This window comes from Hyaena hyaena, unplaced genomic scaffold, assembly GCF_003009895.1.
Source record: "Hyaena hyaena isolate Hyena2069 unplaced genomic scaffold, ASM300989v1 scaffold_1108, whole genome shotgun sequence".
Taxonomy (NCBI): Eukaryota; Metazoa; Chordata; class Mammalia; order Carnivora; family Hyaenidae; genus Hyaena; species Hyaena hyaena.
The window spans coordinates 14,349-158,527 of NW_024081742.1; the positions used below are offsets into that span (position 1 = coordinate 14,349).

The 144,179-nt window shown below is 38.5% G+C and overlaps 1 protein-coding gene and 1 pseudogene across 1 annotated transcript; one reads left to right on the plus strand and one right to left on the minus strand.

Annotated features, from left to right (window-relative positions):
- Window positions 1-8,559: 8,559 nt before the first annotated feature.
- Window positions 8,560-86,142, minus strand: LOC120224118 (R-spondin-2; the record flags this gene model as incomplete). The annotated part of the gene is made up of 3 exons (XM_039222347.1): window positions 85,729-86,142; window positions 85,106-85,279; window positions 8,560-8,748 (listed from the first exon to the last, which is right to left on the minus strand). Coding segments are annotated over exons 2-3 (283 nt in total), but the record flags the coding sequence as incomplete, so codon positions are not given.
- On the plus strand, window positions 24,324-24,663 carry LOC120224123 (annotated as a pseudogene).
- Window positions 86,143-144,179: the final 58,037 nt, after the last annotated feature.

Genomic DNA, 144,179 nt, shown 5'->3' on the forward strand with positions numbered 1-144,179 from the left:
CCAAAATAGAATAAATTAGATTCTAAGATATCAGACATAATTATTAATTAGACACTAAATGTGCCAGAAATATCAAATAATGGAAACCTCAGAAGGAAGAGCAAGTCATGAAAAACTGGGCGAGGCAAAGACAAGAGCCAGAGGAGGGAGGATTCAGGAGCATTAGAAGCCTGGCAGAAAGCCAGTGTATTCTATTTCATTGTGATCATCTTAGTAGAGTCCACAAACAGATACATTATTACTGATTAGGATATTGATGATTAATGGCTGATGTGGGGAAGGGCACACGTGTCCTCAAAATATCCTCGTATGCATAGGAGGTACTAAAACTGGTCTTTTACAGCCTTTTAAATACAAAGTGTCCTATTCCATCATCAGTGATGGATGGAGACAACAGCATTATTACATCGTAACAATTGTCAAAGGCTAGTTTCTGACCTGGCCAAGTTGGCACCACCTGGGTACTTGTTGACAATATAAATTCTTAGACACCATTTCAGATCCCAGGGTATGGGGGCTAGCGATCAGTGTTTTAACAGGTGTTAAACACAAAATGCCCCCTAGCTCTTCATTACCTAGCCACCTAGGCTAGATGATGAAGGCAGGAGAAAATAAAGCCAAGTTCCACAGTTTCAATAGTCTTTCAGTGACTGTTCTCACTGCTAACGTGTCCCTTCTCTGATCTCTTTTATGATTCTGTAATTTACCCTATTTGTCTATTGTGCTTTTTGCAACACTTTGGGTAATAGTAATTACAGAATCCCACTGTCTAATTCTATATGAATTTCACAAGCAACCCAATTGGGTCCTTAGTCCATCCATAGGCATCTCCTAAATAAAGATATTCTTAAATTTTAATTGTATTTTACTTCTCATATAATCCCATATTTTTCAGAGATCTGCATATTTACATATCTTTAAACACATATCATACAGACTTTATGGTTTTCAGAGTCAGTATATGCATCCCTCTCATTTATAGTTCAGAGTTATTCAGATTTCATTAAAGCCATTTTAAACACTTGTGTCCTTTTTAAATACCTAGACATTTTTTCTTTTAAAAAAATGTTAATGTTTACTCATTTTTGAGAGACAGAGCATAAGCAGGGGTGGGACAGAGAGAAGGAGGCACAGAATTCAAAGCAGGCTGCAAGCTGTGAGCTGTCAGCACAGAGCCTGACTCAGGGCTCGAACTCATGAATCAAGAGATCATGACCTGCTCTGAAGTTGGACACTTAATTGAGCCACCCAGATGCCCTGCCCTTTTCCCAAATGCATCATTAAATTTCATGATTCAAGTATGGCAGAAGTTTTTGAAAGCACTCAAATTTGGCATGCAGTAATTCTTTAAAAATCCCTCAACACTGGTCTTGGATTTCACAAATTAAGGGATAGTTACATTTCATTACAAATTTTCTTACATACTCAAAATTACTCATTTTTAAGCCTATGTCATTTCAAAAATATAACACTAACATTCTCTTAGCCTAAAACATTTTACAAAGTGTCAAAAACAAGGCCCAGAACCATCAAATATAGAAGACAGAGCTAAAAGCAAAAGTAGCAAATTCTCTGGATACAGATCTCATTTCTGCAATTTTTTTACTACAATGTTGAAAATACACTGCCTCCAGCAACAAATGTATACTTTTTTTCTTATACATAAAAAGTCCTTTTCCTGCCACTTCGGCATATTTCTGATCCCCTTCCTAGTAAATGAATACAACAAATGCTTGACTGATAGGACATAGATACTTTATAGATTTCTGATTAAACAAGCATCTCGTCCAAGGCTAGTTTTCCCACTGAGGTCTTGGACCTTATGTTCTTTTGTCTCCTTAGTAATCTTGTTTCCTCAATTATTCCCCTTTCTCCATCTCATCTAACTCTTTCCCATTCAAGTCTCCTTCCATACCCCCCTCCCCCCCCCCCCACACACACAATCTCCTAATTCAAGAGCCTTCTTGCTATCATTAGATACTTTTCAACCAGTGTAGCAGTGAAGGGAAAGAAGAGGACGATCTACAATCACCATGTCTGCTTGTCTAAGACTCCATGTGCTCCCTCAAACCAGAGCAAGGAGAACAGTGCCCCAACAGTAACAATGAAACCACTCCCATAAAGGTCAACAGTTCTACTGTATAATAGAACAACTTTGACACTGACCACTTACTATATCTCAAACCTTCCTACTTCTTTCTTCTGGGACATTAGCCTCTGATTTTCTATTTTCTTGGTGATTCCTCCACAGGCTGTCCTTTGCCTGCTGTTAAAGGTCAACATTCTTCAGGCTTTGAATCCTCAGTACTCTCCTCCTCCCTCTCAGTTGATATCTTCTTCTTTCTGCCAAAGACGGAGTTTTGAGCTCCCTTGAGAGCTTTGAATGCTTACATCTAACTGTCCTTTGGGTGCCTTTCCCAGAACATCTCCTATCACCTGGAGCTCCACATGCCCCAAACACCCATTCTCCACCTAATGGCCTTTCTTGCCAGCACATCAGCTCCTTCTCCTATATTCCACAACTTGATAAATTCTCTGCCCAACTTTCAAGCCAAAATCATAAGAGTAATCTCAGTTTCTCCCTTCACCGTTAGTCAACATCCAATTCATTTTCAAGTCCTGTTGATTATTCCTCAATATCTCTCTCCATTCCCATTTCCACTATGTCTACCTTCATTTATCCATTCAACAAGTATTTGTTTAGCCCCACTACGTGTCGACATGGTTCTGCACATCATAAGCCTATATTCAAGCCAAATAGGCCTAAATCCTTTCCCTCTTGGGAGCTTACATTCTAGAGGGAGAAGTGAATAAAACAGATAAGCATAACAAGTATGTTAGCTACCCATAGTGCTGAGGAAAGAAGGGAGGGATGGGGAGAGAGAAAGGATGAGGAGAGGAGGGTGGGATAAAGCAGGGAGAAAGGAAACACTGGGAAGGAAACAACATTTTAGACAGATTTTAAAATTTTTTAAATGTTTAAGGTTATTGCTCTTGCCACCTTCATTGCTGACTTCCCTTTAACTCATATTTCATGCTGTCAAAAGAAAAATATTTCCTGACCTTATCATTTCCTTACTTGAATTTCTTCATTGACTACTTATGGCTTCTGGAAGCTATTTCAACCTAACTTTAGCATAGAGTCTGTAAAACTCAGTCCCCACCACCTCGACTAGCATCATATCTGGTTATGCAATGGAACTGGACTCAACCACCTACATTTTACTTAACAATGGATGACTTCCTATGTGTCTCCACACCTTCACATGTACTTTTTTCTTTTTTTTCTTACCTAGAATGTTTAATCCTAACAATTCTGAAAATGCTCATGGTCTTTATAAGAGTCATCTGCCCCATTGCTAAAATCCACCCAACCTTTAGAAAGTGTATCACACTCAGTTTAGGACACTTCATCCATAAAATAAAAATACCATGACCTACTCTGCATGTTTTTCTGAAAAATAAAATAAGAAAATATATATTTAACATAATAATTGGGAGCAAACAGAAGCACATTGGCACACTTCATCACACGGCACACTGAACTAATAGATTACTTGTCTGTCTGCCCCACCAGAAAAGGCTTTCTCAGCCTCAAAGCTACTGACATTTTGGGCCACACAGTTCTTTGTTGCAAGGGGCTGTGCATTGTATAATGTTGTGCAATATCTATATCTATCCACTAGCACCCCTTCAACTGTAATAACCAAAAATATCTGCAATCACCATCACATATTCCCTAAGGGGAGAAATTACCCATAGTAGAGACCCACTACACTATACCATAAGCAACTCAAGGGCAGAAACTAATGATGACTCATCACTGTATCTATAGGGAACTGGTACAAAATCCAGCATGTAGGAAGTGTTCTATAAATGCATAAAAGAACCACAATCCTGACTTCTAGTAGCACAAGTTAGTTTTAACTATTTCCACAATGTATGTAAATGTTTTTATTACTGTTTTATGACTCCTTTCATTGAACATTACATTGTGAGATTTATCTATGTTGCTGCATGTTGAGGTAGTTCATTCATTTCTACTTTTATTTATTTCCTTTTTTAATATGCTATACGTTTTCCCAATGTTCTGTTGTTTGGACATTTGGGTTGTTTCCAATTTATAGGTCTTTATAAAAGATCATGAATAATCTTTTATATGTATTTTGGTTACAACCCAAGATGGTAGTTTTGTTGTGCGAGAAGAGAGGGGAGTGATTGGTAAGAGATGTCACAAGCATTCTTGGGGTGCTAACATTCCTCTTGACTTGTATCACAGTTGCATATGCTGCCCATTTTGTGATTATTCACTGAACTCTCCATTTATAATCTTGAATATAAAATTCTCGTGATAGTTCATTTAAAGTTGTTTATTTTTTTTTTAATCACTAAGAACAAGACAGTTGTGCAAATAGAAGAGAAAAAGCCAGAGACTCTGGTAAATGCCATATAATGCCAATATTCAAGTGAAAAACAAATGAAATTTACCTTATCAAGGAAAGGCATATTAAACCAAAAGAATATATGTTTTGTACTTTTTGTCAATGGCACTCATTGTTAGATGCAAGGAAAAATGTCTGCTATTAGTTAAGATGTGAACTGGTGCAACTTTTCTAGAAGGCCATTGGACAACATATATCAAAAGTCTTTATGTAATATTGTTACATGTTAATCTTATCTCAATAAAGCTGGAAACATATTTTTATGTTTAAAAGTCTGTCTTATAAAAATCAGACAAGTGTATAAAACTAAAGTCTGTATATGAGCGACTATATGAGAATGCTCTTCATATGACTGCTTATATTAGTGAAAAACTAAAAGCAAATTCTTAGTGGGTAATTAAATATATTAGGATATATCCACTCAGGATATATGCAGCCATATTTAATGACATTATCAAAATGTTCATAATCCATGAAAACAAGTTACAAAACAGAAAACGGATACATTTGTAAAGGGACAAAGACAAATATGCATAGAATCAAAAAGTTGAGGGTAGAAGCCAAAATGTTAACTTTTGTTATCTTTGGGTGTTTTTTTTTTTTTTTTAATTTTTACTTTTGCCAGGTTGTTTTTTAGGCCTATGTGCTTTCTGAGCTTTCTACAAAGAATATTTATAACCATCTAAGGAAGAAAGCTTTTTCCTGTAAATAAGTTTTTCAATAAATGAGAAAAAAATAAGAGAAATATCACCTAACACCATCAGAGCCAATAGGAGCTTTTAGTGTCCTTGAGTGTATATATTTTTCATTGTATGCTTCAAATGGTTACTGAATTGGTTTTTAAAAGCATGTCTGACTTTATAATCTCCATAATGCAGATACCAAGAGGCCAACCCTAGCCAACATTTCAAAGAGCAAGTCTTCCTTCTGAAGAAAGATACTGCTTTGAAATTAAAATCTAGTGATTAGATTTTAGGGATTAGAAAACAGACAAACAAGTTTAATTGCTAGGAATTTTTATAAAGCTACTGTTGCTTGGGGAACTTGGGTGGCTCAGTCAGTTGAGTGTCCGACTCTTGATTTTGGCTCAGGTCATGATCTTGTCAGGGCCATGAAATTGAGCCCCATATCTGGCTCAGTGCTAAGCATGGAGCCTGCTTGGAATTCTCTCTCTCTCTTCTCCTCTGCCCTTCTCCCCTGCTCATTCTCTTGCTCTCTAAAGAAAAAAAAAATTTTTTTTTAAAGCTACTGTTGGGGTGTCTGGGTGGCTCAGTCAAAATCCAACTTTGGCTCAGAGCATGACCTTGTGGTTTGTGGGTTTGAGCCCCACATGGGCTCTGTGCTGACAGCTCAGAGCCTGGATCCTGCTTCAGATCCTGTGTCTCCCTCTCTCTCTGCCTCCTCCTCTGCTTGCGCTCACTCTCGCTCGCTCTCTTCCCCTCTCTTCACCCCCTTCTCTGTCTCTAAAGCAAATAAACATTAAAATTGTTTTTAAAGCTATTGTTGCTTGAAGTATAATTCTTCTCTACTGCAGAGCAATAATCTCTTAAGAAAATAAAAATTGGGTGTGGTTTCAAATTCTAAGTCTGTAACAGCTTTTCCAATTTAACTGTGTCTCATCCTCTGAATACGATACAAACAACAATGGGATGTATACAGAGTATGGGGGGAAAATCAAATAGTTAGTATGAAAGAACCATAGCAACCCAAAGTCATATGCTAAAAAAAAAAAATTCCACTTTCACTTTGATTCACAGGAATCTTGTTCATAAGCCCTTCCCACTTGTACCAGAGAAGTAATGATTTGCTCTGGGTCAGTTAACTGCAACATGAATTCCATTCACTTAGAATAAGTAAAACCACAGCAGACCGATTCTCACATGTTAATTCTCTTTCTAAGGCTGATTTACAATCACTGCTCTCCTGAGAAAAGGGATAAACTTAGCCAAAGTGTGCTTGTTAACCCTTGCCTGGAAGGCAAAGAAGGAAGGAAGATATATCTGTCAATACGTTATAAAGTATTGCTGAGGTGGCTATCCATACCCGTGTCCCTGCATAGTTGTTAACAGCAGCCCCTCTGACTCACCAATGTCCTAGGGTTGAGGAACACATTACACGGTCAGTGTACTGTACACACACAGACTGCACAGTGCTAGGCCTAGAACTCGGAATAATTGCCTGGAGCCATCTACACTCTTACCTCATCTTCCTTGTGCACTGATAGTACGGAATAAAAAATGCACCAGCTATTCAGGGATGCAAATCCTGCCCCCTCCTACCAGGTGGTCTAATGCAATCTGAACAGGACTCCATTTCATGGTAGACTCATCCTTTCATGAAAGTTAAAAATAACTACGGCAGACAAATCACTAGATGGTCCCCAAATCAAAAAAATTAAGGACAAGGTACGTATTTGCAAAAACTAGCCAGTCTGTTAATACAGATTGTGAATTCTGTCTCTATAATTACTAATCCAAACAATTCCATGAAATAGAAGCAGATACAAATTTTCACTGGGCCTATGTATTTCTCTCTCTGCTAATGGAAAACTATTCACATAGAAACCCTAGGACCAAATCTGATTCTCTCTTTTCACTCTGAAATTAGTTACTATGTCTCCTTGATTCTATTTTTTAAAAGCTCTGGAATTCATTTCCCACACACCTTTTGTCAGAACACGATTTTTCATCTGCAATTGTTAGAGTAGCCTTCCTCTACTTTCTGTCCTTCTCCAATTCGTTGCCCCCACTGCTGCTAAAATTATCCTGAACAAAGCAACCTCTTCAATCCTCTCCTGCTTGAAACCTTCAGGTAGTATCCAGACTCCTCGGCATGGCATTCAAGCCCTTGATCAGTTGCACTCCAACCTCCCTCCCTTTCCATTCTCAGTTCCAATTGCACCTCCTACTAAGCTCATACGACTCAATGGTTCTCATCCAGTGATAGTGCTGATCCTCTAGGAGGTGTTCAAAAGGTCTTAGGTACATTTTTACTTGTCACAGTGACTTGCAGGCACAAAGAACATTTCATGGGCAGGGACTGAGGATACTAAACATTCAGCAATGTCAATTACATGGCTTTGCCAAAATACCAGCTACATCCCAGATGGCACTTACTATTCTCCAAGCACATTATTTTTACACGTGTGGTTCCTTCTTTCTAGACTCTATTTTGCCTCCCACCATTACTTCTACCTTCTTCCGAAATAATATTGTCCTTGGATGATTCAAATTCAAACTCTCCTTTTATCTAAAGACCTTGGCTGATTTAATAGCCGTGTATACATTAATGGGAGATAATTAAATTATTCCCGTAACACACTGCTTGCCTGATATAGCTTAGTGTACTGAATTAAGATTAAATTTTCACCCATTTGTCATTGTGTCATTTCGTTCCATGTTTTTTTCCTTATCCTCTCTATGACCTAACATTTAAGCTCCTTAATGACAGAGATGTTCCTTTATCAGGTCATTCATTTTTTTTTTAATTCCAATTTCTACTCTTCACTTAGAAGTTGAGAATCATTTTATAAGTGATTTTTGGATTAACCGATAAAAATCATTCTTGCATAACTATGTACAGAATGCCATTCCTTAATACTTTTTCTTGCTGTTAAACTTGGAACTCAGAATATCCTAAGATTAACTAAATATTTTAGTTACATCTTTTATCAGAAATGGTGCTTTACAGAACCCTAAAGGAATTAAATTATAGATTAGACTAAACAAGGGATTACAAACTCAGATTTTTTTTAAAAGGCAAAAGAAGCCATAGACACTGTAGTAAAGTGGAGACAATGTTCCCAGTACAAGGACATTTAAATTCCTTGGGGATTTTGTTGTTGTGCTAAGCATGCCTCATACAGATCTGCTTAACAAGCTTGTATTGGAGATGCTTGTTATGCAAAAAATACTTAAATAATCTAAAAATAAAAAGTGTGTATGCAATGTACTTCTAGACAAAAGATAAAAATGTTCTTATCCTACCCCACTCAACTTTAAGCTCAGACTATTTCTGTAGCATATTAAAAATACACTTGTTTTTAGTCAAATTTTTCAACTTAGGTCCCTCCGAAGTTGCATCAACAGTAAATAGTAGACAAAAGGCAACTGCTCACTTGCACATCTGTTCATATCTGGGGCTCGGTGTCCATAGTAGCCGGATGGACAGGAATGCAGGCACTCTCCATACTGGCGCATGCCTTCTCTTCGCAGAAAGAAGAACAACTTCTGTTGACATCGGCTGCACCCATTGTCCTTTGAACAAGACAAACAACCCTTGCATATGGGATTTGACACATAACTAGCTGTAAAAGAAAACACAAAACACATGTTCAAATATGAGTATGATCAGATCTCAGGTCCATGCAACATGCTGAGGAGACAGGGTCTCTGGTCCTACACTCATCACATAGAAATGTGAAACAAAATAGCCACCCTCAACCTGTAAAAGGAAGGTTGATATGCAACCAAACTTAGAAACAAAGAGGAAACTCAGAGGCAGAGCTGAAGGTCTATCATGGCCCATGAAGATGTTAGACCGACAGAGGCAGACCTCATGTCAGGGTCTTGAATCCAGGCCAAGAAATAGAAGACTTGGGTCTCCTTATGTAGACTGGAGTTGAAATGGTTGTTTGCACATGAAACAAGTGAGTGAGCACAGTAGAGAGAAAATATAACCCATGAGAAACAAGAACCCTCAAATCTGCAATATATCCAAGTATGGGATACAGGTTCATCAGTCTAGTATCAAATTACTAAATCAAGAGGCTAACATAAAACCATCAATCCAGGAAAACCTACCAAGAAACAAATATCAAACTACCTTATAGAAGTTTTCTACAATCCTGAGACCAGGAACTTGCACGGAGAACAACCTTCACATCAAAATGAACCAGTCATACGTACAAGCAAACCTCTATGGGGAAGAGTCAGCAGTCTCAGAAAGACAGATTTCACACCTAACTACAGAGGTCCTAAAGGTATAAAATAGGAGTAGGAGGTAACAATCCACATGTCTGTGACTAGGAGAATGGATAAATTGTGGTGTATTTTAATGGTAAAAAGAAACTACTGACACATGAACAGGAATGAAACTTCATAAATTATGTTGAACAAAGGAAGCCAGATTAAAAAAAAAAAAAGTATACTCTACATAACTCTATTTGTATTGACGTCAAGAACACATGAAGCTAATCTACAGTGACAGAAATTAGAACATTAAATGCCTTCGAGAGTTTGAGACTGACTGGAAAGGGGTACACTGGAATTTTTGGCAGGTATATTTGTTTCCTAAGCCTGCCTTAACAAATTCCACAATGTGGTGGCTTCAGCACCAGGAATTCATTCCCTCAGTTTTGTAGGCTAAAAGTCTAAAATCAAGGTATCCATAGAGCCATGCTTCCTCTGAAGGCCTTAGGGAAGAATCCTGGTCTCCTTTTCTGGGGGCCCCAGATTTTCCTAGGCTGGTGGCAGATCTCCAATCTGACTCCATCTGCACATGGCCTTCTTCTCTACGTATCTCTGTGTGTCCTTTCTGTCTCTAACAAAGACACGGTCATTGGATTTAGGGCCCACTTTAATCTAGTATGATCTCATATCCACACTTAAATGTATTTGCAAAGCCCCGATTTTCAAATAGGATCACATTATGAGGCTCCAGGTGGGCATGTATGAGGTAGGGACTAAGGGTACGGACACTATTTAACCCACTAAAGGAAGTGATGGAAACGTTCTAAACTTGACTGGAAATTGGTTACTCAACATGTATGTTCATAAAACCTATCCAGCTGTGCATTCTTATAACTAATGTGCTTAATTTGTAAGTAAATTGTATCTGAAGGTTTTAAAGAAGAAAAAAATAGGCACAAAGGTCATACACTAACTTCAGGATAATGTAATTTTTACTTATAATTACCCCTCTCTTGAAGATTCTATAAATTATATTGGATTCTCACCTATATAATAATACTTACATTTATGCTTATTTTTAAACAGAAATATCCTTTTGGATGGACGAGGTGGGATAATACTAAGTAAATGTTGAAATAGCATCTGGAAAATTGATGTATGAACCTTACGAACTTTATGACATCTAATGATAAAAAGAGTAATTTTAAAGAAACAAAATACTGTTTCTAGCCCTAGTATAAAACTTAGATATGATAAAATCTGATATCCCAATATAATTTCTAAAATATGAAAAACTCATGGAACTTTTACTTATCACTATGCCAAGCAAAGTCCTAATATAACAAGATATATGAGGTCACACTGACTTCATTTTATCCAGTTAACCCACAGTAGAAAGAAAGAAGGATTAGAAAACTCAGCAATTATTGAGACTTTTAGCTTTGAGGTCACATCCTCTTTGCCCTAAATAATTTTTATTGCATATAAAATTAGTATCAACCCCTAAGTATTCAGACTAGCAGCTATACAACAAAGTGAGCTGTATACCACACCTTTCCTTTACTTATAATGATTCAACATCTGATATATTTACAGCTACTTGTAGCAGATCTATATAGGTTTTAGTTCCATAAGATGCTCTCCCTGCTTCTCCTGGGCTCCCGCAGCCCTCATTTGATCTTACAGCTTCTCTTCCAGGAAGATCGCAAAACAGGAGCTTTGTTCTTCTTCTGAAAGGCCAAACAAAGAAGAACCAAGGCAATCAGAACCAGGAATTAAGGCCAAAATTGCTCTTTGAATTGACCATTAATATCTCCTTCTTTCTATCTATCTCAAGACTTTGTTCTATCAACTGTTCAACTGCTTTTATCTGCAATATGGAGTCTATTTTATGGACATTCTCTTGCTTACAAACATATTGATGCTTTCCAAATAGTTTCTTACTTAATACCATATTTTCCAAAATCTGTAACTGTGGAGGAAAAAAGAATTGATAGGGATAAAAAATTACTTCCTCAGATACAAGTCCTCATTATATTTTAGAAGAATGCTTTCTAGACATATGTACATTTTTGTATATGTTACATAATATTTATTTTTCATAACTGACCATGATTTACATGTATCATAACTTGCTCAGTTTCAGTCAAGTTGTGAGGATCTTCTCATAGCACTGAATAAAACTAACATGACCTTTGTATTTTTCTGGAAGCACAAGTTCTCTCTGCTCCCTCTATTCCCCCACAACCACCCATTAAGTTATCCCCAACACTAGTTTTTTGAAGACCACAACCAGTTTTCTAAACCTTATTCCAAGACTTCATTCTCCATTTCTGATCCTCACAACTCCTGTAGCCTGAGTCATTTCAGAAAGTTTTATTCCTCCCTGGCTTCTATGATAATGTCTCTTCCTATATATTTCATGCCAATTTTCACCATTCTTATTTCCACTAATTCTCTCATAACTCAGGCTCTTATTATTTCTAAGACAGTTATGGTGTCCCAACCCTATATCCACCTGTATTTTACCCTACAGACTGTTGTTGGGTTGATTCTCCTGCTTTTACACTCATCATAGGATTTCAGTTACACTTTACTCTGATAATACTGATTTATAAAGCATTTTCACATAGCTGAATGAAAATAAGCCTATACTATTTATAATTTCTACAGCTGCCTTCTGAAGAGATTCTACTGATATGGTTATTGGTGTCCTGAGCAGGGTTTAAGGAGTTTCAAACACTGAGGTATGACTTAGTCTCTCTGTGTAAGAAACGGATAAAAATTAGAGAGTGGATAGGGTGCAGAAATCTTGGTGAGAGGAACAGAACTGGAGTATTCAGCAGCTGCTTGGTGGATAACATGGCTTTGATGGGGGAGCTGACTAGGGAGAACCCAACTCATTTTTATTTTCAGGGTTGTCTAAGAACATACTCCACCTTAAGCACAAAGACCCTATGGCATGATATTTGGAGAAGCAATTGATGACTCTTGTGAGAGGGAAAGCTTAAATAGGAGCAACCAGGAGACTAAGGCAAGGCCAGAGCTTGCTGGCTGGAGATGCATTAAAGGGAACCCCACACTGCAGAGCCCCCTCTGACATGTTTGGGAGTAGTTCGGTGGCTGCCTTCTGCTCTTCAATTTAACAATAGATTTAAAGAAGAACTATATCAAGGTTATCCAAATCCCCAACTAGCTTAAGACAAAATTTCAAAGATTGACATACATAGAATGGTTTAAAAAGGCTCTGTCATCACAAACAAGTGCTGAAGCTATACTTACTTTTTTAGTTCAAAAGCTAAACCAAGAGTTCTTTATCACCATAAATCACACTTTATACTAACAAATATGGAGAAAAGAGAATTGCAGAACCAAGAGAACCAATATAAATTAAAGGCTTTTTGTTTGGCTTTATGTATCTGAACTCAACTTTCATCTTGACCATGAAGATTTTAGAGTCAACAAATTGTGCTCCACATTTTTTAAAGGTATTCTTAAAATCATTAAAAGCAAGGCTTTATTTACTTGAACCTTGACTGACTTAATGAAAATGAATCAGGGAATACTTATCTCAGTCCATATCTGCTATCTTTATAGCCCTACAAATGAGGACTTCTCTTAAAGCAAAAGTGAGGTCAGCTATATCCAACCTAAGTGCTCTTCCCATCCATCCAATTTTCTCTAGCCATTAATAGTGCTCCTCAACGCTGAAGGCCAAAAGCACATGTTTTGGTGGGGTTTTTTTTTGTTTTGTTTTGTTTTGTTTTTGTTTGAAGCTTCATGTCCCAAACCTCAAATAGACTTTTCAGTTGAATGAACTACCATCCAGTGTAAACTATCCTAGTGGTCTCTATCTTGTAAGTTAGTAACTTAATTCAACAAGAACTTCTTCGTCCATTATATAGTGACTACAACAACCTCCATATCTAGAGCCAGGCAAAAATAGACTTTTAAACAAGACTAATTTATTTGGTCAGGTTCTTAATAAGTTAAGTGGTTCTGCCTAATGCTAGGAGATTTAATTCAAGTGTGCAGGTGAATAAACAGATCTTAATTCCCAGCTTTGATGACCATGTTTATTTGCTCTCTCTGTAAGCTTCAACTTTTCCAACACTAAAGCCTGCTGAGATCCAGAGCTTCATCATTCCAACCAAAACACTTTTTCTAAGTCTAGACCCACCCAAAATTCTAAAGATGAAATATATCACATAAAACATTAGCAAATTTTAAAAAGGTGTTAGGCAGTACTATTAACACAAATCTACACATATCTCCCTGACAGGGAAAGGAATATGTGAATATATAAAACAAGAAAAATTATCGGCCAGAACCCAGGTCAAGAATATCTAGATTACTAACAAGTACATAAAGAGAGAAAGGCAGTATAAACATAACCTCTTTTTCTTAATTCTAGTTATTTGATTTGTATTCCTCTTAAATTGAAAAGTAAGTTTGGTCTTTTATGACTGTTGGTATTTTAAGTTTGATCCTTTGTTAAATTAAATCCAGTTATTCACATTTTATCCCATAGAGTGTTTTATGTAGGTGTTGAATGCCCATCTGTTTCTAATATAGTCCTAACACTTTTAAAAGTGTTCCCCTGCTTCAGGTTTTAGCCCTTGCCAAGGAAAAAGAAATCTAAATTCCTTCCTGGTGAAGGCATCCATTCCTGACAAAAGGTACAAATTTCTAATTCTAAAATAATGGGACTTAACAATGGACTATTAGCCTCTTAGCCTCACTCTATCTTTGCAGGTTCAACAATACAAGTTCAACAAATTTTTAAAAGTAAACTACTATTAACATCATCAATCAAATTTATGAAATTGCTAATATTTGTCTCTGCCCAATCCCAAATTCAAGATATAGGTTTAAAAATAAAAGCCCTACTGGGGCACCTCGGTGACTCCATGGGTTAAGCAGTCGATTTCTGTCCAAGTCATGATCTCACGGTTGGTGAGTTGGAGCCTGGCGTTGGGCTCTTGGCCTGACAGCTCAGAGCCTGGAGCCTGCTTCAGATTCTATGCCTCCCTCTTCCTCTCCCCTCCCCTGCTCATACTCCGTCTCTCTGGTTCTCAAAAATAAATAAATGTTAAAATTTTTAAAACTTAAAAAAGTAAAAACCCTATCTCTGGGGCCAATAACAAGAAACCCACCTGTTGGATCCTATACAAATCAAGTTGGGAACAGTTCCTCCCACTAGAGCTTGGCAACGTTAGGATAAAAATCCTTTAATCATGTGTATCCAAGTTCAAACTCAACCAAGCAATCAAGGTCATGAATTAAGGAGCTACAAAAGATTTGACCAAAACGAAAAATTGCTATCTTAGGATACTTTACTAAGTTTTACACTAAGTTATAAATATTTATAAGGAAACAGCATCATGGAACATGTAATCTGATTTTTGATATAAAGACAACAAATGTTAATGCTCTAGATTATTATACTCATCATGTCCCAGAAAGAAAATAGATGTTAAAATTAACAATGTTAACAAAGCTTAAGACAGAGATAAATTTCTAAAATGTCCAATAACATTTTAGAGGAGCTAAATTAACATGAATTTATTCTAGAAAAAATTTGAGAATAAAAGGCAAACTTGCACTAAAAGTTCCAAAATTTTACAATCTCTAGAATTAAACCATATTTCCCATAATCTCTTCTCAGCTTTTATCAGGAGTTCTGTAAGAGATAATATTGTTAAGTAAAAGGCTTATAAAAATTTAACTTCTCGAAGTACTAGCTTTGAGAAATCCATATTAATTAGCTACCTGAAAATTTGATGATTATTTAATAATTAGTAAATCCATTTTATTTCACCCAAAAGTAGGTCAATTAGGAATGAAAGACTTATGAGTCCTTACTTCTAGAAGTCATCTTTGGGGAAATAATATTTCTAAAAAATTATAAGCCCCCCCATATGGAAATCATCTTTAAATATCAATATTCTTAATGGCATCGGGATTAAAGGTCTTAAATTAGGTGATCTTGCTTTACTTACAGAAGTATGTATCTCACTGTACAAAAACTTGAGGCTACCTAGAGATTTTTAAATATGGGGGAGAAAGCTAAATGGAATTATGGATTTATTTTAACATGTGAAGTGCTAATGACTTGAAAAACAAAAAAGGAAAAAAAATGAACAGGGTTATACACTCATTATTTGCCCATGCCAGTGCCATTTGAACCATAATCCCCATAGATGGGCACCTGGGAAGTACATTTACCCCCGCAGTCAACTGTGGCCATAGTGTGATTCACTGGGCAGGATATTTTGTTTACAGGGAACAGGGAAGCAGAAAGCCTCTATGAGGCATGACTCATGCATGTTTCAAATGGGACAGCTAAGATGTCATAGGGAAGCCCAGAACAGTCAATAACTGCAGGTCAAAGCAAGACAATGAACCAAGACAAAGTTGCAAAATAAATGCAAAGTCATACATGGGGTCTGTTTGAGGGTGCAACAAAACATATCCTGAACATAAGAACTACATTCTCCTAACTTAACAAGTCAGACATCATTAACAATTAAGACAGTCTGCCCAAACTGGAGGAGTGAGCAGCTCAGGTTGAACATAAAAATTCACAAGAATTAAATGGGATTTTGAAATTCTCCAAAAACATGTTTTCAAAATGGTCATTAATACTCTAACTAAAATGACAAGTCACATATACAGAAAAAAGTAGTTATGTGTATATAGCCTCTGATAAAAAATAAAACCCTAACCCCTCAATTTAGTATACAAAATACCCCAAATGATGAAGTATTGCCCATAATTAACTCTTATTTTGAAAGCCAAGCCATATAAGAAAATATTCCTTTTCCTCCCCTAAAACTCTTTGACACAAAAGTATTAATGCTGATCACTATACCAGATGTTAATTCTGACAGATAATGGGGGGCGGGGGGGAGTGTACAATTAAGGATCAAAACACACTCATCACAAAACCAAGCCACTCAAGTGGGCAAATACCACCACCAGAATCATATCTTGTTCAGCTTCTACAACTGCTAACACTAATAACATTAATTAGTTGACAAAATCAGAGAAAAACAGAAGATGGCTTGAGATTGCTCATTTTTTCAAAGATACAGGAGGTTTTTGAAACAAGGGAAGAATCAGATCTTCTGTTGTATAAAACAAGCCACTCGCCTCAATCTGTGAGAGAAAAAAATTTACTCCACAAAACTGTTCTTATGCTAAAAGCAAGCTTAAAGTTAGAATGTGTGCAGTCCTATAAGCCATACCTAGAAAGTGCTGTGTAGCGCAGATTTCTCATGCCAAGGCTGGCTTGGGCTTTCACAACATACTTAAGCAACCCTATGGAAATGTTGACAGACTGCTGATGCTAATGGCAACTCCAACATGAGATCTAAATATATACATTTAGGGAGATTGTGAAACTACCACTCTCACATGGTTCCATGTTTACATAAGAAGATAATCCAATTATTTAAATAGAGAAAAACAAATTGTTCACAAGCAGAGCCAGAATTTTATTCCAAAAAGTGCTTAAGTACATCTTACACTAACACTCCTTCAAAACAGCTTTGCATACTTTTAAGTACCAGAACATAAGTGCCATAGGGCCTGACCTGTTTAACTGTCTGTAGAAAAAAAATCTCCCCCATTTGGACTACACAACAATTAAATGGTTTTTAAAAAGGGAAGGATGGAAGGGATGGAGTCTATTCAAGACATATTCCCGTCATGCACGAGCTACTCAACTGTTCTGCATATACACCTGCTTCCTAGAATAGAAACTAGTTTCGTAACTCCTGCTTATTCCACTTTTAATTTTAAAACAATAAATGGAAAGCAAACTGGATGGCTTATTTGGTGTCATAAACACAGCCCCCAAGAAGAATCTGTGTTATAACTAACCAGATTAAAGACGCCATGTGTTTTAGATGTGGAAACTTCCATGGATTATACCACTGTGTCTGAAAATTGAGAATAAACACTGTTAGCTACATTGTCCCAGAGAAAGGTTTCTTCAAACAAAGATAATAAAAAAAAATTTTTAAGTTGCGTTAATGAAAAACATACTAACAAACCCTTAGGGTTGACAAACATTATTACGCAACCATTATTCAGGACTACACTATGAAGCAAGGGGAAAAAAGTGGAACCTTTATTACATTCAATGTAGGTCACTCTTGTTAAAATCTCTCTCGCACTTGCTCTCTCTCTCTCTCTCTCTCTCTCTCTCTCTCATACACACACACACACACACACACCTGAACAAAAATGAGAATGGTTTGCTACTAAACCTCCAGACCTACACAAGATAGGGTTCTCAATTTTTAAATCAGTTGTCTGCATTTAACTTTTAAAAACAGTTTATTTTAAATGTTTTGTTGATATGCCTCACAGCATTCCTTACCTCAGACCCAGTTTGAAACCTAGATGCTTAACCATTTTCATTCTGAGAAAACTCTGCCTATTCAGAACAAGAAGAAATGAAAAAGAAGAAAGTCAAAAAGGGTGAGTGGAGGAAGGAAAATGAACTTTGGAGAACATAATACGTGACAAATTGCAGGCTACATGCTTTCATACTTTTTGAAAGTAATGCTTATTACTCATAATTTCTGTTTATCAAAGTGAATAAACAGATCAGAGAGTACAGGAAACCTTTGCAAGGTCATACAGTTTGTTTGTGGCAAATTTGAATCCAGCTCTCGCAGCCATGTTTTTCTCCCCATTAAGAGGATATGTGTACAGCACCTAGGGGGGAGAATGCATTCTAGCATGATCAAAACTGTGAGTTTTTCAAATTAGGCTGTACCCTTTAATTTGCTCCCTGCGCTTTGCTCTGTTTTTAGCTGCAGCAAAATAACCAAAGTTCCTTTTGATGATTAGTCACTAGGAGCACTATACTAATTCTTTCCTAACGTAAGTAGGAATATATTAAGTCTCCTAAACCAACAAAATTAAGATGTCATTGGCAAAAACATTTCAGAGTAACACTGCTGATACAACAGAAAGGAGAACAGGGAGAAACTGAGTTACAGGGTTCTCTTGGCAGAGGCTAAAGAGAATCTTCAGAATTATAAATGCAAAGTATTTCACTGTTTGGGCGTACAGCAAAAGGCCAGCACTTCTTCAATAGGAATCTCTGCTTAACAAGTTCAAAGAAAAATCAAAAAAACCTACCCAAGCCATACAATTTCCTGCAAATGGGCCACTCTCTTCACTGTCTTTGAAGACGGATGCTGTCCTGGCTAAAGGGCCTTTGAAGTAACACAGCAAGCATACCTGTGTAATTAGAAAGACTGGGACGCCATCAAATGATCAAAACAAGACGTTTAAGATGTGCTAAAGAGGGGAGATAAGGACTAACATTCTGATGCAGAGAAAACCTCTATTCTAGACAGATTTGGAGAACAATTTGCCAGTGCTTTCTGGCCACAGTTCTTCTCCTCCATTTCCTCCAGGCCTTGAAAGACAAAAGCAAATTGCCTATTTAAAAAAAATTTAAATACTTATTTATTTATGAGAGACAGAATGTGAGCAGAGTAGGGGCAGAGAGAGAGAGGGAGACAAGGAATTCGAAGCAGGCTTCAGGCTCTGAGATGTCAGTGCAGAGCCCGACGTGGGACTCAAACTCAACAAGTTGAGAAATCATAACCTGAGCCAAAGTCTGATGCTTCACAGACTGAGCCACTCAGGCATCCCGCAAATTACCTATTAAAACTATAAATAGTGTTTGGTCAGTCTCAAAGAGTGGCAAAACTATATGCATATGTGTTTATAGACATAGATGTATATATAGCCATAGACATGGATATATGCCTACATTTATGTATGTGTATACAAATATATGCATATACTATTGTTTCTGAACCATTTCAGGAGAAGTAGCAGATGTTATGCTCTTTTATCTCTCCATTTTTTCAGTGTTCAGTACATATTTCCAGAAACGAGGACATTGTCTTATATCAGCCATATTGATCTAATACTATTTTCTAATCCAGTCTATATTCAAGTATTCCAATAATTTTGAATTAAATAGTATTAAAAAATAAAAAATAATATTAAATGGTATTTAAAAAAAATATTTTTCTCCTAGACTAGAATCCCATCCAAGTTTATGCACTGCATTAGATTGTCATCTCTTTTAGTCTCCTTAATCTGGAACACCTCCTCTTTCATGAATGTGCATTTTTGGAAGAGAATAGGTCAGTTATTTATAGAATGTTTATTTGGGTTTGTCTGATACTCCCTTGTGATTGGCCATTCTTTGGATAATGTATAAAATGGTGTTATGTCCTTTCTTATGCATGCCAAGCAGCACCAAATAAATTTGGTTGCATTATTCATGATATTAACCTTGATCCCTTTGTTAAGATGGTGTCTTCCAGGTTTCTATACTATGAAGTTACTATTTTCCCCTCTATATATTTTTGAAAAAATACAATAAGATTGAATAAATATCCTGTTCCTCATCGTAATTACACACAATAGTTATGGTATCCTTTTTTATTCTTGCCTAAATCAACTATTATTCTGATGGCTCTCAAAGGTGATTTTCTAACTCCATCATTCCTTCTCTATCGATAAGGGGGAATTCAGATGTTAGGAGGAGCTTTCCCTTCTCCCTCATTTGTCAGTTTATGTCAGTAGGGAATCATGGATTTTATTTAATAGACTGCCATCTGGTACTATATTTAATGCTTAACTTATCCTAGATTTGTTTAATGAGAGCCCTTCTAGGTACCTTGGCTTTTAAATTCTATTTTATGTGCACACCACTGAGTGTTTTGGGTAAATATGAAGATTTAATTTATCCTGGAAGAGCTAAGAAATAGGTGGTAATAAGAGCTGGGTATTAAAAAGAAAGCAGAGGTTTGAGTAGGATATCCCAAAGATGGAAAGAACAGTATGTGTGAGATGTATGCACAGGGTTGAGGAATACAAGGAAAAAATGTTTAGAAGGTCTGACAAATCTTGGCTTATTTTATTGACCATTTATCTTTCAGCCAAAAGCAAAATCAACAAAAAGAACTACTCAGTACTTAACTTAGAGTCAAGGAAAAATGTGTTGAGAACACAGAAATTATTATGTTACTGGGGAGTTTATAATAGAATACAGAAACTGTAACCCTAGAAATATAATTGAAGACTTCAGGAATGTGTATTTTTTTAAGTTTGAAAGGAAACAGTTTTGGATTTGCAGTCAAGGTTTCTAAATTAGAATAGGTGTTAAGAGGATATTTTTCAAAATAAGAATCTACTTGTATATTCCCAAAGGGGAAGAAAATGAGTGACATGCTATAGAATTCAAATTGGTTTGATAGCAAGTTCTCCAATAAATTCAAATATTTCAAGCAACGTATACAAAAGCATATACTCAAGAGAAAAATAATCACAAATGAAAGGTGAAGCAGGCTAAAGTTTCCTAAGGCTTATGGAAGTTTTTAGAGCAAAATTAATGAAAGGAAAAGTGAAACCCAAGTATTAAGATATAGGTAATATTACATGAAAGGGACAAATTTTTATTTTCTGCTTTCCTTTTTGTAATTGTTAAAGACCTTCAAAGTGAAGGATAATCAAGTATAGGTTAAGAAAAATATTGCAAAATAAGATATGCAACAAGATGCTAATGAATTATATCTTTATTTTTTAATTTTGAGGTTAGTTTCTGAAAATATGAAGTAGGAATTTAGAAGAAAGATGGATAAATGTTTGATTTTCCTTAAGTTGTAAAACTGAACTTCAAAATCTCCAAATTCTAGACAAGGTTTTAGGACATCAGAGTTGTAAACACTTTTGGTTTAAAACTATTATAAACAGCTATCCTGGTATTTTTAAGTTACTAAGAATAAGTCCTGTCAAAACTATCAAATGGATCAAGAAGATGTGGTTTATCTATACAATGGAATACTACATGGCAATGAGAAAGAATGAAATCTGGCCATGTGTAGCAACATGGATGGAACTAGAGGGTGTTATGCTGAGCGAAATAAGTCAGGAAGAGAAGGACAAATACCATATGTTTGCACGTATAGGAGGATTAGGAGGAACTTAATGGAGGACCATGGGGGAGAAGAAGGGGAAAGATAGTTGAGGAGAGGGTGGGAGGCAATCCATGAGAGACTCTTGAATGCCGAGAACAAACTGAGGGCTGATAGGGGTAAGGAAGAGGGGAAAGGGGGTGATGGGCATGGAGGAGAGCACTTGTGGGGATGAGCACTGGGTGTTATATGGAAACCAACTTGACAATAAACTATTAAAAAAATAAAAAATAAATTTAAAAAAATAGCTTCATTATTTTAAAAAATTTACCATTCCCCTGCTTTCTCTCCCTATTATATATCAATATCTCTATGCACACATAGATCTATGGATAGAAGTAAAGGTATGGAAATGCACAAACTTTAAAAAAAATTTTTAAGGTTTTATTTATTCTTGGAGAGACAGACAGACAGAACATGAGTGGGTGAGGGGTAGAGTGAGAGAGGGACACAGAATCTGAAGCAGGCTCCAGGCTCTGAGCTGTTAGCACATAGGCTGACGCAGTGCTCGAACTCACAAACCATGAAATTATGACCTATAACGTAAGCCAAAGTCAGATGCTTAATTAACCGACTGAGCCACCCAGGCACCCAAGCAATGCACACATATATTTTTGATAAACTATTTGAAAGTAAGTTGCAGACATCACAATACTTCAGGTGAAATTTAACATACACCTTCTGAGATTAAGAACATTGTCTTATGTAATCACTGTACCATTGCAGGACCTCAGCACTTTAACACACAGGTAACATAATATTACTAATATGACGTCTATATTCACATTTCCTCAACTATTCCAAAATTGTTCTGTTTTTCCCATCTATCCAGAAACCAATCAACTGTGCACAGCATTTGGTTTGTTTCCCTAGTCCTTTTAATTAGGAGTACTTCATCCACTATTCCTAACTCAGGCCAGTTATCTCATGGTGATCTTACCATCTTGCTTTTGAATGACTGTGACCACATAATTAGATTCACCATTTTGCCATCATTAATACAATAATTTAATTAAGGCAGGGATCATCACCATCCTAACACCATTAGGTGAAAGTTTATTGGGAAAAAATATTGCCCAGGCAATTATTTATTAATTCCAAAGGGGGAAGTATGCCTTTATTTCACAAGCAGACCAGAGTACACCTCATTAAAACTTGCCACATTCAGGCCAGGGACCAAACACTGCCCACAACAGGCAAGGATAGCCAGTACAGACAACTAGCTTGAAGGGCAGAGTGGCCAGGACAAAACAACAGAGTGCACACAACACACACTGTAGATACTCCCTCAAATGCTAGGCACTGGGGAACCAGGGACACTATACTGCACGGCCCTACAGAACATCTTCAGAGGATCATTACCCTCAAGACCAGGAGACATATCTGACTTTCCTAACACAGAGAAGGCAGGCACAGACACTTAGACAAAATAAGATAGAGGAATTCGTCCCAAATGAAAGAATAAGACAAGGTCACAGCCAGAGACCTAAGTGAAACAGAAATATGTAACATGCCTGAGAGAGAATTTAAAGTAATGATCATAAAGATACTCAATGGGCTTAAGATTGGAAGACATGAGTGAGACCCTTAACACAGAGATAAGGAATAACACAGAGATAAAGGGATCAATAAGTAAAATGAGAAACAGGCTTGATAGAATGAATACCAGGCTGGAAATAGCAGAGAAACAAATTAATGACCTAGAAGACAGAGTAATGAAGCTGAACAAGGAGGAGAAAAAAAGGCAAATCAAGAAGAGACTTAGGGAATTCAGTAACTCCATCAAATGTAGTAACATTTTCATTATTGGAGCTGGGGAAGAAGGGAGAGAAAAGGGGGCAAAAATTTTATTTGAAGAAATAGCTGAAAACTTCCCTAATCTATGGAAGGAAACAGATATCCAGATCCAGAAGACACAGAGAAACAACAACAACAAATAAAAAACAGATCCACATCAAGATATATTATAATTAAAATTGCAAAATATAGTAATAAAGACAATATATTAAAAGCAGCAGGACAAAAGAGGACAGTTACATACATGAGAAACCCCATAAGGCTATCAGAGGATTTTTCAGCAGAATCTTTTCAACCCAGAAGGGAATGGCATGATATATACAAAGTGCTGAATAGGAAATAGGAGCAGCAAATAATACTCTGTCCAGTAAAGCTATCATTCAGAATAGAAGGAAAGACCAAGAGTTTAACAAACAAAAGCTAAGAGTTCATGACAACTAATCCAACCCTACATGAAATGTTAAAGGGGACTCTTTGAATGGAAAAGGAAAGACAATAAGAGGAAGAAAAGTGGGAAGCACAAAAGCAGTAAAAGAATTCTCTAAAAATTCTCAGTAAAAGTATTCTCTAAAAATCAGTCAAGGGACTCACAAAATAAAAGGATGTAAGGGTATGATACCAGACACCTAAAACGTGAAGTGGAGTAAAGAATGGGTTCAAACTTGAGTGACAATCAACTTAATCTAGACTGCAATATGCAGATGTTATATATAAGCTTAATGGTAACTACAAATAAAAAAAAAACAATGATATACAAAAAAATGAAGAGAAAGGAATCCAAGTACATCACTATAGAAAACCCACAAACAGAGAAGAGAACAAGGGTCAGAAAAGAACTACAAAAACAACCACAAAATAAATAACAAAATGGCAAAAAATGCTTACCTATAATTACTCTGAATGTAAATGGACTAAACACTCCTATCAAAAGACAAAGGATGATAGAATGGATAAAAATACAAGACCCAGCTATATGCTTCCTATAAAATGCTTATTTTAGACCTAAAGACACCTGCAGATTGAAAGTGAGGTAATGGAGAAACTTTTATCATGCAGATAGGAGCGAAAAGAAAGCCAGGGTAGTAATACTTACATCAGACAAAGACTTTAAAACAAAGACAGTAGGGGTACAGACCTCAGGGGCAGAGGGCTCCATGGAGGGTGGGGAGGTTGCTGCTGAGGAGCTGGTTATGGGGGTGTGGCAGGCAGCCAACTCAGCAGTTCTGCTCCCACTGGAAGAGTGAGAAGCAATAGAATGTTCACATGGAATTCATCCTACACCATTTGCCCGACTATTGCAACCCACTCAATGGCGGTGGCTGCTTGGCCCAACTGCTGTCTCTCTCTATGGTGTAGGCCAACTACTTCTTTCTGGGTTGCAGTTACAACAAAGATCTTTTAGACAAAGTGATGGAAATGGCTGACGGAATTGAAGTGGAGGGACCGCCACCGTTTACTACCAGAAGTGAATTAATGAAAAAGCCTCAAAGCTAAGGCAAAAGATTCATCATACGTCAGCTACAGGCTTAGAAAGGAGGCTGGGATGAATGTGACATTGACCACAGCAGCTCTCTTAAGATTCCTGATATTTCCAACATGTAGGAAAGAGGCAGTTGGAATGACAGTCTTGTCTAGATTGGAGAGTTAAAAGGTCTTGTTCTTACAATAGCTATCATTCTAAAAGTATGCATGGATGTTTATGTATTTATAAATCATGCACTTTATTTTCACTTTTTGAATGCTAAACTTTGTTAAAATTCTTATTTTTAAGGTAATGTAATAATTGCAGGTCATGAATTTTACAATGTGGAATTTCCCAAAAAACAAAAAAAAAACTATTTTAAATATTTTATTATTTATTTTTGAGACCAGAGAGCAGAAACCAGGGAGAGGCAGAGAGAGAGAGGAAGACACAATCTGAAGCTGGATCCAGGCTCTGAGCTGTCAGCACAGAGCCCAACGCAGGGCTCAAACTCAAGAATCATGAGATCATGACCTGAGCCAAAGTTGGACACTTAACCAACTGGGCCACCTGGGCACCCCAACACTTGCCATTACATGGAGGGAGCTGGAGAATATAGTTCTAAGTGAAATAAGTCAAATAAAGACAAATACCACAGGATTTCACTCATATGTAAAACATAAGCAAAAGGGGGGGAAATGAGCAAAGGGGGGGGGAGAAACAAGCCAAGAAGCAGACTCTTAACTATAGAGAACAAACTGATGGCTCTTGGGGGGGAGGGGGAGAGACGTGGTGGGGATGGGTAAAATAGGCAAAATAAGGAGTGTACTCATTTTGATGAGCACTGGGTGATACATGGAATTGTTGAATCACTATGCTGTACACCTGTAACTAATATAACACTGTATGTTAACTACAGTTTTAATTTTTAGAAAAAGAAACTTTCTACTTTCTATATACACACAGAAAAATCTTAGAAAAATAGACACAAAAATGTTAACATGGTTAATGTAAGAAGATAAAAATGAATCAATCTTCTTTATACTGTTCAGTACTTCATAAATGTCTTGCAATGAACATACTACTTTTTTAATAGGAACAATGCCATTTTGGAAATAGAAGGTAATAACAATTGTTCTGTCTTAAATGCTTTAAAAATTATTTAAAGAATAATTTGGATTTTTAAATAATTTTGGAACCAAATTACAATGGGCCCCTTCTCTCCATTTCTTAGTTTTTACTTTAAGTTATCCAGTTTCACATATGGAATTGAGAAAAAACAAATCCTTCACTTACACCAATGATTTACATGAAAGAGCAAAGTACATATGCCCTTTCAACCACATGCACTGAATGCGCATGCTCACCCAAGAAGAGGACGTAACTGGACAGGGAAGAGTTACTGTCTCCTTAAAAGACACACAAAAAATCCAAATTTGCTTAAAATACACACAGGAACCCAAAGGTATTAATAGCCTTAATTACAATTTCCTCCAAGTAGAACATTTGTCAGCCTCAGATCCCTTTACCAAGTTTATTGCCAATAATTAGGCAAAATACACAGAACTGAAAGTGTGTGCATGTGTGTGTGCTTAAATTTAATAGGATCAAGAAACATTTGTGTCATTTGGTCACAATTTTCAATACAGAATGGAAATATTTAAAATGGAAAAGGAAGAAAGATGGAATTCAGAATAGGTAAAAAAAAAAAAAAAGTATTTCTAGATTAGCTCAACATCTAACTAGAACCTTTGGATCTTGTCCATTCAAATTATTTGTTTTGATTATTCCTTAAACTTTCCAAAAACATTTTAAGAGAAAGCTGAGACCAAGATTGGTTTGGAAAACTACAGAGCTCCATTAGCAAGTAAAACTTGAAAGTCTTGTTTGCAAAATGTGGTTCTCAGCCTTGTAGCAGCAGCATTACCTGGAGGCAGAATCTCAGGCCTCACTCCACACCTAGTGAACTGACATCTTTTTAAAACAAGGTCCCTGGTAGATTCCTGCACATTGCTTTAAGGCATGCAGATCAAGGTTCTGAATGTAATACCCCCCCCTCCCCAAACAAGTTCTAAGGAAAATAGATCTCTGAATCTGAAAACACTAAAATTATCTTTGTGTATCCCTATACATAGATTAAAACTGATTCATAAGGGGAATCATCTATTTGTCTATCAGAATAACTAAAAGTGAAAAATGAAGTAGAATCTATTTTATTCTTTCAATCTTAAACTGCAAATTGAAAATGGGTTGATGTGCAAGAGAAATCCCAAGGGTGGAAGATTTAGTTCCCAGGGTTATTAGTTGATCCTATTCAATCTACAGTATGGGAAACTACAAGGTCATAAAATACAATCATAAACACAGGCTACATAACAAAAGATCTTCCAAAGAGCTGAAAAATAAGCATCAGGAGTACACTAAATAAGCGAGAATTAACAAAAAATTAGGCAATTTAAAGTTAAGGTTTTCAAGTTTTCATTCATTGAAATTTACTACCCTCATATTGGAATTTACCCTAAATTTACAACCCACACAGATCTGGCACCGATCAGAGCCTAATGGGTCTTGCCACACTGGATCAGACTCATGATCCTTCCTGTCCAGGATTCTGATGATGGCACCAGGGGACATGCTGTGGGGAGAATGGCTGCTCTTTGATGTCAACCTCAAAGGTTAGGAGTGTACCCAAAACATCCTAGTTCCCTGTAATAACCCATTATAAATCTGTAATCCACAAATTTAGTTAAATCATTTTTGAGGTTATTTATATTTTCCACCCCTACTTCCTCTTAGACTAATCAGTTCCATAAGTTTAAAACTAGTTGAGTAAGGTGATATTTTCTAGTACCACTGCTTACCCCATCTTAGAATAAGGCTGTGTTCTTACTATCAATACTATTCATATCCATGCCACAAAAAAAAAATAGATTCCTATTGTTTTTCTTTCCTCCCCAAGGACAAGCAATACCTGTATATTGACCCTTTAAGAGCAGGTATGTTATATATTTGTTGATAAATAAGAGCGCTCTCTACCTGATTTCAAAATTCATTTCCTGAGGATTTAAAAACTCAAAATTCTCAGGAATCCTGTAAACCCTATACTAATAACTTCAGATTAAACTAGAAACTTCACTTCCCACATTTATTATTCACCTTTTTTGTTTGTTGGGGTTTTTTGCCTTCATCCTTATATTTTTCCACCACTGTGAACATAAATTCATCTGCCTGTTCCTATGTTTGTATGCTCAGGTAAGTTCAAGAGCCTGCCCTAAATTTCTTCCCACTGGCTTGGCTTTCTACTTCCTGGTAGAGATGCATATTGACAGCCAAAAGTAGAATCTGTATATGCCTCTAAAATAATAAACTAATTTAAAACTAATCAGTCTTAAGGATGCCCAGTTTGCTACATATTTCCTTTGTAGAAAAATGCCCTACATTACACCTGGGATTCCTAGATCTAAATTAGTTTGTGAACCCTAATAGAAGCAGCCCAAGTACACTCTGTAATTATATGGTGACAGAGTTTTTAGACATAAAGTTTCATCACTCTTCTGATATACATATTTAAATTCTTCATTGTGACTAATAACTGAGCATGATTAGCCTTGGGGAAAAAAAAACATTATTCTCCCCAGCAGGTTATTTAGATGTCTGTGGTACTATCCTTTATTTCACATTCTAATTTTAGGTCACAAAAAAACACAAATACCCCATGAGTGTCTTACAAGGACTACCTTGAGAAATTTTTTACTCTCTACAATCTGAACCAATGTGGTAAAGTCACAAGAACTTCAATCACAAAGATTTCCTCCTTGACCACACTTGTCAGGCTCCTGACCCTCTTTTTGAGTAGGACTTGACCTTGGACCTGTCCTTCCTGGGCCTGCATAGACCAGTTAGTAGCAAGAATCCTGCTGAGTTTGGAGAGATTCCTCTTTAATCCTTGATGTCTAATCACATTTCTCATCTTCCACCTTTAATATCTGATCACATTCCTCTTCCTCCACCCTTAATATCTGATTACTTGGACCAACCTTTAGCAGGAATCCTTTAAGTTAGCAAGAATATCACCCTACCCTTTTACTAGTTTTGTCTCCACGATCCCCTCCCCCACCCTAATCCTTGACTGTAAATCTCCATTTTTTTTCCTGGTTGTATTCAGAATTGCACCCAATTCTATACCAAAGTCTCTTTTCTTCACCTGAAGTGATTTCTGAATACAATCCGCTTTTACAACTATAATGAATGATCAGCTCTAGTTCTCTTTGACAACCACAAACCAACTATAACTTTTGAGGGTGAGGCTACAGAAAAAGGAAAGGTGCTCTTCTAGAGAAGCACATTCTCCCAACTTCCACCATGCACTTGGGTGCAAGAAAAGAATTGGAAAGGAAATTAAGAGAATTAGAAGGGAAGGTCCATCCTGAGGTTGAAGTCTGAGAGTTAGGAGATGACTAAAGAAGATCTCCAGGAAGTGTCCAAAAACATCAGAAGAGTCATCTATAGAGCAGAATAAAGACATTTCCTGACAGGCAAGTCTCAAACGTATGTATCCTTTGTAATATGTCTCAGTAAGTTACTGAAAGATATGTTCAACAGAAACAGGGAATTAAAATTTTTTTTCAAGTAAAAGATGGATGGAATCCAGGAAATAGGGCATCAAACACAAGTTAGAGACAAAAGGAATCCCCAAGATGATGAAGAAAAAATGGCAGGATGAGATCTATGAAGGAGGCTGTAGAGCAATCTATGAAGGAGGCTCTAGATTACAGGAGATCAAACTCTGCAAGAAGTTTCTTCCTAAGGATACAATTAATAAAATAGTTATTATCTTCTTACACACTAGGAAGAGATTTAGGAAAACCAAAGAAAAGTTTATAGTTGAATTAGGGATGTCTATATAGAAGAGAAACCATCTCCAGAGAAAACAAGTAATGCAGAATAGGAAATGCAATAAATATATATGTGCTATGTAGCTCAGCTGTGTTTGCATGGTTATGGAATAGAAACACGAGGTCTTCATCCTTCCAAACTATAACTCTACTGGGAGGCTAGGGAGGGGAACTGTACTTGTGTGTAGCAAGGAAGAATATAGTGAAGGTGTGCTAATCCTTATCTCCCATAGTGGATACATAATTCTTCAAACTAAAGAATACATAATTCTTCAAACTAAAATGTAGAGGAGGAATAATAAAAGCATATTATAAAGAGTTATGAACATAAGTATCCCAAGATTCTAGAAGAGTTCAAAGTATGGAATGACTAAGTCACCGGGATAAAGGTATGGCATAGGAATATAGCCAATGGTATTGGAATAGGGTTGCGGAGTGACAGACTGTAACTATCCTTATGGCGAGCATAGTGTAACATGTCATACTGTCGAATTGAATCATGATCTTCTACACCTGAAACTAATGTAACATTATACATCAACTATACTTTAATAAAAAACTTAAAAGAGCTGCAAGTACTTGGAGAAAGGGAGGCGGGAGGGTATCTGGACAAGGACAGTTATTCAAAAGATGCCTGGTAGAATTATTGGACTCCAAACCATATCTTGTGTATAACTTTATTTAGAAACAAAGTTTTAAAGACAAAAAATCTGCTTATTCTTAGATTTGTAATGAATTTATCCTTACTTAGGAAATTTTCTACTTTAGGGGTGAAATTAGAAGAAATTTCAAACTAAAGATTCCAATGTACAGCACTTACAAAGTTAAAGGGAGAGAAATATATAGCCAAATGTTAAAATACTAAAATATTCAAATTCCAGATATTTTCTAGTTGTTACCAGTTAGAAAAGTAACAAAAAGCCTTTAGAATCTGAGGGCTAATTCTACAGTATATTGCTTCATTCAGCAATTGAAAAAAACTTAATTATTTTGATGTAGAGGAATATAAAACACAATTTGCTATAATGTTTTTATTAATTGTGGACAAAGTTGTACCATGAATTCATACTTAAATTTTCTTACTAAAAGCGGACTTCACTACGACTTCACTTAAATCTTAGCAGAAAACAAGAGTCTCAAGATTGGCACGCAGGTCGACCTTATTTTATGATGAGACCCTTTTGGGGTGGTAAAGGAGCAAGCAGTTTTACTTTCCTTGAGGAGGGAAATGAGGGAATCAATCATCTAAGTTATTGTGAAGCATCACAATAAGTTTATTGGAGAGGGAGAAAGGGCAGAGAGAGAGGGAAAAAGAGAATCCCTCACTGTCAGCACAAAGCTCCACACAGGGCTCGACCTCACCAACCATGAGATCATGACCTGAGCTGAAATCAAGAGTTGGACCCAACCAACTAAACCACCTAAGCACCCCTATCACAATACATTCTTATATCAAATATGTAGTTTACAAGGAAAGAATGCCTATAATAATGATACATGGCATTTGTTATAAATCCTTCTCACACTGTGGCATATTAACCAATATTTCCCAAACTTCCCTGAGGTCAACACAAGAGACCTCAAGCAGCCAACCAAATTAACTAGGACCACATCAAGCAAAACCAGGCCACACAGAAGTACTTTCCTACACAAGAGACAAAACAATACATGTATGATTTCAACAGTTTCTCAAGCTGTTCCAGTGTTGGCTGAAACTTATAACTTTCCAGACTTAGCAAAAATACGGACATTATCCAGGCCTGAGGACTTTCATATTCAGTACAAATTAAATCTCTTTGTTCCTCTTTGCCAAGATGTCTCAAAGCCTTAAACAAGAATGGGAAAGGGGGTAGGGAAATGATACAAAATCCACATAAAGCATTAAAAATAAATTCATGTATCACCAAATGTGAAGATTTTTTTTTTCTGTAAAACATGAAAATCTAAAAGTGCCAGTATCCTGAATTTCATGCCTTCATGATCATCTAGGGGATTTGGCTATTATATTCAACAATTCATACTTTAAGAAAACAGACTTCAGGCCAGTCCAAGAACTGCACGTTATTGCATATATATTTAAAATAGTTCTGAAAACTGATGTATGGTGGTATATTTAAGTGTAGCCAATGCAATATAGGTTATTTTCAATATAAATACAAGAGAAGTATCAACTTCCATTAACTTAATACAAGATTTATTATTTCTGGTCAGTGAACCTCATAGTCACTAATGTTTTCAAGCCTAACAAAATGAATTCAACTCACAATGTTATAGTGAGCTACCTGACACAGTTTCTTGTTACTAATAAAATAGAACCCTTTCCAACTTTTATCTTTATTGGATCTTCTGCAAAACTGACTCACACTTCATGGTAGCCTTTCCTTTTTGTGGGTTTCCCTCAGTCTTTCGGCCTGAGTCACATTGGAGTCACATGCTGCTTTTAAACTTCCCTTTGGGAGTTTCTATTTTTCACACTTTTCATTCAGATCAGGCTGGGTGGGAAAGACCAGAATCATCATTTTTTTTGTTGTTGTTGTTATTCTCTGTGATTAGGACAATATCAGTCTTAGGAAGTGCTAAAGTACTTGCCAATTGAGTGGATGGTGTTAAAGATATGACAGCCACATGTTTTTCTTCTTGAAAATATACTAATCTCCTATTGGTATGTAATGTTCTTCTCAAGATGTTCTTTAAAAGATTTTAGTACCCTTTAATACTAGTGATAGGAAGACTAATAGTTACCTTACCTTGTGTCAGACATTACTAGTTGCATAGCATTCTTTTAGGATCCCACTTTTCTTCAAGAGGCAATAGAAGGCATCAATTGCATGGCAGTCCAGGTAGGGAGAGGGGTATATACTTGCTGGGTCTCTCTCAATTTTTTTTTTTTTTTTTTTACAAGAAACCAATAGCTTTTCTGGAAGCTCTATCCAGGAGACTTCTGCTTATATTTCAGTGAGCAACACCTTACATCCATCCTGAACTTCCATCCCTCACCACAGTTGGTTGCCAACACCTAAAATCTCCACTCTCCAATGTCTCCTTGTGTCTCTCTCATGCATTTCTATGACCATATTTCTCACTGTAGAACTTGGGCTTTCCACAAGTCTACACACTTTCTTTTTTTTTTTTTTTTTAATTTTTTATACAGTTGGTTTTATTTTTTTTTTACAAATAGTTTATTGTCAAATTAGTTTCCACATAACACTCAGTGCTCATCCCCATAAGTGTCCTGCTCTATGCCCATCCCCCCCTACCCCCACATCCATCAGTCCTCAGTTTTTGTCAGCATTCAAAAGTCTCTCATGGTTTGCCTCTCTCCCTTTCCCCCACCATTTCCGCCCTTCTTCTCCCCCTTGTTCCTCCATCAAGTTCCTCCTAATCCTCCTATACGTGCAAACATATGATATTTGTCCTTCTCTGCCTGACTTATTTCGCTCAGCATAACACCCTCAAGGTCCATCCATGTTGCTACACATGGCCAGATTTCATTGTTTCTCATTGCCATGTAGTATTCCATGGTATAGATAAACCACATCTTCTTGATCCATTCATCTGTGGATGGACACTTAGGCTCTTTCCATGTTTTAGCTATTGTGGAGAGTGCTGCTATGAACATTGGGGTACATGTGCTCCTATGCCTCAGCATTTCTGTATCCCTTGGGTAAATTCCTAGCAGTGCTATTGCTGGGTCATAAGGGAGTTCTATTGTTAGTTTCCTGAGGAACCTCCACACTGTTTTCCAGAGGGGCTGTACCCACCAACAGTGTAGGAGGGTGCCCGTTTCTCCACATCCTCGCCAGCATCTAGAGTTCTCTGATTTGCTCATTTTAGCCACTCTGACTGGTGTGAGGTGGTATCTCAGTGTGGTTTTGATTTGTATTTCCCTGATGAGGAGGGATGCTGAGCATCGTTTCATGTGTCTGTTGGCCATCTGGATGTCCTCTTTGGAGAAGTGTCTGTCATGTCTTCTGCCCATTTCTTCACTGGGTTGTTTGTTTTTCGGGCGTGTAGTTTGGTGAGTTCCTTATAGATTCTGGATATTAACCCTTTATCTGATATGTCATTTGCAACAATCTTTTCCCATTCCGTTGGTTGCCTATTAATTTTCTGGGTTGTTTCCTTGGCTGTGCAGAAGCTTTTAATCTTGATGAGGTCCCAACTGTTTATTTTTGCTCTTGATTCCTTTGCTTTTGGGGATGTGTCAAGTAAGAAGTTGCTGCGGTGGAGGTCAAGGAGGTTGTTTCCTGCTTTCTCCTGTAGGGTGTTGATAGTTTCCTGTCTCACGTTCAGGTCCTTTATCCATTTTGAATTGATTTTTGTGCATGGTGTGAGAAAATGATCTAGTTTCATTCTTCTGCATGTTGCTGTCCAGTTCTCCCAACACCATCTGTTAAAAAGGCTGTCTTTTTTCCATTGGATATTCTTTCCTGCTTTGTCAAAGATTAGTTGGCTGTATACTTTTGGGTCCACTTCTGAGTTCTCAATTCTGTTCCATTGGTCTATGTGTCTGTTTTTGTGCCAATACCATACTGTCTTGATGATGACAGCTTTGTATCCACAAGTCTACACACTTTCATGCTTCCAACTCTCCCCTCCATCTAATTCTTCCTCTACACTTCAAGAGGTATTTCTAAATTGAATACAAGTATTACCACTTCCCTTGTTTAAAAATCCACTATAGTCTCCACTTCTCCAAAACCAAGCCCAAACTCATCTCTGAACTAGATTACATCCCTCCACAAAACACCAGCCCTAAATTCTTGAGCTTCCATTTCCACTCTTCACCATTTACCCCTAAAATATCTCACCCCAACGTGACTTTATTTTTCTAGTTACTTTGTATTCATAATTCAAGGCTCTTATCTGCTCTATTTCACTCATTCATTTATTCATTCAACAAACCATTATGACTGTATCTGTAGTATATAGGACATAGAGAACAGTAAGTAAATAACACAATCTCCTCGCTTAAAAAGGAATATGCAATCCCCTCCAGGAAGCTGCCTCTGAAATTCTTAACCACTTTGAAGGGTTTAAGGGGTCACTGTAATATGCCCTCTGAGACATGCTGGACTATCTTCTATTACTATATATTTGTTATATTATGATGAAATTACCCAGCTGTCTATAGGTCTCTCCCAGTAGAAGTGAAGTTCTTCAAAGGCAAGTATCACCTCTTGTATATTTTGATGTGCCAAGAGTCCACCACAGTGCATCACATCTAGTATAGATGTTTGCTATTAGGTAAGAATATATTGCTAAAACGAGCACCTTTCAACTAGAAAGCTTCAACTAACATACATACCTTTTACTTGGCTTGTTAGAAAATAAGGCTCCTAGTGTCCAGGAGCAAACAGTCTAGTTTAACAATCTATGTACTCCAGATACGCCAAATTTAGTGCAACATTTAATACTAAAGGAAAAATCTGCAAAGTTTGGTCTCAATCATTTTGAACAATTTTATGACAATGTTTTATAGATCATGGATTTGAAAGGCAAATCAATTGTATCTCTTTGCCAAATAAACCATTAACCAATGTACCGAGACAGTTGTCTGACTCACTGAGATATGTAAACAAACTTTTCCCCCCAAACCTGCCCCTTCTGCTACCCTGAATCTTCACTTTCTAGTTAAGTATCTAGTCAAGAATCTTCACTTTCTACCTAGAGAGTATTGAACATAGTCCATAAATAAAAGTCGAGAATCTTCACTTTCTACCTAGAGAGTATTGAACATAGTGCATAAATAAAAGTCAGTCGAAAATCTTCACTTTCTACCTAGAGAGTATTGAACATAGTCCATAAATAAAAATAACGCGAAAATCTTCACTTTCTACCTAGAGAGTATTGAACATAGTCCATAAATAAAAGTCGAGAATCTTCACTTTCTACCTAGAGAGTATTGAACATAGTGCATAAATAAAAGTCAGTCGAAAATCTTCACTTTCTACCTAGAGAGTATTGAACATAGTCCATAAATGTCAAAATTTATTACAGTTCTTCTTGCAGACATGAAGCCCAGTCCTTTTTATTTTAAAACATCAACTTGAATTAAATGCAAAGCCTTTCCTCCCCTAGCCACACATAAGCAGGGAAAATCTAATTCTGCAGTAGCTTGGAGTACCATAGAGTTGACCCATTAACTTCTCCATGTGCTACAGAAGAAAGAGAGCTGTATCTTCCACTTAAAGGGCAGAGTTCTAGCCCTTTCCCTGGTTGGCCTTAATGGCCTTGGGAAGAAAAGTGAGGACTTAGCCACCATTATCAAAAGGAACATGGTTGTGGAAGGGTTAGTACTCTTACCAACTTCCCTTTGCGTGGGTGCTCCCTTTACAGATCACAACACCTCTTCCAGCTGACACCACATTCACACTGTATCCCCCAGTACAAGCATTAGACAGCCCCATCCTCACCACGCTACCAAGGTCCTGTCAAGACCATAACCCCTAACCTCAGCTACCCTGTAATCAAACACACAGGCTTCTTCTCCAGTGCCTTTTAGAGGCAGTTCCATCTCCATCTCCTTTCTCTTCTTTAGGCAGCACAGAGGGAGAGCAGCAGTGTACCACCTCAGCAGATTTCCCACACTGGCAGGAGAGATGGTCTCCCCTTTCTGTCTAAGCAACACAATTTCAAAGTGATTTTCTTCAAGTTTCCACCTTTGTCTTTGAGGAGAAGCAACAGTTCCCTTTCATTCCCAGGCTCCTAAATGTGTATGACAGTTTGTGTGTGCAAGGTTGTAAACTCATACAAAAGAATCAGAAATTGATAAAAAATATCAGTAGTTGTGGGGGCGCCTGGGTGGCTTAGTCAGTTAAGCGTCCGGCTTTTGCTTAGGTCATGATCTCACGGTTCATGGGTTCAAGCCCCGCGTAGGGCTCTGTGCTGATAGCCAGCTCAGAGCCTGGAGCCTGTTTCAGAGTCTGTGTCTCCCTCTCTGACTCTCCCCTGCTCACACTGTCTCTCTCTCTCTCTCCTAGAAATAAATTTAAAAAAAAACAACATTAAAAAAAATATCAGTAGTTGTGCCTAGAGAAGGGTAATGAATGGGTACATGCTTTTCATGAAGCTGTATTTGCATATAATGAGTAACTAAAATGAGAAGTGAGAAAAATGAAGAGAGGAAATAAGGGAGGTAGATTGATTCCTTATAACGAAATGACTCCATCATCAAGTTTTTAGAACCTTAGTACTCATACTACTTTTTAGTAATTTACTCCTCAGAAATAGTGAGAAGAGCTTCTCTTCATCGTTAGTGCAGAGGAATAAAATTATATCACTTTAATCAAATGCAGCAAATTCAGAATAGAAAAAAACATCCTAGTACTTAAGCATCCCTGAGGAGCACACCACATTGCCCCCAGAGCCCATTCTAAAAACGAAGCTTAGAAAACACCAGCTTCTGGTTAAAGTCAATCAACCCAGAAACAACAGAGTCTTTGTCAAGGAAACTGGAGTTCAAGTGCATGAGGTTCAGATAAAACACAACACATGGCATCTGAACTAAAATGATATGCTTTGATTTTAGATTAAAAGTTAAGAAACTAGCAGAATGCAAACACTTAAGAGAAAGGATGTACAAATAAAATTAAGATTGGCTTCCTCCTAAGTGGTGACAGTTGAACAGAAAATTGGTAATATTAAAGGTGTCGCAGAGCAGCCATATAAACATCTTTATCAGTGAATCCACAATATATATGTTCCATTTAATAGGACATTTTGTTACAGTCACAGGTAGTAGATATTCATAACCAAGTGTTGAGAAAATACATTGTTTAGGAGACTATCGATACTAAAAGAACTATTAATTTGGAAAGGTGCATGGCCCTGCAAGTGGTCTTTAAGGCCTGTATCATATACAGGGAGGAGGAAATGGTGGATGGAAGGAGTTATGTAGAGCTGTGTCTCAATTACGGCTATAAAACCAGTTACCCAAATTCTTTTAGAACCTCTCGTTAGAAGCTACTCAGATTACCCAAGATAATAAAAAGCCAGGAAGCATAGGGCTCTTTTGACCACACATTAAACATGAATTAAATTACTGAAATTTCATGGTGGATAGCCCACAATATGGTTATGTTTCTGTGTTTAAAGGTAGGAGAATTTAACGATTTTATACACCAAGGATACATCTGAAGAAGAAAACAAGTTAACACATACTTAACTCCAAAATTCTCTCCAAACGTGGAGAAAACTTAGATTAAGTTGCTTCAATGAAATAAAAATTATATTAATCTGAAGACACGCACAGGATTCTTTGCAGCAGTTTTTATCCGTGCAAAATTTTTCTCAAGATTAGAAAAGAGACTTCAAAATATAGAGAGAACACTAGAACAAACCCTGCAGTGTTGGATTAGAATTGAAAGTCATGAGAGCATGAAGTCATTATTTGTAATGTGTACATATATGTGTATGAATACATGTGTGTATACACAAACGCACATGTATATATTTCCTAGTTTTGTTTGCTTAGAAGCAATCTAAATCTCCATACACAGGAAAATGAGTGAATAAATTATGCTATGTCCACACAACAAGGTACAATGCAGCCATAAAAAAAAAAAAATGAGGAAGATCTCTAAATGGATAGGATTTCCAGGATATACGGTTAGGTTAGGGGAAAAAAAAAAAACATAGTGCAAAAAAAAAAAAATGTCTAATGTAGGTTACCTCTGATATCTGGGTAAAAATGGGAAATAAGATAAATAAACCAGAAACTAGTCAGACCTGTAGTCGGCAGGTGAAATGAAATGGAAACAGGATAGAAAAGATAGGGTGTACCAAGTCCATATATCTCTTTTGTATTAATCTGACCTTCAGAATCATGTTAATATTTGACATCCTCAAAAAATGTAAACAACAAGGATAGGGAAGAGGAAATCACCATCACCCTCCCCCGCAAAAAAAAAAAAAAAAAAAAAAAACAGAACCTAATCAATCTAACTGAATTTCAAATAACAGAATCACACTGAAGTGGGGGGGAAACTAACCCAAGTAATTTTTGAACACAACATTTTTACTACATATCCTTAAGCTGAAGACAAAGAGAACTCTAAACAAATACTGAGTCTTAGTACACTTGTTTTGCATTTTATGTACTTTAGCATTTCTAAAAGTATTCTATTTTAGAATTGAGCAAATAGGTTAATATCTAATGGATGACAGGTTTCTGGAGATTAGAAAAGGGACTTCAAAATATAGAAAGAGGGAACACTAGAACAAACCCCTGCAGTGTTGGATTAGATTTGAAAGCCATGATAGCATGAAGTCATTATTTTTAATATGTACATAAATGTATACAAAATGCATGTGTGTATACACAAAAACACATGCATATATTTCCTAGTTTTGTTTGCTTAGAAGGTCTAAACATAATGACATCCGAACAGCAATGAGTATACCTAGCATCCAGATTTTGTTTTCTAAACACCATTCTCAACTTCAAGGAGCTAGGTCTCCTTGAAGAAATGACTAGTTCAAAGTCTTGATCAGAGAAAGAACAAAAGTCAGCCAGGGATATCTTGTGCCAGAAAGCAGAGAAGTCTCCAAAGAATGGTGGGAACATGTCAAAAAAAGACCAGAAGAGCTCCCAGTGGCCCAATCTGGGACAATTTGAACAGAATAAATGACAGTAAGGGACCATAATCCACAGAACAATAAACCACGAATCTGTACTGCTAGAAATGAATAAATGGAGAAGACAAAGTTCTTCTTTGCAGAATTCCGACCAATGAATATGGAATAAATGAGGAATTGGGAGTCTTCCCACTTGGAAATCTATATAGTAATAATCAGTTCAAGCACTAGAAAAAGCTACTGAGTAAATGCACCATTAAAAAAAAAAAAAAAACATTTTAGGGGCTCCATGGGGCGGTTCCATTGGTTGAGTGCCCAAGTCTTAATTTCTGCCCAGGTCATAATTATATGGTCTTGGGATCGAGCCCTGCCTTGAGCTCCATACTGAGCAGGGAGCCTGCTTAAAATATATTTTCTCCCTCTCCCTCCCTCTCCCCCACTGTCCCTCTCCCAGACTCCCATTTGCCCTAAAAAACATTTTGTATAGTATCAAAGTATTCCCACAAGGTACTATATTTCATTTTAACATTAAGTAATTTTAAGACAAGATACTTTATCTTTCAGTTTATTTTGAAAGAGAGCATGAGCTGGGGAGGTGAGCCATGATATCTGAGCCAAAACCAGGAGTCAGACGCTTAACTGACTGAGCCCATACAGACAAGATACTTTAAATAATCAAAAATAGTATCACCAGAAATGAAACCTATCATATGCTTCCTGATATAATACACTGCGGGTATAGGCACACTTCTGTCATATCCCTAGCAAAAGTGTGGAACGACAATCTAATCACAAGGAAACAAATTCAAATTGAGGAATATTATACAGACTGACCAGTCAGTACCTTTTCAAAAGTTCAAGAACATGAAAGACAGAGGCTGCAAAAGTGGTCCAGATTAAAGGAGAATAAAGAAACACGAAGACTAAAGCAATGTATGATTTCAGATTCGGTTTGAAACACTTTTCCCCTCTTACTACATAACACATTAGTAGGGCAATTGGGAAAATTGGGAGAAGTCCTAAAGACCACAAAACAGTATTGTATCAGTGTTAATTTTTTTTTAAATAAATGTAATTATAAATTAGAAGTTTTTTGTTTTCAGAAAATACACACTAATGTTTTTAAGGAGCAGATCCCAATTTACTCAAAATTTCAGGAACAAATAGATAATGTTTAGCAAGTGTGAAGTTTTGTAAAATATTAACATTTGAGGAATCTAGGTAAAGGGTATTATTCTTTGTACAAATTTCACTCCGACTTTTCTAGAAGTCTGAAATTTCAAAATAAAAAATTAATGACAAGTTTAAGAAAAAGAAGCAACAACCAACTGATCCATTAACATAATAATTACCTATAAAAACTATAGCAATTAATACAAAGTAGTTTTGTGAACCTGTTAGTTTTTCCAAAGAACCAAATTTCTATGTCACTTCTATATTTCACAGAGCTTTGTAATAAATCATGAAAACCTGGTAGTTCTTATATAACAATTATTTAAAAGACCAATATGCTCAAACATATTATATGTTCTTAATTTTCTCTGAGAAATCTAATTAATGAATAGTTTTTCAATGAAAGATATTGTCTAGGTGCTTAAACACATAGCATCTACATCTGGTTTATCAGTTTATTCAGTGTCAACAACAAGCCCACCATGCAGACTGTACACAGTGAGCTTTGCCAAATGAATCACCCATCCTGTCAATCAGGTAGGATTCCCAACACACAGGCAGAACATTCCATACAGTCAAGGTAATGAAAACATTCTTGAACAATAATTTCAAAAAACTTTCTGGAAATACCTCTATTACAAAAGCGTTTTTATCAGGAAAAGGAGGGGTACAGAGCTAGCACTTTAAAAAAAATCAGGGCACCTGGGTGGCTCAGTTGGTTGAGCGTCCAGCTTCGGCCTAGGTCATGATCTCATGGTTCGTGGGTTTGAGCTCTCCGTCGGGCTCTGTGCTGACAGCTCAGAGCCTGGAGCCTGTATTTGGATTCTATGTGTGTGTCTCTCTCTCTGACCCTCCCCCTGCTCACGCTCGCTCTAAGATAAATAACACATCAAAAAAATAATAAAATAAAAATTTAAAAATCCATGAGGTCAGTGATAACAATTCATTCCAATCACCACTATCCATTGGATTTTTAAAATTGAGATATATTTGACATATAACATTGTGTAAGTTTAAAATGTACAATGTGTTGAAACATTTATAGATTACAGTATGATTATCACTGCAGCATTTGCTAATACCTCCATCACATCACAGAAACCATTATCCATTAGAAGAGATGCATCAGGATGGGTATAGTTTTGAGGAGTGAACTCTAAGCAGCACTTTTCAGAGCTGAACAGAAACAATAAAAAGAGATATTTCTTTGGATTTCATCCTTCTCAAAAACAAAACTCTCTTGGATTTCTCCATTCATTCTAATATATCTTTTTCCCATACTCTGGTTTCTCTTCAGATCAGATAAATCTTTTGCCCCTTAATAGATCTTTTTCCCCCTTTATTTTGAGAGAGAGGAAAAGCATGAGTGTGTGTGACCAAAGGGAGGGACAGAGTGAATCCCAAACAGAGTGCATGCTTTCAGTGCAGAGTCCAATGCAGAGCTCCATTCCAGAAACCATGAGATCATGACTTGAGCTGAAATCAAGAGTCAGATGCTTAACTGACTGGGCCACCCAGGAGCCCCACTCTCTAAATATATTCTTATCTGGTTTTATATTCAATAGTCCACAGGCTCCTTTCTACATTTTCATATACTGTATACTCACATATACTCACATCCTTCAAAAATTCTTCAGCGGTTTCCAGTGTCTACAGTACCCTTCCAACCCTCTATTTCCAGCCTAGTGGCTCATGTAATTATATGCACCCGCGTCGGGCTCTGTGCTGACTGCCAGCTCAGAGCCTGGAGCCTGTTTCAGAGTCTGTGTCTCCCTCTCTCTCTGACCCTCCCCTGTTCATGCTGTCTCTCTCTCTCTCTCCTAGAAATAAATAAAAATTAAAAAAAAAAAGTCCAGTGACCTGCCACACATGTCTCTCCTATATATTCTACAGCCCAGCGAATTAAAGGTTCACGTTCGTAACCTGACACTGAAGAAACCAACCATCAACTTTGTCCAGGGGTGAGGGGTTTTCCCAGGACTCAGGATTTTCAGTGCTGAAACCCAGATGGTCTCAGGCGTATTGGGACATTTAGTCACCCTAGCTCTGTGACCCAGCAACTGACCTCTTGACCTCCCAATGCACCTCTGCTTCCGATGCTCCTATTCTTTGGCTCAACCTGCCGCTATTAGTCCATATATCCAAGTGAAAAACATTCAAGGACTTATCCAAACACTTCCTTCTTAGTCAAATGTTTCCTTTTCTCCAATCCTGGAAGTAATTTCTCTTTGCTGTAAATTCCAAAGCAACCCATCATTCTCTCCTTTGTGTCCATTGTTCTGTGTTGCACAGAAAGAGGGGAGATACTCCCCACTCCTGAGGTTTCCTTCTTCACAGGGGGTTATCCATTCACATGAAACTATACACATTCTCCTCCCTCTCACTAATTCTTCCACAAGAGGAAGAGAATGCTCTATATGAGGATTTGGAAACAAGGAATTAGGCATTCCTTTAACTGCCCAGCCCCTTTAACTGGATTTTAGTTTCCAAAGTTTGAAGGGTGAGGTATCATAGCTGGGTGAGCTGGTCAAAAAGATGGTGGAAAGATCCAAGCAGGATTCATTCATCCAACCAAAGTACAGCATGGAGTTTGGAAGGGTGCCTTTACCTCTGCATGGAAGCCAGCCTGGCTCTGATACTCCATAGGTTGGTAACTCAAGACGTTTCAGAAGTGGAAATCTTTGGTCTTGCCTGGTACTTGTGCTGCCATGAGCAGTGGCCATGATGAGGCTCCCCCAAATGATTTCATGAGCCACAGACATGGACTAGTGACTAAATAAGGGAGGAGAGCCATGATGGATGCCATATGGTAACTGCATGCAATACCCAAAAATAGCTGGGTAAATTGATGGGGAATGGAACCCACAATCCTTTTATCATACCTCTGCTGGTTTAAATATGCTCCACTTATTTAGGATACATAATGAAATTAAAATCAACACATTTTGGCAAGTGCTATGATAGAGGTATATACAAGCCCCTATGGAAATTCAGTGGAAAAGCTCCAAAACTAACCAGTGGAGGCAAGTCAGAAAGAACTCCGAGGAAGACCAGTTATGTTTTTAAGAATGCAACAAGGCATCTCTTGGCATTAAATGGTTCTCTTTTTATATTTCTGTCAACTATTCAATTTTTCTCCTTTTGAAGATATAATAATGGGATACATTTCATCAAGTGTATCTAACATTCATTGAAATCACTCTGTGGGGTCCCTGAAGAACTGGCAAGCATTTTGCTACTAACAGAGCAATATTCTGTAAGGATCTAGAGGACTTTTAATGCTACCAGAGAGAAAATTAGTCTACTGATGGAGTTTAGTTTCATTGTTAGATTATTCTTTTATCTCACAGAATATGCATTCCAAGTTACATTTTCAAACTGGAACAAGCATAACTTGAACCAGTCTATTTATAAGTCCTGGTGGTTGAATCTACCACCAGATTAACCATTCTTTGAATAATGGCTATAAAGAGGATACTTAAAATATCCCAAAGATCTTGCATCACTAATGGATCATCATTATATGGTGTGGAAAACTGACTCCGGAAGTTTTAAGAGTAAACAGAAGGAGTCCGTTATAACTTTCATTCCTTGTGAAATGGCTTTATGCTACCAACTAAAAAAATTATAGTGTTTATTACGTATTATTAAAAACACTATGCATCCCATGCACTTTGAAAACTATGAAGTAGATTATCAATCTATTTTATAAGAAAAGGGCCAAAAATTTGCTTGTTCTGCAAAAGCCCTTTCAGAACAAGAGGAATACAAGTATTAAGTGTCACCTAGGTGAGAATAAGAAAGGACATAAAAATTAGAGAAAAGGTATAATTTTGTACATTCAAAATTCAAGATCAGCTGTGAACAAAAATGTAAAAACCATATTCACTGACAATGGGAATGCTAAAGATTGAAGTTTTGGCTAGTAAGTAGACTTTGTTTTTATCTTTCTTCTCCCCTCCCCCTTCTCCTGTTCTCTCTGTAAATGGAAGAATTTTTTTTTTTAAAGTGACCTGAATCCCGGAGATCCATCAATCTGCCAAGATTATGGTCATGTTTTGGAGACAGGGACTAGCTTCCCCCTCTCTGGCAGAAGTAGAAAAGAAAGGTGATAGAATAAAAGAGGATTAGTGCTCATAACAAAACTGGCTGAGCAGCTACAATAGTGGCTTAGATTGGCAGAGACCAGTGAGGAAGAAAGGATAGAGGGGAGGCAGTCATTACATATACCAATAGATAGCTTGTGCAGGTTGTAGCTCTGTCCCAGGGACTAGACCACAGTCATACAGGGCAAACACATGTTCTGACTCCAATCCTGCCTCTTCAACTCTGTAACTTCAAGTAAAACAGCTTGCGTACTCTTGACTTAATTTCAAAATTAAGATTTTTTTAATGTTTATTTACTTTTCAGAGAGAGAGAGAGAGAGAAAATGAGTGGGGGAGGGGCAGAGATAGAGGGAGACACAGAATCAGAAGCAGGCTCCAGGCTCTGAGCTGTCGGCACAGAGCCCAAGGCAGAGCTGGAAGTCACCAACTGTAAGATCATGACCTGAGCTGAAGTTGGATGCTTAACTGCCAGAGCCACCCAGGCACCCCTCAAAATTGGTTTTCTTTAAAAAAGGAAATAAGAATAGGAAAGGAGAGGGAGTTACTGAGAGAGAGAGAGAGAGAGAGAAATCCATCTATTGGTTCTACCAAATTTAAGCCTAACTGTACATAATCATAGACATTAATATGTATAGAGGAATGGACCATATGTGAACTGAGAATCTATTATTCATCTTCATTCCTACTAAATGACGAACTCTTAAATTTTTATTACTAACACCTTAGTTCAGTTTTTAGTATATGAGGGTTGATGTGTTTTCTATAGATAAACAAAATGACTTTATCTTCCCAATCAATAGTTCCCATTTCTGTCCTTCATTCTGACCACATATCTTAGATATGCAGGCATTTACTGAACAATTTCCCTTGGCTGTCTAGTATCCCAAAGTGGAAAAAAAATACAACTTCCCCCTATCAATTTTCCTCTTTTCAAAAACTATTATTGTATATTACACAAAATTCTTGGTCATCACGCTTTCATTCCCCAGATTCAGTAAGTCACCAAGTTGATAGGATACTTCTAAACTGTATAGCATCTCTTCTTGTCACCCAATGCCAGGACCCTGGTCCAACTGCTAATAAGCTTGTGCCAAGATGACTGCAAAGACTTTTAGGTGGCCTCCGGGATTCCAGCTTCCTCCCCTCCAAACCACTCCTCTTCCCCAGGCTACACCTCCAGCTCCCTTGGCAGATGGCATACCTTGGAGGCAGGTGCCAGGTCTCATTTGATTCCCAATGTCCTTCATGGGTTTGCAATAGAAACATCCAGTTACCTCAGACTGAGGTGCCACGTGGCCAATTTATGTTCAAGATTAGACCTCTCTGGGTTCTCCTGGATTATTTAAGTGTTTTGTTATGAATCTTTGTAGTCACAAAGGAACGGAAAGCTTACTTCTTATTAATAACAAGGTCTTGGGGCACCTGGGTGGCTCAGTCAGCTAAGCGCCTGACTCTCGGTTTCAGCTCAGGTCATGATCTCATGGCTTTGTGGATTCGAGTCCCCCATCAGGCTCAGAGCTGACCCTGTGGAGCCTGCTTGGGATTTTTTCTCTGCCCCTCCCCCATTTGCACTGTCTCTCTCTCAAAATAAATAAATAAGCTTTAAAACAAAACAAAACCAAGGTCTTGCATGGCCAATTCACTTGTATTCTGGGCCTCCTGAAACCTTATTAATCTTTTTTTTTAATAGTAAGTTAACAAAAAGCTGCCATTTTTTAAATAAAAAAATAGTAAGATGAAGAAAAGGAGGGTTGGCTGTACTTGACGCTGGTGGTGGCATGTGGAAAGGCACGGGGAGCAGAGAAATGCAACACCAAGACGTACATTCTTTATGCAGTTCCAGCATAATTGGAAAGCTAAAAACTACAACCCGCTGGCAACACCCTTCGCTGAGTCACTGTATTCTTTGTGTATATTTTTCTAAGAGCAATCAAAATGGTAATTGTAGGACTAACTTTAGAACATGAAATCACTGTATCTGCACTGACATGGAATGCAATGTGAAAAGTAATCTTTCATTAAACCAGAAACTGTGGTTTACATGGTTTAAAAAATGCGTTGGATTGTTCATTCTCAGGAGATAGATCATAGTGCTCCTTAAGGACAGAAAATTGAAAGTAGTAGTTCCTTCCACAAAATGCTTAAGAAATCCCATGAGCCTCTGAGTTTCTCCCAGACTTGTTCTAACTACAGCTGGAATAAAGTGTTCCTTAAGTGTATCTTTAATGCCACCCTTAAAAATGCCCTTTTCCCAAAGTAGGATCCCAATTCAAATAAACTATAATAAGTCATTTTTAGAGACAATCTAAGAAATTTAGTTGTGATAGATATCAAATGATGCTGAGGAATTACTGTTAATTTTGTTAAATGTGCTGATGGCATTGTGATTCTTAAAGAACCGTGGCTTATAGATAATGAAGTACATTAAGGTAAAATATAGGATATCTGTGATTTGTGTTAAAATACTTTGGCAAGAACAAAAGAAAAAGGACAGATGACACACAATAAAACGGAGTCTGAGTCACAGATATCGGGAGATATCTTCTATTTGATTGGAATTCTTCATAATAAAGTTGTTGATGTCTACTTTTTCTCCTTTATGTGGAGCTCAAAATGATGATTGCAGTGGCCCAGCTGAGAAGATACTGGGGCCACAGTAGCATCAAAGTAGAGAAAGATTTGCTGTGACCAGACTATGGCCAAAGCTATGTGAAAATTAGCCCAGAAAGTCTCTTAACTATAAGGTCTAGAGAATATACATGTTATTTTATGATAACCTCACATGACCAAGCTGACTCCTGCACAGAAGCCAAGTTTTATTTTTTGTTTTGACTGAAATTACCAACTTTTCCCCACCAAAGGTTGTTTTGCCTCCCCACCACCCACCTTAACACATACCAATTTAACATTAAATAATTGAAACCTACTGAAAATCCATTCCCTTCAGGCAATCATACCTTCCATGTCTGCATTACTCAATAGGGAGAGAAAATAAAAGGAGTTGGGAACAAAAAGATTGGATCCTTCCCCAAGAAAGCAATGGAGACAAAAGACCAAATGTTTGGGGCACCTGGGTGGCTCAGTCAGTTAAGCCTCTGACTTCAGCTCAGGTCAGGATCTCACGACCTATGGGTTAGGGCCCCACATCTGAGCTCTCAGTGCAGAGCCTGGAGCCTGCTTCAGATTCTGTCTGTCTCTCTTTTGCTCTGCCCCTCCCACACTTACATTCTGCTCTGTCTCTCAATAATAAAAAAATAAACTAAAAAATTTAAGAAGACCAAATGATTACCTGAGTATCTAGCAGCAGCAAGGGAACTTTAGAAATCTGGATAGCTTTTCTGAATTATATTGTTATCTTCAAATTACTGCCTCTTGTAGCTGCTTCTTAGGAGAAGTACAGGACCAAATAAGTACAAGTCAAAGAGTTGGTGGTATTTCCTATGGAGTTTCAACTCACTTTTGTGTCTTCTTGATGTTTCATGTCACCTTTGAGTTATTAACTAGTATCACAGACAATTAGTAGTTTCCACATCAACAGCACAAGCTTACAGTGAGCATTGCCTTCTGCAGTTCTTAAATACCTGTGATTCCTTGACACTGAATCTGAGCTCCTTCCTCACTCAGGCTATTTCAGTTTCCCTGGATTGGAGCCCAGGTTCCCAGGTCATTAAATGTTCTTGAGGTTATTCCCACCACTTTCAAATTTAGGAACCACAGAAAGTCTGTCCATATACTTGCTAATAGAAACAACTTTCTTGATTTTTTTAAATCTGTTATGAAGACAGAGACACAAAAGCATCCTGTGAATCTGTACACACTGTCCCTCAAGTATTAAAAAGCACCTTTTAAAAAAAAGAATGTACTAAAATCCAAAGTTGTTATTAAAAACAAAGTTTGGTGCAATTAGCATTCCTTCATACCAAGTAAACCACCACTAGTATTTTGCTCTCCTCCCCAATCTTAGCATAGTATACAAAACACAGTCACCTCACATTATCAAAATGTGCTAAAATCTACAACAGAAGATACGCTCTGTTGTCTATGAAAGTCTGACCATCTGCAAGGTTTGGGTCCTAGGACACCTCCTCTGGACTGGGTAGAAAAGCCTATGGCACATTGTATGTGCCTGTATCAACAGTGCTTTTTATGTTGGGCTGTATTTACCAGTTTATTCTACAAATTTGAGTGTCCCCAAAAACAAGACCATGTGTTACGCATTTTCAATTACTGGCATCTAAAAGCATTTGATAAAATGCTTTGCTCTTCCTGAGTATCATAAATAATTGCCCTTGTTCTTGAGTGGCTTAATTAATTCAGTTGATGAGTCCACTAGTATACAGCACAACAAAACAAACATGAGACTAGACTCTAACTTTCTCTGACATCCCCCTTCATCTGACATCTCCCTTCATTTTTTTTTACTATGTCCTATATTTTAAGAGTTTCTTGATCTTAACTATTCTTGTCTTCATGTATTAAAGTTATGGTACTTTTAACAGTCTGGCAAGGAAATTAAAAATCATAAGCTCTTATATCTGCTCTTGCAGCAATTCCTCATTGCTTAATAGTAACTGCCTGCATTTGAGAATGCAGTATATACCACATTGTCTAGTATGCTTTACATGTATTCACTCATTTAACATTTACGGACACCTTATGAGGTACTATTATTCCAATTATACCAAAGGTAAAAGTGAAGCACGGAAAGGTTATGTATCTTGTTTGATGTCATTCAGCTTGTAACTGACAAAGATTCAAACCCAGGCAGTGTGGCTTTAATGCTTAGAACAAAAGAATGCTTCATGGTTGTTTTTCTTGTGCTTAACGGGAAAAAAATAAATGTTTGAAAGATAGTTTATCATAAGGCTCCTTTCAAAAGGGGAACGAAGAACTGGACAGTGAAGATGCAATGAGCTCATCCATCCAGCCTCCACTGGGCTGATCCAGCCCCTCTCCTCTCCCCTCAACCCTAAGAGGGCCCCAGTGCCTACTGAGCTGCTAAGCACATCTAGCCTTTCTCACTGTTGGTAGGTAATATATAGTATAAAACAAGGGATTAAACAAGAAAATAATAATAAGTTCCCATTTCTGGAAGACTCTGAACAATAGAAAAATAGAAGTCACAATTGGAGTCCTTGGAAAGAATCCAATTAGAAGGACTGTATAAATAGGCACTAAAACACCGGCACTCACAGGCAAGTATATAAAATATACATGTTAAAATTTCCTGCTTAAATCCATTCACTTCTCAACTTGGGTGATCACTGAAGGCATCTGAATTGGGTCCTGTGGGCTAGATTTCAAACAGAAGGAATGTAAGAAGTGAAGGCGTTTTACAAGGGAGGAAAAAAAAAAACCTTACACGAGCAAATGCTTGGGAACCATAAGTGCTGCAGTTCAGTTGGAGCATAGAGTAAACACTTGATCGTCTCAGATGGCTACAAAGGCAGGTTAGGTCCGGATCAAACAGTGCATGAAATATCACACTAAGAAAATTAGCCTCCAGGCATTAAGTTCTTAGAACCTGAGCAGCAGAAAGGACCAAAGAGTAACAATAGGAAGACTAATGTGGTTTGATGCCTAAAACTAATGGAAAAACTAGAGTAATAAGTAGAGGACAAGCAGTTAGGAGACTTTTGCAATAATCATCACTAAAATATTGATCTGGGCCAGAACACCTGCAAGGAGAAGTTTGACAAAGGGTAGATTTGATTATAAACCAAAAACTAACAAGTGTTAGTACATAGAGGATAGGGATCTAAAGGAGACAGAATATTTGAAGAGGTCATCAAAATTTCCAATCTGGGAAAGAGAACTGAAGTACCACTAAAATCAGCAGCAGAGGCAGTACTGAGCAAGAGGCAGTGCTGTGGGTGCCACTTGTGTAGCTCTGGCTGAGGGAGGACATCTTCATTTTCAGGACAAGTTGAAACTACAGGGCTTATCTAAGAGAGTTTAAAGTTCTCAAACAATTTTGAAAAGCCCTAAAGCATGAAATGAAATCAGGTTTCTTCTCTTTGCAACGTTTTAGAGGATATTAAACAATGAATGTATGGAGGGGGAAAAAAATGAATGCTATGGGGATATCATTTTTTTTTTCCAAAAAAGTTGTCCCATGAAAGGAATGGCAAGAGCAAAGATTGCATTTTAAGGGTTGTAAAGTCGAGAACATTGTTGTTTTATACGGAATATTGAGGATCTCTAAAAAGTTTTTCAAAGTAAAAAAGGACAGTGCCAGTGAAGAAGAGGCACAAGATACAAATGAACAGATCACATCTGAGCAAGTCCCAGTAAAGGAGACCAAAGGTCCAGGTAGGAGCCACAGGCCTCACTTCATCTGAAATAGTGGGGAAAAAATAAATTTAAAAGAACAGGTGACTAAGGAAGTTCTTAAATAGAGTGGGATATGGGAACAGGAAAGCACAGATGTGGTGAGAATAAGAAAAGATTAGTAAGCACTAAGTGTACAGCTCTGTTCTTCTCAGTAACTTAAGCAGCAAGGTTGCTATGGGAGTGAGAATAGACAGTATGGGATCAAGAGAGTAGTAAATCCCACTTATGGGCAACAGTACAGCAAACACCCCTTAGCAGTTTGAGATTTGCATCATAAAAGGTCAAAGGGGAAAGCAGTAATACAGACTACAGTCCGGAAGATGATGTTTATGGAGCAAATGTTTCTACTCCCCCCCCCCCCCAACAAAATTCATATATTGAAACTCAAATTCCAATGTGATAGTATGTAGAGGTGGGGCCTTTGGGAGATAATTAAGCCATGAGAGTGGAACCTTCCTGAATAGGTTGGTGCCCTTATAAGAAGGGGCCCATAAGATAGCTAGCCCTCTCTATACCATGTGAAGATACAACAAGAAAATGGCTCTCTGCAACATGGAAGATCCTCACTGAAAACATCCATGCTGGCATCCTGATCTCAGACTTCTAGCCTCCAAAACTGTGAGATATAAATTTCTGTTGTTTATAAGTCACTGTGTCTATGGTGTTCTCAGCATCCAAAATGGACTATGATGAAGACTACAGATCCAGTCAGAATCCTGAGGCTACTAATACAATATGCTGTCAAATATATATATATATATTGTCAAATATTTGACAAATATATATATATTTGTATACATATGTATGTGTATGTGTGTATGTATATGTATATATGTGTGTATCTATGTATATATATGCATATTTATGTGTGTGTATATATATATATCTAGGGACTTGTGGTTACAAAAAAGTCAAAGAACAAGGTCAATTAAGTGATAGTAAAGAAGGGTTGAGCCATATAAATTGTGTTCAAGAGAAGAAGATTCAAATTGGAGAACTGATACTTAGAAGTATCTTAAGATATAGTCATTTCAATAGCTGAAGAGAAAATGAGATTAAAGACCAATTCACAAAGGTCACCAATAAGTTGCCTATGGGTGCTAACTTTAAAGGAACCCTGTGACCCAAATGAGAAGCAGCTAATAAAGATTGTAGAGGAATGTCCTGAAGGTCCATAAATGGTGCCAATGTGGGGAAGGCAATGGAAATGAATGTCGACTACAAAGAAGGAGGTTGTTAAGTAAGAGTGGTGGGAAATAATGGTTAAGACAGGGCATAGACAAAGGGGAAACATTCTTCCTTTCCCAAGGAAATCTGGAGAAATGAAGGGAGGGGGAATCCATGAAAAGAAGATTCCAGAAAAGAGGCATTATGGCCTACAACCCAGATTTCATTACAGCTCAATACCAGTGCTCATTAAATGTGGGATTAATGAATAGCAAGAAAATGGAAAAACTCGTCATACAGAAATAGAAGTGACTTTGCCACTAACGTTGCTTTCTTCTGACATGCAGAGAACCTAAGTGATAAAGAGGGAAACATGAGGAAGTGAGGAGCGGCATTCTTTAAGATTTTTCATAGACCAGCAGTAGGTTCAGGACAAGATCTACGTCCAAGGCAAGAGTGATGGGTAACAGATGATGGAAGCTGGAAACTCGTAACCTGGGAAGCAGGACAAAACTGGGCAGTTAGAGGATCGAGGGCTTTTGTTTGAACTCAGGCCCAGCTTCGGACCCTGGGCCCATCACATGCCAGCTTTAAGAACTTCTCACCTCGGGGCACCTGGGTGGCTTAGTCGGTTAAGCGTCTGACTTTCGCTTAGGTCATGATCTCGCGGTTCGTGGGTTCGAGCCCCGCGTCGGGCTCTGTGCTGACTGCCAGCTCAGAGCCTGGAGCCTATTTCAGAGTCTGTATCTCCCTCGCTCTCTGACCCTCCCCTGCTCACNAAAAAAAAAAAAAAAAAAAAAAAGAACTTCTCGCCTCACCTCTTGGCTCCTTTAACTCCTGCCAATGAGCTTCCAAATCCTTAGCAAGTGGCTGTTGCAGAAAGTAAATGAAGTATTGAATACCTGTCAAATGCAAGGCTGGAGGGGCACCTGGGTGGCTCAGTCGGTTGGGCGTCCGACTTCGGCTCAGGTCATGATCTCACTGCTCGTGGGTTGAACCCCGCGGCGGGCTCTGTGCTGACAACTCAGAGCCTGGAGCCTGCTTCAGATTCTGTGTCTCCCTCTCTCTCTGCACCCCCCCCCCCCACCTTGGACTAACTGACTCTCTCTCTCTCAAAAATGAATAAATGTTAAAAAAAATTTTTTTAATGCAAGGCTGGAACATACAAAGTATATATAAAAACTACAACAAAAAGAGATGGTAGCTATCCTTACCAGAAGGGAGGAAGTGCTGAAGAGTCTCAGATAGAGGCTGTGAAAAGCAGAGGCAGCACCAGGGAAGGGGGTGGGGGTTGGCCAGGGAGCAGAAGACAGCAGCGGCTGTATGACAGCAAGTGTCTTGATAAATGGGACCTTCAGACTTGAAGAGTAAGTGCACTGGATTCATAGTGGGAGGTTTGTTTTGATTAAAATGCTTGCTCTATTGTCATGTACTGTTAACACTCTGTCACTCTGAAATTCCGGGTAAGCCTCAGAGATGCAGAGGCTGGGCTACAATGCAAAGCATCCGCCTGCCAGGAGAGAGACCCCCATCATGGCTTTTCTTGCTCCAACAAAGTAAGGATCTTGTTTCATTTCTTTGTTTCTCTAATGGTGGCAAATAATATTTTGTTCCTAATAAGCAGCAAAAGAAAAATGGTTTCTAAAGTTCGATCTAAAACATTACTTCTTGCTAAATTGCTACAAGGGAATGGTTATTTTAGTTTGGTTAGACTTGGTACTAATATACTTTGGGGAGGAAAAGTATCTTGGAAAAAAAAAATAGTCTTAGCACCTCTCGCCTTGAAGCACGCCAACATTCTCTCAACCCACGTTTAATATGAAAGAAAATTAGAGATAACCATGACAACTTGGCTGAACTTTGTAACTGTGACAGCCAGTGGAGAAGCCAAGGACTGAGAAAGCCCTGGAGTGTAGTCAGGGCTCTCTGAGCAAGGAGAGGGCTCTCTGTAAGGCAAGAAAACTCCAGATAAAGAAATCAAAGAACCACTTGCACAAAACTTTCTTTTAATGACCAAGAATTTGAGATGTTACATGGATAGAAATGCATTTGAATTGTTATCAATAGCAACTTTGGGGGGGTGGAGGGAAGCCTCTGCTTTACACACACACACACACACACACACATACACACACATTTTTTAATGTAAACTAAACACAGAAGTTTCTCTTGATTACAATGCCCATATATTAGCTCCCCAGATTCAAAATCCAAATGCTCTCACAACATTCATTTCTTTCTCCCTTTATTATATAAAATGACACATTTGAGCTTGTAAAAAAGTAGGCTTCACTCACAATTCACAAATACTGAAACTTAAAAATATTAAAAATTTTGAGGGGGCAATAAGTAGGGGGAATGTCTTTTCTACATGTAGCTGCCACACAAGCTTAGCTGAAGCATATTCATGTTTTCTAGACATTAAAAAGATAGCCATCTGGTCTGTATAGGTTACACTGATATATACATCTGAAATAGTAAAAGATGTTTCCCTACATCTACCTAAGTGAGTTTCAGGCAAAAATATGTGAACAATTTGCTAACTTCTTAGTCCATTCAGATCACCATAGAGTCAGCACCCGAGGATATATATTTTATATATATGGTCGGAATTAAATTGTGTAATATAAAACACAGCTACATCTTAAACCACCTTCCTACCTTGCGATCTTTATTCACTGAACTGGAGAATCCCTGTATCTCCGATTCACATCAATGAATATACAATAAAACATGAAACACCTCTTATCTTGGAGAAGCAAAAAGCCAAGACAGGGAGGGTTAAATGCTAAATGACCCCTGTTCGAGACAGCGCAGACAACAGGGGCTGCTGCCAGAAGACGGCTCGCTCGCACATGGTTCATAGAGTATGGAAGCCATTTGTTAATGAGCAGCCGCTAATCAGGCCTTGGGCCTTATGCAGAAGAAAACATTTGTACATTTGCAGAACAGTATGATACAATTTCACAAATGCAAAGATAAAATGTGTTATCATTCATCTTGGATTATAATATCTAGGGTGTGATTGCCTTATGAAAGGTTCAAATCAAGAACAATTATGTATTTTTCTCACACCACATACACCATGAAACACTTAACAAGTATATCCTTAGACTATTCAAAAGATTAGAAAGGAAGAAAATTGTCTATTCAGTGGCAGACAAAATCATTAAGATGTGAACAGGATATGATATATAGAGGAAAAATAAAGAAAACTCAGGCTATCAGTGAAAAAATGGCCATGGGTCATTTTTTTAAACCATTAGTTTAAAGGGAAGGAACCATTAGGGAAGGAACAATCTTCTATTCTATCCAGCCATGTAAACTTTTCTCTTGAGCTAAAATTGGCACTTTGAGGGGACATAAACCCCAATGTTCATAGCAGTACTCTCAACAATAAGAATGAAATCTGGCCATGTGTAGCAATGCGGATGGAACTAGAGGGTGTTATTCTGAGAGAAATAAGTCAGGCAGAGGAGGACAGATGCCATATGTTTGCACGTGGATTAGAAGGAACTTAAGAGAGGACCATGGGAGAGGAGAAGGGGAAAAATGGTTGGGGAGAGGGAGGGAGGCAAACCATGAGAGACTCTTGAATGCTGAGAACAAACTGAGGACTGAAGGGGGTGTGGGAGAGGGGAAGGGGGGTGATGGGCATAGAGGAGGGCACTTGTGGGGATGAGCACTGGGTGTTATATGGAAACCAACTTAACAATAAACTATTTAAGAAAAATAAAATAAAAGTGGCACCTTGAGAGAAAAGCACTATTCTTGCAATACTCTGCTACTTACCTCATAGGCACACCCATGTTCTGAAATGGTGCAGGCTTCAAGTCATAAGTCAAGTCTGACCCAGCATATTAATGCAGTTTGACCAAATTATACACGCAATGGCCATGAATTTAAACATTCATCCTACAAATCCCCTTTCCCAATATAATTGTCAAGGGCAATCTACATTACAGGCTTTCTAGAAATAAACCATTTGGTTGTACAGACAAAACATTAAGGTTTTACATAGTCAGCAGACATAATTAAAAAAAAAACAAAAACTCCTAATCATCTGTAAGGATACTATTGATCCCAAGTATCCACAGAGAAAAAAGTCAAAAAGGTAAAAATAAACAATGAGGAAACTGTGGGGGAAAAGCAAAGATGGAGGCTGGAAGCTGCATCCATCATCAACGCCAGAGACGTGCATGCTTAGCAGTTTGCAGAAACCAGAAAGCCATTTCTTTGCCAATGATCACCCTATGGGAGCGGGACTAGCACTTAGAAGTATTTTTATCACCTTCTAGAATTTAAACCTGGCCTTATCCAGGATACCAATTATTATTAATGAATGCAGAATTTAATCACGTACCAGAAAACACTAGTCAATGCTTTCAATCTTATTATAAATATTTAAATTACAATCTTTAATCCTGCTATGGCAGAGACCATGCCAAGTATATTAAGGGGGACTCTGGGGAATTTTTTACTGCACGTGTGGTTAGAAGTGCTATCTTCTGATAATGATGAACAATTGGTACACTTCACCACATATGCTCCTCAAAACACCTCAACAAAATACTTGCAAGGTTGCTGGTCAGTGTGTACTTTCTCACTCAGTGAATAACTTGGCAAAGGAAGAAAGCTAATAAACTTAGGGAGAAGCCACTGTATTTACAAAATTCACCCAAAGTAAGGGACAAGTTAGGGGACTGACCCCATAAAGATTTTCCTTTATTATAAAGAGAAAATATCTACATATAAGGGATATGCTTATGCCTATTTGCTAAATAGTTCTGCAGAAAATTAATGACAACTAAAACCTTTTTGTTCTTACTGTGTGCTAAGTACCATGTTAAATACTCTTTAGGTATCATGCTCTATCTCTACAATTATCCTAAGGAGGTAGGTGCTATTTACATCTATCTAAGAGATGGAAAAACGGAGGCCAAGAAAGGTTGAGCAAATTGCCAAGGACATAGCTTAGACCCTGGATGCTATCTATTAAACACCCTGCCTCTCTTTATATGCCTAAAGCCAACTTATAAGAAAAGTCCTGAAGGACTTTAAGAAAGCAAATTCGAGGGACACTGGGAAGGGAAGTGTCAACATCTATTCAACTTTAAATCCCACCCAAGGCTTCATGAGAACTAGATGTAGTTAAAATTATAAATATCAGAGTCATGGGGCTCCGTTGGTTAAGTGTCCAACTCTTAATTTAGGCTCAGGTCATGGTCTCATGGTTAAGGAGATTGAGCTGAGCCCCATATTGGTTCTGTACAGGATTCTAAAAGAATACTGCTTAGGATTGTCTCTCCTCTCTCTGCACCTACCCTGCTCAAGCATGTTCACTCTCTCTCTTTCTCAAAATAAATAAATAAATTTAAAAAAAAAATCAAAGTCACAAAGAGACTGAAATCTTAGGAAATCCATTAGAGTCAGGAAAAATATTTTTCTAAGTTCCAACATTTCATTTCATCTACCTGGAATCTCGGCTTTCTGAAAGGACCCATTTTCCAGAGTTACAAATAGCTTAAACTTTAATGTAACTTTAAATCCTTGACATTTAGAAAAAACACAAGAAGCTCTTTCTATTCCATTTTTTTCTTTTTATCCCAAGCTGGGAACTATACAGCTTAAAAAAGTTTTCTATCTTGTACCTAATTCCAAAATCTCAGGAAAACAAACAAAAACAACAGTAAAACCACTCGACCACTCACTGCTCTACTTTTTCCACTACATTTAGTCAACACGAAAAAATCATTAGCACCCTCCAAGCCACTTGTATTTCCAAGATATATTTGTTTTTGTATCTCATGCATTTGCAAATAGAATTTTCACAGCCCAGAAAATCCTTCCAAGTGAACACAAATTGCTGTTTACTTACACCTTTTTAAGTGCTAAAATGCTACCTCTCATAAGATTTTGAACTTGAGGTATAGATCAGCAAATTATAATAACGCTTAATTTTAAACAGTAGAGAAGAGTAAAATTCATCATTTTGAATAATGTGTCACTTCTTTCAGTTTACCATACTAAGCAGCTATAGTTTAACTATTAAAAATGTGCAATAAGAGGGGCACCTGGGTGGCTCAGTTGGTTAAGAATCTGACTCTTGATTTTGGCTCAGGTCATGATCTCATGGTTTGTGGTATCAAGCCCCATGCCAGGCTCCACAATGACAGCACAGAGCCTTCTTGGGATTCTCTCTCTCTGCCCCTCTCCTGCTCATGCATGTCTGTCCTCATTCTCTCTCAAAATAAATAGAAAAACTTTAAATAAAAAATGAGTAACAAGAGTATGAACATATAGATTGATGAAGTCAATACAGTAAAATGTTAAGTTTTTATCTAGGCTCTGGGTGTGTGAATTTATTCTAGGTGTGTTAAGTCTTATTCTAGGTTCTGGGTTTATGATTCTTCCTATGTTTCTGTTTATTTCCAGTTCACAAGATTTGAAGTGAAAAAAAATTTTAAGTAACAAAAGGACTCAAGGTGGCATTAATAAAATCCTGTTTGAAATGAACAAAGAAATAAATTGCAAGCATGAATAAATGAAATGGTCTCCAGGAAAACTGCTACAACTACCTGGTAAATGTTGAACAGGACCTGAAGTCTGTTTGGGCGGGATCATCGGTTCCTAGATCACAACCTCTGCATGCATTTAAAAACAAAACAAAACCAAACAAAAAACTCCGGGACACCTGGGTGGCTCAGTCAGTTAAGCATCCAACTTCAGCTCAGGTTGTGATCTCACAGTTCACTGGTTCCAGCCCTGCATTGGGCTGCTGACATCTCAGAGCCGGGAACTTGCTTCAGACTCTGTCTCCCTCTCCCTCTGCCCCTTTCCTGCTTCAACTATGTCTATCTCTGTTGTCTCTCTGCCTCTCTCTCTCTCTCAGAAAATAAACATTGAAAGAATTTTTTTAAGGCAGAATATACTTCATGAGGTCAGGAAGAAAAGCTAGCACATCTACAAGGACAGAACGATCATTTGGGTGAAATAAAAGGTCTCTCAGTTGCTTTCTCCTGGGTTCTCTTTTACGGACTTGAACTTTCAGATTTCTCCCTAGGAAATGAATTACAATGATGGCTACAGCAACATGCCACAAATGAATCACGAAGTGAAGAACCCTCTCACACCATAAAATCAAAACCACATGTAAGGATGTGTGCAAGAGCTGAGGAGCGCTTCAGGGCTTTGGGCGTGAGCACAGCTTCTCTCCCCCACTGCCCCCCGATCCCGGCAATAACACATTTGGCAAAGAAAAAGAAAAACTCACTGCAATGTTGAGAGAATAAAAACTGGTAGCTAATGTCTTTAAAAGTTCACCTAAGTACTAAAATAGGATGCCTATTACTATAATCTAGACTGTGTGTCACTGGCAGTCATGGAGTTGAGAGCACTGCAGGGGTAGTTTGTAGGGGAGTAGAAATCAAGACTCTGAATTCAGTACATTTAAGGCTTGGGGCTCCATCAGTGAGAGACAGAGAAAGACAAAGACAGAGAAAGGCCACAGAGAAATTGGTTTTCTTTTAAACTGATTGCTTCTTGCTGTATAAATAAAATATAGGTACTAAGAGATGTCTGATGATTTAAAAAGAAATGCTTCATATACTATTGCCTAAAAGCCTCATCAATAAAAATGGCAATGCACACAGAAAATACATAAATGTTCCAAGAGTAGAACAGAAGGGCCTGAGCTTATCAGCGCCAGGATTTTTAAAGGACAGGACTAAGTAGCTGTGAATATCATCCCAATAAGTGAAGAAGACACAGCGAGTTGGTCTTCTAGACAGACGGAGGGGGACTAGAAAATCACATGTTCAAGTTTATTCTTTTAATACAGCCCAGAAAGATTCAAGGACTGTAGTAACAGGGAGAGGTGGTGGCCATCCAGAAGGAACTTGAACCCAGGACTCCTGTCTCCGAAGTCAGAATTTTCTACTAAATTATCACCAAAGAACTCAAGTCACATGCACAGAAATAAGTTCTGGAGATCTGTCGACATAGTTACTGCAGCTAAAAGTATTACACTTGAAGGGCACCTGGGTGGCTTAGTCGGTTAGGCGTCCGACTTTTGCTTAGGTTATGATCTCGCGGTTTGTGGGTTCGAGCCCCGCGTCGGGCTCTGTGCTGACTGCCAGCTCAGAGCCTGGAGCCTTTTTCAGTCTGTGACTCCCTCTCTCTCTGACCCTCCCCTGCTCATGCTGTCTCTCTCTCTCTCTCTCCTAGAAATAAATAAAAACATTAAAAAAATTTTTTTTAAAAAGTATTACACTTGAATTAAAATTTAATTGGCTTAACTTTTGCCATGAGGATAGATATTATACTCAGTGTTCTTTCCACAAAATAAACAATAAGGATGGGAAGAAACTTGGGGAGTGATGAAGGTCTAGGGCCTTGCTGATGGTTTCACAGGTGTATACTTGTCCCCAAACTCACCAAACTTTATAAATACATAAAGCTTTTGACAAGTCAGGTGGAACTCAATACAACTTTCTGAATCACATGTACAACCAGGGTTAAGTCAATTTAAGTTAGTTTCTTCAAGCGTTTTCTTTAGGCATTTCTATCCTAGGTCTTTGGGAAGAACGGAGCCACATACACATTCAAGTATTAGTTTGTACATATTTTTAAAAGTAAAAACACTAGAATATAAAAAGGAAATTTCTAGATTTTTCAGCCAGTGGAGTATCTCTAATGTTCCTCATTCCTCACAGTGAAGTAAACCTATTTATATAAAATGGGATCGTATAGAAAGGAAATTGGACATATGCTGATTGTGAGTTCTAGGTGAACATGTTTCTATGAACGCATGATGTTTTATTAGAAGGTACATTTTGCACCTTAGCTAGCGATGTTTGGTTTCCCTAAGCACACACATTTTCTGTTCTTCACCACAAGTAGCTAGCTTAAAATAAAAAGCCCTTCCTTTGAGAAACTCAAACCTACCTGGGATTTTTGAACAGACTCCCCACAGGGATGCCTTCCTCAGCACCCTGCTCAATAACACCAGGTCAATAAAACCACGTTCTCTAATTCCTCTGCAAGTTAGCCCGGAGAGGTTCATTGAAATCAGAATGTATTTTTTTTTTTATTTTTTTTTTTACAAATAGTTTATTGTCAAATTAGTTTCTACATAACACTCAGTGCTCATCCCCAAAGTGCCCTCCTCCATGCCCATCCCCCCCTCCCCCCCACATCCATCAGTCCTCAGTTTTTGTCAGCATTCAAGAGTCTCTCATGGTTTGCCTCTCTCCCTTTCCCCCACCATTTCTGCCCTTCTTCTCCCCCTTGTTCCTCCGTCAAGTTCCTCCTAATTCTCCTATACGTGCAAACATATGATATTTGTCCTTCTCTGCCTGACTTATTTCGCTCAGCATAACACCCTCAAGGTCCATCCATGTTGCTACACATGGCCAGATTTCATTGTTTCTCATTGCCATGTAGTATTCCATGGTATAGATAAACCACATCTTCTTGATCCATTCATCTGTTGATGGACACTTAGGCTCTTTCCATGTTTTAGCTATTGTGGAGAGTGCTGCTATGAACATTGGGGTACATGTGCTCCTATGCCTCAGCATTTCTGTATCCCTTGGGTAAATTCCTAGCAGTGCTATTGCTGGGTCATAAGGGAGTTCTATTGTTAGTTTCCTGAGGAACCTCCACACTGTTTTCCAGAGGGGCTGTACCAGTTTACATTCCCACCAACAGTGTAGGAGGGTGCCCGTTTCTCCACATCCTCGCCAGCATCTAGAGTTCTCTGATTTGCTCATTTTAGCCACTCTGACTGGCGTGAGGTGGTATCTCAGTGTGGTTTTGATTTGTATTTCCCTGATGAGGAGGGATGCTGAGCATCGTTTCATGTGTCTGTTGGCCATCTGGATGTCCTCTTTGGAGAAGTGTCTGTTCATGTCTTCTGCCCATTTCTTCACTGGGTTGTTTGTTTTTCGGGCGTGTAGTTTGGTGAGTTCCTTATAGATTCTGGATATTAACCCTTTATCTGATATGTCATTTGCAACTATCTTTTCCCAGTCAGAATGTATTTTTAAAAGACACTATTTCAGGGTATCTTTCAAAACTGTGAATGGACAATTTATTAGAGGTTTGCCTGTGGTTGCAACTATGAGCAAAAAGACATCCAGAGTAAGCAAGTGGAAAATCTAATTAGCAGTGGCTAACCATCCGGGCGCACTTGCTCTGCGCCAGGCACTGCTCTGCGGGCTCAACTCGCAGCCAGCCCAGACTCTCCCAACACAATCAGCCGGGTGAGCGCGATCACCCCCACCCTACAGATAGGGGAACCGAGGCACAGAGATGGGGCAAATCTACCAATGTTACTGAGTATTAAAATATGCTAGAATTTTTGGTGAAAAAGTTCCAGCCAAATCAATGGAAATAGGAATTTTACTGTTGAAAGGATTCTTGGGACCATTTAGTGCAAAAAGTTTTATTTTAAATAAGCAGAATGGTCAAATGATGAAGTTCTCTGTCCCTCTCTCTGTCTGCCTGTCCCTCTCTCTGTCCTTCAGTCTGTCTGCATGTCTCTGTCTGTCCATCCATGTCTATCTCTCTGTCCCTCTGTCTGTCCCTGTTCCGCGCACTGCCTTTCCCGTTTGTCCCTGTCCTCCGCCGGACCTCATCTCTGTGGGTCCCTCTCTCTGTCCCATCTCTCAGTCTATGCATGTGTATGTGGGTCTCTCTCAGCATCTCTGCATGCGTGTGTCTGTGTGTGTCTCTGTGTATATCTGTGTCTCTCTGTCTGGGGGGGGGGGGTCCTGTGTGTGTGTGTGTGTGTGTGTGGCAGAGCTAGGGAAGAGTTACAAATCATGTTCACTAGAGAGTCACAAACAGCCATTCCAGCCACAGTGCATGCACCTTACCAGTGACTTTAGAAGTATCAGATTTTATGCTTTCTGAGTCTTTTCCGGGTACTGAGCCTGAGTATGTGGATCTTCTGACAGATCATAAAACCTGGGCCATCTGCTGCCCGCATCCATCCTGTTCTCACATTCTTCTCGGTGGAAAGGGGCCCACAGCCAGCAGCGGCTCACTCAGCCACCCCCATGACAGCCTCCTGGGCCCGGCAGGAGCACCCATCCTCTCTTCTCTTACCCGCCCGCCTCCACGTCCACAATCTCGGGACTTCCAAGACACTAAAGCCATTAACCTTTTTTAAAAAGGGTTAAAAACCCCCAATAATCTTAATCAAAAATCCTTCCCATCAACTGTACAATTCCAGACAATGTGCTCTCCTTAAAGCCCATAGACATTTCTGGAAGGAATATCACCAGGTTCTAACCCCAAACTAATTATTTCCCTCACTAGACAAGGAAAATAATCTTATGAACTTGAATATGAAGGAATTTTACTTTATTAGTAATAAAAGCAGACATTGCTCCTGTTTTACCAATTAAGAAATTCTTAAAAGTTCAGGTATATGGAGCATTATCCGTCACTAAGGGAAGAAATTTGGGGTATTTTCCTAAATATAGTCATGTAACTAAAAAATGACTGGCCTAATGTTGGCTGTTATTAAATGATAATTTTAGCATGAAATCACTGTGCTAGACCTTTGGCATCGGCTTTCAAAACATTTATGACTAAGAAATGGAAGGATTGCTTTATAAAAAGCACATACCCTGTGTTTAAGAGTTAACTTATGTCCCCATCTTTATCAACTCTTTTCCTAGAGCATCATTCATTTCTTTCCCCTCTGAGCCCAGAAGATATTTCTTGCCTGCATTATTCTTTTGTCATTTAGATTTTTTTTTATAGACTGCTATCGATCTCCTACATTTATTTGTTCAAAAAAATCTATTTCTCTGTTAACAACAACAGACTAAGCATTGTACTGAGCCCTGATGACCATGTGAACAATGATCCCGCTCCTTTGGAGCTTACAATCTATAAGTTCTGATGGGGAGAAGAGAACCTGTATTGGTTATGGCCATGCTAGTTCCCCCCCCCCCCCCCCCCGCCTTACTGACCTAAACTTGACAAATAAATTTGTAGTATTACTAAAGTGTACATGATGATTTGATATACATATACATTGTGAAAATGTTCTCCACATCAAGTTAATTAACACACCCATTATCTATTTCACTGGCTTTTTTGTTGTTTGGCTGAGAACAACTTCTACTCTTAGCAAATTTCAATTAGAAAATACAGTGTTAGGGGAGCCTGGGTGGCTCAGTCGGTTAAGCGTCCGACTTTGACTCAGGTCATGATCTCATGGTTCATGGGTTCCAGCTGTGCGTCAGGCTCTGTGCTGACAGCTGGCTCAGAGCCTGGAGCCTGTTTCAGATTCTGTGTCTCCCTCTCTCTCTGATCCTCCCCTGCTCGCGCTCGCTCTCTCTCACTCAGAAATAAATAAAACATTTAAAAATCTTAAAAAGAAAAGAAAACATAGCATTATATGGGGCGCCTGCATGGCTCAATTAGTTGGGCGCCCACCTACAGCTCAGGTCATGATCTTGCGGTTTGTGAGTTCAAGCCTCACTTGGGGCTCTGTGCTGTCAGCTCAGAGCCTGGTGCCTGCTTTAGATTCTGTGTCTCCCTCTCTCTCTGCCCCTCTCCCACTCACTCTCGGTCTCTCAAAAATGAGTAAACATTAAAAAAAAAATTAAAGAAAATACAGTGTTACCAACTATAGTCACCATGTTATACATTAGATCCTTAGGCTTTACTCATTTTATAAGTGAAACTTTGTTACCTTTTACCAACCTTTTCCTATTTACCCCACCCCACAGCCCCTGACAACCACTTTTCTGCTACTTTATTTCTATGAAAGTGACTGCTTTTCTAAAGGCCATATATAAGTGACACCATGCAGTATTTGTCTTTCTCTGTCTGGCTTATTTCAATTAGCATAATATCCTCAGGTCCACCCATGCTGGTGCAAATGTCAAAGTCTTAACACAAAAGTTTGTTTCTTGCCCACCTAGAGTCTGGTGCAGACGTGCAGCGGGAGACTTCCACAGGGCCCTTCAGGGACTCAAGCTTTGTTCCCCTGGCAATCCTGTCATCCCCCAGGAGGCTCAGAGAAAAGGGCTAGATCCTCTGCACCAAGTTGGCTGACTTCACCGACGCTGTCCCACAGGAGGTTAACTGGGGTCAGGTCTGGAGGTAAATAGATCACTTCCAGGGGTTCCTGGGTGGCTCCGTCGGTTAAGCGTCCGACTTCAGCTCAGGTCATGATCTTGCAGTTTGTGGGTTCAAGCCCCGCATCACTCTGCCCCTCCCATGCTCATGCTCGGCCTGTCTCTCAATAATAAACAAACGTTAAAAAAATTTTTAATATGTATCACTTCTGCACACTTTCTGCCACAAACCTCAGGCCCGTGGCCACACCCGGGTCCAAGGGAAATGTAGTCTAGCTACATGTACAAGAGGCAAAAGAAATGGGTTTTGATATATACACAGTGTTCTTGGTTACAGAAACACAGTATCCTAGGATATGATAGAATCGAGGGGGCTGGGGCTAGAGGTGGTGAGTGAGGATCCCATGGTACAAAATGCAAGGTTGTCATTCCCTCCCAGGCTTGGGCAACCACACCTTATATCTGTGCACCCCCGCCCCCCCCCCCAAGAAACTCCTCTTGCTTCATTCTATCTTGACCCCAATAGACTGTTTAACTGCAGGAAATGGAGAGAGAACAATGTGCTGCTTTCAATACAGTGATTAAAAAAGGAGCTCGTTAAGAAAAAGAGTGGGGGAGAAGAGCTTTCTAGACAGAGTTAGCAGCAAGTGTAAAGGTCCTGAGATAGGAAAATTGGTTAGAGTGTTTGAGAAACAGAGGTTTGAGATACCAAAAAGAGTTGGAGCCATAATCAGAAGCCAGGTCACACAGAGCCCTCTGGGCTGAGCAAGGAGTTTGGGTGTTATTTTAGGTGTCACAGAAAACACTGATGCAACAAAATGGCAGAATCTAAGGCTCTGACTTTTGTTTTAGAATCAATCCCTGTGAACAACCCGTGGAGAACGGACCACAGGTAGAACAGCTGGAAGCCTACCTACAGGTTTTGGGAGGGAGATGGGGATGACAGGGTCTACACGATGGCAATAGACTTGGAGGAGGGATTCAAAACTACTCTGGAGAGGGCATAGAGAAATCTGAGGTATTGCCCAGAAAAGAGAAATGAAGATTTAAGCAACTAACTGGATATTAATGTTTTGTGGAGCCAGGAAGAGAATGCTCTTTCTATTTTAAATAGTGAATTTCTTGGGGGAAAGGGAGAGACTTTTTTTTAAATGTTTATTACTTTTTTTAATGTTTGTTTATTATTTCTTTATTTATTGAGAGAGAGAGAGAAATACAGATTGCAAATGGGGAGAGGCAGAGAGAGAGAGAGGGAAACACAGAATCCGAAATGGGCTCCAGGTTCTGAGCAGTCAGCACAGAACCCAACGTGGGGCTTGAACCCACAAACTGTGAGATCACGAACTGAGCCAAAGTCGGATGCTTAACCGACTGAGCCACACAAGGGCCCTCGAGAGACTTCTTTCTATTTGCAGGAATGATCCAACAAGGGGAGCTTGGGTTGCTTAATCGGGTAAGTGATTGACTTTAGTTTTGGCTCAGGACACTTGTTCACAGCTCAGGATTTTGAGCACCACATCAGCTCTGTGCTAACAGTGGGGGGCTGCTTGGTATTCTCTCTCCCTCTCTCTCTGCCCCTCCTGCACTCTTCTCACTCTTGCTCTCTTTCTCTCAGAATAAACTTCAAAAAATTAAAAATAATCCAACAAGATTTTTTAAATATACCTGTACACACACACACACACACACACACACCCTATATGTAAAAAGCAAACTCAAAGCAACAAGCATCCTGTCTCCCACCTAATAAGAATCAGTGCAAGATCATGGAGAACAATTGCAAAGAATATCAAAAATCTTACCTGTCTTGGTCGTTAAAAGCATAACCCAGTCAAAATGCCCAGACTAAAATTCTCACTTGAACACTTACTAGTTCTGTGAACTTGTACAAATTACTTTCCTTCCTGTGCCTGGATTCTTCCTCTGTAAAACGGCTACAAAGAGAGAGCCTACCTTACAAGGTCATTTAAGGATTAAATATGTAACATAAAGAACCATGCATGGCACAAAAAAAGTACTCGAGAAATGTAATGATCATAGTATATTACTATATCCAGTTGTGCAAATGATTCCTAAGGAGAAACGATGTAGGAAAAGATGTAGAGGATGTTCATATCAGCCTTAATAACATCTCAATATTAAAAGTGTTCAGCACCAACTGCACCAAAATAAGGTAATGGATTTTTAAATTTATGGTGAACAAGAACTTATGACGTGGAAATTATAAATAAGGTCATTAAATAATTAAGGGCATGTGCTTAGGATATAGTTTTTAAATCTTCTGTTTATGTAGAAAGGAAGGAAATATTTAAACGGATAAAAACCAAAATGTTAATAGCCATGATCACTGAGCCGAAAGACTATTGGTCATTTTGTTTTCCTCAATGTTCTATTTTCCAAATTTCCAAGAATGAGCAAACATTGGATTTATAGCCATTAAAAAACTTCTGTACTCATTGTGGAGATCATTTCATAATGTATAAAAATAGCTAGTCACCATGACATACACTTGAAACTAACAAGATATTGTGGGTCAATTATACTTCATTAAAAAAGAAGCAGTCTACTGTTAGTGGCTTTTTAAAAAACTATTTATACAGACATGGTGTAAAGTCTTTACCACTTGCTTCTAGGACCAAACACCGGAATGTCTCAAGATGCGGATTTATGATCAAAATAGCTTTCAAAACCAAATGGGGTCTGAAGGACACGAACAACTAGCCCTAATTACTGGATATAGCTTGTTTGTTCTCTTAGAGACACACAGGTTGAGTGGGGGAGAGGGAGGGAGGCAAACCATGAGAGACTCTTGAATGCTGAGAACAAACTGAGGACTGATGGGTGTGGGGGGGGAAGGGGGGAGATGGGCATGGAGGAGGGCACTTGTGGGGATGAGCACTGGGTGTTATATGGAAACCAACTGGACAATAAACTATTTTTTTAAAAAAAGAAAAAAAAAACATACAGGTTGAAGGGGTAAAATCATTCTCAGTCTTTCATCAGTTAACGCAGTTACATGTGTTCCAATTCTGTTTTCCTGGCTTGCCATATACCCAATTTCTTCAGTCACAATACTTTTTGCACACTTAAAAGTACCATAACGGCACTTTACCTAGAAGAAAGGCCCACACCCACAATGTTTCTGCAGCAGCAGCTTTGTTCTTGTGAGCCAGGTATTAAAGGCATTTATATTCAAACTTTCGCAGGCTCTTTAATAGAATAATCCCCACAGACATGCGTGGCTTCAATCTTCAACTTCACTGAACTATTAAATGTACATATCACAGGTATCCATCACTGGGTAATCTGAAAGCTATACCGATGGTAACTTGATTGGTAGCAATGGGGGAAGTTTTTTTTTAACGGATAAAGCAAAGATTTCTGTAATTAGAGCCAGCTCCAGCTCTTAAGTAAGAGGAATGTTAATTTTTTTTTACAACTTTACTGCCACTTACCCACAGAAGACACGTAATCTCTAGACCCTTTCTTCACATGCCTGCAAATTCAAGACGGCACAACTGAAAGCAAGCTATTGACAGCTTCGGAGAGCACATTCTGAGTGGCTAGCTGCCACTCAGGTCAAGCTTTGGGGAAACCTTAATCCTTCTCAGGTGACATTACTTCTATTCTACAACATCCAGTTGATCTCCTCAAATATTTTCCTTGCTCCCTCTCTAAGCCTTCCAGAGAGTGTTTAAGTAGTACAAAGTCCTGTTTTTCCACCCAATGAGCCTCAGGTTACACCAGGCCGAAGCTACTGTACGTTCACTCAGTAGCTTCTCTGAGAGCTGTTAACAGAAAACGTTATCTGAAGATGTCTAATAGAATTCAGGTTTTCAGAAGGTTTGCATTTCATTCCTGTTAGCAGAAGCCAAAAAAGATTGTTTTGATGTCATTCTACCACTAATGTTTCCGTAAGCAGAAACTACTGGAAGATTTCACCTCCTTTGTCTGACAGGCAATGGCTTGACACAAATCAAAGCATTTTATACACTTGCAGTGAAGTTGACCATGCTTAGCCAGCCAAACGTGTATCAACTCTTCCTCTGAAGGTTGGCAATTAAAGGGCAAGAATTAGGCATATTGCCTGTTTTTCCTAGAAGAACGGTGTTTCCTACTAACAAAACATCTATGGTTAAAAAAGAACAATTATTTTTAAATAGAATTTTAGCACTGATGAATGGATAAAGAAGATGTGGTTTATATATACAACGGAATACTACCTGACAATGAGAAGGAGTGAAGTCCTGCCACTTGCAGCAAATGTGGATGGAACTGAAGGGTATTATGTTGACTGAAATAAGTCAGTCAGAGAAAGACCGATATCCTATGTTTTTCGTCACATGTGGAATTTGAGAAACTTAACAGAAGACCACGGGGAAGGGGAAAAAAAACAGTTACAAGCAGAAAGGGAGGGAGGCAAACCATAAGAGACTCCTAAATACAGAGAACAAACTGAGGCTTGAAGAGGGGAGCGGGAAGGGGAAATGCATGATGGGTACTGAGGAGGGCACTTGTTGGGATGAGCACTGGGTGTTGTATTTAAGCAAAAATCCCAAGAATCTACCCCCAAAACCAAGAACACACTGTATACACTGTTAGCCAACTTGACAATAAATTGTTTTTAAAAAGTTAAAAAAAAAATTTAAAATCTGAAAAAACATAGAAATAGAATTTTAGCTAATAAGTATGAAAAGAATAAAAGTAGGGGGGAAAAAACTCTGGAACGAAGGAGTCCACAAAAATCATCAATGGAAGAAACCAATAGATGAAAGGTTAATGGGAACCTTAAAATGGAGGGATCAGGCTGTTACCACATGATCCCAGTGATTCATCTTCGTGTCCCCAAGAATGACACAACGGGATGTTGTGTGCTTCCTGAGGCAGTGTAACGTGAGCACAGAGCACCCCCTGTGAGGTGTTCTAGCTAAAAGGATGGAATCCCAATAAGAATCTTCAAGGGGAGCTTCTAGTGTACTAGAACATAGAGGATAGAGGGCTAAGTCAACGGACCTCCCCCACCCCAATAAGGGAGCCGCAGGAAAAATCCAGAATGTCATTCTGCAGAAAACTGACTTGATTTTTTCAATAAGTCCATGGCATGGAAAAATAGAGAAGTACTGCTCTAGAATCAAAGGAACCTGAACATCCCAACCCGGTACAATGAGTGGATATTATGTGAATGCAGATCTGTACATACCAGCTGTACAAAGACTTTGGGGGCAATCAGTGAAGTTTGATTAGATCCTGATTAAAAGAGCTTGCCAAAGAATAACCAATTTTGTTGGATAGATTAATGACGCTGTGGTTTGGGGAAAGACTATCCGTATCTGTAAGACATGCATTCAGAAATACTTACGGTAAAAATGACATAGTATCTGACATTTGCTTTATAAACCAAAGTAAAAAAGAAGTCAAAGATTAAAGGAAGTGTGGCACAATCTCAGTATTTGTTCAGTCTAGGTGATGGCCTTATGGGGAATCATCGTGTACCCTCTCTGCTTGTGTGTATGTTTGAAAATTTTCACATTTAAAATGTGAGAACAGGGGCGCCTGGGTGGCTCAGTCAGTTAAGCATCTGCCTTTGGCTCAGGTCATGATCTCATGGATCATGAGTTCAAGTCCCACACTAGGCTCTCTACTGTCTGCATGGAGTCAGCCTCAGATCCTCTGTCCCCTTTTCCCTCTCCCCTACTACCACTCTCTCAAAGATAAAAAATTATTAAAAATTAAAATTAAAAAGAGAACATTTAAAAGAATGTTTTACCAGCTCCTTACATATAGCAAACAAGTATGGACAGAACAAGTGCCTTGGCGAGGTCAGTACTGGACGCCACTCAAAATCAAAGGGGACTGAAAACTCCTCGAACACAAGCAACACTGTACTGTAGACAATACGGAGACTGCAGGAAGGCTCGGTAAAGGGTGCTCACAGCTCTTGGCCTTCAGTCAACTTCAATAGGAAATCAGTAAAAGTTCAGTTGAACAATAAGAAGTCAGTTTGATTCACGGTTATTTGAACACATAACACAGGCAGGTGATTCTTTGGATTGGTGCAGTTTCATAGAACTTCAGAGGTGGGAAGGAGTTTGACATCTCCTAGTCCAAACCCTATGAACCATATCTAAAGCATCTTCAACCCCAGGGCCACTGTGCGCACAAGTCCAATGATGCCAGTAATATCGTTCTTTGTGTGCGGTAGTCTAGTAAAGATGGGACTACTATAGTCATTCTACTTCAGTTACCATTCAAACTAGTTATTAGGAAGGTATAGCTAATACTTATTCCACAGGGTTGTTGTGAAAATGAGGATATAAAGAACCTAAATGTCTGGCACAGGTCAGGACTTGCTATGGGTTGAACTGTGCACCCCAATAAGAGGTGGAGTCCTAATCGCCAGTACCTAGGCATGTAGACTTATTTGGAAATGGTGTATTTGCAACTGTACTCAGGTTAACATGAGGTCATTAGAGTTGGCCCCAATCCAATATAGCTGGTATTCTTGTAAGAAGGAAGAGAGACGGACACAGAGGGGAGACAGCCATGTGAAGCCAGAGTAGAGACCGGAGTTACGCAACAACCACCTAAGGAATGTCTGGGGCTTCCAGAAGCCGCAGGAGGCCAGGGAGGAGGTTTCCCCCTCTGCAGTTTCAGAGGACACATGGACCTGCTGACACCTTAATGTTGGACTTCTAGTCTCCAGAACTGTGAGAAAATTAGTTGGTCTTTTAAGCCACTTCATTTGTGGTATTTTCCCACAGCAGCCCTAGAAAATCAATACAGTATAGTACGTGCTGCCATTGCACTTCTAAAAGTAAGGATGTCTAGAACAGAACATGGTGTGAGCTGAACACCTTCAGCTACCTCATTCTTCAACCCAGGTTAATATTTCTCTTAGAATATCCAATTACTTTTTGCAACTCTATCACATCATACCCTCAGGTTGAGTCAAAAATCAATGAGAACCCCTGGTTTCCAACATCCTCATCCTCCACTGTTGTGTCCTTGATCTTAAGACAAACACTCTACGTCTATTTCTGTTAAATTTTCAATCATAAATTCATTTGGTCATTCCCAGCTGTCAGTATCTTTTTGTAAACCATTAGCCAACATTTAAATGTCTTGTTCAGGGCACCCTCCTACACTGTTGGTGGGAATGTAAACTGGTGCAGCCCCTCTGGAAAACAGTGTGGAGGTTCCTCAAAAAGTTAATAATAGAACTCCATGACCCAGCAATAGCCCTGCTAGGAATTTACCCAAGAGATACAGGAGTGCTGATGCATAGGGGCACACGTACCCCAATGTTCATAGCAGCACTCTCAACAATAGCCAAATCATGGAAAGAGCCTAAATGTCCATCAGCTGGGAAATGGATCAAGAAGGTGTGGCTTATATATATGATGGAATACTAATGGCAATAAGAAAGAATGAAATCTGGCCATTTGTAGCAACGTGGATGGAACTCGAGGGTGTTATGCTAAGTGAAATAAGTTAGGCAGAGAAGGACAGATACCATATGTTTTCACTTATAAGTGGAATAGGAGAAACTTTGAACAGAGGATCATGGGGGAGGGAGAGGGGGAAAATAGTTGGGGAGATGGAGGGAGGCAAACCATGAGAGACTCTTAAATATGGAGAACAAACTGAGGGCTGATGGGGTGGGGGAGAGGGGAAGGGGAGTGATGGGCATGGAGGAGGGCATTTGTTGGGATGAGCACTGGGTGTTATACGGAAACCAACTTGACAATAAACAAAGAAAAAAAGAAATCAATAAATAAAAATTTAAAAATTAAAAATTAAAAATTAAAATAAAAAATTAAAAATTAAAATTAAAATTAAAAATTAAAATTAAAAATTAAAAAAATTAAATTAAAATTAAAAATTAAAATTAAAATTAAAAATTAAAATTAAAATTAAAAAATTAAAAATAATAATGTAAAAATAAATAAGTGTCCTGTTCAACTTCATATCATGCAAAAGTGTGGTTGGCAATGCCATCTGTCTTCAACCTGATCATTAAGAAAATATTGTTCTAGCAGTGCCTGAGTGGATCAAATCATAATCTCATGGTTTGTGAGTTCAATTCCCACATCAGGCTCACTGCTGTCAGCATGGAGCCTGCTTCAAATTCTCGGTCTCCCTCTCTCTCTGCCCCTCTCCTGCTTGCAATCTTGCCCACATGCATGCTCTCTTTCTCTCAAAAATAAACACACATGTAAAAAAATGCATAAATAAAATATTGTTCCAAACAAGGTTGATGAGAGCGTCCTTTACTATACCAGAGGTGTCCTTCAAAGTGAACGATCCATTACTCACCATTCTGTCAAATATAATTAAGACACATTTGATGATATACTTGCATTTCTTTACCGTACCCAAAAGTATTTTTAGAGGGAATTATGCTCTTGTAATTGCAAGCTATTATTAATGAATTTTTGTCACTTATTCATTATCCAGTCTCATAAACATATTAAAGAAAGCAAAATATTTATATAGCATAACTCATGCTGGCTGCAGCTGTGTTGAAATCTACCTTTCTTAAAATGAAGCATTCTAGAAATTGACATCATGATCATGTCAGAATTGAGAAAAAGGTCCTCTTTCCTTTTTTAGGAATTCAGATTCAACTTCAGTATCTATAGTATTGTTGACTACAAATGTTTCAAATGATGATTCAGAGGCATGATGCAGAATCTAATAAAGTAAGTTTGCTTGGTATCCTGTTTAGAAAGGTAAGTGTCTTATAATTTGAATCAATAGTTGTCAGCAAGAATTTCTATTTAAGTACTAGTAGATGCCAGATGCATTACAGATGTGTTTGTCACGGCTATTGCAGCATGAATGGTCCTTAGAGGTCCCTCCACACTCAGTACAGTCACTGACTTTACAAGTCTTAAGAAATGCCCTCGGCCGGGGCGGGGGGAGAGAGAGAGAGAGAGAGAGAGAGAGAGAGAGAGAGAGAAATAACTGTTGTTGTTAGAAAAAGGCAATTTCCAGCGATTTAGAGTTCAATAAAGGGGCTCTTTCAATAATGGATAATTTCCAAAATACAGCTGGAATCTTCCTAGGAGCTTCCTTCATTTTGTTCTCACTCTAAAAGTTAGGATACATCATTTTTCCACATAACAGGCCACAAGTCTTGAAAAGGAGTGATCTTGTCCCTGCCTCTTTCTTCTCCTCTTGAGGTCCAGGCTCTGCCATGTCTTCAAAACTTTCCCTCAGAATTCGACAAAAAGGGGAGTACTTGAAGTTTGCCAAAGCCTTTCCAACAGTTATTATTCCCTTGAGTCACTTTCAAATCAAAATCACGTTGATCATCCATAGCAGCTGCAAAGGACTAATTATTTTTATTTCTGCATAAGGGATCAATTACATTGTACCAAATTCATAATTTTGGACAATTTTCAAGGGACAATTTCCAAGCCCTAGATCAATTTACAGCATAGTATTATTTAAAGGAGAGACAAAGAAATCATTCATGATTGACAGGAGTCAGTCAAGAGTCACCTCAGCCACTGCATGACTTACTGATGACCACAAGTTTCGAAGATAGCTTCTCTAACTCCACAAGAAAGCAACCTCAACCCACTAATTGTGCTCATGGGAACTACAGCTGTCTACTATCAAACACTGTTGGAGTTTATATTACTCAGTCACCTAACATTAACATAGTTTCTCTACTATACTCACCTGAAGGAAGGACAGTGACCACGGGCATCCTTCACCAGTAGAAGTAATGCAATGGATAGGACAACGCTGATTTCTCTTCAAGCATTAGACAGATTCCAGATGCTTAAATAGAAAATTTTAAGCTGATTTGCTCATTCAGTTCGTCCAACCTACAGCCTTTCTCTGCCACTTCCTCTCATCTACTTAGAAGAGCCCAGAACATCCAAGAGTTTCTCAAAATTCCCCTATGAACCTGACCCTTAAACACACAAACACTTCCAAAGACAAAGAACCTCTAAAAAGAAAAAAAAAAAAAATTCAAGACTCAAGCATCAAAAATTAGAATTTTTCAAAACTATTCTTCTACCTACAAGAACTACCTTGAATGCATGACAAGTCAAAGGTCAGGAGTGCCTTAATTTATATTGGGATGGTAACCTTAGAGCCCCAGGTGCAACTCTCAATTCACCGAGCCGCCAAAGTTTTTCCATTCAGTGCAGAGTCTTCAAAGACCAAAGATGGTAGTGAAAGAGAGCAACAAATACCAGTTACCCCAAAAGGCTAGGATGAGGGAAGCACAATGGGCACAGCGTCCTTCACTTTGGGGACATTAACCCCACTGTGATTCAACTAAACTGAAACCTGTTCTTGGGGAAAAAAAGGTGTGATGAATAAGCAAAGTCATAATGTTCATCTAGCAATCCCTCAACATTAAAAGCCAACTTTTATCTATAACAAGAAGACATTAGAACTCAGCATGTAAGGTGAACAAGGAGAGGCCAGAGGATTTTTAGATCCTGTTAGACTTTATTACATGAAGAAAGAGAACCTTAAAAAAAACTGAATTTCAAAATAAAGATTGAACGATTTTCATTATTCTCAAAAAGCAAAATTGTGAGATTCATTAAAAGAAATAAATGTATGTTCTCCATAAAGATTAAAGAATTTGACAATTAATTGTCAAGTATTAATTTGGAGTTGGTTTTGGACAACTCCAAGTTTTACTAGTTACTTGAATTTTCAGGCATGCACTTTATAGAAAACATTATAAAACTCATGTTTTCAAGTGACTGTAGAAGCTGGAAACTGCCTCTAAGTTGACACAATCTTTGTGTCACATATGTTAAAACTAGGAGATTGGTTAACTTTGTCTTTTGGAGAGGTCTTATCAAAAAGGATTAGGGACCCAAACCAGAAATGCTCCAGTAAGGCTGAATGCTCTATTCCTTACCCCCCCCCACCCACCCCCACCCCGTTCTGTGTGAATATCAAGACGATCACAGCATCAATCTTACTGGAGAAAGCACAGCAGTTTTCCCACCTGAGCCTACAGGAGGAAGCAAGTAAACACACATCCTACCAAATTTCAGAGATCAAAGCACAAGGAAAAGAATGCAAAGTGTGCCCTCTGTCGGTCACTGAATTTTAACTGCTGAGTGGCTGGTTGGCAAGTTGTACCCAGGAATAGGGGAGACACTAAAGCCATCCTTGTAGAAAAATATAAAATCCGCTGAGCCAGCAGCAAACACCTAGCAGAAGCCGGCTTGGCTTGAATGGAAGAGTGTTCAGTCCAGTTCTGACCTATCTGTGAGCACGATACAGAAGAATCACGTCAATGCGAGCCTATGCCATCAGCTAGGAAACTGCATCAACAATTTCTAACAATTCTATATTACCATTTTATTAATGAAGTAAAATTAGACCATATGAGAAGAGGGTTTTAACAAAACCTCTTATTCTGTGTATTTTGCACTTCTAGAAACTTTTTAGAGGAATGGAGAGAATTAAACATCCGTTGTCTTTGAATAAGGGATCATTAGCCAAGTAACTATTTACTGGGATAAATCTTGAGATAGTGCCTCTGATGTACCTTCATATTGTGAAATATACACATGGAAAATGACTGGAAACTGACATCTGGAAAATAAAAATTTTAGATGACAAATGCATATATCAATTTGAACCAACCATTTAGTATCGTATTAATTAAGAAGTTCTACCTCCTATTACTTTAACCAATGCTTCTTCACCCTATCGAAGGAAACAGATTAACCATGGCCACTTTGAGACTTCAGTGAAAACTTTAGATCCTCTCTTCACCCTAAAAAGGTTTTGTTTCTAGTTTTCAGGAGACTCACAAAACCCCCAGCCCCATCTCTGGACCCCAAGTTAGGAAAGCCTGCTAAAAAAAATGTGCTAAGTATCGGGGCACCTGGGTGGCTCAGTTTAGCATCCTACTTCAGCTCAGGTCATGATCTCACGGCTCATGGGTTCGAGCCCCATGTTGTTGGGCTCTCTGATAGCAGCTCAGAGCCTGGAGCCTGCTTCAGATTCAGTGTCTCCCTCTCTCTGTGTCTTTCCCCAGCTCATGCTTTGTCTGTCTCAAAAAGAAACATTAATAATAAAAAAGATGTTCTAAGTAAGCCAAACTCTCTAAGTGCCCTTAACAGCTTTCAAGTGATGAAAATTGAAAGGTTTTAAATAATATTTAAAGGTCTTCTCCAAGCAACCAGATGAGAAGGAAAACTGCCTATAATTACTCTACATTTTAAAAGTAAAAGAAAAAATATTTAATAGCCTTTCTCTAACCTTGTTTGTTATTATTATGGTTTAACATATATGTAAGTATAAAGTACTTGAATATATCTACAAATACACACACTGACACAAACATCTGAGTGAATGCACAGCTATAGACACATATTTGTTCTGGCTACTGGAGTACAAGAAGTAACAGAGGTTCCTAACATTCATATAGAAAACAGATAGTCAAAAATTTTAGCAATACAAGTATTAAAAAAAGGTTTTTTAAATCAGATTACACTTATGGTCCTACATCTCAGTTACCCCACCTAGTCAGTCTTCAGTTACTTAATATTAGTTACTTTATTAGCAGAATTATGAGTTGTGGGAAGTTCTGAGGCTCCACAAAAGTCTGTAGTTCAAAGGACTTTTGAATGGATTCACACGTGATTTTTTTTTTAGAGTATGTCGGGCAAGTGAATTCATGAGGACTCAATTCTGGTTCTAGCTGTCTTCCACTTAACCATTAGTTTTTAAAATCACATTCCAGTAACCAGTTCACCTTTCAATTATGCTAAACTGATCTTACCTGCTCCAAATAGTGAACGGGTCAATGCTCTCCTGGAAGGCACTGTACAAAACAACCAATGCGGTCTATTGACACCTACAGATGACCGTTCTGTCTGTGCTCGCGCGCGCGCTCTCTCTCTCTCTCTCTCTCTCTCTCTCTCTCTCTCACACACACACACACACACACACACACGGCTGCATGTCTCATAGTTGTGTCCACATGGTTATATTATACTCAAGTCAGAACTCAAGAATGTAGATTATTTTTCCTGCACTATGTAGGTTAATATAATTGCATTTTAGGAAGAGACTGCTTTCTTTTATTTTTCCCTAAATGGTTATAAACATGGGCATAGTGTTTTGGGATAAAAAATTTCCTGGTTGACCCTCACTCTAGAAAAAAATTCTTCTAAAATATGTGTATTATCACCACCCCAGAATTTCACCTTCCCTGGCCCAAACTCCTCTGTCATGTGGGATGTCCATTATTCAAATAATAAACAAGTATACAGTTACAGAAACAGACAATAGTGTGTTCTATGAAATTCTGAAGATTATCAGAAGAGACTTCAGAATGAGGGCTGGACTGGGGAGGCTTTTATATATCAATGTTTTTTGGCTTTAAATGAAGAATAGCAAATAATGAGATTATATTATGTAATAATTCATTCAAACTTCAACTATGTGCAAAAAAACTTAGAAGTTTAAAATAAAAAACTTCTCATTACATCACCAAAATTATTTTAAGGGCAGACAAAATCTTTTAGTCAATGACTTTTTGTTCAGCCACAACTTGTGGAGTAGCACTCTGCTAGGCCTGCTTTGGGCATATGAAGAGGAAATCTGCCCAAGCTCTGCCCTAGAGGAGTTTGACATGTGGTAAGGGTAAGACATTTTGCCTAGGGAGTAATAAGAGCATGCTTGAGGAGGAGGACAGAAAGCTGAGAAAGCTATGAGGGAATAAGATTCTGGCTTCAGAAAAAGGGCAGAAAATTCCAGGGGGCTTCATAGAAGCAGTGACTTCAGCTGGGTGCCACCAGACGCTCAACAACTTAAAAACCTCAAAACACATGGTGTGCTTGGAAATGAAGTAATCTGGGAAAGCTTAAGCTTGTGGTACTTCCAGGGTGGTGGAAAGTTGGACATGGGCTGTGGTTAGATGGTGGGGAAAGCCTTGAATGCTGTGTGAAACAGGCTGGCACTTACTCTGCTGTCAGTGTGGAGACCTGGAGGTTTGGGGTTTATTAACAGAAATAACATGATCAGATCTGTGGTTGAGAAAAATTCAACATGGCAGCCTCATTAAGGATGGAGTGAAGAAGTAGATGCTGGGAGAAGAGGAGTCCTCAAGGTATAAGCTAGGAAGTACTTTTGGGAATAGAAAGGGTGGGGTGGATGTAAACGTTTCTGAGGTACACTCACTAGACCCGATGAACTGATATAAGAGGCACTAGGGAGGCCAAGGATTGCACTGAGGCTTTCAGCCTTGACACACAAACCTCATGAACAGAGTAAGAAACACAGGCAGAGAACACATTTGGGAGAGGGCACAGAAGAGGACAAGAGTTGTCAAGGTTGTGCGTGCATGGAATGGCAGATCTATCCACACAGGAGGGTGCATGGATTATCCATATGGCAGGAGTTGGGAAGTCAAAGGGGAATATACTCTGAAGTAAAAAATATATTTAAGTTGGAGCTGGAGTTGAAGGATTTGACATGAAAATAACAGTTGAAGATACAAGGATGGATAAAATACCCTCCAAGGGAAGATTAAAGGAAAACAAACACTGGTATTCACCCACTCTGAATGAGGGGATCAAAGAAGAAAAACGGGTACAGTACAGGAGACAAAACTAGAGTGTGAGGTCACTGGTCAGAGGAAGAGCCCTTCTTTGGAAAGGAGGGATATCTCTAGAGAAATGAGTCAAAGAGGCCTGTAGCAACATTGGTGGCATTACAAGGAGGTGAACAGAAGTATGGAGGACGGTTAAGAAAACCTTTTCAATAAAATGGTGGATGTAAGAAACCAGATTGTAATTGATTGAAGGGTGAATGAAACAGGACTATTAAACAATAGAAGGGAAGGGTACAAGTGAAGAAACAAGATTGGAAAGCAATCTTCAGGAGGAGGAGGAAATTAAGAATTTTAGGTTTAGGGGGAAAGCAGCATGCTTGAAAAGGTGATTGGCATGGACAGGTCCTAGAAGAGAGAAGAACAGGTTGGGACACAGGCCTTGGAAAGAATAAAAGCACACTCTCCCTACTCATTCCCTCTCCTCCACCCCCGTCCTGTCATTCAGTCTGAGAAAGAGGAGTGAAAATTCTTTTTAGTTCCAAAGACCCGATCTCCATCGTCATACCATCCCCAACCTCTTTTTCTACACACCCAAGAAAACACATACACCTACACATGTATATATATCTCTTCCCTAGTACATATATAATTATATGCATTATATGTGCTCTTCAGCATTAGTTAGCACCTTCCATATTTATTTCATAAATTCCCATAATTAACATCTTCCATATTGATTCCAGCTAAAATTATGAAAATGTGTAAATATGGACATGTAACACTGTACCTAATGATCAATCCTTGACTGTTGCAGATAATGGGAAAAAGTGATCATGACATTTCGGTGGGGGGCAGGGGAAGGGGGAAATTTAAAACTATTTTCATCCCAGAGCTTATCATCCCCTTATAACAAAGTGGTTATCACGTGTTTTATCAAATGATTTGGCTGTCATTTATTTTCTGCACTTAGGAGGGGTAAGGGTGCTGATCCCCGAGGGGTGGGAAGGGGAAGGTTTAAAAGGCAGTCAGTTGGAAGGAATGAAGTAAAATGTATCCTGGATAATCCAAAAACTGGCCATTTCATCTCTGAATAAATCAAGAGATGGTTTTGCATTAAGGAATTAGAAGGGTCATTTCCAACTTGTGATTCCTACAAATATTGGCTTCTAACCAAGCTGGATTTATAAGCAGATAAAGAAAGCCAGAATTAAATGGAGGCCTGAGGGAACATCACCTATTCTGAATCACTTCCAAATTTCAGTAGCATAACAGAATGTTGGTTGAGACACAGCCGTTTTTTAACCTCTGTGCACTGTTAAGACACTCACCAGAAAAACTCAGAATTATGCTAGAAGAACAAAACAACCCATTAACAAAAAAGAAAGAATATATTTATATGCAAAGTTAAACATCACAGGAGATTTTCTGAAATGCTCTGAAACTTAAAAAAGCTAATATACAAAACATTTTAAATCATTTTTCATTTAAGTGTAGGTATGTCCCATGTGCCGTTTATATTTTTAAAAGAATACCATTGAGAAATAAGCTAGCATAAAAGTACTTGTAAAACCAAGTATCTCCAATCTCTTCATCAAGTTTTTATTTAGCTCTATAACACTGAAGAGAAAAAGTGTAGGTCACCAACCTCGGTTACCAGAAACATACCACGCTATTTGTCATAAACACTTCTATTTCATACAGGAAGACCAGGAAGACAAATCTAATCTTAGGGAAAGGGAGCGGTTATGGAGGGAGAAGCCGAGACTTTAGTGTGGACAAGGCTAGGTAAGAAACCCTGGTCACACTCTGCCCCCTACCAACTGACCACCAGAAACACCAACTACATATCTGGGAGTCTTCCTGCTTTTAAAGAGTCATCAAAAAGTTTTCATAAATCCCTGATTGAAATGTAATCGGGCATACAAACAGAATGAAGGAGATAGAAAATTAAATCACTGCATTCCAAGCTCAAGACATCCCTAAAACCATAATAAAGTTATAATTTGTCTATCCACCTTTCAGTAAGTCAGCCTGAAATATGGCTTGCAACCATTCCAAAAAATGAAACTGATCAACCCAGTTTAGCATACAAATAAATCATAAGTGGTTCCAAGTCAGGTCCAGGCAGTGGGGGCTAACAGTAGCTAATAATGACCATGCTTTTGAACAAAAGGGAGGGGTGAGGGGGCCAAGGAGTTACAACTGTTATCACACTGTAGACAAAGTGTGAGTGATCAGCTTTTCATAACGTTGGCATGGGTCTTCTCTGTACACGATATTCATTCTCTATTGTGTTTGTGCCTAGTTAAAAATTCTTGCCACCAGGGCCTATGAATGATTATCAAATACATCTTTATTTTAGGATTTTGTTTTCTAAAGAAGAGGAAGAACGAGTGAAGGTATTATGGTTTAAGGTGGTCTCCCCCAAGTACTAGGTTTGGCCCAAAATGGGAAGGTTGACATTCTATTCTCTCAGTCCTCTGGCTATATTCTGAAATAGAACATACAGTTAAATGATATATTTGCTCTCTATTCCAAACTGGATGCAATTGATTTTAACTGACTAAATTATCTAGTCTCTGCCAAGAATTTTATTTCATTAAGAAAATGATATTATAGAGCATCTGAGATCAGAGCAGACTAAACATAATGCCAAAGGAGTTCTGAGAGTGCTCCACAGTGAAGGCTTGATTATTTGCAGATGGAATATGGAAGAAGAAAAAAATAAAAGCATCAGCTCGCAGGCATCAGCCTAACCAATCCCGGGATCACTGCTGCCTGAACAGTAGCACAAAGCCAAAAAAATAACTGATCTTCTAAGCCACAACACTTCTTTTGGGGAGAGGGAATAAAAAAAAAAAGGTACTAATCACTTTTCTCTCTAGAAAGTAATATTTAACTGCCACTATCCAAAACAAAGGGAAAAGGGGAAATGTTGGTACCACAATAGGCTCTAGTGTGTCAACTGTCACTGCTGACATGATTTGGCTAGTGGTCAAGCATTCACCAAGGAACTAATTTAAATCCATCTCCTTTGGGTAAGCCAATTGTTTGGTAGGTGCAACAATCGGTGTAGAATCAATCGGTGGACAGGAGATCAATTAAAACCAGCTTAAGTTTGTGAAGAGGGACAATTCACACAACCTGAGTTAGATCTCTATTCATTTCAATACGCTCACAATGCAATCCTTAAGCTTCCCTGCAAAGCAGAAAAGCTACTATCACCCTGTGCTGTCTAGCCAGGCCTTCAAGTAGTTCCACTTTTAATTAAAAACACAGTACACCCTTTGTTGGCACAGATAGTGTGGCCACTTTTAAAAGCCAGAGTTATTTTAGCCAGAAACTTGGAATTTCGGAGGGGACATCTATTAAGAAGATAGGGAAGAGAAAAAGCAAAGTTTGATAAAAAAAATTTTTTCTTTACAACCTTACCAATTTACAAACTTGAAAACAGTTGAGTTTTATTAAATTGAAAGGTTGGTTTGGCAAAAGTTACTATCGCACGCTTTAGAATTGGGTTTCTAAGTGTCAGCACTTGGGGACATGGAGGGTAATTGCTCCAATGAGATTTTGCCAAGCAGCTTTGAGATGAATAGGTTTTGCCTCAGTTACCGAAGGCGGCGCAGGGCCAAGTTTAGACGTAGCAGGAGGGAAACGCATGCAATACAGCTTCTGGCCGCAAGGGGTGCTGTAATGTCCTCCATCCAGCTTCGCGGTTTAAGTACTAAAACGCTCTGTTCCTTCTTCCTCACTCGGCCACAATGGGACAGGTAGTGTGGATCAGAAAGACCTCGCGGGATTAAGAAGTCACCTAAGAAGCTGGCAAAGCATCTTAAAATTTCTGTATTTGCACAAACGTTAAGCACCTCAGCTTTTTTTCCAACCAAGTAGGCTGCATCTTGTGCTTGTACGTGGGGAGAAAGCCTCACCAAACACTTTTGACCGCAGTGTAACCAAAAAAATTACCTGCGAATAATACCTCAAAAGAAAATAGCAGGTGGAGAAAGGAGGCAGTGAGGAGGGGAGTGGAGGAGGAGACCGAAAAGGACTTTTTCAGGACTAACATCAATATTAAACTTTCCTGGCCTTTGGGAAGAAATTTCTCCCAGCATTTTTATGCGGAATGGTTACTGAAAATAAGCATTTTCCAAATGCCAGAAATGGGAAAAAGATAAAGGGGTGGCCTTTTTAAAAACCACAGATCCATAGCAATTGGAGCGCAGAGGTTATTGAAATCGCACACCACCAGTTACCCTGAGCTCTGCCGCTGGGCTCGCCCATCTCCAGCTTAATGACGTCCTAAAATGCTATGAAAAATTAGGGCGTGAAGAGGTCTCTCCAAACTCTGGGTGCAGGACCGGAGATTCCATTCAACGAGTTCTAGAGAAATCACATCACATGTCGAGTGCGACATTTATTTCCCGGGGTTGCGGGTGGGGGGGGATCAAAATTTGTTAACTTCAAGATAAATTCTATCTGTGCTAAAGTCCAAACTGCTAGAAGAAGACAGTTCTAAGGGGCTGCTCTGCACCGCCCATGCGCGGGTAACACACAGACTGTGTGTGTTGGGGTAGTGTTTGAATCCCCCAGATGACTTCATTGTGTCTAGCAGCCCTTCCCCTAAAATGCAGCTGGATTAGTGGCAGCCACAGCAGGACTCGGACAGAAATGGGCACACAGTAAATCTGCCTGAAAGCTAGCTCTCTGAAATCTTTCTGGAGGCTTCCACTTGCCTTTCCGGCAGCGCACACAAGTGATGGAGATTAAGGGAGCGGTTAAAAAGCCGCAAGTGAATTTCATTGAGAACAGAAACGGCTACTTTTGAGGGAAGTATATGGAGAGAGCAAAGTCAGCACTGTCCCCAAAACATCAATGCCAGAGCCCCCCAGAAACCCTGCCTACAAGTTGCTGCTCGATGCAAAAGTTCAATAAATCTTCCCAGCTAGTCTTAGATTCCAGAAACAGAGGTCAATTTTGCCCTTTCCCTGTAAATGTAGGTCTTCCATCTCGACTTGGTACCCTTCCTCAGCTTGCGCTCGCTCTCCCTCTCTCGCTCGCTGGCTCGCTCACGCGCGCGCGCGCACACACACACACACACACACACACACACACAGCTAGTCGGTGTTCAAAGTGATCTGGGGCGCACGTGGGTGGGGAAGGTAGAGACGGAGGAGCCGCACGGGAGACGGGCTGGAGGACCAAAAAGAAATAGAGACAGAGAGACAGAAGAACTAGAAAAACTGGATGCCCGGTAAGAAGGGAGAGTGAGAGAGCAGAGCTGAGGAGCGAACCGGGTACTGACCGCACCCCTCAGCCCTGAGCGCCCGCGGGGCCCCGGCGCCCTCCGCGCCTCTCGCCCCAGCGAGCCGCGCGGAGAGGACGGAAAACACGCCGTTCCGCCGAGCTCCGGGGCCCAGAAAGTACGGACGGTGGCGCGCGAGAGCGGGTGGAGGGCACCGTCTGCCCAACCGAGGCCGGGCAGCCCCCGCGTGAGCGCCGAGACCCGCCCCCGCCTCGATCCCACTCGGATCCCCCGCACCTCGGGCAGAGTAGGACCCACCTCGCTTACTGCGTCTCCATCGACTGCCTTGGCAGTGGCTGTAATCCATACAGTTCAGGATGATGAGGGCAAAGGAGAAGAGGCGAAACTGCATCTGGGCGGTCGGGGCGGGGAGAGGCGCCTCCCAAAGTCAGGGAACTGAAGGGCTCATCCAAGTAGCCGGCGCCCACCGCGCTGCTGGGGAAGATGCAGAGGGTGAGTGGCCACCGGCCCCGCGGCCGCGCTGCTCACTTAGGCGCGGTCAGCATCCCTCAAGCCTTGGACCTGAGAGATGAGGAGGAGACACCGAGTGGAGAGCGCCCCGGGGAGACGACCGCCTCAGCGCGCGTCCCGATTTAAGAAGGGGAGGGAGGGGGGCGCGACCCCACCGCCTGGCACGCGCGCACAGCTGCCGGCGACTTGGAGGGGAGAGTGATTTACAATCAGTGAATGAGCAACCTCTGCGGAGCTACGGGCTCCGACTTGGGGGGAAAGGGCGTATGGAAGGCTGCTCCGGGGAAAGGAACGCGCGCCGAGGACGCAGGGTTTCAAGGGCCCCTTTCTGGCCCTTGGGTCCCACGAAGGGCGTCAACAAGCGCCCCGGCCGCGGCGGCCGGACGCGGGTCGCCTACTGGGGCACTTACGTCTCGGACGGTGCGGCTTGCCTAGACGCGGCGCTCCATGCCGGGCCGGGGCGGCGAGGCGCCTCGCTAGCACGTGGGCTGGGGACAAGTTTGCCGGCAGCGGCCGCGAGCGCCGGCGGCTCCGGGACTGCGGCGGGCGCCGAGGGCTCGCCGTGCGCCCACGGTCCGCGGGGCCGGCGGCGCCGGCGGGAGCGCGGCGGGGCGGGCGCGTCCGCAGCCGCGGCGATGCTGCGTCCCCGCGGGTGAGCGCGGCGCTCGGGCGACGGGCGCCGCCGCTCCCTGCCCGGGTCCCTATCCAACTGTGCGATTTCCTAGGCACTACTCCACAGCCACTGCACAGCTGCGGTTTCTCCCTGTCCAAGCTGTGGGAGACAGACCGCTCCCGCGAGGCCGAAGGGATGTGGCGAGCGCACTTTCGGAGGGAGATGCTGCCGGGCTGAGGCTCGGGATGCTTCTATAAGTAGGTGGTGCTGTGGTCCAAGGCATCTGTGTCAGGCTGCCTCGGAGTTCCTGGGTCCTAAAGCCAGAAACTCTCGGGTTTCCCTGTGGTCCTAAAGAGCGCTGACGGCCCCCAGCGAGCCCAACCCGAGGCAAATCCCCTCCGGGCTTTCCTGGAGGGCTTGGCTAAACTGAGCAATAGCTGGGATCGAGGTGCCCCCTTACCTCGCTGCGCGGGGGTGCCTAGCTATCTTCACCCCCAAGCCGTCTTTTTCGGGCGCTCCGGGGTCGGTTCCAACCCCTGCCCTGACCTTCCTGCAGCGGGATCTGACTGACTGATGGCTTCTCCTAAACCGTCCTTCCTGAGCTCGGTGCCGGGACTGCTGATTCTGACCCGCTGAGTTTGAACTTGAGCCGCATCACGAAAGCTGTTCCGCCTCTGCCACTTTTTAATTTTCGTCTCTTTGTTTTATAGGAAGATCTGTTAGCACGGCTGAAATTAAAACGTGCCTTCAGTGTACGGAGTGAAAGGGATATTTCCAATAGCTTTTCCTTAACACCAGAAAAGTTATTTCTTGACTTTGTTTCTTCAAAAAAAAAAAAAAACTTACAAAAACTTTAGTCCTTTGCTTGCAGTACTCAAGAAATTGGGACCTTGTTTCTTTAAAGGAAAGTTTACTTTCCACTGAAGTATTTCTCAGTCATAATCCTTTTCTCTCCCGCCAGCCTCAAAGACTCCTGATTTAAAAATCTAGGAGGGATACTGTTAGGTTTGAGGGATACTGTTTAGCGAAGTGTTACATGGAATACACTTGATGCTACCTGATTTCATTCTGATGAAATCTTCCGTCCTGCTTTCATTGCTGTAGGAATGAATGTATTTATTCTTTAGGCAAAAGATAAGGTTTTTTTTCACTGCTAACCAGGGCAGTATGAAAGCTTGTAGATGTGAGCATATGCTAGCATTTTGTACCACTTAAATTTCCTTTTCTATGCCTTCAGTTTCAGGAGATGTTCAGAAATTTAGAAACTTGAGACAACCATGTAGAAACAATAAGACTATTAGAAGAGTCGTGTTTATTAACTATTCTATTCTTGCTTATCCGTAACTATTTTTACAGACATCACTATTACATAACAATATTTATGTGCTAAGAACTTCAGTGTTATTTCCTTTATGCATGCCTGAGAACATCCAAGTAAATCCGAGCTGAGGTCACTGGTCCCATTTCCTAGATAAGCAAATTCAGCCCCTGAGACTGGCCCACAGGACGTAAATAGAATTGACAAAACACATGCAGTAACAAGGAATCTGTTTCTCGGCTTTCATTCTTTGATTTTTATCACAGAATTGGAAGCAATTGGAAACATTTCAGCTAAGGGAGTGGCCCAGTCATTTAGCATGTTGACTTTATGTTGCAGTAGATCTCCCTCCATCATCACAGGTACCACACACAGGATGCACACACCAAATGTGTTGCACTTCTAAAGAAGTTAAATCCATGGGAGAATAAAGACTTCTCTAATTAAGTTCCCTGCCTTTCGGTATAGCTTCGAGACCCCTTCAAGATCAGTGATTATCAGTATCTTTCACAATATTAAAGGGCAAATAGAGCGCAAGACTAAGTAGATCTAACTCCACGTTTGGCAATTTGCTGAATATCCGCTTCTTTGGCAGTATCCTTAGGAAATTAGACTAAGATCTCTTTCATTTCTGCCATGTTCTGGTTCACAATTAATTTTCTATTTCTATCAAGAGTTTCTGTCTCTATAGGGTCTAACCAGTGTGAGGACAGGCTCATCATTGGTCTACCTCTGCTTTTTAAAGGATACCACTGAACCTCAAAAATCAGTCACATTTAGTTTAGGGGGTCGTTAGAATCTCACAATCTCTTCGGGGCTACTTTGTTGATAATGCAGACTTTTTTTCTTTGCCATTCACAGAATATTTTTCCTGATTTCAAGAACCCAGGAATGTTCTTGCTACTAAAAACTACAACCCTAGCAGATCCTAAACTATCATTAACTTTAATCCCATATTTCTGCTTCCTTTCATTTCTAAACTCTGAATGTGTTGTTGTTGAGCCTCACAGCTCACAATTTCTCCATCTTGGAGATTCAATGAACTTTTTTCTTCAAACTGAGTTTAGAAAGTGGTTTCATTAAACTAGCTTTATAAATAGATATGTGCCTGGTGTCTGTTTACAGAGAAACATACTGGTGAGATTGACTTCATACCACTCATTGGCGAGGAGAAGGTCAAGTGAGGGGAATGGTATTATAGATGGAAGGCAACTTGTGTACTTTTGTGATTTGTAATGCATTGATACAGCTAAAATTCAATCCTTAATAAAGAAGATACGAGGAAAGGGCTCTCCCTTACCCAGCCAATTCTCCTCCTCAGAGACAACCAGTTATTTGTGTATAACCCTCCAGGTTTTTAGTATACTTACTGAGATATGTTGGGCTTATTAAGAAATTGGGTGTGTGTGTATGCATATGCACACACTATATTCTTCCCCCTGTCTTTTATGCAACTAATAGAATACTATATTCACTAATTTGCACCTCGATTTTTTTCTCATGTGCTTTAAAGTTCTTTTGGTATCAGCTCATAAAAAAACTTTCTTGTTGGGGTGCCTGGGTGACTCAGTCGGTTAAGTGTCCGACTTCACCTCAGGTCATGATCTCACAGTTCGTGGGTTCGAGCCCTGCGTCAGGCTCTGTGCTGACAGCTGGCTCAGAGCCTGGAGCCAGTTTCAGATTCTGTATCTCCCTCTCTCTCTGACCCTCCCCTGTTCATGCGCTCTCTCTCTCTCTCTCTCTCTCAGAAATAAATAAAACATAAAAAATTTTTAAAAACTTTCTTGTTCTTTTTATATAATCACATATCATTTCATTGTATGGTTATATTTAGCCAGCTCCCTACTAATAACATTTAGATCATCTTCATCTTTTTCTGTTATAAGCAATGTTACCATTAACCTTTTCATGGTTCATTTTACCATTGCATTATAAATTCCTAAAAGTAGAAAAGTTGGATCAAACAGATATGTGTGTATGTGTGCATTCTTAAAACTGCCTCCTACAGAGGTTCTATCAAATTACAATGTATAAAAGTGTCCATCTCCTTATTTACTGGTCAACATGCTCTGATCTTTGATACTCCTAGGCAAACAGCGGTACCAGTAGTTTCCATTTTTATTTCTTTTAAGTAAAATTATATTTTTAATATTCTCAAATTGTTTCATTTTCCTTTTCCATGAACAATCCAAAGATTTCAGTTACCTTGTTTTCTATGTTCTTGGTTGTTTATTTTTGCTTTGTAGAATATATATATATGTACATATATATAATATCATGATTTTTGTTACAAATATTTTCTTAAGTTTGTGATTTTTTTTAACTTTTTTTTTGCTTGTTTTGTTTGTATTTTAGAGAGAAAGAGAGTGAGAGTTGAGGAGAGGGACCAGTGGTGGAGAGAGAGAGAAAATGGTTGAGAGAGAGAGAGAGAGAGACAGAGAGACAGAGAGACAGAGAGACAGAGAGAATCCCATGCAGGCTCCACTCCCAGTGCAGAAATCAATGAGGGGCTCAATCCCATGACCCTGGGATCATGACCTGAGCATAAATCAAGAGTCAGCCACTCAACTGACTGAGACACCCAGGTGCCCCTTAACTTTGTTTTTAATGTATACAATTACTGTGCTGCAAATTTTAAAATGGTTTTTATGTAGTTAAATTTCTCAGTGTTCTCTTGTATAAATTTCTGTTTGTGTCATACTTGTAAAAGCTCTTCCCCATGCCTTTTTAAATTTTCATTTGGGAGTTTCCCATTACATATTTTGATATTAAAAAACATAAGATGTTAGTGATCTTATGATGTAGTACATTATACCAGATTTAAAATTTTCGGAACCTTTATTATATTCACAGATTTAGTTGACTTTGTCTCTGACTCTCATTTTCATTAGCTAATTGCCTTAGAACTCTCTTATGTTTTACATTATCAGATATTCATATTCTCAGATTTAAAGTTTCCCACAATTTTCTTATTCATTGTTGAAATTTGTTGATGTTGTACTCTCCCTTCCAGTCTAGAATTTATTCATTAATTAGCTCAAGACAAATTATGGCATTTTTGCCACTACATCAATATTGAGAGTATAATGCTTTCCTCTTAAATATAAGTTGAATATTTATTTTGCTGGTTGCATGTGATAGCCTATGTTCATTTATTATATTTTGTATGAAATATAGTTAAATTAATTAATATGAAAGATCTTCAACAAGGTCACTGACCAGTCCTTATCCAGGCTAATTTGTTGTTTTTAAAAGCCACACACTATAATCACTTATTTAACATTTCAAAAATATGTAAATATTTGACTTCTCCAAATGTTAATACTATGTTCTGCCACTTGAGAACTCTTCTGTAGACTGACATGATAAGGCTTATTTCTCCTTCTGCTCTCCACCCACATGGAAGATTTCCAGAAGGGCTCTCTTCAAAGGAAGTCCAACTCAGACCAGCTCATAAGAGAAATCTCAAGATTTGACCTGAAGTTTTACAATTATTTCTTTTATTTAATCTTGTATGCTCTGAACTCTTTTGAACTAAAGAAATATGTGTCACTTCCATTCTTTTCTGTGTGAATGCGGTTGCTGGAAGTGTTACTACACTTGGTCAGTGACAAGAGAGACGAATGATTCTCAACTATTTTAAGACTTAGACTCAGTTTCATAAATATAAAGAGAACTTTTTCTTTGATACACAATTAGCCATTCTAATTGAGATAAGCAATAGAACAGGTAATCCCTGAGCAGGAAATACCCTCCCCAGAACTTTTTTTCAGTATAAGTATCCAAAATAGATATGCCTCACCTAAGCAATTGGTTTGTCTTTAACTTACAATTATAATGACTTGTGTTACAGCTCAAGAGCAAATTTGTGGCTTACCCTCAGCAAGTATATAAGACAGGCAGACACTTTATGTACTAGTCTCATTTCTGTAGTCTTATTTTCACTTTGCTGTGTTTTTCTCACTTGATGTATTTACTTTGCAGTATTATATGTATCTTTATAAACCATTTTAACTTTGAAACAATGTAGAACATTTTAATAATATGTCCATAATAATAATACAAAAATATATACACAGATCAAAGAATCAACATGGGGGTTCTCCTAGTTGCTGATTATGTCTGTTCTAACTATTCACTCCAGAACAGGAAATAACCATGGTAAGAATTTGGGGACCCACTAGTCCCATTGGGAGATAGACCCAAGCCAAAATGCCATTAATTACCCTGTCTTTATAAACTCCCCTCTCTTGACACATTAGGTATTACTAATTTAATTTAATGTTAGTCCCCAAAAGTCTGGCTACTTCTACTTACCAAAAACACAGTCATCTGAGTGAATGGCCCAAGGTCCTGTTGGGAAAGGCCAGGAAAAAGACTTAAAGTGAGGGTCCTTGCTCAAGAACTGACCTCCTCCTCATTTAAGGTCTGAGGCTGTAAACCGGCTCAAGTCTGGGATTGGTTAAGGGGCTGTGATTCTGTATTGTGGTGACTCAAGTTACATTTCTGTAAGCCAGACCTAAAGGTTTTCTGTTATACAAATCAAGTAAGACTTTACTAGGCTGCCCATCTATTTCAGTCCTAGGGAAAAAGTAAGTTATAAATACCAGCTACAATCATATGACCAGTTGCAGAGACAGATAATAAGTATTTCTTCCTTAATTTGATATGAATATCAAATATCAATATTTTGTCCTCTCCTATTCCTCTACTATCTAACATAAAATATGTAAGTTGTAGTTAACCTTATATCACAGAATTAAACCACAACATATGAAATAGGAAGCGTGACTAGGCTAAAAGAATGAATATCACTCCAAGATGAATAAAAGGAACATGTGAGACTATGGATCTTCTTTTGGGAAGAAGGTCAATATGTTTCTGAGTGGGTAGCTACATCATGTTCTATGGAAGTATCAGTTTGCTTTTGCTTTTATCTGGAAGTTAAATGTGGTTAACAGAGGTGTGTATTGGATGCTAGATTGTCAAGAGGATGCACTGTTGTGGTTTGTACCTATCCCTGGGTTAATTTGGGACTGTATTTCCCAAATCCCCGGCCATGTAATGATTTGGAGTTACAGCTGGCTAAAACAGCCATTTACATGAGATGGGGGAAGGGGGATAGAAATAGTAGTCAAGAATTTTTGAAGGTCTTTTTGTAGTAGATGTGGTGATGGACAGAGGCTGAGGTACACAGTGGGTACCAGCTGGAAACTCATTTTTCTACATATAGCCCTTCTTCTGATTCGTGGCCCTGCTGACCCAGAGACCCCAGGCCCATGACTAGACAACCAGCTGTAGAGACAATAGATTTCCAGAAACCTCTCCACAGAGTCCCCCTTTGCACTATGGTGGTTGGGATGCTTGGCTTTTCAGACACATTAGCAACTCCTCTGATCCTTCAACTCTCCTTCCAGATATTTATTTTCTCAGCTTCTCTCACAATTGTGTGAGATCTAATTCCTATAATAACTCCATCCACAGTACCTAATGAATATGCTCTTCTGACTGAACCATGCTGATATAAGGATGATCTATAGATTTTCCATGATAAAAAAAATAAAGAGAACTTATTCCCTTCTCCTCCTGTTTCTTCCCTGCACACCATCTTCCCATCTTTCACATATGGTTAGCTCAATATTGAGTAGTTATGTTATTATGGCTGATGTTATTCAGAGTCATGTCATGTAGTAAACTGAAACTACTGTTACTTTCTTGTGTAACTTTGTGTTTTCTCTGAAATTATCATCTCTTTATTTTCTCTTCTGTAGAGTTTTCTGTGACTTTCCAGGAACTCCATCCAAACATTCTTCTGGTGTTCTTAATCACCTCTTAATCTGCATATTCCCACCAAGTAGACCATCATTTTCATCTTCTTAAAGTTCCTCTTGAAAGCTCTGGCATGCTTCAGCTGAACTGGTTACCCTTTGGGTTGTCATTCTGGAATGTCCCTTCACTACCTTCCTGGGAATTTCCTTTCCTTCTCACCCCTGGAGGATTTTCTGTTTCCTATGTCCCACATCTTCCCCTTTCCAAGTGATTCCTTCACTACAGTGAAGGACATTCTCCAAGACTTTCTTGAAAAATTTTGTATAGGAGTAAATTTTTTTGAGATCTGTATGTCTAATAATGTCCCTTTTCTACCCTCACACTGATTACTTGGCTGAATATAAAATTTTAGGTCATTTTTCTTTAGTGATTTGGAGACATTACTCTGCTGTGTTTTACCCTCCAATATGATGTTTGAGAAGGCCAAAGCCATTCTAATCACTGATTCTTTTTTATGTTCCTGTCTGGAGCCCACTCCCAAAAGCTTGTGGCCTAAAATTTCACCATGAGTACTGTGTTGTGGATGTTTTCTCTTTGCCCTTTCTGGAAGTTTGATGGCCCTTTAAACCTGCAAATTCATGTCCTGTTCTGTACTTGTTCTTTGGTTATCTTGTGGATGGTCTCTCTCCCCCCACACACATTTTCTCTCCTCCTTTTTTTGGTAAGACCTGTTGTTGAAATATTAAACATTAGAGTGGCCTTTTAAATTTCCTATATTACCTCTCCTATTTTTCACCTCCCTGTCTTTTTTTCTCTACTTTCTGGAATTTGTTCTCAACTTTATCGTCCAAGTCATATAAAGAATTTGCCATTGCCCTTCTTATTCTTTTAATTACAAGTGTTCTCTTTCTCTTTTTAACTTTTTCTTTACAGCATATGATCTTGTTTATTCCAGTTTTGGTCTTTACCTTTTACCTTTAAGGACTTTCTTGATATTTGATAATTCTTGACTATTTGCTTATATTTTCTCTCAAGTTTTTACTTAAATCCAAGTTAGCTAACATCCAGTGCAATATTGGTTATTTGCTTATATTTTAAAATGAGAGATTAAAAAGCTGGCTTTTAAAAATTCATCATTTGGGTGATGCTTGTCAACTTTAGATTTACCATATGGTAAAAATGGACCACAATTAAACTGGCTGAGGCATCCATAAATTATTGAGAGAAATCAAAATATAATTTATTTAATTATTTTCTCTAAGGTTAGTCATATTTCCCAGAAAAGAGTTTCCTAATATTCTGCTAAGAGGGAGTGTTGGGAGTTAGGAAGTTGTCTTTTATGTCTTATTTCTTTGAGAACTGTTCCCCCTTATGAAAAAAAAAATTTACTTTAGATTGTGTAAGGTTTCAGCCAAGTGCAAAATTAAAAACATAAAAGTATTCTATTGTTGGGGTGCCTGGGTATCTTGGTTAAGCCTCTGATCTCAAGGTCATAAGTTCAAGCCCTGCACTGGCCTCCCCACTGGGCATGAAGCTATAGAAAGAAAGAAAGAGAGAGAGAGAGAGAGAGAGAGAGAAGGAGGGAGGGAGGGAAGGAGGGAGGGAGGGAAGAAAAATGTTTAATTGTTATTGGTTTTCATATGTTCTTTTATTCAGTCAACAAATAATTATTGAAGTCCTATATGTTGACATTATTATGAGTGTGAGGACACAGTAGTGAGAAAGGAAGACAAGACCATTGTCCTTATGGAGCCTATATAAACGCATGCGTGCACTTGCGCATACGCGCGCGTGTACACACACACACACACACACACACTACTGGGAAAAGATAAACGATAAAAAGTAAGTAAATAAAACAAGAGATTGTCTTTGGTTTTTAAAGTGTTTATTTTTGTACGTTTTATTTTGGTGCAATTTCAAAAAACCCCAAGCAATATTTAAATTTTACTGCATCTGTTTTATAATTTATCTCTACAGCCTTATGTATTTTTTCTAAACCAGTGATAAGTAAGTTTTAAATATGGCCTGTTATTCCTAAATACTCCAGCATATACTTCCTGAGAATAAGAACATCCACTTATACAGCCTGGATATTATAAAAATTAGGAAAGTCAACATAGATATAATTATCTCACTCACAGCCTATATGCAGATGTTCTCAGTAGCCTAATATGCCCTTTACAGCTACTTGTCTCCCAGGCCAGGATGGAATCTCAGATCACATGTGACATTTAGCTGTCATGCCTCATTGTCCTCTTTAATCTGAAACTTTTTTTTAGTTTTTCTTTGTCATCTATGACCTAGATATTTTTGAAGAACACAGTCAATTTTTCTGAACATCATTTAGCTTGGATTTGTCTGATACTCCCTCACAACTAGATTCAGTTTACGCCTTTTTTAGGAGGAATAATATGATATTGATGCTGTGGCCTTATCAGGACAGCATATCAACAGGACCATGATACTGATCTTCCCCATTACCCATTACTTGGTTAAGACATTATGTGTCAGGATCTTACATGGAAAAGTCACTATTTTGTCCGTTTAACATTAACAATTCATTTATGGAAAACTCTTTGTGACTATTGTAAATACTTTGTCTCCCATTAAACTTTCACTCACTATTTCTGTCATCTATCTAAGGATTCTTGTTCAAATCAATTATCACCCTGACAATTGCTAAACGGCAACTTTCTAAATGCATTATTTATTCTACATTTATTAGTTGTTCGTCTATTCTAAGAGAAAGCTTTCTCTTCTCCCTGATCAATTGATTGATATCAGTATGGACTCATGGATTCTTATTTTGTTCAGTAGGTTATGTGTGTTAACTGTATTTATTTTGATTCTCAATTTGTCCCAGATGTGGCCCATGGAGGAATCTTAGGCTGGGTTCTTGTTCTTTTCACATGTTCCAAACATTCTTTAAGTATTTTTTCAATTTTAGGCACAACCATAACTTCCAGACTTATCTTGTATTTTCCCTGTTCCAGCCCTGCAGTGAACCTTTTCTCCGAAGTCCTGGCTCGATTTAGTGGAGAATTCTGTTTGGAACCCAAGACCTGGGTGTGGATTTATGCAATGCAAGGGATGTTATAGCTCCTAGTTTTTCTCAGCATCAAAGTTAAAACCATGAGTGAGTTCTTTATGTACACCCCCATTCTAATTCAACAACACAAAGTTTTTCCCAGCCTTCCCCCTTTCCTTGTTTGTAACTTGCTCTGCAACAGTGATAAGTACAAATTGACAATAAACACAAAAGTAACTACTGCCATTGTGTATCAAGTAAATCTTTACAGAGATTATATATGATCCTGATTTTGAAGGCTGAATAGGATTTTATCAGGAAAGCAAGAAAAAGCATTTAAATCAAAGTGATAGAAAATAAACAAAGATAAAGGGAAATAGTGGTCTACTAAATCAATGTGCTAATGGGGTGGGGCAAGGAGGGAAGGACAGGGACGGAAGATGAGGGTTTAAACTGGCAAAGTGAATTGCAGACAGATTGTAGGCAAATGGACTTTCATGGTAAAGAAAAGGAATTTCATCTTCAATATGAATTGAGGATTTTTTTTAAGTAGGAGGTGTAACATATTCAGTTCTACCTTAAGAAGATAATTATTTCAGAGATACTGAAAATGCATTAGAGGGAAACCAGTTCAGAAGTTAATCATATACATACTTTATTATATATGGTATATGACTATATTATGTATGATCTATTTATACATACACAGTTGATTTTCACGGTGAAGTGTTCTATAAAGTCGCCATGAACACTAAATGATTGCTCCTGGAAAAAAACAGTGTTGAATTCCTGTAAGCCTCTGTCCACATTTTATCAAACAATTGATACACAACCTTGTTTTATTTTTGTTTCTGTTTAAAGAAACTTTATTTAATATAGACTCTTAATTCCCTAACATCAAATCCCAGCAATAGCATTATAACTCACACCTGAATGAAGTTTAATTAACACATGGATTTTCTCCATAAGGCACATTACTGCCTTCTTACACCAAGGAACACTAGACTCAACTATCTGCTTGGGGCCATTATAAAAATCACCAACAGAAAATACCCAAAATATAAAAAATCTTGTACTAAACAGATTGCAAAAAAGGACACTTGCTCATAGTCAAAGAGCTGCCTCTGCTGGGAACATGCACATCAGGCGATTTAAATTTTTTGCCACTCTGTGCATATCCAGGAATATGAAAGAGCCAGAAATATTGATTTCAGGGTTACAAATAAATGTTAGAGACTAGGCAAGTTTGCAAACACAGAATCTATAAACAATGAGTATCATCTGTATATACATATATATACATGTCTGAAACTAGACCAGTGCAATATTAGTAGAAATGGAAAGGAAGGACTGATCATTTAAATGTAGGAATAGGGAGACGTAAAAGGCAAGGGTGATGCTGGGGTTCCTATTTAGGAAAACTGGATAAATGTTAACAATATTACCAAAAAATATAATCCCAAAAAAGAGACTGGGGGAGAAAGAATAAAATTTTGGAAATTCAGAATTTTATTATTTCTTTATTATTTCCTTAATGTTTATTTTTGAGAGAGAGAGAGAGACAATGAGCAGGGAAGGAGCAGTGAGAGGGGGAGACACAGAATCCAAAGCAGGCTCCAGACTCTGTGCTGTCAGCACAGGGCCTGATGCAGGCGTCAAACTCATGATAGATCATGACTTGAGCTGAAGTCAGAAGCTCAACTGACTGAGCCACCCAGGTGCCCCGGAAATGTGGAATTTTAAAGCATGAACAATATCCTGGTAGAGCTAAAAGGTAGTCAGTGATGACACGGACTTGGAATACCTTCCAAAGGCCAGAGCTAGAGATAAAATTTTATTAACGGGTGCACATAGAATACAATTGAAGCCAAAGAATAGAAGAGATTTCCAGGGTAAGGAGGTAAAAGTCTAAAGAGGAAAACCCTGAAAAATATATGAAATTTAAGTTATGTAAGAGAACCAACTAACACGCCAAGGAGAAAATGGGGGTGGGAGTGGAGTATCAACTCTAAGGGGATTACAAGAACAATAACAAGTCTAGTAAATGTTTCCTAAGGAGGACAAGAAGTAAAGGAAATATGTATGTGAACATATATTTAATACAATTCTAAATAGACAAATATTTGAGTATTTGGTACCCCTCACCTGTGTCACACTGTAATTTACCATGCTTTCAGATGGTAGAAATAAATAATTAAAATTGGAAAGACAGATATCCCAAAAGCACACCAGAGTCTAAATAGATCAAGATGACAGTATTTTGGAGAAAATAGAAGCAACTTATACCATCAGTTTCAAGACAGAGATATAAAGATGTTAATCAAAGATCATGAGAAGTTGATCCATGATGTCACATCAAAAAACATAGGTTTGGTTACCCCAGTCCACTAATGTAGGTATGGTAACCCCAGTCTATCCACAAGCAGAGCACAATGAAAAAAACAGGACAGAAAACTGGGAGAGCACACAACAGAAAGAAAGGATCAGGAATGATGAAGCACAGAGCAGGGTTTTCAGAGACAAGACTTACTGTTCCCAAGAATGGCAGGCTACATTATTTGAACCAACTCTTCTGCTGAAAACAACTAAAAAATGCTGAATATAATAAACATCTTTCCAACAGCCACAAAGAGCTAACAAGATAGTGAGGAATAACGGGCCAAAGAACCCAGGACGTTAAGTGAGCACAAAAACCACTTTCATCCTGAAGCTATTTACCCAACATAAAAATGTGAATTTCCATTTTCTCTGGAAAGGGAGGATTTCTTGTGGAAAGAGAAATAGAAATTCAAATTGTAGGTAGATACTAATTGAGGAATTAAATAGGAGACCCCCCTTACAATAACCTGGGACCCCAGCTTAGAGTCAGGGTGGTTCAGTAGTAAACCAGCCCTCACCACCTCTTGCAAACCAGATTTACATCATCTGGGTGATCAAGAGACACTCAGGCATTGACTTCGAATTAAGGTAGTCCTGGACTGATAGTCCCCACAGGTGATGACAGAAGCAAATTCTAAACGTGCCTAGGAATAAAGAACCTTCATCCTGAATAAACATTAGTCATACAAATAATTTTTCAAATACAATAACCAGCACAGAGTAAAAAGCAGACACACACAAAAGAGTCACAGAGGACAAGAAACAATAGACAACATAAAGAGACCTGCAAAGACTACAAATATTGTTACAATCAGACAAACCCTAAAGCAGCTTTGCTTTCATGTGTTCCCAAGGGGGAAAAAAAACAAGCTTAACAATATCTACAGGGAATAGAACTGACAGTGAGTGAAATAGGCAAAAAGGACAGTAAAGTCTGGGGCAAAAACAGATTCTCTTTACATCCATACATGCCTATATAATGAATAAAATCAGTAACCACGCCATCATGTTTATCACAGACATTCTTAAGCCTGTACTATGTAGCAGATAACCTATTTTTGCAAGCCTGTTTTCCATTGTCTCTTCCTCCCAAACAGCAACCTTATTTTCTTTAGTTACACACATACTCTGTACATTTACAAGGAAGTCTTACTCTCCTCCAGGCCCCAAGAGCAATAGGTAACATGATCTCTGCCTGACCATTTGAAGCATCCCATTTCCCTACTTAACTATAATTGATTCAGGAGCAGGACAGCTTTCCAGGTCAGACCGATGACAGGAGAGTTTGCTGGAAATGCTGAGGTTGAGAAACTGGTAGACGATGAGTCTGTGAGGCCATCTTGGAGCCATGAGGGAAGAGCGTGACTGCAAATAAAGCCAACACCAAGAAAAAAAAGCCAATGAAAAGAAATAGTTTCTAGAGGACATCTTTTAACTACCTAGATTCTGTAGTTTCTGGGAGGCTCAGTTGATTAAGTGTCCTACTCTTGGTTTTGGCTCAGGTCATGATCTCCTGGTTCATGAGTTCGAGCCCCATGTCAGGCTCTGTGCTATTAGCATGGAGTCTGCTTAGGATTCTCTTTCCTTCCCACTCTGCCTCTCTCTCTCTCAAAATAAATAAATAAGCTTTTAAAAAATATCTATATTCTATGACTATAGGCTTGATACATTTCCATTGTATAAGGCAGTGCATTTCCCTTTTCTGCTTAAGCCAGTTTGAATTGGGTTTCTGTAACTTGCAAAAAATCGAGTCCTGGTAATATAAGAAGTAAATTCAGAGCCCTGGTCTTAGTCACCAAGAATAAAATATCTGAAAGAGAGAGAAAGAGTCATCTAATGAAAGAGAACAGAAGTTTTTAGAGAGGGAATAATTTAAAAATTCAGATATTAAGACTGATCTATTGCCAACCCATCCTAAAAATAATTTCCATAACACTTTATAATTACACTTTTCTGGCATTTAAAACATGTTACCTTATATTGTATCTAACTTTGTATATCCTTTTCTCTCCTGCAAATCTGCATACCCTGAGGAACCAATAATCACAGGATTTCAGAGTCAGAAGGTACCTTGGACAGACTTAGTAGAATTTTCCTATTTCATAAATTGAGGTGTATTTAGTAAGTGATATTTACTAATTGGAGGAATGAATTAATTAAATTAAAAGAAAAAATGGAATTGAAAAAAAGAGAAATTAAGAAAAAGTGAGAGATATAATAAATAAAATTTATGTATTTGGGGAAAGGGAGAAGAAGAGAGGTTGGAAGACAAGGAAAGAGAAAAAGACTAAGAGAAGGTAGAAGAAACTACGAATATTGAGCAATATCTGTATGAGTCTCCAGTTGTGAGCTATATCAAAATGCTTTTCTTTTAGAACTTTGACCCTTCTGAATCTTCTCTGCTTATGCAAATAACGAACTGTAATTTTTAGTATCCTGAGTGCACATCAACAGGAGGAACTCTGGATGTGTTCTTCAGGGCTGGGGCAGTCCTGATTTAAATTGTGGAAGTAGGATGGAGACTGGAAGCTCCCTAGACTGACTGGTGATGGGTTTATTGAACTTATTCATAATCATTCTGGTAGATTGCATTGTGACTTTCAATTATTTGTTTCCTCTTTCCTTTAGGGTAATTATTCATCTTATGCATTGCCATGGAAACTGCAATGACTTCTTGTGGGAGAAATACACCTCCCTGCCCCACTGATATCAGTCTTAGCCATGTGATTTGTTTTAGTCAAAAGCATGTGTGACTCATGCCACATCTAAGGATAAGCTTTAGGAGCTATGGTGAATGCCTCTTGCTCTTTTTCTTTAGGCCTGAAAAAGACATGTTTCAAACATAAGCTCCTCCTTTATCCTGGATCCCAGAATAAGAGGATAACATAGAGCCAGAGCTGATCCTCAGACACCTTTGTTATTCTAAGTTACTGAGATTTACGAATCATTTGTTACCAACGCATAGCTGACTTATACATCAATAAATTGCTTTTGGTGCACAAACAGCAACATTTTTTAATGTAAATTCCTGAGTTACTTTGTTTCCAGGACTACATGCTCTAAGATAAAACTGATTCAGAAAAAAATGCTATGTTTGAAATATAATTTTGTCTATGTTTATAAAAAAATTCTTAATACCTATGCTGTACATGAAAGAGAACTTCAAAAATCGATCCACAATCTGTATAATCACAGATTCACAGATCTGAGAGTGCAATAGGAGAAAATCAATATAAATCCTCCCAACAGAAACTTAGATTACTTTGTTCTCGTGCAGAAAAAATAGACTTTACTTTTAAATGTTAAAAAAAAAAAAATTATAAGGCAGTCTGTGTGTATAGGGAAGACCACCCCTTTCTTCACCACTACTGCCATAAAAATGTTTACAGACTATAAATATCTTGGTTTCAGGACCCAACTGGTCATCTGATAGTTCAGTAAAAGTCTCGGTGCAGAAAGAAAAATATGTTTCTTGGTTTTAGAGGAAGGAAAAGGAAAACAACTCCAATAGTTGCATTTTTTAATTCCAATCTGCAAAGGAAATGTTTTCTTTCATGAAAAACCAGTGAAGCAAGACTCCCCTGAATTTTTATATAAATCTTAAAAACTAAAGCAATGTACTATAGGGTAATACCATTTTAGAAAAGGTAGGTTGTTTTTTTTTTTTTTCACTTTAAAAGCTGATAATAGTGAGCAGGAGTGCTACCAGAAGTATAGTATGTATGTGAGTATGAATAGCTTTAGCTAACCTGTTACACAGCCCCCCTCCTCAAAAAATCAAAATTGCTTTTCCTCTAAATCAAAAAAAAGAATAAATTTCATTTTTACCTGTTCCTTTCAAATCAAATCAAATCAATAAATAAAAAATTGGAGAAAAGATAAAGAGATGGCTTTTATAAGTCATTGGAGTTTCAGTTTCAGAAGCATTTTTCTATTTTTTTCCAAAAGCCTAGATACACATAAAAATAATAAGAAAAATATGCTGTTCACTGCATCCTGAATCCTCATCTTTCAAACTGGACCTGCCAACTGTAGATGCTGCATTCCTGCTGGAAAGTCCTAGTGTAAGAAGATCATATTTCTTCTGGAGCGCACCCATTGCAATTTGCTAATATTCTTAAGGTGAGAGGTCCAATTCCGCTTGCCAACTGCACCCACCAAGTTGGTTTTGGAAGATGTTGACTGTTGGGTGTTCAGGAAGAGGTTTTTTAGATTCCAAATGTTTTCTATTTGTTTGTTTTTTTTAAAAAATACTCATCCATCAAATAAGTGGGTTAGATTTCCTTTCTTTCCTGTTTAGGAAAGAGTCTGTTCTTTCCCCCTTTTCGGTGGCAATTCATTATTTTTACAAGATTAATCACTGGCCATAAATCTCATGTGTCTAAGGTACTTGGCCTGCTCTTTGCTGCATCACTATAAAATATTAGTAAATCTAATATAATAGATTGTGTCATCCAATGTATGCATTTTTGAAAATGGAAGCCAAATGAAAGTAAATTGAATTGGCTAACTTCTAAGAACCAGAGAGCTGTATGAGGTAGTTTGGACTGTGTACAATCTCAGCCTACCTCTATTCTGCTCTTCCTCCTTCAGAAACAACTTCTTTAATTGTGAGACCCTGATTGTTGACAGATTGGCTTTTGTTGGCCATGAAGGACCATTATGTACCCTGATGAGCTGGAATTGGAATCTTCCATTGCTTTCCCCTCCACCTCTCACTGCACAAACTGTTGCATCAGCTTTGCCCCCCCTCCCCCCAATACAGTTGCTCTGCAGGTGTGCATTCTCTCCAACTCCAAGCAAACAGCTCCCCATCAGACCCAATCAGATTCTCATGATATTTTTGGAAGATCAGAAGGTATCCCCTTCTTCCTTGTGTGCCCTTTTCACCCAGGCCATCATCTGGGACAGAGGTTTCAAACTCAAGCAGCTATTTAGGATCAAGTAGGTAAAATAAATGAGTAAAATGAGCAGGTGGGGACGATGAGCAATTACAGATTATATGTTCCATCCACAGAGGGCCATCACCACTGGCCAAATTTTTTCATGTAAACATTTGAACTTCTAAGGTCAAATCTTATCTTTTTTCAAGAAAAATGGTGTCAGTCAAGATTCAATCAAGGAAACTATACAAATCAAATTTTTATGGCATATCCCAATTTCCACAGGTAAGTAAATACTTAAATTTTTAAATATATACATGCATGTGCTCATTGTTTACTGAATTAAGACTGTGGATCTTGGGGCGCCTCGTGGCTCAGTTGCTTAAGCATCCAACTTCAGCTCAGGTCATGATCTCACGGCTTGTGGGTTCAAGTCCCGTGTTGGGCTCTGTGATGACAGCAGAGACAGCACAGGAGCCTAAAGCCTGTTTCAGATTCTGTGTCTTCCTCACTCTCTCTGTCCCTTCCTTGCTCACGCTCTGTCTCTGTCTCTCTCTCAAAAATAAATAAATATTAAAAAAAAAAAAAGACCGTGGATCTCTACTTTGTGACAATGAGTGACATTTCTTTCCACATGTATTACTGAAGTTACAGTCTCAACTTTTCAGCATTGTAGGACACATTCAGCTCAGTAACCTCAGGGTACTTTACATTATAACCGTTCATTTATTTACTCATTCATCCATCAAATATTTATGGAGGGGCACCTGGGTAGATCAACCAGTTAAGCATCTGACTCTTGATTTTGGCTCAGGTCATGATTTCACGGTTTATGACTTTGAGCCCCTCATCAGGCTCCACACTGACAGCCCAGAGCCTGCTTGGAATTCTCTCTCCCCCTCTCTCTCGGCCCCTCCCCTGCTTCTGTGCTCTGTTTCTCTCTCTCTCTCTCTCTCTCAAAGTAAATAAATAAACTTTAAAAATATTTTTAAAAACTTAAAAAATAAGTTTAAAAAACTTAAAACTTAAAAAATAAATAAGTTTTTAAAAAATATTTTTAAAATAAACTTAAAATTATAAACTTTAAAAAATAAATAAACTTTAAAAATATGCCTATGCTAGGGGATGGGTATATGGAGAAAAATAGGACATGGTATCTGCCTTCAAGGAGCTTACAAACTACTCAGGGAGTCTGACACACAAACTAAGTTAATATGGATATAAAAATTTGTTAAATGCAAAGAGGCAAACGGTCGTTGGGTTGTTTTCAAAACCAGTTCTCAAACCTACAGGGCTGTCCAATCTTCCACTAAGTTCTCACCCCCAGCTCCCCCCAGCTCTTCATGTCACATATGCTCATTACTGTACTTGCTGAAGGAGGTAGATGTGTCTGTTGGCTGCTTCACACCCACTAAACCCTATTACCCTACCAAATTGTGCATGTCAGGAAACAAGCTATACAGTCCAACTTAAAACAGAGAAATCTTGTTGCTCCCACTTTTCTCATCCTGATTTCTACCTTATCCTTTATGCCCCAATTCCCCTTACCTTAATATTCACTTCTCATATACAGGTAGAACATAGCAAAATGCCTGGCATGACTTCCAGCTACTAGAAAATGGAATGAAATTTAGTCTCTCTCTAAAAAAGCAATGCATTTGAGATGTCCCACCTTAGGCCCAAAAATATAAATAGGTATTCAAATACACTAAGACTGAGGAATGGCATTAAAATAAAAGGGTTTTCAGATGTTTTGGAATTATTCTCTCTCTGCAATTTACAGCTGAGTTTGGAGGTCTTTATGCAGTGAAAATCAACAAGTCAAGAGCTTTTACTGTCATCTGGAATATATTATAAGCTATGGTTAAGGAATAGCTGGTGTTCATTGAGCACCTTTTATGTTCCAGGTACTATGTTAGAGGATTTGTGCTTTCTAACTTAATAATTTAATTCTCACAATTCATAAATAGTGTTACCACATTTCCAGATGAGAAAACAGACTTGGAGAAATTGAGTAACCTATGCAAAATCACACACTAGTTAGTGGCAAAGACCTTTGGCCCTTGCTCCTCCCCACTAAGCCACACTGTTACTTTCAACCAGACACTGAGTAGATCCTTGCTCACTCAGTTATGATTTTACATGTATGGATCTGTTAGCTGATGCTGATCTTTATGCCAAAGAAGTAAAGAATGCCAAAGAACAAATAACAATTTCAAACACAGTTGTATCTGACCAGTTTTTCCTAACCAGGCTACATGGTCATGGCAAAGACACTGGGTAAAATGCTTATGAACTGTTTTCTCTGGCAATATGCAGTACCTGGTAATAAGTATAATCATAAGATAATAATGGTTATTCTCTTGTAACTTGTTACTGCAGGAGTAAACTGGCATCACTAAGACAGAAGGTGGATGAATTTGATATATATCCATTTTATAATGCAAACAGACAACTTGTCACTAGTTGTTATCAACATTAATCATAAATGCCTCAGTGCAGCTCAGCCTCTCCACAAATTCCCTTGGCCCAGCTGCCTGCTTACTCCAACCGACTACACATGGTACCTCCATTAAACTAGTGCATGTACTAAAGTAGTTACATATCTGTTGCATGTTCTACACCCAGTAAGCTCCACTATCCTATCAAATTGTGTGTGCAAATAAGCATATACCACCTTCTTAGGTGCTCAGATCTACATTGAATCACATAGATTCTATAGGCCACCAGAAGGTTGAAGAGAGTCTGGTATGGACAGATTCTTTCCCACCCATTGTCTAGAACCCTAATGAGATAGGAGCTGGATATCCCTAATGCAACCACAGAAGGAAGTAGGGAAGTAAATACCAGGCCTTAATTTTCAGTGTGAAAAGGCTCAGCTGTGGGCAAGGAGAGGTCAAGACAAGAGTGGAGCTATAATATGTGCCCATTAATTTGCACTATTTGGAATTAATCTAGCCCCATAATGAGCTCTTGCCTGGGATTCTCCCTGAAGGAGCCCATGCTGAAGCACACTGCTTCCTGCCTAGTGTGCCCACACTTGCCATTGGACATTCTACTTCCAAACTTTGCTGATCTGCGATGGTGAGAGACACTTTAACTGAAATATTCCCCTGACCCATTCTAGACCCCACCCCATCCTTTGCTTTCAGCCTAGACCCTCAAAATTAAATTTTTTTCCAGGATATCTGTCACTTACTTTGTGAAACCATTCTACTTTCTTAAAAAGGGACAGTTGTAACCCCTTAATATCTTCTTTTAATTTGATCCCATCTACCTAGCAGAAATTCAAGAAAGTTCATAAGCTACAGATAGTCTTCTTTTAACCTTTATGTACAACTTCTTTATTTTTGTATTCCTTTGGTCATTTCAGTTGAGAATGGGAGGATTCTATGATACATATGTTTATGCCAATATTTTCCCCTGAAGTCTTTGAGATTTCTTCTATGTTTCCTTCCTTAGAAAGATATACCCAACCCACCTCCCATCTTTCTGGAATTTTTATCAAAATATCAGTTTCCAGAGCTCCTGGGTGGCCCAGGCAGTTAAGCATCCTACTCTTAATTTCAGCTTGGGTCATGATCTCAGTGTTGTATGATTGAGCCCTATGTTGGGCTCTGAACTGAGCATGGAAACTGCTTAAGATTCTCTCTCTCTCTCCCTCTCTTTTTGCCCCTCCCCAACTCATGCTCTATCTCAAAAAAAATAATTTCCATTAATTTCAGTTTTGGTCAAAGAGGGACTTGCAACCCAGAAAATACTATTTAGAATTATAGGGATTTAAATATTCAATATAATAAGTTTACCAATTTATTTTATTTTAATTTTTTTAACATTCATTTATTTTTGAGAAACAGAGTATAAGCAGAGAGAGACAGAGAGAAAGAGGGAGTCACAGAATTCGAAGCAGGCTCCAGGCTCTGGGCTGTCAGCACAAAGCCAGATGCGGGGCTCGAACCCACGAACTGCAAGATCATAACCTCAGCTGAAGTTGGCCACTTAACAGACTAAGCCACACAGAAGCCCCAAGTTTCCCAATTTAAAACCAAAATTGTCCTATGGTGCCTGGGTGACTCAGTCAGTTGAGTGTCCAACTCTTGATTTCGGCTCAGGTCATTATCTCACGGTTTGTGGGATCGAGCCCCATATCCTGCTTAGACTGACAGTGCCAAGCCTGCTTGGGATTCTTTCTCTCCTTCTTTCTCTGTCCCTCCTCCACTAATATCCTCTGTCTCTCTGTCTCTCTCTCTCTGTCTCTCTCAATAAATAAACTTCTTTAAAAATATTCTGAAGGTTTTAAACCTACCTGAATAATTATTTTATTCTATCTATAAATCTAGTAAGTTATATGTAAAACAACAATAACTTTCAGGAGAATTTTTAATTAATGTTTGGTCAAATAATGTACACTAGACCAAGTTTTTAAACCACTCAATTTATGCACTTAATTGAGTTCCCTAAGCACTGTAAACTGCATTTCATTTATTTATTTAATTTTTATTTATTTTTGAGGAGAGAGAGAGAGAGAACACGCGCATGAGCAGGAGAGGGGCAGAGAGAGAAGGAGACACAGAATGTGAAGTAGGCTCCAGGCTCTGAGCTGTCAGCCTGGAGCCCGACAAGGGGCTTGAACTCTGAACTGCGAGATCATGACCTGAGCCTAAGTTGGACACCTAACCAACTGAGCCACCCAGGTGCCCCTAAACTGCAATTTAAATTAGTGTATCTTATTTTCTTTTAAATGCTTGATCAGGCACGTGCACAGTGCTTCTAAATGAATCCTCCCTGGCATTTATAGAACTCTTTTAGTTTATCTCAAATTCTTTTAAATATTTCAATTGTCTTTTAGAGTTTAGGAAATTTTCTTAACAACTTTCAGCTTAAAATAACAAACCTAGTATCTTTTAAACTTGGAATCACAGGGCTAATCACTCAAATTCTCTAGTATATCAAATTCTCTTTAACACAACAAACTATATAACAGCATGCACAGATTATTCTGAGTTAACACAAAATGAATTAAACTATGGGTTTGGTTTCCTCATCACCTGAATAATATAATTAATAAGATGAACTCAAGAGCTACATGTCAAACTCCAGGCCCCCAAACCAAAAATGTGCATTCTTTATAAAACAGATATGGAACACTAGAAAAACTGATTACATATATTATATATAATATATTAGGCCACAAAGAAATCCTCAATAATTTCCACAAAATGGAATCAAGTAGGCCATGTTATGGAGCCAAAATATAGTGAAATTCAAGATGAAAAATAAAGACAAACTAAAAGAAAACCATTGATTTAGAAATCTAAAATTACTTTTCTAAATAATTATTGAGTGATAAAAATCAAAATTGTAATAAGATAATATTTTAGTAGCAATACTCAATGCCAACACTTAATCATCTGACAATATTTCTTACTGACTCCCCTTTTTATTGTCATTAAGCTCTTGATCAAGCTTTTTCATTTGTCAGTTACCATAGTACCTGGATGGCTATTTCCCTCTCTATCATTTATTTTCATCATTCTTAGTGAATTCAACTTCATACAAGTAATTCATCCAACACCCAAGTGTTTCAATTTTTTTTACTTCCTCAGTTGACTTCTTGGCTTCTTCTGCAGTTAATAAAAGGAATTTTTTTTCTAATTTGTATTGGAAATGCATTGCAAGAGTATACTCATGGTATTATATCATTCATCCCATGATAACTACTACACTAAGATATAGTTTAAATAGGTCCTATAAGGTTGCCTGACTCTATCACTACCTATTTATTATACCTATTTTAACACTGCCTGTGAAAGTACAAGTATCTTATTAGCAAAAGAAAATGAAATGAAATGCTGAAAGACTCTTAATGATAAATACATTAAAAACCTATAAGCAAAGATCTGACTTCTAGTATCACAATAAAACTACTTAAAAACAAAAACTTTTCCAGCTCATACAATCTCTATTACACTGGGTGCATAGTCTACATTATTATATAGTTATTGGATGATTGATGCAATTGGTATTTGCACATTATTAATAAGTAGTTGTACTTATTAGCTAATAATAATTAGGTATTATTAACTAGATGCTTCTAACAGTATCTAAGAACAGTGATGAAATATTGATAAAGACATATAAGATCATACCCACCCACAAGGAGATAACTAATTGGAGGGAAAAGAATGGCAAAGATGAGAAGGTAAAAGAATAAATAACTGATTTATGGCATACTATTAACTTTAAGTGTATGGAATACTAGGTATTATTAGTCTGCACATATCATTCACTAACCTTGGGTGAATTACCTAAAGAGGGGATTATTTTTCTTATACAAGAAAAAAAAATATGGCCATAGATAAGTAGCACAGGACTTGTACAGTAGCTTCATGATGTTATCAACATCCCGGTCTACTTTTCTTTTTAAGCTCTACCATCCTTAGCATTTCGCTGTCATTCTTTTGATCTTTTTATAAACACAAGATGATTGCTTCATCTGCAACTTCTAGTCCAGGTTCTAGAAAGATGAAAGAGATAAAACTCATAGATTATATCAAGATGCAGCAAAAGTATTTGGCAATATTCAACATCCTTTCATGATAAAACTCTCAACAAACAGTACAGAAGGACTGTAGTAAAGGCCATATATGACAAGCCTCAGCCAACATCATACTCAATAGTGAAAAGCTGCAAACTTTTTCTTTAAAATCAGGAATGAGGCAAAGAATGCTCTTTCTCATAACTACTTTTCAACATAGTACTGGAAGTCCTAACCAGAGCAATTAGGCAAGATAAATGAATAAAAGGCACCCAATTAGAAAGAAAGAAGCAAACCCTTTCTGTATGCAGATGACATGATCTTATACATAGAAAATTCTAAAAATTCTACCCAAAAAAAACTGTTAAAGAGAAAAAGTGGTTGCCAGGGAATTGGGGATAAGGAAAATAGAGAGATGTTGATAAAAGGTACAAGTTATAAGATGAATAAGGTCTAATATGATATGATATGATAATATGGTGACTACATTTGATAACTCTGTATTGTATAATTGAAATTTTCTAAAAGAGTAGAACTTAAATGTTCTCATCAAGAAAGAAAGAAAGGGAAAGAAAAAAAGCAGTGTTAGATTGAAGCAATCCTATCACAATGTACATATAGCATACATAGACATATATCAAATCATCATGATGCACATTTTAAATATCTTATATTTTATTTGTTAATTATATTTAACAAAGCTGAAGAAAAACTTTTAGAACTAATAAGTGAATTTAGTTTCAGGATATAAAATCAATATACAAAAATCAGTTATATTTCTATACACTAACATTGAATGAACTACCTAAAAAAGAAATAAGGAAAATAATCCTATGTACAACATCATCAAAAACAATAAAATACTTAGGAATACATTTAACCAAGGAGGTGAAAGACCAGTACACCAAAAACTGTAAAACATTGAAGAAATGGTAGAAGACATAAATAAATGGAAAGATCTCTCTTGTTTATAAATCAAAAAAATTAATATTAACATTGTTAAAATATCCATACTATCCAAAACCGTCTATAGATTCAATGCAATCTCTATCAATATCCAATGGCATTTTTCACAGAAATACAGAAAACAATTCTAAAATTTGGATGGAACCACAGAGACCTTGAATAGCCAAAGCAATCTTGAGAAAGAAGAAGAAAGCTGGAGGCATCACACTTCCTGATTTCAAATTATACTACAAAGTTATAACAGTCAGCATGGTATAATACTGGTATAAATTTTGACACAAAGATCAATGGAACAGAATGGAGAGCCCAGAAATAAGCCCACACATATACAGCCAACTAATATTTGACAAGGGAATCAAGACTACTCATACAACTCAATAGCAAAATAAGAATAATTTGATTAAATACTGAACAAAAAACCTGAATAGACATTTTTCCAAAGAAGGCATACAGACAACCAACAGATACATAAAAAGATGCTCAATGTCACTAATCATCAGGGAAATGCAAATCAAAAACCACAATGAGATAGCACCTCACCCCTGTCAGAATGGCTATTATGAAAAAGACATAAGTGTAGGCAAGGATGTGGAATAAAGGGAACTGTTGCACTGTTGACAGGAATGTGAATTAGTACAGTCATTATGGAAAACAGTATGGAGGTTCCTCAAATAATTAAAACTATAACTACCACATGATCCAGCAATTCTACCCCTGGGTATATATGAAATTACTATTTTGAAGATATATATGCACTTCAATGTACATTAACGCATTACTCACAATAGCTAAGACATGGAATCAACCTAAATGTCTCTCCATTAGCAGATGGATGAATAAAGAAAATGTGATGTGCACGTATATATATAATGGAATATTATTCAGCCATGAGAAAGAAGTAAATCCTAGGGGCACCTGGGTGGCTTAGTTGGTTAAGCATCCGACTTCAGCTCAGGTCATGATCTCGCGGTTCGTGGATTTGAGCCCCACATTCGGCTCTGTGTTAGCTAGCTCAGAGCCTGGAGCCTGCTTTGGATTCTGTGTCTCCCTCCCTCTCTGACCCTCTTCAGCTCACACACTCTCTCTCTCTCTCTCTCTCTCTCTCTCTCAGAAATAAATAAAACATTTTTAAAAAGGAAGTAAATCCTGCTATTTGCAGCAACATCGACGAAGATTGATGACATTATGTTAAGTGAAATAAGTCAAAGAAAGAAATATACTATATGATATCATTTACATATGGAATCTAAAAAAGCCAAACACACAGAAACAGAATGGATTTGTGGCTGGCAGGAGGTGGGGCTGGAGTGTGGAAATGGGGAGATGTTCATCAAACAAACTTCCAGTTATTAAATGAATAAGCTCTGGGGATTTACAGCCTGGTGATTATAGTTTGACTATATTGTATCGTATACTTGAAAGTTGCTAAGAAAGTGAATTTTATCTCTTCTCACTATACACACACAAAAATGCTAATTATGTGAGGTAATATTAAGGATGTGTTAAGTAACCATATTGCGGTAATCATTTTGCAATATACATGTAATCATCACATTGTGCACCTTACTTACAAGATATGATATATCAGTTGTATCTCAATAAAGCAGGGGGAAAAGATATTAGCACTTAGGAGGAAAAGGTGGTGCCATGTCTATATCAAAAAAGCAATTCCTAGAAATTCTTTTCTGTCTCACTGGCAAAAATATTATCACTTCTTGCTCCAAAAGAACTCCTCAGAACAAAATTGGGATTCTATTAAGGAAAAAGAAAGGGAGAGTGGATGCTAGGTAGATGACCCATTTGTTTCTGCAATACTGAGAGTAGAAAGAGGGAGGGAGTTCTTGGAAAGGGTCCCATGGAGAAAGTGAAACAAGAGCTTGATCTTTAAAAATGGCAGGAGCTGGTAACCAAACGAAGACAGAAGGGGTTTACTCCAATGTCATGAATAGCATGAAAAGAAGTGGAAGGCAGATTTGAATGATTAGCCTGACATTTTCCGAGAACAGGGAGCAATGAGAGAAGACTGAATTGGTGGGGTGATTTCAAGTTGTGGAGATCTTTGACAGGAAGGCTTTGGACTTGACATGAAGCATATTAAGGATCTACTGGAAGCTTTCAAGCAAGAGGAAGAATGTATTTAACTAATAGTTTAAGAAAACTTTTTGTGGTTGCAGAATGTGGTACAGATTAAAGTGGAAAGAGATTGGATCTGTTTGCTTGTGAAGTCACTGAATAACATCCAAATGCTTTCACTGCAACAATTATGGTTGTTGCCCAGCTGAAAGTCTTAGAGTTACCCTAACACAAGTGTTTCCTGACTAATGACTCACAAACTGGCAATCACCCATGACGTGCTTGCTAATCTTCCCAGAAAATGTGCTATTCGTTCTTAAGACTTCACTCACAGCCATTATCAGAACAATATTGTCACTATATTTTTCAACATATGAGACATGCTCTACCTTGGATTGTGGCAATTGAGCTTTTGAGAAGGAAATATAAATGGTGATTTTTAAAAGCAGGACATTTTTTATTTTGGTCAATATGCTCAAAGTTAAGTGTTGACGGTATCCATGTGTAGAGAAGTGTGTGAAAATTAATTTTTATGCCAGTGTCCTTTTCAAACATGGGGCATCAAAACCCTGCTTTAATAGCTTGCCTAACTCACTCTTCTCTTCCATCTCTCGGGCAACTGAGATTTCTGCAGTAGGCTGGAAGTTAGTCCCATCCCCAGCTTGGGGACCAATCGTCCTCTCTCCTATTAGAGGATTTTGGAATCATAATCAAGTAGCTCAGTAACTCAACAACCTAGCATGAAGTCAGCCTTGCTTCAGGACATAGTAATCTTTGAATCCCTTTCTGCAGATCGGGTCCTTATCATGTTTTTCCTTGTTGAGCACTGTTGTGATGCCTGACCTGATGCCCATCTCTTCAGAGCTGAGGTCTTACCTGGATCCCATCAGTCCTCCTGAAGGCCAATGTCCTAAACTGAGTTCCAATGCCCTCCACCTTCTGCTAGCCTTCCAGATACTTCTTCTCTTCCTGTTGACATGTCTAGCTATTGCTAGTTTCCAAATCCCCAGCAGCTCACCTGCTAGTACTTATTTCCTCCTGTTTCCTATCACTAAAGTTGTCTGATCTCCTGAGTCAATCCTGTTGAATAGCTGCCTACAATCCTGATACAGACATGTCCTTTATTTTTTATAAAGGTTCACATATCACAGCCAGTCTTTTAGCTTTTTTGTGGAAGGATTTTCCCCCAAAATATGAATTCACTTTTATTCTTTATATTATTCCCTTCCTGTACTATTCCTAGGAGGTAGCCAGGGTCATAGGATTTCCTTGATACAGAAAATTTTGCTACAAAGTCAGAAGACAACTGAAAAAGATGGCTTTTTTTAGTGTCTTTTGGTGAAAGCTCACTAAAGAGCTTATTTTAAATTTCCAGAATGGGTAAAACAGAGAAATGTGTATTCTATGGGAAGTAGGAGTGAGGACCCAGACCCATCTCAGGGAAGTAGTACACTTAGGAGTTGACAAGACCTCAGAGGTTTGGTTGTATGATCTACCAAGAAATCTAGGCCCAGGAATGCCCAGTGCCTAAGTTTCCCATACCCCAAGCGTGATAGAGATGGGCACAGACACAAAAATGGAAGGACTATTGCAGGTGGGATAGAGGCGTCCTGATTGCAAACAGTGTGGACTAGTCATGGGAGGGAAGCAAGAGGAATGAGACTGATCATTCCTCCAGCCTGCGATAGAGGTTCAAAGAGGGCTTTTTAAACAATCCCAGATAACATAACTATAAATGTGACACAACCCTGCCTTCAAGTAATTTTAAGATAAATGTGGAAAATAAGACAAAGTTGCTTATGTAATCTGTATATATATATATATATATATATATATATATATATATATATAAAGCAACATTCAGTGGGAAGTCCATTTGGCTGAAACTTACAATGCCTCAAGCTTCATGGGAGCAAATTAAGTTAGAGATGAAACAGGATACATTGACACTCTATTCTGCCATCCTAGAGAACAGAATATGCAAGTGATCAGAACTGTGTTAACAATGATGGAGACTGAGACACCTGAGTGGCTCATTTAGTTGAGAGTCCGACTTTGACTCAAGTTGTGATCTCTCAGTTCCTGAGTTCCAGCCCCGCATCAGACTCTCTGCTGACAGCATGGAGTCCGCTTCAGATTCTCTGTTCTCCTCTTGCTTTGCACTTCCCCAACTTGTTCTCTATCTTAAAAATAAAAATGAACATTAAAAAAAAAGGGGAGGCTAATTCCAGAAAGTAGAGCCATCTGGCTAATTAGCTAGAACATAAATGCATTCTAGTGAGCTCATTTTTAAAAACAGTTTGTTTGTTTGTTTGTTTTAAGAGAGAGAGAGTGGCAGAAGGGCAGAGAGAGGGAGAAAGAGAATCTGAAGCAGGCTCCGCACTACCAGTGCTGAGCCCTATGTAGGGTTCGAACTCATGAACCATGAGATCCTGACCTGAGCCAAAATCAAGAGTCAGATGCTTAACCAACTGAGCTACTCAGGCACCCCCACTCTGGTGAGCTCTTATCTCATTTGTAACAAATGGTAAAATCAATCAACATAAATAAGAATGGCAGCAGCTAAAATGTGAGATCTTCAATTTGACCTGGGAAAGTTAGGCTCAGTGAAAACAGAGATCAAAAAGGGATCTAAAAATTACAAAAAGGAAAAGCTAAATTGGCATACTCAATATGTACCCCAAAAACTAATTAGTGAATCAAATTTTATTGCAAAGTTCTCCACAGGAGAAAATATTTCAAAAACAGTAAAATGCGTTAATAAAGTAAGAATGATAGTGGAAATATTAGAAATGTAAAACTGTACCCTATAGAAAATTGATCAAGGAATTGCATCCATTTGGTGTTATTCCCTTCAGAAAAAAACAGTTTCTCAACAAAAATAGATCACCTGTGGAATAATCCTGGTGAAATTCTCCATACTGGCCCCATAGTGTGAAAATGGAAACACCTCAGAGTAGGTACTTTTATTCATGCTGAATCATCAGCACTTAAGGCAGTAGAGGTCTCAGAAATCCTTTTTCATATTCTTTCAGTTTATTAAATATTTATTGAGCACTTACTGGGTAAGAAGTCTTTGTCAGGTGTCCTGGATAGAGGGTCAAACAACAGAGATATTGCCCTTGACCTCAGGGATCTTAAGATTGTGTCAGGATCTGAGCAGGAGCGCTTCCAAGCATGCTTTGCTGTCTAAATAAGTTCACTGAGATCTGGATCGTCTTTACGTTCCTTGAGGTCTCAACACATTAAAGCTGAAACCGTCTTCTCTAGCTTCAAGTATCATGATGGGCAATGTGTAGGAAGGGGTCATAACTGATTTGGTCTTTTCCAGATTCTCCCCTTTTTCTTTTTTAAAACTACTTGCATTGTGATCTTTTTACCCCATTCTATGGAAATATTTAGGCATAACTGTATATCAAATTATTCAGCTCCCCAACTTAGTAAAAAGATGAAAAATGACACTTTGCAAGTAAACTGGAATTCAGTAGTAAAGTCCAATCTCACTAAGAAAGTGTAAAACTACCCCCCACACATTCAGAAATGATGATCCTGACTGCTTATAACTTTGTATTGTCTCTTAAAGGAACTTGATTATTTTTACAATTAAAATCATGGTAATCCTAATATCCTTCTGCATATTACCAAAAGTGTCCTTTTCCTTTCATATCTGCCAAAATACAGGCCCTGGACTGGAGAAATGATAAAAAGCCTTCCTCTTCAAACCCTTGAGGGTAGGTACAAAAAGAAACTCATCCTGGGGCCAATATTGCTAAGCACTCAACTACATGATTATCTCACAAAACAGAAAATATCAGGGGTGCCTGGGTGGCTCAGTTGGTTAAGCACCCGACTTGGGCTCAGGTCATGATCTCACGGTCTGTGGGTTCGAGCCCCACGTTGGGCTCTGTGCTGACAGCTAGCTCAGAGCCCAGATCCTGCTTCTGATTCTGTGTCTCCCTCTCTCTGACCCTCCCCTGCTCATGCTGCCCCCCACCTCAGAAATAAAATATTAAAAAAAAATCATTGTGTTTGGGTTCCTCTTAGAACACCAAAGTAAAAACAAATTTAAGTTCTATTAAAAATATTCCCCAACCACTTTAGCCCAGAGAAAGGTGCTTGTCTGTATGAATATATCAAGTGTATTTGCATTTTGCAAACCAGGACTATAAAGGATTTTGGTGCCAGAGAAAACAAAGGAGGCTGTGATACGAGCTTTGTCTTCCCACTGTGGTCCACCACTCTCTCTCACTCTCAGCCCTTTGCCCCCTTTTCCACCACCACCAACTCTCCCAAATCACAGATCACCCATTTAACACACATTCACAGAGCAGCTGTATCACTAAGGGATGTTTGTCACTGAACACAAAGCACACTATTCCTCAGGTTGCCTGGGTGGCTCAGTAGGTTGAGCCTCTGACTTAGGCTCAGGTCATGATATCAGGGTTTGTGAGTTCAAGCCCCTCATCAGGCTGGATGCATGTCAGCACAGAGCCTGCTTTGATTCTTCTGTACGCCCCACCTCTCTCTACCTCTCCTCCGCTCATGTTCTCTCTCTCAAAAATGAATAAAAATTTATAAAACAAGAAAACTTCACCTATTCCTCTTCTTTCCCTTGGTCAAGGGCATCTTGCCATTGTGTGTATGAGGGAGTTTGGAGTCGGGGTGTGCTCCAGAATTCCAGGCAGGACCTGTGACACAGCCTGGAACCTCTAAGTTTGCCCATCAATGTGATCAGAGTAGTATTTAAAGCAATTTAAGGACTATCCCTTCTCTGTTCTCTAATAAATTGCCACATCAAAGTGCTTGGAGGGACCAGAATATGCCCTTTATTAATCCCATTACCAACACTCAGTCCCTTCAGAGCAAGATTTAAATCCCATCCCAGTTCTGACACAATAGAATTCTCAGAAGCAAAAACTTCTCAGGGAAAGAGCAATAAATCAGGATGCAGCTCCTCCCGGAGTCTTCGCCAGCAAATGTATTTTCCAGGCAAATAGGAGCTGGCGGCAAAAAACAAGTGAGCTCAGGTTTCCCTGTGATGCGATTACTACCTTGGGGGAGGGAGAGAAGGGTGGATGGAGAGAAAATCTGACCCTACCTTGGACTTTAAAAAAAAAAATCTGGCATTTTGGCAGTCCATCTACAAGTGCTTTCTGAATGCCAAGTGCACGGTAGAGCCCAGCCAGAAACAGAGACCTCCGGTGCCTTGTGATAAGCCACTGTTTCACTCGCTCTGCTTTTCAATAGTGTCAGGTGAACAGTCTTGCGCTGCAACCTTAGAACGGGGCGAACAGCAGCTGCAAGGCAACCGAACACCCGCTAGACCACAGAGCCCCACCGCCAGGCTGGGGGAGGAGGAGGCCAGGCTTTCTTCTCTTTAAAGAAAGATCTTGCTACTTTGCCCTTTTTCTTAACCTTTCCTTTTCTGCTGTGTACCCCAGTCAGGTTTATCAGTCAGTGGGCCAAGTTGGACCAACTAACACCACACCTTTGCCTGGACAACGGCATCCTTGGGGGTTTCCAGGGGTAAGGAGCTTGACTTCCACATCACTGTCCTCCCTTTATACTTCAGAGCACCCCTTTGGAGCCTAACAAACAGGAGTTGGAGTTCGGCTGTGTGTTCTTGAGCACTGTACTTCACCTCTCTGAGCCTCAGTTTCCTCATCTATAAAATGAGGATCATTATACTCGCCCCTCAGTGCTTTGTTAGAAATGAATAAGATAATACATAAAATAGTTACATTCAGGTCTAGCGCATACACAGCCCTTGAACAGCAGATACTTAATGAAGGTTTGCACAAAAAGTACAAAACCCTGGGTTTTATTTTACATGGAATGTGCTTTAAGTACCTGCTTGTACATTTGGTCCTTCCACCAATCCATCATGATTCAACCCAAATGTCTCTGCCTCTACAAAAATCTTGTCCAACTTCGTGGGAGTTCAATGCTTCTTACTCTGTATTCCCAAAACAAATTGTTTGAGCAGCTATCTACACTGCAACAATTCCTGCACTGTGGACGTAGTCATTTCCTTCTTTGTCAGCCCTATCCTGCCAGACTCTGAACACTTGAAAGGCAAAGGAGAAATTGTTCAGTTACAAGAGGGTGACAAGCTTCTGTGGCCAGACTGCCTGAGACCAAATCCCATTCTCATTTTGCCAGTTAAATGTCTGCTTCAGTGTTCTCCCTGAAAATGGAGTTGGTAATAATAGCACCTGCCTCACAAGGTTAGCTTAAAAGAATGCCTAGCACCATAGAAGTGTTAGCTTTTATTATTATTCTCCTCTGTGTCCCTAGAGCCTGGGAGATAGCAGGTGGTTGAGGCATGGGTTTGGAGGAACCAGAGAATCACTGCAAAATTACAGGGAGAGTGATCCGTGCATTTTGTTATGGGCAACACATCACACAGTGATTCAAGAGTGGCTAAATTGGTATCCAAAAGAATTAAAAACAAGATCTTGAAGAGACATTCCCTCACACATATTCATTGCAGCACTATCTGCAATAGACAAAATGTAGAAGCAAACAGAATGTCTATCGATGGATGAATGGATAAAGAAAATGTGGTGCATATATACAATGGAATAGGATTCAGCCTTTAAAAAAGAAGGAAATCCTGTCATTTGTTATAACATGGATGAACCTTGAGGACATTATGCTAAGTGAAGTAAGCCAGTCACAAAAGGACAAATACGGTATGATTCCATTCATACAAAATATCTAACTTAATCAAACTCATAGAAACAGAAAGTAGAGTGATGGTTGCCAGGGATTGGGGGAGGGTAATATAGGGATTCACTGTTCAATAGGTATTGAGCCTCAGTCATGTAAGACTTTGAAAAAGCTCTAAATATTTGCTGTACAATTGGCATAGAGTTAACAATACTGTTCCGTACACTTAAAAATCATTAAGAGGGCAACAAAGCAAATTTATGTCATGTGTTTTTTACCACAATAAAAAAATATATAGATTTAAAGCCAAAAAAGAACTAAATTGGAGGTCTCAAGCTCAGCACTACCTATTTACGACTATTTGTGCCTAGCCCCACTCTGAGGTACATGCTGGTCTGCACCAGACAGTCGAATTTGACACACTCACGGTTCTTTCTTTATGACATGCACCAATGTCTCCAGGTCTGCACAAAGGTAAACACCTTTGTGTTTTCTGCTGAATGCCCACTAACATCATTGAAGAATGTCTGAGGTATTCAAGTAGGAACACTGAGGGATTCCTGGAGGGTTAATGTTCTAATTTCTCTCTATTCAAGTAGTTTGCTTTCCAAACTAGTCTTCTGCTAAATAGCCTGCTTTTCCCCACTCCTTTAGCACTTAACTCCACTGGCACTATATAACATATTTACTGGTTATTGGTCTCTTGCCTGCTAGTAGAATATAACTCCAAGAGAGCATAAAGTTGGCTTTGTTCACTACTATATCCCTAGCATATAGTGATACTCACTAAACACTTGTTGAATGAATCAATGAATGAGTTAGCGAATGAATGAACGAACAAGTCTCTTGTTAGGGAAAAAAAAAAAACAGAGAAAAATAGATTGTCTTTAGCTTGGCCATCAAGATTAAGGTATGTTAGTTAAATAGGAAATTGTCTTTGGGAAGACAGAATCCCTTTTTATCTCTTTGCATTGCATCATTCTACCCCCTCTAGTATGGAGATGCAGACCTTAGTGCCACTCTGCCTCTGCGACACAGTGAATATGAATTTAGTTATTACTCTTTAACTAGGTATGTCCAGGATACAGTGAACTTTAAGACCTTTATGAGCTAGATAATTCCAGAAAATTCAAGATAATTCTTGAACTTAGTGACAAGAACTCATTAGACATAGGGGATGGAGAGAGAGAACCACTCAGGTGGAGCCAAGAAGACAAGTGTAATTACACTGTCAGCCATTCAACAAACTCTCAGATAATATCACTTCAAACTGGGTTCAGGAGCAAAGAAAAAGAGGTGTCTAAAACATACAGACCTAGAATCCTCCAGGTATTCATTTAGCCAGCCTTCAAAAATTGAGTCCTTGCCCTGAGTTAAAACTCTTTATTTCTCTTCATAGTTAACCGAACTTCCTACTGCAGACATCTGCTAGATTTGTAAGGCATAGAGTCTGGAGATTGTATTCACTCTCTATCCTGATGCCAGCCTCACATGATAATTAAGAGGATGAACCATATCTTCCTCATTCTGACCTGTGGAGACTGTGTCCACAGCTGTCAAGAGGGTACTGTTCAGACTAAAGCTCAGTCCCTCTGAGCCAGCATTTCCATCTGTAGCATCTAATGTCATCCCTCTTGCTGGCCCACTGAGGATTATTTTTACATGCTTCATTTGGGTTTTCTTATGACATACTGGGCCAGAGCCCTTTCCAGAATGATAATTGGAGAAGCTACCAAAGCTTCCAAGGGAGAGGATACCAATGGCATTTTTTTCTTTATTTTTCTTTGAAACAGTGCCAGGGAGAAGGTTTGGGAGAAGCTTGATTGGGCTTATGATTCCCCTGCATCAACAAACAACAATCTAAACTCTCAGTAGCTGAATTGCACAGCAGTTTCAAAACCAGAAACCAAAATAACTGCCAGTGCTAACCTCCTGACAGCAAGATTTCACGGCATTTTCCTCTGTTGTGTAACCCGGCCTCCCTTCCACCTTCCCTCCCAGAGATCATTCCATGGGGAGGGATTGTTTCCCTTTTCCTGCCCCAAGTAAGTGCCCCAGGAGTGTCTGCAGTTTATAAGACTCTTCAGTCATATTGGAAGTGGCAGGAAAAAAACTGGAGGACTCAAAGCAGGAGATGAGATCTGAGACTGTGAGTTCTCTCCTAATCTCACTCCTCATCAGGGTAGCTCAAGGAGAGCTCAGGGTCCAGGAGCTATCACAAAGAGTAAACATGTGCATACAAGTAAAACCCAGATCAAAAGCAAAATCAATTGCAGTATTCAAGTGTGGAGTCAAGAAAGGCCAGCAGGAAGTTGCCAGCAGATGTGAGTGAAAAAAGGAAAAAGATTTTGTCTCAGAGGTGGCAGTAGGGAGACCCACTGAAGAACAGTGTATGTGTGACGTTAATGTTAACGATAATGATAGAATAAGGACAGCTACCACTTATTAAGCACCTGTGATGCAGCACTATGGTGAGTTCTTTATATATAATAACTTATTCAGGCATACTGTAGGGTATGCAACTGGCTTGAATTCTGTTTGTCAGATGTGGGTCCCAAGGGCTAGAGAAATTAAGAACTTGAGCATGACCATTTAGTTGCAGAGAAGGGCCAGGACTTTGGCTCAGGTCTATCTGAAGCCCACATAGCTATCCCACCCCTAGGCAGGGATGCTGTCCCAGGACCTTTGGAAAGAATTCCAGATGGAAATATTCAAGTTCTGACTTGTGCCCTCCTTCTGACAGAGACCTGCCTTTGAGAACACATAGCGGGAAAGAGGGGGAAAGCAAGGAGGCCATTCCTGCTTTATTCGTTACCAAGAGACAGCTCTCTGCTGTGATTCCTAGAGGCCATGTAGACTGACCCCATGAGCAGATGACAGGTAGCAACAGGAAGTCCACAAAGGGTCAATCTGCCATGCCACACTCCTGAACAGTATTTCTGCCTCTAGATCCCTGGGGCAGTGGGTGCCCACCTGTACTCAGTCAAGACTGAGTACAGGTGGGCCCTGACCCACCACCGTCTTTTGCTGACTGCTCACATTGCTTCCTTCATCCCCAGTGCAAAGAGCAGCTGAGTGGGAACACTAAGGTGAGGCCAGCAAGTCCCCAAGCAATGATTCCTTGGCAGTGGACTCTGATTTGGCAACAGGCGTGAAAGGGCTCCAAAAAACAAATATTCCCCTCCCCCCATTTTTTGGTGAAATTAATGGATAACTGCTTTAACCAAAATGGGACTATAATGGAGACTGGGAAGAAAAGAGTGAAGAGGAGAAACTTTTGACTAGGTAAGAATCCCACATCAGAGCTCATCCTCTAGGCTGTAAGGATAACTTGTATTACATACTTTACACTCGCCCCAGCAAGAGTCTTATCTTCTACATTCTCTGCAGCTGCTCTCACATTGTCAGAGCTGCACGCATTTTGGTTTTCTGTAGTGAGAACGAAAATCACTTCTCTTCCCCACAGCTAACTATAATATTAGGAGGAGGAGGATGATAGCTATCATGTATACACCTCCTTTGCTAAATACTTTACATGATGATGATAATTAATGATAATGAGAAGTCACAGTTTCATAGTATACCAGGTACTAGGCTAATGTTCTAAGTGATTTATATATATTAACTGATATACTAAAATATCAGTTAATACTTCATCCTTTCAGCAAAATCATGAGGTAGGAATTATTATTATCCCATTTTGCAGATGAAGACACTGAAGAGCAGAGTTTAAGTGACTTGCTCAAAGTCATAACTGTGAAAGGTAGAAATTTAGCCCACAAGAAACTAAGGTTCAGAAGGATTTAGTAACCTGTTTAAGGTCACAGAGTGAGAAAGGGGTGAAGCTGAGTTTCAAACCAAATCTGCTAGACTCCAAAGCATATGCTATTAGCCACAAAGCTTGATTCACTTTATTTCTCGATAGATATAAAGAAATAGGTCTATATAGAGACACACATATATACACGTATGAATATGTACACACACATATATATGTATACACACACACAACCTAGAAAAGTAGAGGTTTGATGAGGCCAGACAGCCACATTGTGTTTCTATCCAAGAAGTTGGGACTGTTAGGTTCTAAGACAGTATTTTTTACTTTCACAAAAATTTCACATCTTGGTCCATGTAGAAAATTATTGTATTGGAAGTGACTCGGGCTACATGGAAAAGGCAGCTGAGGCCCCGTTTGACCATGTCCTGCCACCTGCGAGCTGGAAGGATCAGTGTTTTGACACACCTGAAATCCACCTTGTTTGGGAACCTCTGCCTCAGAGCAATTTTCCAGGCATCTAACTAGGAAGTGAAGTGAGAACCTACCTCATCTTCTCTCTTCTCCCTTTTTTACCTCTTCCTTATCCTTGATCCTTCACCTGTTCTGAATTTCAACGTCCCCAGGAAGAAAAAGAAATGTGTTGAATAAAGTCACTTTCTTCACTAAAAAACATACATGCTTCACAACCCGAAAGATCCTAGTCATAATTTCCCTGTTTTCTTTCTTCTTCCCCCAGGAAAACAGAGCAATGGTAATTAAAATGGAAACATTGGGAGGCCCAGAGCACACTGTGAGCACCATTTGCCTAGCAGACTGCCAAAGTGCAGAATCCACTCCCTCCTGCCCCGTCCCTCCTCTCCTCCCCCTCCAGCCTCCCCCCCACCCATGAACAAATCCTGTTTCCCACAGCCACAGTCAAACCTGCCTGCTGCATGCAGCTTGGGGGTGTGCCGGCCCTGAGTCTCCTTCTGGGCCAAAGTGGTGTGAGTGGCAACACTTAGGGCTTTTCTTTTTTTTCCAGAACAGAATAAACATTGGCTTTCATATCAGGAGCAGGCGTACCCTAGCAGAAGGGCACACTCACTGTATGACTGGCAGCCAATCCTCTTTGGCTTTCAGTTTTGTGTTTCTCAAATTCTAATTGACTTGCAACCATACTAGAAGGAGTTCTACTTCATTTCTGGGTTACAGAAGGTTGACTGCCCTGGGCCACATGGGCTGTGGAGTTCTCTGGAGCTTGGGCTTGGAGTGAGTGCATTCCCCAGACTGACCCCACGCATGCCCGTGGCTGTGGATGTGAGCCTTCACATCTCTGCATTTTTCACTCCGAGGCTGCGCACTGATAGATGCCCAGGAAACCCTTCTGCTCCTAATGCCAGATGCAATGTACATGTGTTGTCAAACTAGGATTAGTTTGTTATTTCTCCCTTAAGTAGGTTAAGCTTTTTTAAGCAGGGGTAATTAAGATTATGACTAGGCAAGGAATGAAAGAAGTCATGAGGCTTAATGAGGGTATGGTAGTTACCCTCTAATGCAAGGGGTATAAAAAAAGAAAAAGAAAAGACAGCAATGAAAAGATTCAGAAATACCCACCTCCATCCACCATGCCTGGTAGAACCGAGAGCACACACCACCACTAAAGTAACCCAGCAGTCACTTTGGAACATTTCTGAAAAGGGTCTTTCTTCAACTTCTCCCCACTGCTCATTGGCTCCCTAAATTCTCTGTCACTGTTGATTTCAAAATACTAAAAACATACAGCTTGACCCTCAAAGATAAAGTTGGCACAGAAACTTTGCTCACAGGTGCTACCTACCTGCTCTAAAGAACCGGGGCAGGAAACAGGAAGCACAAAAGAGAAAAGGGGAGAAGACAGAGAGTTGTGCAGAGGCTCTCTCAGTTATTCCCTCCAGAAACTTCTCCAATCCAATCGTCTACTTGCTGAAGTGCCAGCAGCTCCCTCCTAAGGAAATACCAGAGACTCCAGGTCTGCTCACTTCTGTATGCCCCTCCCTCCACTCCATCTTCCACACACCTTCGCACAGCTCCACACACCTCCACACACCCCAACACACCTCACACAGCTCCACACACCTCCACATACCTCCACTCCATCCTCCACACAGCTTCACTCCATCCTCTACACATTCCACACAGCTCTACAACTTCCACACAGCTCCACACACTCCACACACCTCCACTCCATCTTCAACACATCTCCACACACCTCCACACAGCTGCCAGACTGGTGGCTCTCAAAGGCCAACTTGCTCATGTCATTTCACTGTTTAAATTCTTTCCTGGGGGCACAGAAATGCTGCCTCTAGGAGTATCCCCTGTAAGTAATACTTGCACATTTTCAAAGATGAGAATCTTCAAATCAGTACTGTGTAGGGACTGGCAACACATTTAATGTCTATCATTAGCGGATTGGTTAAATAAACCATGGTTCAACCACATAATTGGAAAACATGGAGCTGGAGAAAAGAACGGGACAGATCTGAATGGGCCGAATGTGCTGATATGGGACAATCTCAAGACACAAGTTTGTATAGTATGTGCCTGTGTGTTCAGCAAAGGAAGAAGAAAGAAGATATTTTTACACAGACTATTTCTACAAAGATACACAAGAAGTTAGTGATCATGGTTGTTTCCTGGGAGAAGGGCTGTGGAACTGAGGATCTGTGGGGCCAAATTTTGTTTTCCTTGTTTGCTGTTCGCAGATTTTTAAAGTGCAGACATTACTTGTGTAATAAGAAACACTAACTTAAAAAGCAAGAACAAACCCCTCCATGTAAAGCATCACCATCTCATGAAGGTACTTCATCACCTGGCCCAGCCTACCTTTGATACTTTCTCTGTTGATTCAGGTCACACTATGCCATTTGCCACTCCTGACATGTTCCTGCTACCCAGGAGTATTCCACACATAAGCACACAGCTGGGTCCCCTCATCTGTATAGTGAGAATAATAACAGCATCCATTACATAAAGGTTCTTGAGAATTAAACCAAAGAAAACATAAGTGCTTATACCAGTTTCTAGCAAAGAATAGGTTCTCCATAAATGTTAGTTGCTGTTCTTTTGTTTTATCCTAAGGCGGCTCTTCTCTATAGAAAGGCTTTCGTTCTATCTCTGTCTGGTGAAAGGCTGCTTATACTCTTTGGCCTAGCTCAGATGTCATCCCCTCTGCTCTTCACAGTGTCTGAACACTTTGTTCATACCCTTTGTGTGGTGCTTTTCATGGTCAATCATATTAATAACATACATGTCTGCTTCAATTCATACTTTGTGGGGTAAATAGAGCAAGATCTGTGACATATATCATTTTCTGCAGCTTTATGTAGTGAAAGCAAAATAAAATTTCCCAAAAGATGTAGCATGTATGTATAACAGCAAACCCTTCTTGCTGGGTCTACTCATAGTTTCCCCACTGTCTGACACTAGAGGAACCTTCTGGGAATAGGGATTGACATTAGTGCCAAGATTCCCCCCAAGGTGATCTAAACACTTTACACCATTTTGGTTGTCAGGCCTCACTGTTTACAGCTTATTCCTTCTTGCCAGAATGCTGGGCCAGCTTTTAGTACTTAGTAATATAGATTGTGAGCTAACTCTTGGCTGATATCTAATTTTTAAAAGATTGACAGTGCATTAAAAGTCATAGAAGACAAAAAAAAAAAAAGACTCAAATCATTACATGAGAAATCTCTGGGCTGATTACCATTTTGGAATTGAGTCTCTAATATTAACACAATAACATATTCAATTGTTTTCCATTCTCCTGTGAGAAAGAATATATTATTCAGAAACATAAAACACAATTTCAGGGTTAAAATATCTGAGAGGGAAAGGTGTTTTAGACTGATATGTCTTTATGGATAATGTGTTATCAGAATCATCTGGAGGAACTTATTTAAGACTTGGGTTCCCAAGCTCCACCCAATCTACTACATTAGAATTTCTGGCAGTGACAACCCTACAATCTGCTTTTTCAGACAGGATACCTTGGCAATTCTAAAGCATATTAAACCATGGAGAGTCACTGATTTATAATAGCATTTAGACAGTTCACCTTAAATAAGAAAGTTCAGCAAAAAAATAAAATCAGCAAAGCTAAAGAGCTCATGAAAAGTTAAGCCCCACCAAATCATCAAATATCTATTGTGTGCCGCTCCTCATCATAGGCAGGGGTTCTGTATTTTTGGTTCTGTAGGCACCTTGTATGATGTCATGCTTGCAGAGATGTCAGGTCTATAGCCAGGTTTGGACAACTGTGGAGAATTGGAATGTGGCTAGCCAGTGATTGATTCTTTTTCCCTTCGGCTCCATATTGAATTTCTCAATTCTTTTTTTTTTTTTTAATGTTTTATTTATTTCCTAGGAGACAGAGAGACAGCGTGAGCAGGGGAGGGCCAGAGAGAGAGGAAGTCACAGACTGAAACAGGCTCCAGGCTCTGAGCTGGCAGTCAGCACAGAGCCCGACGCGGGGCTCGAACCCACGAACCGCGAGATCATGACCTAAGCGAAAGTCGGACGCTTAACCGACTAAGCCACCCAGGCGCCCCTGAATTTCTCAATTCTAATTAGAGCTTCTCTTTTCAGGGCTTCAGGACTGACAAAGGATAATGGTCATGGGAAGGAAAGGGGAAAGCAACATAGTATGTCTAGTTTCTCAAGTAATATGGAACCCAAATAATGAGGATTGAATCACAACTGTATCTGACTTGTGCACCTGCTTGTTTTGCGATTTTAAATTTTCTGTGGAGTAGATACAGTTGCTTTTTCAGTCCTGTACATAACCCTGGAAACAGAGAGCATAAACATAATAATCAAAAGCAACATACTTCACTCAGCACATTCCTCTTCCCTCATAGTAAATAAGTCAGCTCAGTATGATTTGAGAGTCATTGTACTTTAGGAATGAATTTATATATTAACAGAAGTTTACTGCATAGCTGTAGCCTCTAGTGGAAAGAGCATTTGTTTTATAGTCATTGTCTATGTTTAAGATTCACTTTACTTTTTCTTAGGTGTACAACCTTAATAAACCAAGTCATCTCGTTCTGAACCATAGTTTTCTAATCAGCAAAATGAGATTAACAATTCCCACTTCAGCTTGTTGTCATAAGAGTAAAAGAAATGATGTTGGCAAAGCACTGAGAATATTGTCTAGTATATAGCAGGTATTTAATATCTCATTAAATCAGTCCACAAATAACAAAGCATCCATGATTTCCTATTATGTGGTATTAATGGACTGTGTTGCTATACAAAATACTAAGATTAATATAGATGATGCTTAAGCTACCATGGTGTTTATCCACAAGATAAAAACTGAAGTGCACAAACTATAGCAATATTGTATAAAAGTTATTTAAATAATATTAAATATATCATAAGGCAATACAGAATCAGTTGCTAGAATAGGGGTTTAACTGAAAATTACAACAAATGAGAGTATGAAGAGGGGCACCTGGGTGGCTCAGTCGGTTGGGCATCTGACTTCGGCTCAGGTCATGATCTTGCGGCTTGTGGGTTTGGGCCCTGCATCAGGCTCTGTGCTGACAGCTCAGAGCCTGGAGCCTACTTCAGATTCTGTGTCTCCCTCTCTCTCTGCCCCTCCCCCATTTGCACCCTGTCTCTGTCTCTCTCAAAAATAAATAAACATAAATTTTTAAATATTTTTTAAAAGTAGTAAAGAAATAATTCAGAGACCAGAAAAATAATGTGCTAAGATCACCTTGAATATTACTGAGGCATTTGTGAAAGTATATCTTAACTCACTCAATAAACAGATCCTGAGTGTCTACTACAGCATGTCCTATAGGCTCTGGGATGCAGTGATAAACAAGACAGAAAGGGTCCCTGTTACCATAGAGCCTATGTTTAAGTGGCAGGGAAAAGACACAAAAGAAAATAAATTTATGTTCAAAACTAAGATAAATCTAGGTAGTGAATGAGAAATTCTAGGGTAAGGCATTGTAGTGGAACTAGCTGGCAGGTATTTTAGAAATAGAGTCAAGGAAAGAGAGTCCATTATCTTCTCAGGGAATGTTTGCTCAGAGACCTAAACGAAGTCAGAAAGTGAACCAAGAAAAGACCAGGTGGCAGACAAAGGGGCAGCAAGTCAAAAAGCAGGAATGAGCTTGGTGTACAAGTCCCTGCCGAAGACCAGTGTGGCTGCAGTGAGAGGAGCCTGCAGAGCAGTGGCAGGAGACACGATGAGGGAGGAGAGGGGAGATCACAATACCTTCTCAGCCATCAAAAGAGGGAATTTGACTCTGGTCTGTGATATGAGCCCATCACAGAATTTTGAGCAACTGAATAGTATAATTTAATAATTTCCTTTACATAGGAAAAGGATTGTGTTTGGAGAACCGTCCTATGAGAGAGAATAGATATGAGACCAGTTAGGACACTAATACATTGTTCTAGGAAAGAGGACAGTGACTTAGGCTGTTGGAGATGAGAAAAGGAACTAAAAACACAGTAATTAAAAGAAGAATTTAAAGAGAATATCAAGAGAAGAAATTATAAAAATACAACAGGTTGGTGGACCATGTATGAAAAGTAAAGAGGATACAGAAGAAATGAGTTAAAGCTGGGATGAGAAGTAAGAAGCTCAGAAAGAGATTAATATTTGGGTAAGAAGGTGTAAAGACCTAGAGTCTGGAGCCTGTGCACTTGAATTTGAATCCCAAGTCTACGCCTTACTATCCATTGGCCTTTGGAAAGGTTACTTGACACGACTAAGCCAGCTTCTTCGTTTGTAGAATAGGAATAATGATATCTACATCATAGAGTTGTGAGGGTCAAATGAGAAAACATTTATTTCCTAACACATGGTAGGTTCTCCAAAAATATTTATTTGTTTCCTTATACCTCCAATTGAATTTAAACTTTATTCATGTCTTTAATAACAAGAAACCTCTAAATAACACTATTTAGAAACATGTGTAACTTCTCTGTGGAGACTTTACTGCAGTGGATCAAATCATATTTTTGCTACTTACTCTGTTCTCCAACAATCCAAGGAGAATTCTAAAAACTGGCTCAGCTTTATTGTGAGGTGGGAGAGTCCCAGGCAAACTGTGTGGTGTGGTCAGATCACCTTAAGGGGAATCTCTGTGCCAAGCCCTGTTTACCAGATGGCTCAGTCTTAGGACCACTGAAATTGTGAACTGTTAGCAAGCACATTGCAGGGCAATTTTGATTGTCTGCAACACTGTATAGGGGGAGGCGGGCTTTAAGAATCAAAGCATAAACTCTATAGGGCTTTATGGATTAAGGTCACAGCCCCTCAGTGAATACATAATGCCCTAAAGATGATTCCCATTTGCTCATCCAAAAGGGGAAATGGACCAACAGAAGGGAGGAGGTGGCTTTTATTTATTTCCACTGTGCTATGATAAGTGAATCCAGGACTCACTGCAATTTCCTGTCAGGGCCTCCCTTTTATTTAGTACATCTTCCTATTCAGGCAGCATGTAGGAAAATTGAACACTTGTCTAGAAATTAGAATGAACTCCATTAAGCAGTTGAAGATGAAATGTTGATTTTGAATCTCCCAGTATGAGACACAGCTCAGGGTTTGGTCTTTCGTACTGCTAGAAGCACTTTATTAAATGCTAAATACATGGCCACACCAAAACAGAGAACACTGTTGGTATAATATTGGTGTGATATGCGAAAAAGAATTTGGGGCTGTGCATGGTAGAGAAGGAAAGACGGCAGCACATATGCAAACTTTCACAGGTTAGGGATGAAATAAGGAAGTACTTCTAAATCAATTGTTTCTTCATCTCCCCACAATACACTAATATCTTATTGAAAATAGTGGCCATTCAATCACTGATTAAGAAATGATCACCACCACCATACCATATATAATTACAAAAATGTTTTTTATTCTGATGAGGTCTCTTAAGATTTACTCTATTAGCAACTTTCAAATGGCCAATAGAATATTATTAATTATAGCCATCATTCTGTACATTACATCCGATGACATTTATTTTGTAACTGAAAGTTTGTGACTCTTGACTCTTCACCATTTCACTTCCCCACCTCCTCCACCCTCAACTACTCTTTGGCAACCAGCATTCAGATTCTGTCAGATCTTACCAATCATCATACTTTCTATAGCGTGAGTGATAAACTGAATCATGGCAAAAAACAAAAAATGTTCCCCATGGCCCCTAAGTATTTTGATTTGAACAATGGAGTTTTAAATCATGTTTTTGATTCCTAAGAAGATTTTAATAAAATTTCAGAAAATACAAAAGATTGCTGTTATCTTGTTCAAATAGAACTAGATTTTGCTCATCTATCTGCAGATTCAGCAAATATACTATACAAATATAAATTTTGGAAAATTCCAGAAAGGGCAGAAAGAGAGAGGGACAGAGGATCCAAAGCAGGCTCTGCACTGACAGCAGCGAACCTGATGCAGGGCTTGAACTCAAGAACCAGGAAATCACAACCTGAGTCTAAGTTGGATGCTCAACCAACTGAGCCACTGAGGTACCCCTTGATCTATAAACTTCTTATCAAAGAACATGAGAAAATCTTACCTGCTAAATGTCCTACATACCTTGTACATAATACTAATAAAAAAAAAAAGGAATGTGATTTACTTACCTATAGTATTGAGGCTTTCATAATGAAAACATTGGTCACTTTTGAAAATGTGTAAAATGTGTAATGTTCAAAAGCACTTGATGAGATTATTGACTTTATAGAAATGGAAGAAGATTGTCTCCTTAGATATATGCCTGCAAGACGTATATCATTGTTGCCAGCCATGTTAACATATTACCTTGCCATAAAAGCGTGGCACAAAAAGAGTGGCCTCTAATTTGCAAATGCATTGAAGGTGTGTAGTCTGTTTTACCTGACTACAGTAAAACAGAAATGTATATGCTGTTACTTTGAAACTGTTTGATGATCTTTGAAGAGGCTATAAGGAACCTAGAAAAATATGAAGTGGCTGCACAGGTATTGTTCAATATTCCATATAGATTGCAATTAAATTCATACAATGAAAAAAAAAGGCTCATATTTTGGAAATGAGACTGCTTTAGAACTCAGAAAATGGTAGACAAATTAAACAGAACATTCTCATTTCTTCACTAAAACTGTACCTTATTTGGAATCCAACTTTAATTTCACAAGTTCAAACTACCTGTCTGCTTTAAAATCCTTTTCCACGAGAAAGAGAGGTTTAAGTTATGGTGACATGATTAAGAGTGTTTTAAAACAATAGACAATTTAAATATGGGCAGCTTACATGGTTGACTTCTAAATGGTTACCTGATTGATAGGCAGCTGGTCTATCAAAATCAGTCTGTGGATTCAAACTGAATGGACATTTTGAGAGAGCTAGAAACAAATTCTTACAAGTCTAAACACCTGGTGTTACTTGTGAGTAAAATCCCAAGTATTCAATGCTCGATGCTTTTACTGAAAATATTTAGATCATCATGTTAGATCAATCAGTAATCAATGTGATGTAGGCTTAGTTAGAGCAGAGCTGCAAGTCAAAGTGACTTTTACATATGACTATATATACTTTTTCCACTACATAAGAGAAAAAAAGTATGCCCTAAAGAAAAGTTTGTAGGCAGTTTAAAGAAGTACTATTGGAAAAGGAACTGAAAGAGTAAAATTACCCCACTGTATCATAAGGCAGAAAGAAAACCCTCATCGTTATTATTTATTAGATATAGGTAACATCTATTTAACTAGTATGAATCTTACAAATATATACACTAATATAGTCTGAAAATGCTTAATATCTAATAAGAGTTATAATAAATCATAGTATCAGAGAAAAGAAATACTATAAAAGTATTGTTAACTTTTCCTCACACATACAGTTTTTCAATTTGTCCTATTATTAATTATTAATTGCCACTGTTACCTAATTATGTTGCTTTGGTTTAAATAATAGTGTTTATATAAAAGAAGAGTAAATAATATGAATTTGATATAATTTCAAATAAATATCCATTTTTGTATCTTTATGTTAAATTAATAACATAAATTATTTATTATAAACTATATATGGCTATAAAATTTGTTTGCTATCTCTCTTCCAACCACGGTTCCTTTGCCCACCTGGTGCTCCCAGGTACACTCTCCAGTCAACCTACACACAACTCCCCTTCAGCCAGTCAGATTTCAGAGAACCCAATGATGAACGCAAAAATAGTTCCTTCTTTCATGAACTTACAGAGTAGCAGGAAAGAAAGGCATCAAACATGCAACTACCAAGAAAGTGTGTAGAAAAAAAGGATGGAGGTATACAGAGGACTAGAGAAAGCACAACTGGGAGAGCCAATCCAGACAGGAAGGCTTCCCCAAGAAAGCCAGAGCCAGTCCATTCCCTGGAGGCTTAAGAGAAAATTATTTGCAAGCCCAGGTTTCCAGCACTGGAACAAGTCCAAGGTTGCCTGCAGGACCAATTTAGGCTGAAAACATTACACTGTTTTCAAAAAACTCAAACGCGCTCTCTCTTGCTCATGCTCTCTCTAGATAGAGAGATAGAGAGAGAGAGAGAGAGAGATTGAGAATTTAAATCAGGAGAGTTTTACTTCAAAGTCTGATTTCTAGTTTATTTTGAAAAATAAGAAATGCAGCAACAATGGGCCTAAATCCCACAATGCAGTGACCAATTGGACATGAGTAACCACTGCCTCCTTTAGATGACGTATGACTTTTCCAGTTCACATCTTCCCCTCACTCCCAATTGCTGCCCTGCATGGAGGCTGAGTGGCACATGTCACATACCTTCATGCATGCTGCAACTTAGAGTAGAAACATATTTCTCATCAAGATGAGGCAACAAAAAGACTAAGTGTCCATGTATAGCCAGCCTTATGGAGGCCACTTCAAGCATTTGAGTTTGTGATGTCCATCATATGCCATGCTCAGAAAAGACGAAGGTCTCTTTATATTTAAAAATTAGAGATCATTTTTGCAGGAGAGCTCTTGTTCAGACTCTTTATGGCATCTCCTTCTCCTACTACTACTGTCCACCCTCAAATTATATCTAACTAAATGCCTTTCTTGATGTATTTAATGTGGCTGACCATCAGCCGAAGTCGAGATCTCCAGCTGGAATCTCTCTCTCCTAGCCTTCCTTGTGTTCCATTTAGCTTAAGTCCCTGAAACTAGACTCAGTTTCATTCTGCCATTTTCTGGGAAGCATCTTCTGGTCAGGGGGCCCCAGGTGTCTTGAATGAGTACTTTAGGATGCCAAGATAATCCAATGAGGTGTAGGAAGAAAATGTTAGAAAATATAAACTTTTATTTATTTTTATCTTATGAAATCAAAGAAATGAAGATATATAAATACTAAACATATAGCTCGACACTGGTATCTTCCCTCCTTCCATGTACGAGGCTATTTTATGGGTCTAACTACACTCAATTATTTTCTCAACTTCAATATATTGTAATATGTTGCAGTTGGGGAAGTGACTGCCCAAATTTCAGTGGCAGTGTGAAGGCATAAATGGTATCATAACTGATGTCTTAAAAGACTAGGTCCAAATATACTATGCTGAGCCTTTCCAATATGGGGACCCACTATCACTTTCTGTTTTCAATGGCTCTGTCTTTTCCTTTCTCTTAGGAAGCTGCTGCTGCCTTATACGCACCGGTAAACAGCCTCAACTCCTAATCTTCCTGTCCTTCCCCTAGATACACCAATCCCTCTGGGAACTATCCTTCTGTCTCTCTGAACAGCTCTGATAATATTCCTCTTAAGGTCCTTTTTTTCTTCTTAAGAAATGAGTTATCACCCATCACTTTTGCTTTGTGTTTAGACAGAACTGAGTTGGTATCCTAGCTTCACCCTACATTGTTGGTCAAATTATTTAACCTCAGAGTCTCAGTGTTCTTATCTAGAAACATATCATTTTTTAAGGTTGTACATAGTGTCTGCTATGGTATCTTACTATTCCTCTTATTTAAGCCTTGGACATTTAACTTGTTCTGGAATAATTTCAGCACGCGCGCGAGAGAGAGTGATTGATTTCAAGTGAACCAAAATAACACAGAAATACCTCCAAATATCCAGGTCTTAGCTGGCTTACCATTAAAAGATAATAAGGGGCCCAGGATGAACTTTCCCTTGCTGGCTAAAGTCTAGGGGCATTCAAATACAATGTTAAACTTATTGATTTTAGTTCCCACCTGCTCAGTTTACAGCTTATTTCCTTGACAACAGGATTAAAAGAAAAAGAGCAATGAGTAATGGAATGTCTGGGGCAGATTTCGGACACAGGAGATAAACTCCAAGTGTCTGAACTTGCACATATATCAGCCTAGATCTCTTTCTGATCTTCCTAGTAGAAGTACATTCCTTTGGTTTATCCTCACTTGATCTCTTCCATTTCCCTACTGAGGACTTACCAGACTCTGCTTCAGTCGTACCCTTGATAGCAGAATGAATTCCATCATCTCTTTCAGTGGAGTGTCATTTGTCAACAGGAATAAGGGGCTCGATTGTGCGGAGGAAGCCCTGAATATCGATAGACAACTCCCAGCTATCAACGCCTTACTTTTGCCTTGCGCCTGATACCCCAGCCCAGTTAGTGAGGTGTCAGAGGTAACATTCCTCTTAGAGGTTTCAATACCCTCTGTTGTGACCTCTTGGCTCTGCTTGATGACTTCCATGATTTGTTTCTATATATTGAGGAAGGTGAGATTTTTAAGCTTACAGAGGGGGGAAAAAGCAACCAATTGGATGTCATTTAGCACTCAAAAAGAAATGGATTGAATATCACCTAATTTGTTTTAATTCCTGCTACTGCACAACATACAATATCCTCTGGTTGGGCTGGTTGACTTTCTGACCCCATTCACTCTTACTTTCAAGTGATTTTACTTTTTATTGTGAAATAGGTCATCCATAAAAAAAGGATGTGTAAAGGATACATATACTTTTAAAGAGACTATTGTAAAGTACACTCCAAGGCTCCCCCCTACCCCGACACACATTACAAAATGATAGAACATTAATATCTCAGGAGACTTTCCCTTCTTTCCTGACACAACCATTATCCTAATTTTTGTGATAATCATTACTAATAGTTTCATCACTTACATAGGTTACCCTTTAACAATATAATTTAGTTTTTCCTGTCTTTAAATTTTATATAAATAGAATAACAGTGGCTTTTATTTTGCAACTTGCTTATCTCATGCCATATTTTGTTTGTGAGATTCATTCACACTGATAGAGAGGTATAATTAGTTAATTTTCTCTGCTCTATAGTACTCCATCATATTACTTTACTATATTGTAGCTTCTTCTAGCTATTCTACTGCTGGTGGAAATTTGATTTTCCACATGTACCTTGTTTCATTTCTGTCTCTATGTCTTTGGCCCACCCTAGGAGACACTTTTTCTCTTCATGAATTTAATTTTCTCAATATATGAATATTATTCTTCCTGATTCTTCCTCATCAGTTCACTGTCCATCCTGACAAATCATATATGTTGCAGTCAGACATATTTACTTACTGAATTACTAATGAACACCTTCATTAATTAATCAAATATTTTGAGTATTTCTAAGAACATAGACTCAACACAATGCAGTTTGGTTATTTAAATATTTTCTCAGTACATGTTAATCCTTGGTTGAGATTAATAACAATAGCATAATAGTAGTAACAATTGTAGGAGTTAATGTTTACTGTGTACTATGTGTAAGGCATTGTACTAAGAGTTTTAGAAGAACTGAATTATCTTATCCTCATAGCAATACTATGAAATAGGTACTATTATGTTAATGCTCATTCTGTAGATGAGAGAACTAAGAACAGAGAAATTATGTAATGTGCCCAAAGTTATACACTAATAGGTATTAGAATAGAAGGGATAACCAAAACTTAATGATAGTTCAGTTATTCCATGCTGATTTACAAAGACATAATCACAGGGGCCTGGCTGGCTTAGTTGTTAAGCATCTGACTTTGGGTTGGGTCATGATTACACAGTTGGTGAATTCAAGTCCCACATTAGGTGAGCTTGAATCCCACATCTGGTGAGCTGCAACCCCGCTTTGCATGAGCTCAAGTCGCACTTGTGGTGAGCAAAAGCATGAACCCTGCTTTGGGTAAAATACAAGCCCTAGGTGTGCTCCACTTCTCTCTTTCATTCTCTCTCTCTCTGCCCCTCATTCACTTGCACCCTACCCTTTCTCTCTTTCTATTAAAAAAAAATCATAATAGTAACAACTATTACTTCCTGAATACCTTCACTGTGCAAAATACTAAATGATGCCCTCTACATTATCTCATCAATTCTCAAAACAATTCACTGTGATGAGTACTATATTTCCAATTTAAAAGCAAGGAAAGTGAGGCTCATGGATGTTAAGTAACTTGCCTAATTATCTAGTAAGTGACAGGCTGGTCAGGTAATATGCCTTACCTGAACATCAGTGATCTGCCATAACACCCCAATGTCCCTGTGTAGATTTTACCAGGCCTCTGACATTGATGCTTTTCCACCTTAAATCCTAATTTCTTATTTTTAATGCTGCTTGTCATAGGATGTAATGGAAAATAAAACCTGTAAAGTTCAACATTTCACTTACAATGATGTCCAGGGAAAAGAGGTTATCCCTGGTATGGAGACACAGCATTGGATACTCCATAGAAATTTTTTATCCATTCTGTTCTGCTCTCTCTGTCACCATAAGTGATTGGATGTAGCACAGGAAGAAAAAGTGAGTGTGACCATCAGTCCTGCTTAGAAAGACTGATGAATATCAAGACATTCTCTTGTCCATTAGCCCCTTGGATGATTCACTTCTTCTTGCTTGTTTCCTGAGAGCGGAAGTTACCAGTTGGATCCTTCTCTGTTCTCTGTTCCGTTGATGGTTCTGATTAGTGAAAGCTATATACCACAGAATGTTTTTAAAACCATTGTACAGAGAATACAATCATAATAATAAATCAATATTGTTTTTATAGTTTGTAACATAGTTTAATTAAATAATAGTTTAAACTTTATATTTTTAGTGACACTGTATGCAGGTAAATCTTGGCCCCCAAAGTGGCATTTAGTCATCTTTTTGCTTATATAAATACAAAGCAACTTTTAAACTGAAAGTGTAGATGTGCTTTGGAGAAACTCCTTTCCAAATCAGCCAGGGAGAAGTTAAAAAACTTACCATGCACAAAAATGATCAGGGGATGGCACAAGTTAAAAAAATCAAGACATGAATACATTTTTTTCCTTTAATTTACAAGCAGAAAATTATCTCCTTCCAGTACCCCATGCTATGAGTTTTGACAAATGCAGAGGTGGATAATGATCACCACAAATAAGATACAAAACAGTTCCATCAACCACCTCCCCCTCAAATCCACTGGGTTACCTCTTTGGAGTCAAGCTTTCCCCCTACTCTTAGTGCCTACCTCCCACTGATCTGTACCATTTCCCTATAGTTTTATTTTTTCAGAATATGATATAAATGGAATCGTGGTATATAGCCCTTGAATCTGGCTTCTTTCGCTTAGCATAATGCTTTTGAGATTAATCCAAGTTGTTACATGTACCAACAATGCATTCCTTTTTATGGATGAGTACCATTTCATTGTATGGATGTACCATACTTTATTTATCTATTCCCCCATTGAGGGATGTTTGGATTATTTGTAGGATTTGGTATTAGGAATAAAGCTGCTATAACATTTATATACGGGTTTTTATGTAGCATAGATTTTTTTTTAATTTCACTTATTTAAATGAATATGATTTGAGTTGCAGCGTTGTAATGTAAATCTGTTAAACTTTGTAAAAACTGCTAAACTCTTTCCCAAGGTACCAGTTTGCCCTTTCACCAGCAAACTATGAGATTTCCCATTGTTCCACATAGTCTGGTACACACTGAATGATCAGTCTTTGATTTTAGTCATTCTAATCAATGAGTAATTGTATCATGTTATAGTCTTCATTTGCATATTCCTAATGATCAATGCTATTGAGCATATTTTCATGTGCATATCCACCATCTGTATACCTTCCTAATGAACTATCTGTTCAAATTTTTGGTCTATTTTTTAATTAGACTGCTTCTTTTCTTATTTTTAAGTTTTCATTATATAGTTTGGATCCAAGTTCTTGGGGATTTTCTCCAAGTCTATGACTTCTCTTTTCATTTTCATTTTCTTACAATATAGATTATTATTATATTGTAGCTAAGAATTCTTGCCCTAATTCAAAGTCACAAAGATTTTCTCCTATGTTTTCTTCCAAAGTTTTTATAGTGTTGCCATTTACATTCATGCCTATGATACATTTTAAGGTAAAACTGGTATAAAGTGTGGAGTATAGGCCAAGGTACATTATTTTTGCATATCAATATTTAATTGCTACGGCATGATTTTTTGAAAGGACTGTCTTTTCTCCATTGAGTTGTCTTCACATCTTTGTCAAAAATCATTCTACCACATATATAGGAGTCTGTTTCTAGACTCTATTTTATTCCACTGATCTATGTACCTTCCCTTTCATGAATACTACACTGTCTTGATCACTGAAGCAAATCGTCAAATCAGATAGTTTCAATTTTCCAGGTTTATTTTTTCTTTTTTTCTTCCAAAAGTGTTTGGTTCTTCTAAGTCCTTTGCCTTTTCTTTATATATCTTAGAATCATCTTGCCAATATCTACAAAATATCCTGTTAGGATTTAGACTAGAAACTTCACTGAATCTGTAAATCAGTTTAGGGAGAATTAACACCCTAAAATATTGAATATTTCAATCTGTAACACAATATAAATCTTCATTTATTTAAGTCTCTTTTTTACTTCTTTTACCAATAATTTATAGTATTTCAAATAGAGGTCCTGCATACATTTTGCTAGGTTTGTAATTAAATATTTCATTGTTTTTAATATGATTATAAAGTATACCATTTTTATTTTTCATTTTCCTAAAATGTAGTTTTTAAAAACTTCAATTTCCAATTGTTCATTGCTCTATATAAAAGTAAAATTGAGGGGCGCCTGGGTGGCTCAGTCAGTTAAGCATCCGACTTCAGCTCAGGTCATGATCTCATGGTTTGTGGGTTCAAGCCCTGCATCGGGCTCTGTGCTGACAGCTAGCTCAGAGCCTGGAGCCTGCTTCAGATTCTGTGTCTCCCTCTCTCTCTGACCCTCCCCCACTCATGCTGTCTCTCTCTCTCAAAAATAAATAAAATATTTTAAAAAAGTAAAATTGATTTTTATGTATTAAACTTATACCTGCAACCTTGATAAAACCATTTCAATGAAGATAATTTATTTCTTCCTTTCCAGCCTGTATGCATTTTTTTTTTTTTTTACCTTATTGTACTGGCAAAGACTTCCAGAACAGTGTTAAATAGGATTGATGATAGGAGACATCCTGAGTTGTTGGTAACATTATACTTTTACCATTATGATATTAGCTATAGTTCTTGTATATACTCTTTATCAAGTTAAGAAAGTTTTCTTCTATTCCTAGTTTGTTGTTAATTTTTATCAGAAATTATTGTTGAATTTTTTTCAAGTGCTTTTTCTGCATCTACTAAGAGGATTGTGTGGTTTCTCTTCTTCAATCTGTTAATATCGTGAATTATATTGATTGGTTATTGCATGTTGAACTGGCCTTACATTCCTGGGATAATCTCCCTTGGTCGTAATATATAATCCTTTTATATGTTGCTGAATTTAATCAGATAACATATTGTTGAGGATTTTTATGCTGTGTTCATGAGATATATTGGTCTTTTGTGTTGTTTTCTTATATGCCTTTGTCCACTTTTGGTATTAGAATAATGCTGACCTCATAAAAAGAGTTAGGAAGTGTTTTTTCCTCGTCTATCTTCTGAAACAGTTTGTGTAGAATTGATATGATTTCCTCCTTAAATGTTTTGGATAATTTGCCAGTGGAACCAGTTTTTTTTTTTTATTGTTGTTGTTGGAAGACAGTCTAACATATAAATTTAATTTCTTTTATAGATATAGGGCAATTCAGGCTATTTCTTTTTGAGTGAGTTTTGGTGATTTGTGGTTTTTGAGGAATTTCTTAATTTAATCTGTTATAGAATTTATAAGCAGAGATATTCATAGGTTTTTTAATCTTTCTAATTTCTTTAGAGTCTCTAGATGTAGCTCTCCTTTCATTCTTAATATTGGAAATTTGGATTTTCTCTCTTTTCTTGGTAAGTTTTGCTAAAGATTGACAATTAGAATGATGAGTTCAAATTAGATGCTTTCCAAGCAAGAATCCCCAGATTCTGAGATTAATGATTCTATAGAAACCCGAATCTATAGCATACAAGATAGTGACTATCAGTTAAGACTTAGCCAATTCAAAGTAGGATATATGTTTGCATAGAGCTCTTGTGATTTTCCTAACTCTAAACTGTCTCATGATGTCTCATGTCATATCACTCCATTAACTTAAAAATCATGTAAGTATTAGAACAAACTTTATCTGGAAAACTCAACAACCACTTCAAATGAATAAATGGTAGGTTTTCATTTCCCCAAACAAATCTTTCTAGATGTCTCTTTATATTTCAAATAGTTATTGACATTTTTAGAGTAACATATTAAATATCCTAATTATTAATTTTTCTTAAACAAAAGAAGTTACTATGGCTCATGTGATTCTGAATTTAAAATAAAATTATTTTAGGAGATAACAAATTTTTTCCAGATGGTCTGTAAAATTTGTGATTTATTTTTACTCTGTGAGTTTATTTGTGATTTATTTATTTACTGACTTACAAAAAATAATAGGGAAAATAAGGCTTAAGAAATGATTCAACCATCTAAGCTATTAACATTCAGATGGTAAGATAAATGAGTTGAAAATGGACAATGCCCATCTTCTTTCTGGAGGTCCCAAATTTAGGACTAAGTTATTTCTATAAGTCTAAGACCAATTAATGCTGTTTCTATATTGTTTAAAGCAACCCAGCCATTGTACTGGATTCAAATGGATTAATTTGTATTTTTTTTTAATGTTTTATTTATTTCTAGGAGAGAGAGAGACAGCGTGAGCAGGGGAGGGTCAGAGAGAGAGGTAGTCACAGACTCTGAAACAGGCTCCAGGCTCTGAGCTGGCGGTCAGCACAGAGCCCGATGCGGGGCTCGAACCCACGAACCGCGAGATCATGACCTAAGCGAAAGTTGGACGCTTAACCGACTAAGCCACCCAGGCGCCCCTGGATTAATTTGTATTTTAAGCTATGGCTGTAATTATCAAAATCTGACTTAATAAAGTAGAGATGGTGGAATAAAGGAGATTTTAAGAATATTTATTTTTCATTTTTTAAAATATTTTTTTTCACAAATAGAAATTTCACCTTGAAGTTCTCTAAAATCAGATTAATTTTTCTATCTTCTTATCCCATTTCAAATATCCCACCTATATGCTGCCCTGTAAAACCACTTCTCTAATGCACTATATACAGTTAGGGCAATCATATATTCCAGCTTAGATAGTAAATTATAATGTCACACTATCTAAAATAAGTTTGAGACAAAACTATCAATATAAAATTAAATATTCATTAGAGCAAATAGTAACTAATCAACACTAAATACACAGCAATTTAAAGATAAGAAGAATTAATGCCTTCTGCTTTTAGTAAAATGACACACCATAAGTTGGTGTATATAAGCACTAACAAATAACAAGATGGAGTTTTTTAAAGTACCATTATTAATATGTCTAAAAGAATATAACTGAAAGAAGAATGTTGAGTTATAAGCTAGACTCAGCAGGATAAGAACCAAAAGCAGGTCAGTTTTGGCCTCTACTCTATTCTTAGCACCTAGCCCATAATAACTTTTTGTCTGCTGACTGTAAGTCTAGTGGTTAAGTACATGGGTTTGGAGGTCAGACAGATATAAGTTGAAATCCTACTTTATCTAGGCAAATATATACTAAAACTTTCATTAAAGACAATATATCCAGTTTATTTTTCTAAGTCATGAGACATGAATTTGAAAAACCCTAGTTCTAAAAATCATATCTGTTCTCAAAAGTTATGATTACCACATGAAAATCACTAAAATTTATGCTTTAGGCTTTAAAGGCAACTCATAAAGAGGAGCTTCAGTATTTGTAGCATGTTATATAAGCAATTATCTGTGCAGAATGTCCACTTTAAGGGCAATGATACTTTGGGATATATAAGCTCTCATATATTTGTTTAAATTCAGCCTCAGACACTGATGGGAGAATAAACTTAATAAAAAGTGGAATTACATATTATCATAACCGCTTGTGTACTCTGACTCATTAATTCCACTTCTGAGAATCTACCTTAAATCAAAATACAGAAAAGTTTATTGAAAGCATTACTTGAAACAATTACAACAAAAGGAACAATCTAATACACAACAATAGAAAAATAGAACCTGGGATGCCTGGGTGTCTCAGTCAGTTAAGCATGTGACTTCAGCTCAGGTCATAATCTCGCAGTCCGTGAGTTTGATTCTGTGTCTCGGGCTCTGTGCTGACAGCTCAGAGCCTGGGCCTATTTCAGATCCCGTGTCTCCCTCTCTCTCTGCCGCACTCCCACTCATACACTGTCTCTCAAAAATGAATAAATGTTAAAAATATTAAAGATAAAGAGTGTCAAAAAATTTAAAAAAAGGATAAAGATAAAGAATGTCAGATCAGGTTAAAATAAAAAGCAAATACTTCAGATAAGAGGAATAACTAAAAAATAACACCCTGGTTTAAAAGTAAAAGATATCTAAAAAAATAAATAAATAAATAATAAAATAAAAGTAAAAGATATCTTAGACAACACAAATAAAACAGTTT